Source organism: Phalacrocorax aristotelis, chromosome 3 (assembly GCF_949628215.1).
Source record: "Phalacrocorax aristotelis chromosome 3, bGulAri2.1, whole genome shotgun sequence".
NCBI classification, from domain to species: Eukaryota; Metazoa; Chordata; class Aves; order Suliformes; family Phalacrocoracidae; genus Phalacrocorax; species Phalacrocorax aristotelis.
In genome coordinates this window covers 36,256,136-36,400,314 of record NC_134278.1, presented here as the reverse complement: position 1 = coordinate 36,400,314, position 144,179 = coordinate 36,256,136, and the positions used below count along the sequence as shown (strand labels likewise).

The following is a 144,179-nucleotide window of genomic DNA, read 5'->3' as shown; positions in this document are numbered from 1 at the left end:
CTTACTGAATTTTCTGAACCTATTTCAATATTATCAAGAAAAAAGCCCACTTCTTAGCTACTGCAGGATCTGTTCCCCAGGAATGACAAGAGGAGAGACTTAGAATTTAGAAATGAACACATGGGTTGATTACCTCTGCTACATTAATAATCTTTAAAACTTACATTTAGATCCTATTTTTAAATTCAGATATTAGTCTTGGGACCTGAAGGGAAAAATTTAAATTATCTTTGTTTTGTGAGTTTAACCACATAAAGTTATTTCAAACTCAGTTTAGTAGGAGCAAATTTATGCAATTTAAATACAGTTTAAACCACATGATCTACTGCAAGCTTTTGAAGCAATATTGTATGTTTATGTCAAAATTATTCCAAATCCTTCAACTATCACACTATTAGAGAAACTTAATGCTGTACAATATCTCCAGGGAACACTTAATTAAATAACCATACTTATTCTTACAGAATACCCTGTGCCAGAACACTTCTTCCTTTCCCAGAGCATGATTTTTGGTCTCAGCCTACTGGAGATCTTGCATCTTCAATCAGATGGACATATGTGGTCTTTACTATTAATATATATATTTTTTATTTTCTGATGCCCTTGAGGAATCACAGTGTTGTGTTTCCTCTCTACGCATATCCCGCTGACTGGTAGTGAGAATGGCAGGGTTGCCCCTTCTTCAAGTTAATGATCAGAGCACTGCCTAAAATATGTCATCACCAGATGACGTTAAGAGGAGTGAAGATGTACTTCACATTTCTTATTTCACACGAACATGAAACATGTTGTTAATATACTCTTAATTGCATGTCCTCCTATAACAGTTTTACAACCCACCAGGTGCGGCACCTACAAAAAGTCCCAGTACTTTAAATTCCCCTATTTTTTCACAAATACATTGGAGCATGATCAAAATATTAACAAGAAAATACCACAACTGAAAAAGACTATACAATTGATACAAGAGTAAAGGATCAAACCACACACTAAAATAAAACTAAAATTGTGGTCTCTTACTCATACCAAAATGTTATTGCATGCATAATTTCATGAAAATCCTATTTAATTTCTCTGCGTTTTTATGCATTCAGTAAATCTACCATGGAAAGGCAATAAATCAGAACATTTCACCTGAATGTTTCCAATAAACTTGTCATATAAAGTCAGGAATAATATGCCTGGGGAACATCAGAGAATTGTTTCAATGCTCAATATTGTGTCAGGCCAGGTCTCCAGATTTATTTGTTTTCTCAGAGGAAAAAATATATATAATTCAGGGTTTCTCAAAAAGCATAAACAAGCAAATGTTCTTGCACAATAAGCAGAAAAATGTAGTTCCTGTATTAATCCATCTGGGCTTCCATGACATTTCTTTAAAGTAAAACCACATCCTTTGACGTTGCCCTTTCCAAATTAGCACTGTTGCAAAATGCTAATTAGGACCAGTGTTATTTTTGTTGAATCATGTATAGCAAAAGCAGCATAGTTATGTGCTATCTAAATAGGCCATAAACAGTTGGGTAGAAAAAAATAGCAGGTTGGACTAAATGGCCAAAGGAGGATTTCCAATGAAACTCTGGACCAATCTTATTTAAGAAGAGAAGCATTTTCCATTGATAATGGAAGATGATAATGAAATCAGTGGACAACAGACAAAGTTGGGAAGCATTGTGAAAACAGAAGAATATACCAAAATCAGTAGAACAGAGGAGGCTATATTCTTGGGAATAATGTGTTAAAAACACAGCTAAACGGATGAAAATCACAGAGGAGGGGTATGTTAAAGGAGTTTGAATCCATCATAGGATAAACGAACTGCCAATGGGATGCTGTTGTGAAAAAGCAAACGTGTATCAGGGAAAGTATTGCTAAAAGAATACAGCAGTATAGATTTCCAAGAAGGAATTGGTGCAACCACATTTGGACTCCTGTGTACATATCAGCCCATGTATGTTCAAGAAAGATGAGCTGCAGCTACATAAGTAAAAATAAAGGCTGTTAGGGCGACAGGAGGGAATAGAGCTTTCTAGCTTTGCTATTCCATGCTTATCTGAAGGTATCAAAGAAAAAAAGGCACATTTTGCGCTTGGATGAAAGGGTAGTGACATTTTCGAATGGTCACTAGCTCTGCTGAGTGAATTGGTCTTGAATTAAACTCTGAGAAAGCCCTGTTTCTGGCACACAGAAAGCTCCTTGCCACCCAAGCTAAGTCACGGGGCTGCTCAGAGGCTCAGGATGATGTTTAGGTAGGTTGAGGCCAGGGCATTCATAGGTGATGGCTTTCATGCTAAATTTGGAGGACAGATCAAATGTTGAGTATCTTACTTCCACAGCTTCCTCAAGAGACCCCACACATTATCCCATACCACTAAGAGGACACTGGAAGACCCTGACTGACACTGAGCCATACTCTGTATTTAACCATGGTATATCTTCCCCTCCAAAAACATGACTCTTTCTTATTTGTTTTTTTTTTCTGTTACTGATTTTATAGTTCATTTTGGGGGGACAAAAGTAATAATTTAGAAGAATGGCTTAAATAACTGAAGTTATTTGCTAAGTTATTAACAATGTTGGAGTTAATGATGTAATTTGAAAGATCAGTTCTCTTCACTGTGTAGGGATTCTGATTAAAGGAAGAAGTGAATAACAATAGCAATGACCGGGGCTAAATGACTCTAAACTGTTCAGCTAATTAAAAATAAACTATCAGTATATCAAAGTAAAGACTGAATGAATCAACCAATGAATAAACAATAATTTGCTCCTGAATTTTGAAATTATCAAGTGACTGAATACAGAGAATAAATCATGAGACTGACATGAGAAAAAAAAAGTTTTTTTTTTAAAAATCAAAAACAAACCCAAACCCTTTATGCACAGAGATACTACTACACAAAAGCCAAAAACCTGTACATCCATCTCCTCTTACCCAATAACTAATGTCCTGCCTGCCACTATGGCCTTGACTTAACACCTGAAAAATCTGAATGTCCATTCTTAATCTAGCTCTTTGACTCAGGGAGTTCACCCAAAAGGGCAGTGAGATAAATTTTGCTAAATGCAGAGAAATAACAAGATTAAAGTAGTTTGCCTTCATTCAAATTCTGAAAGCTCTCTGTGGCTAAAATGAGTTTTTCCTCATGCTCCTCTCATGGAAATTAACAGATGACTTAAAAAATAGAATCATAGAATCATGGAATCACAGAATGCTTGAGGTTGGAAGGGACCCTTAAAGGCAGTGAGCAGGGGCATCTTCAACTAGATCAGGTTGCTCAGAGCCCCGTCCAACCTGACCTTGAATGTTTCCAGGGATGGGGCATCCACCACCTCTCTGGGCAACCTGTGCCAGTGCTTCACTACCCTCATCACAAAAAATTTCTTCCTTATATCTACTCTGAATCTACCCTCTTTTAGTTTAAAACCATTACCCCTTGTCTTGCCACAGCAGGCCTTGCTAAAGAGATTGCCCCCATCTTTCCTATAGTCCCCCTGTAAGTACTGAAAGGCTGCAGTAAGGTCTGCCCACAGCCTTCTCTTCTCCAGGCTGAACAACCCAAACTCTTCTTTCCTCTTAGGAGAGGTGCTCCATCGCTCTGATCATTTTTGCAGCCCTCCTCTGGACCTCCTCCAACAATTACATGTCCTTTCTGTGTTGAGGGCTCCAGAGCTGGATGCAGTACTGCAGGTGGGGTCTCACCAGAGCGGTAGAGGTAACTATTGAAAAATTAACATATCCAGCAACATTTCTTTCATTTTAACTAAACTTATTTAGATAATAGGCTAAATTAAAAAATAAAAATAAAAAGGGGGTGGGAAGAGTGTTCAGGACAAGCAGATGTTTGAAGTCTGAGACCCCGCTTGGACAGTCCTGTTCTCGATGGGATTTGTTAGGCACAAATGGGAGGAAGGCTTTGAGGCTAAGCCAGGAGTAGAGCCAGAAGAGACAGAGAACACAGGAGCTGCATGGTCAAGCACAAGCCAAAGCCAAGAAAATAAGAAAAGAAGGCACCAGCCTAAGGACCAAAACAAGAGAGGATTCAGAGGCTGAAGTGAAGATTGACCAGCTTTCTACCAGTCTACATACTACTAGGAAAGAGGCTATGCCAAAAAATAGATGTGACTGCTCAAACAGGACCCCAGAATACACTATCTAAAATGGCATCAGACAGCTTCATAGATGTGCTTAGTAAATTTCCTGAGAAATTTACTGTGATTATTGTAAAATATAACCTCATTCAGGCTGTGTTCTATCAGTCTGCCAAAACTGTTGCTCCCTTAAATCAGACTCAACAAATATGCTACTGGTGGAGCAGTCCATAGAGGTGCATGTGCCTGCAGCCCTGCTGTGAGTGCACCAATACTCACTCAACAGAAATTTGGTTTTTAATTTTATAGTATCTGTTCAGAAGAGCAGAGAAGTGCATGTGAGCATGAATGTGCTGAATAACCTTTTTGTTATACCTTTGAGTCATTGCTTGTAGGCACACATATACTGTGGATAACTCAAAACTTGTCCCTGACAACCAAAAGAACCCCAGAAAGTACAGACACAACCTAGCTAGTGCTTATTGGTCACCCAAGGCACTGAGATATTATAACACCTGATACATTGCACTTGGGTGGCGGCAGCAGCTTGGGATGTGTCAGTAATGGAAACACTACTGACACCTCCTGTATCATTACCAACTATAGGTACCTCTTGACAGGGACAGAGCTTCTATTGAATTCCAGGGAGTGCTGAAGGTAGTCTCCAACCTGGTAGTCTCATATGGGACCTTGACACAAGTCATTTATCCAGTTCAAGAGTCTCGAGCAGGAGATAATCATACATTTATCCTTCCCAATTACCAATGGAAAAAACCTTGGTGACTGTTTCCTGTGGTGAAAAGCAGTACCCTTTTGACAAGGAAAGAGCTGAAGAATGAGTCCACTTTGGGGATATGAAGTTCTTGGTAGAACACAGCTAGACTAGTTCTCTGAATTGAATAAATCTCAGAAACTGCAGGGAACCCATACATACTGTGTCTTTGCAGACAAAGCGTGAAAATAGAACTCAAATCTTTTCTCCCTTCCTAGTGATATAATCAAAAGTAGAAAGACACTTGGAAACCAGATGCAATGCTGACATTGCCACGGGCTTGAAAAGTGGGCTTAGACTCCTGTATCTCTTGAAAAAAATTGTCAGAAAGGGGAAGGCTGTGAGACAGCCAAAGCAAAACATACATAATGCAGCCTCAGGCCATGGGATTCATGAATTGACGGGAATGTGCAGAAAAAGCCCTTGCTACTGGGCTACTCAAAGAAACTGAAGGGGCTGGGATCTCCTGGCACAAGGTCATTTAGGGTATGACTTCTCAGAGCCTTTCAGGACTTGGAACTTTGCTGGTGCCCAAAGGCACGACATGTTCCAGACAAGGAGCTGAAGACTGCCAGGCTGTAGCACTACACAGTCAGAGACAATTCCAGGATCTTCTTCTGCAGCAATTTTTTGAGTTTAGTCTCATTTTCCCGAGATGTTCTTTGGTAAAACAGACACGTAACATGGTGACTATGCTTAGCCCCACTACAGATGGAGATTGGTGGTTAATGACCACACGACACACACACACACACACACACACAAAATAAAAAAAAAAAAAAAGGAGTCTTTCATGGCCAAACCAAACCAGTAAGTGATGAAAGGGAAAAAGGGAAGATATCTTGACACGAACAGAAGTGCTAGATATAAAATGTTCCATCTATCTGGAGCCACTGCTGACAGTTTTGCATGATCACAAATTATGTTCCTCCACAGGGCATGAGAGATAGGAATGTTTGAGAAATAACCTACAAATACTATGAATGGAAACAAACCTTCAGTCTGGAATGGTTTTACACACACATGTCCAGAAATTCAATGTGTGGAGGGCCCCCCCGAACTTAAAATGTCACCTTATACAATTTTAATATAAGAAAACTCCTGTTTGGGCTTTTTTATTTTTTTTTTTTTATTCTGAACACAGATTAATCCATCATATTTGCCCTCTGGACATTAACTCCTAAACTCAAAGCACTTTTAAGTTTAAAAATCTGCAACAATAAACTATTATATTATTCTGACAGCTGCTGTTATAACTGCTTTTCTAAGTCTGGCTTACTGCGTGATAAATTTAATTTAAGTTCAGAATTATTTACAGCAGAAACTTATCTTTTTGTAATTGTAAATTGCACGTTCACCTGTAATGCAGTTTAGTAAGAGGTGACGATACAATTGAGGAGAATGAATGGGCATTCTGAGTAAAGTTGTGTAGAAATCTCTTACTCAAGTTATTAAGTATCTACTGACCTACTTTTCACACTTCTATTTCTATTTGCAGAGGTTAAAGCAGGAAGTGATCCGTTTCACCCCAAAAGAAAAACAGTATCAGACAAAATAGTAGGCTTCTCAGTTGAAGCCTGAAATGAGAAATTAAGTCCACCTTCAGTGTGGACACCTGGGAATCCAGTACACTGCTGCAGAGATGAATTACTTCTGTTTCTCTCCAGGAGTATTAGCAAGAGAAAAAAAATTACGCAAGTGCTACCACTTTTTAACAGCCTATAAAGTAAGCGGAGAGGCTGCCTCTTCCTTCCTTCCTTCACTTTCTCCCTAAAACCTGAGGATGTCTTATATGAATAAATGGTTTGGACATTTGCTATTTGCGAAACAGACCTTAGTCTCATTCAGCTTTTATCTGTTCTCACACCAATGGGTCAAACAGAATGAATACTTCAAATTAATTTGTGCTTTCTTTTTTATTTCAGCTGAAAGGTCAAGTTTCCAACAGAGAGCAAAGCATGACTCAGTTCTGTATTTTGAATCAATCCTTTTTGAGCAGTGGTTCATCTCGAGGATGCTCCATCTGACAACTCTCTCTGCCAAGCTGATTCATGCAAGTAACCTTGTAAACTTCAGAGTGTTATATATGACCCAGAAACTCAGAATCAGATACAATATTTAAATACACCTTTTATGTACTTGTAAGCTGCTATTAATGGCTCCTCTACATCTTCATTAGCCTAAACAATTCTAATTTCCCAGTGTTCTCCCAAAAGTCATGGTTAGATGTCTAATCATGAAGACTTTTAAAACACAAAAACCACCCCACCACCCATTCTTTGCTATTGATTCTTATTCTTCTTGTGGACTTATCAGTATCAGGATGTAGAGAAGAATGATTTCATGTTTTGACATCTCACTCCTCTTCTGCATTTTAGTCTGACGTTTATCAACTCTGCATCAGTGTAGCATTATGTTCATCTCATTTTTCTGAAAAAGCACCAAAGCTGCCAATGATTTCAGTTTTTATTTAGCATGTATGTTACTCTGAGCATACTTACACTTTTAAAATGTTTTAAAAAACGGATTACTGTTGAATAGGGGTAGAATTACTTTGGCACGTATGCTTAATGTTATGCATGCACTTGTATGCTTTAATCAGGCAGTTCCTTGATGCACCTGCCAAAACATAATTTCACTTAAGAAATAAAATGTATAAGAAATGTTATTCTCTTGTGACAGTTGATCACGTGAATGGTTCACTGTTCAGAAGGACATAGACTGGAAGAATAGGCTAACAGAGACTTCATGAAATTCAGCAAGGGGAAAGACAACGTGCCCCAGGTGGGAAGGAAGCACCCCTTGCAGCAGTACAGGCTGGGAGCGCCTGGCAGATGAGCTGAGCATGATCCTGCAGGGGCCCTGGAGCAAGGAGCACCAACAGCATCCTGGGCTGTGTCTGCAAAGGCACGGACAGCTGATCAAGGGAAGGGATTATTCCCCTCTACCTCGTACTCATTAGACTGCATCAAAGCCACTGCAGCCCATAATGGGCCCCCCAAGTTTAACATGTTAAACTGGAGTGAGTTGTAGAGGCCACCAGGATGGTCAGGGCTGGAACAACTGCCTGGCGAGGGAGGAGTTCTTCAGTCTGGAGAAGAGACGGCTTCAGGGGGGGACCTAACAGCATCCCCCAGTGCCTACAGGGAGATTATCAAGGGGCCAAAGCCAGGTTCTTCACAGTGAAAGATGAGCAATAACAAAGGTAAGTGGAAACAAGAGATTAAGACTGGGTAAGGAGAAACATTTTCATCACGAGGCCAACCAAACAGCAGAACATGCTGCCCAGAGAGGTCATGCAGCCTTCGTCCTTGGAAGTTTTCAAAACTCAGGTATAATCACTGAGCAACCTGGTTCATCCTCATTGATGTTGCTTTGAGCAGGAGGTTGGACTGGACCTTTTGAGGTCCTTTTCAACCTAAATGTTCCTACTGTTCTAAAAACCATACAGATTCCTTTTAGAGATTGGCTAAAACTCTGAAAAGAAAGGGGAATGTCACAACATAGTATCAACTACACAAATTCAGCATGTACTACCTTTTTACTTAACTATAACATAGTATATTTACTACTTATGCATGAAGTTGCATTTAAAACTGCCAGCCAACTATATGGGCTTCAATGGGTTTTCTGAGCTCTTATTCCAGGGAAGGCTAGAAAAACAAAAGCTGAGCACACAGAAAAGCCTTGCTCGTAAAGAACTTTTTGGACATCTTATTCGTCCCTTAATCTGCCCTTTATTGCTTGCCAGTTGCATTTTTCTTTACATTTAACAAGCTCTATTTGCAAGGGCAAACAAGTTTCCTCCTAATGATGTTCTGATGGAAGAAACATAATTGCACACCATAAAATCTTAGTAGCTACTTTAATTGCTCCACAAATTATCTTTAAGTGCTGTTCATGATTTATAGTAGCAAACCGTCCCCCCCTCCAGCAGCTAAATAGAGCTGAATGGGAACTTTCATGGAACTTTTTTTTTGTAGAAAAATATCCACCTGAAAGACAAGCCTTTTTTTCAGGGAAATTTTAATTATAAAAATAAGTTTCGCTGGGAAAGGTTTCTTATATTTGGGTAGAAGTTTTAATCAGATTTAAAATACCAGGTTAATTAGATCTTAATCACAGCAAGAATACCTGAGTTGTGAGAGATGGAGAGACAGGCAGTTTGTAAGCTAAGGCAGACAAGGTAACAGAGACAGGTTCAAGATCTTGCTTCATCCAGATTGCAAAAGAGCAAAAAGCTTGAACTTAGATCTCTCACCTACGCCTATCTCGGCTGAAGCTTTTTCTTTTCTATTGTACTGGAAGGAATTTAATATGAGAGACTTCAAAAATATTCAGTAAATGAAATTTTTGTTTGCTGATGAGCCTTATCATTAAATAATATTTAGGCAGCTGTGATACAATAAGTAAACACATATACTTGCATAGTTACAGAACTTTCCACACCCCTCATCACCTCGGCATTTTATAACAATAAATAAAGTGGCAACTTTGATGCAGAGCAGCATCATTTCTAGACAGACTAGTGCTGAAAGTAGAAATATGAAAAGATAAACGTTTTAGAAGGTGAACGCTGTTTCTCTATAACAAAGCTCTACACAAATTAGGCCATGGTTTATTGAGTAGGAAATAGAATCAGTGAGGCATTAGGAAAAGCTTTTAGAAAGACAAACTTTGTAGCTGTTCCATCAGAGGATTATATTCTGATATAATCACAGCTTATTTATTCAAAGAGAGGTATATTAACGGGTTCCAACTCGTTAATGAATAACATTTGTTTCTATAGAATTAATTGTTGACATGTCTAAACAACTTTGAGCTGTATATTATAGAATCGGATCTGCTGAATGAAATCCTTGATTATTAGTACTTTATTGAGCCACTGGTAGTCTAAAGCTTTTTTGACTACAAAGTACTGAAACAATCTCGTTCTATATTTAAGTTGGATTTAATTATGTTCTCAATGAGGCAGTTTGACTGGGATGTAGAAAACACCTACAGAGGTTAAGGTGGAAATACATACAAGTGCTGAAACAAAACAGACCTGAGAGATAATAGGTAATAGGAAGTCTGGTCATTCAAGTAAGCTGTGCAAACCTTGTGAATATAAACTATATGTGAGAATAAAGATTTATGGACATCAGATCACTAGTAAGTACTACTCAAAAATCAAACTTAGATACTTTTTTGCTGTTCTGTGCCACAGACCTCACTTAGAAGGCAGTGACTTCAGAAACCACTCAAGTTTCAAAATGGAGGCACCAAAGACAAAATGACAACGCATTTCAAGCAGAATGGAACAACAGTTGCTTATAAGATTTAAACCAAAGATCATGTAAAAATTCAAGTACTAGAAGTTTCAGTTGCTATGGCATGTCAATAGCAAAGTATGTTTGCATAATGTATGTAACAAATTATGTCACATAAAAGAAATAAGTCTAAAATAGAAGTAAATATACAAGTAAAATACAAATAAAAATATAAAGTATAACTATATATGCATATATATTTAAAAACAGAAATAAAACAAATATATACTATAAAAGTGAAATTCTGAGGTAAGATTCCAATGAGGTTTAAAAAGAGAAACTGCAAAGTTGCAGAGATTATATTTCATGCAAAATAAGTATTACCAGAATTTCATTACAAGTCCGAATTAAAGCAAATTTTGATGTCAGCATTTTCAATTCACTCCATATTCATCTTATGCTTTACATATTTTCTTTGAAATTATTCACAAGTTAAGTTAGCGTGTTCATAACTTTGTCTTTATAAGTTATAGAGTTTCTGTGCTAGAGGAGGATTGTCCCTAAACTTTTGGGCAACCTGAAGCCTTCAATGTGTAGAAGTTGGTACTGGGTACAGCTGGCCTCAATTTTTAGAAATTAAAATTTAAGTTTCAAAATCTGCTTACTTCTAAGTATTAAGAATCTTATTAAGTTAGTGGGTTTTGACAAAAGACTTATTAAAAAACCCACATAAAAATAGAAATTGAATGACTGATAATGAAGTTCTAATGAAAGTAGAGAATACAACAGCATCATTACAAGAAATGTAGACTACTAACTCTAATAAATCAACCTTACTCTCAACATCTGTAAATGAGAATTTCCCTCTCCTGATTTCAGGCTAAGATATCATCACAGTAAAGGCTAATCTTTAAAGTGCTGAGAACACAAATCTCCAATAACATAGAATTCACAATAATCACAGTTTTAACATAATTGCTAATCAGCTCATTAAAGCTGAAGAAGTCAGTATTATTGGTACTACTTACTTTTTTTGTATTATGTTTATTTACCTTCTGAATTTCTTGCACACTACTGAGAATTTCAGCTGCAGCTATTTCAGTAGACAGTCTTTACTGAAAAACAGCCATCTTCTATTGTAACTTTTAAAATTATCACAGATTTTTATAGAAGTTTCTTTTATCCACAGTATACTTTAAGGCCCTATTCCCACTAAAGCTGTCCTTTTGAAGGTCAAAACAAGATTATCATCTTTTCCTGAGTGATTTCCCCTCCTCTGAGTCTTAATTCCTTTACTGTCAGCTGCTCCCACTTACAGTTACTATTTCCTTCTGGATGATAAACACCAGAGTTGATGTAAGGATAAGATCACTGGTGCTATCAAGGATTTAAACAGGTGCTGGAGATGGAATCTGAATATATAACAGGACCCCTAGTTTTGATGATCCCTTCTCCCAGCCTGGCTCACTCTCCTCTGCTTTGGGGACCTTATGATGACATTTCCCCTTGGAAGTTTCCCCTGCTACAGCTTGAGTAAATAAAAAAGTGCTGAAAGTAGCATTAGCAAAAAGTAATGATAAATGTTGGTGAATTGACTGCAGACAGCTACCCTGTTGTGTATTGCAGAAGGTGGTGTTAAGACTGACAATGTTTGATACTGTCATAAGTGGTTTGCAAGAAAGAGTAAAGATCATACTAGTGATGCTCTCAAATGTAACCAGAGCATAAGGAGAGAACTTGCAAATCACAAACAAGGCGGAGAAATCAATGAGAAAAAATCATTAGAGGAATAAACAAAACACAAAGCTTTTCAGTTTATGGAAAAAAAAATAGAATTAATGCCTCCAGGAAGAAAACAATCTTGAATATACTTGAGGTTTCAGCCCAGGATGATCTCCTGCTTCCAACAGCTGAATTGTGATCTAGCTCTCACATGCCATGTACTTTGGAAGGACAGGCACTAGCTCTACTTCTCAGGAATCTTTTTACTCTGAGTTCCTTTTATTCTCATTCTTGGGAGTTCAGGCCTCATGGCTTGTCACCCATGTAAAGCTCTGCTTCCCCATGGACTTTCCCTGACACCCTCTCCAGACCTTCTGAGAAGCTCTGGTGACATTTTCTTCCGGGTAGGATGACATTTAATGCAAAGGGCACAAACCTTGCGATGGAATTTGTAAACACAAATGTAACCCTATTTCAATCTCGCCATGACCTTAGAAACCCGAGGACTTTGCCTGCACCAGTGAATTAGAGAGTGTCAGGGCAGAGAAGTTACACCACCTAGCGCTGAAATGCCAGAACAGTCCCTGGTACCCTTTTGGCACTGGTCGTCTGGCACTTCCCCACATGATTCCCTCCAACTCAGCCCGGGTGCTGGCATAGCCCAGGCACCATCCCTCAACAGCTGCTTTGGACTTGGCAACCCTGATTACAAGACTATGAGAATTTAAGTTGGTTTGATGGCCAGAGGAAGGCCCTGGCATTGGCGATGTGGATAGTACAGATGCTGCCTTTGAATGTTGGGCCTCACCAGGGTGGCACACATCTTGTGCACCTCAGAATAAGAATTGCAGCAGGCAGCACAGCAGGCAGGGAGCCGTCTAAAGCCAACATGCTTAGCAAGGTCCAATAACTATACTATATGTAACTATATAACTAGTGGTTACTGAGAGAGTAACAAGAATGATGTGTCTTAAATGTAACGCTTTACACAAAATGATAGGAAAGTACTCAGTAGCCACAGATTGTATCTTTTCTGAAAACAATTGTCCAGGAGCCTTTCTTTGAAAGGCTGAGCAGGGATCACTGATTTTCCACACTTGGGTGAGTGACCCACCTGGATACGGCATAAGAAGAAAGAATGAATGTCCTTACTACTGCCTTCTGGGGCCACCTTTCGAAACAAGGTACCTGCAAATGCATTTTGTGAGAAGTGCTTAGCATAATTCTTTGCACCTATGTGGTAAACAGAGCAAATAACACAGGTGTCTACCATAAGAAGATGAGAAAGGGGGGAAGAGAGAGAGACGAATTAAGTGCACAAAGTGGAAAGGAGAGCCCAGGAACCAGTAAGGTTGCAGACACACTTACTTTTTCCTGATTGTAGATGAATTGACTGAAAAGGTCACTTCTCAAAATTACTTCCAGCTGCTCATGACTGCTGTTTCCTGGGATCATGATGGCCTCCTGAACTGCTCTTGTCCACACCCGCAACCCATCTCTGTTGAAATGAGCTACTGTAAAGAGCACATTTGTGCCAGACTGACCCATTTTAGCTGAAATAGCTATTTCAGTGTGATCAGAAACTGGTTAGAAGAGTTCAGCCACTTCTTTCACTGGAGAAAAAAGGATGCATGTCTAAATTTTACTGCACAGAAAACCTCAGTGGTCTTACGGGACTTAAACGTCTAATGTATCTAGCACGATGTATGGTGCTTTTGTACAAGAAGCTGCAACATGCACAAGGAAGACTGCAGTCATACAAAGCAGAACATGTACAGTCACAGCCAGAATTACTACTCTCCAAATATAATAATGTTATTGGAAAGTTATTATCAAATCAGCTCACAGGAGATCAACACAAATAATGCTGCCTGGGAAGACTGAATCATATGGGACAGTCGAGAGAGTTAAATGAAAGCAGATGAAGAATGTAAGATCTGACCAGGGACATGGAATATTAAATGGATATATTCCTGTTTATCAACACTTGGTAGCACATGAGACAACATGTAAAATGATCTGCTGTTCATCAGTCTGGAAATTAGTAAGATATTTGTTCACTTACTTATAATTTCTAATCTTCCCTTAAAGTGCTGCTGACACAAAATCTGTCACTGAGCCTCAACGTGGATTTGATGGTTTGGTTATGATAAGCGCTTTTCTTCAAAATGTTTTTGAAAATAATCCATCCAGAAGTTATACAGAGCAGAAAAGGAAAACTATACAGGCTGCTTCATCAGTGTCATTTATAAGGTTTTTGTCTTTTCTGCTCTTTGGGGCAGGAGTTCTATGGGAGCTAAGGTGCCGTGCCTCTGCTTTTCTGTTAATTCCTGCATCATGTGTGCATCCTGAAGTTAAAATAAATTAATAAACCAGGAATAGGAACAAAATGCCCCACCCTAAGTTACCCTGAGTAAGGAATGTAAAATCTAACATAATCTAAGTTATGCCTGCGTGCTTGCAGCAACGAACACAAAGATGAAACACCTTGCAAAAATAAAATAGGTAAGAAAGCCTCAGGAATGTTTCATTTTAAAGGCGATCACACAATTTCAGTACTTCACCCTTCTTGTTAATTGTCAGATAAACTCTCACTGTACAGTCTGCCTAACCAAAGCTGAAGACATGAGGGAAGGTGTTAAAAGCAAGGGTAGATGTGAGATCTATGTTACAGTCTGGTAACAGAATGCAATAAAGCCTTTAAGCCATTGTTTTCCCCTATTAAAAATGAAAACTCTTAGTTTATTTCAAAATAACCACAAGGGTACTTTGTGCGAAACCGGGTCATTAACTTAGCAGTGAAATGACTTGAGTGTCACCAGCCTCCAGTACCATTTTCGAGTTTACTAGAAACTAATGAGTGAAAAAACAGAAAGTATCAAAAATAATTCCCATTATATACATGATTGGCATGTATTTCTTTAGCTTATTTGTTTCAATTATTGCCTTAAGTGATGTTCATACTACAGCATAGATTATTTTAAGCAGATTTTCCTTCTCATTTGGAGCAAAAAACTAGAAATGCCAAAGAGAATCCTAAAGTTCATAGTCAGTTTACTTCTTACAGTTTTGGATGTCAATTTTGGTTTATATAATCATTAGGAGGAAAAAAAGCAAAGCAGAGCGTGCTGCTCAAGAGCATACATTAATATTACATAGGAATGCTTGCAACAATACCTTAGTGCAACGAGGAATTTGGACTCCAGTGGTATCCATGTGGAACAGCCTTCCTTTTTGCTTCTATTAGTTTCTAACATGTGAGTAGACTTTTAAGGCACCAAATAGTACAGTCTGTTCTCTGAATAGTAGAACAAATTGCTGCACCAAAAACCTGCAGCAGAATCTATTCTGTTATATTCTAATGCTGGCAGAGTAACATTTAAAGTGTTGCATAATTTCTTATAAATTCTCTCTGCTCGAAAGAGCCTTTTATACAAACACAAACAGAGAAAAACAAGGTCTCCTTTGAAACAAAAGGTTTGTCTAGTTGCCTTAAAAAGTAAGTAATAATAAACAGGAAAAATTAACACCGAATGGGATTTTAGGTATCTTCATCACCCAGTTATGAGGGATTCCTTTCATTTTTTTTACAAAAACATACAAAAACCTGCAGCTGCCTCTGTATTTAGGAACCAGACTATGCTCGTGTTTTTCAAGACAACCTGTAGTGAACTGCCCTACTAAGTGTCCAGATGCCTGCCCTGGCGATCCAAACCAGTTAGTGCTGCAGATCCCAGAGGTGCACAATGCTGAGGACTCTGCACTAGGCTGTGGGAACATCCCTCCCACTGCCTGTGCTAGGTCCAGCCTAATAGCAAGGACCTTGCAAGGCTTCCTTAGTTGATCTAGTCATGCTGCTTGGACCCGTAAAAGGATGACACATTGCTGAAGGCTTTTAGAAACCTTCACTGGAGTTCACAGTTTCTGGGAGGTCTCATCAGAGTTTGCCTTTTTGCTTCCTTTGTTTTTTCATCTGTCTTTTTTTTCCCCCTTGTATTATGAGGACAAGACAGCCTCAGAGTAAGGTCAATGTGGAATTGGAACTGTTTTTATGAATGGCAACTAAAATAAATTGGAAGTTTAGTTGAAAGATGCTCTGTTATCTCTAAGGCCTCAAGAACCTTGATCTTGATGGGACTTCTTACTAGATGAGTAATGAGTACCAGTGAGGTACGAGTGAGGCATCCTGATACTGTGTAAAACTCAGAGCCTGAAAAGAGGTACTGAGACTCCCCCTGTGGAAAGAGTTAATCCTTCTCCTTCTCCTACCTGCCCCCTTCCCCACCCCCAAAAAAAGAGGCAGAGTTCAGAGTAGGCAGTCACTAAGAAAGAGAGTAAACTAAAAGATTAATCTTTCATTCTTTCTTTTTCTGTCTCAAGACATAGTTCCTCATCTCCGGTATGAAAGACAAAGCCCAGAATACCCAATGGCCAAAAGTAACAACTTTCCAGAAGACACACTGAAGGGCTGTGAAGGTCAGAGATGCCCCAGAATCTTCCTCAGGTAACAAAAAGAGTAGTATAGAAGTGTATTCAAAGACTTTTGTGGATGTAAACCCTTCTTGTTAACTCTGTATGTCGAAAAGATAATAGAAAATCAGGCTGACACAGCTTTTACTTGCATTCAGCAGAAACATGAAGTAAATGCTTCACTAAATCAATGGAGCTCATTTATGTTAAATGAAAACATATTAGGCTCTGTATTTCCCTTGTAAAAATACCTTTGCTTTCAATGTTTTATCTGCTTTCAGTACATAATAGTCATTTACAGGAGTTTCCATTTCTGTTGTTTTCTCCAGAGTTTTTACTTCACAATATTCCTCTGCCTGTACAAACTTGGCTGTATGTATCAGAGAGTATACTTATGAAATTTGCAGGTGTCATCATGCCAGGGTCAGGGGAGGACAGTTCCTCTGGAGGACAGAGTCAATTTTCAATCTTCATAGGCTGGAAAGGTTTTCAAAGAACATAACTAAATTCAATAATGATAACTGCAAAAAGCTTTCTTTTGTCAGAAGAAACACCAGAAACAGCAGGTGACAGGAGGAGGCAAGAAATCATCGAAACTTCTCGGAGGAGTAACCAACATCAGTGCTAAAATCTGCAGCGCACAGTTTCTCTTGCTCTTGTGATGGAGAAAATGCCGATGAATGCATGCATGCTGCTTTTTAAGGCTCACATGCTGAAGAGTTGTATTCTGTAAGGTGCCAGGATTGGCCTTCATCAAGTCATGTGAATCTCCAGCAACTACAGGAATAAGAGAAAAAACAAGACTGTCCTTTTGAACAACCCCAGACAAAGATCTTGTCTTGGAACTCTTCCTGTTCCCTGGAGGATTTTCCTGGCTGGCAGAGACTGTCTCCTCAATTATAATTTGAAAGAGTTGTCTCAAACACGAACTCAAGCCTGGTAAGCAGGTGATATTCAAACCGTGCTCTTCTCAAGGATGAGCCTCTCTTTAGTATAACTATTTTAATGGTGGACATAACCCCAAAGAATTTGGGATGAATTTGAGAACAGCAAGTTTAGAAGAAACCATGTTGAAGGAATAGCTTAAAGCAAGGATGAAAACTAACTTTCCTTGTTCAATTAAACAGGTGCAGACTAAATAAGTTTACTTACAAGAAAAATGGGAAAACTGAAAGGAAACACAATTAAGGAGGGTGAAACATTTTACAGGAGGCGGAGGTGATTTAAAGAAGGTCTAAGTGAGGTATGCCATCTGGATGAAGCTGCAGAAGCTCAAATCAAGAAAATTATGAATCGCAGAACAGAAAAAGACCCTTTCTGGCATGCAATAGAAGAAGAGCACAGACCAGAAATCTACAAGTGTGTAGCTGGGCAAAACTTCTCTGAGCTCTAAAGGGAAACGTACATATATGGACAGTTGCTCAGAGAATGAAACAAACGCTGAAGGAAAACCTCTAAAACTTCATCCTTTGCTTTTCCTGGTTTTGTGCCTAGCATTACGAATACTGAAAATATTTTAAAACTTGCCCTTTTTTCACTACTAAGCTAAGCAGAGTAAGATGCTAATGTTAATGTAGTCCTTTGATTACTACCTGACTGTAGTTCTTAACTATTTCTCTCTCAAGCTGATTACTGAAATCTGCACAGGGACACTAAGGTACAGAAGAGAGTTTTACAAGGGGTAGGAATTGAAGAAGCCGAAATTGAAGTCAGATTTGTGTCTGTGAGGAAGTGAAGTGACAACGCCTTAGCTCAAAAACAATCTCATTTTGCCCTTGCCTTTTCCCTCTCCTCTGTGAAAAGGTTAAATGGGTTTTCCTCACAGTACTGATCTCTCTGCACATTGTGTCTCATTTTGTCGCCCAGCCATCTGATGGTTCCGTACTCCTCATCTCACCTAGCACCCCCAGCAGCATCAAAGATTCTTGCTCACCTGTACCTCCCCCCTCACTCTTCTCCCCAGTCTATTTTTCAGGTTGAGCTGCTTCTCCACTTGTCGCAGGATGCTGAAGATAGCTAAAGGAATTACTACTGTGCAAGAGCTACAAGAGGTTCTGCATGTAAATACTGTGCTTTTAATACCCTTACTCAGAAGTCACTGCTATTTCACCTCGCAGACAAGGAGCACTGCTGCATTCCCTTGCAGTCAGGAGTTCTGGAGAATACTCTGCCCTTCTGCGGTGTAAAACAAGTTATGAGTAGGGCTTTCCACCTCTAAGTAAAACTTTGTTTTGGTCCACCTGGCTGTCCCTGCAGGCCAGACATGCTCATGGGTTGTGGAACTAATAAAAAAGCAGAAGCTGTAAGCTTTTTTTTGTTTGATGAAGCCATCATTCTGAGTCCTCTGTTCCCACACCAGCAAGAGATCTAAAGACTAAATTCCCTTGTCTAGATCAATAAAATATGAACATATATTAATCACCCCCAAACCCTTGGCTTTTTAAAACACGCTAAGCTGAAGTGAATTTCAGATTAAATAGTTTTATACAAATCTGACGTTAATTCTGAAATTTCAAAGCTAGATCCTTTGGAAGTGCGAAGATAAACTTAATTACATTACTGATGACTTTCAAAGTGATTTACATCATGGTATTTCAGAGATAGCTTTTAATTGAACTAAGGATTTACAGAGGATGAAACTTTTAGAGATGGCAGACACAGACAAAGCTGAGGAAGTAGATGCTTTCTTTTCCTCAATCTTCAACAAGGTCTCCTAGGCCTTTTGCGTAGTGAAAGTGTTCAAGGAGAGGAACTATTACAAGTAGCTGAAGATCAAGTTAGAGTTTTTCTTTGCAAGATTTCAGCCCATATGTCCATGGAATCAGGTGTCCTGCACCCATGGGTGCTGACAGAACTGGCCAATGTTCTCGCAAGGTAACGACAGGATGTGTCTGGACTAGTGAAAAACCATGTGGATAAAAAAGTGATTTGCTGGTCAAGCTCACACTGTGGTGGTTAATGGGTTGTACTTTACCTGGATGCCTGTCACAACTGGGAGTATCACAGGGAGCTATCCTGGGACGTGTCCTGTTTAACATCTTTATCAGCGACCTGGAGGATGTCATGGAGTGCACCTGTATCAAGATGACACCAAAGTGGGGGTCCTGGTTGACATGCTTGAGGGCGGTGCTGTCATTAGAGGGGCTGATGCAGGCTGGAAGAATGGGCTGACAGAGACTACGAGATTCAGGAAGGACAAGTACAAAGTGTCCGACCTGGGAAGCAAAAGCCCCTTGTAGTGATACAGGCTGGGAGTGCCTGGCTGGGGAGCAGCTCCGTGGGGAAAGCCCCTTGGGGGCCCTGAAGGGTGGCGAGCTGAATGTGAGCCTGCAGTGGCCCTGGCAGCAACGAGGGCCAACAGCATCCTGGGCTGTCTCAGCAGGAGCACAGATATAGGGAAGGGATTACTCACCTCTACTCACCCCTTGTTATTCTGCATTTAGGCTACTGCTGCCTGTTTTGGGCCCCCAGTAGAAAGATGTTGATAAACTGAAGTGTGTTCAATGGAAGGCCACCAAGATGGCTGGGGTTGGAGCATCTGTGCTGTGAAGTGGGTTAAGGGAGCTGGGCTTGTTCAGCCTGGGAAAGAGATGGTTTCAGAAGGACCTAACAGCAGCCTCTAGTGCCTATGGGGAAGGTATCAAGGGGCCAGAGCCAGGCTCTGGGTGGTGGGAAGACTAAAGACACTGAGCATAAAATGAAAAACAGAGGTTGAGACTGTTTATAAGTAAAAACTTTTTCACCATGGAGACAGTCAAGCAGAGGAGTACGTTATCCAGCGAAGTTGTGCAGTCTCTGTCCTTGAAGGTTTTAAATACCTGACTGAAAACTGAACCAGCAATGGACAACTTGGCTTGACCCCACAGCTAACTTTACTTCGAGCAGGAGGTTGGATTGGAGACCTTTTGACGTCCCCTCCAACCCAAATTCTCCTACGATCATGTGAATGTCAGCTGAATGTTGCACCACAGCAAACTACAAAGTGTTATTCTGTATCAGCTAGTAATGCATAGATAACGGAAAGAAAAAACTAAAGATTATTGCAGAATTAAAATACGGTACAATTTCATTTCCACTATTACCAACATATACAAGAAATAAGACCCTAAAAAAAAAAATCAGTGAATCACAAAGAGATTATAAAAAGATTCCAAATTAAGTTTACAAAAATATCCTGAGACAGTTCACCTCAAAATCTCATCCACTGCTGTCATTAGTAGGCACGTATAATTCTTTAGCAAATAGAACACTCAATGGAGCAGCACTAGAATAAAAATTTATTTTCCTTGTTTCATAATTTTTCTCATAAAAAGATACATGCTACCATAAAATTCTTTCTAAAACAGATGGAGACAGGTACAAAACATAGTCACCTGGGAAGCTAAGCCTGTGGCAAAGTAACAATTACAAAATCATACACCGCTATTAGGCTACTAATAAATAAGCACTGCTAATTCAACCATATAAACATAAAATTCAACCATATATGCATGTGTGTGTGTATATATATATATGAAAGCCTGAACAATTTGCATTTGCAGAACATTAGCGTCTTCCCAAATTCTAAAGTACATATATTTACAGAAAGGAAATCAACAAGACGAGAAATATCCTGGAACTGCTAATTCTAAAACCATAAGGGTAACTGAGGTGAAACACTCCAGGGAGCAATGACAGGTCATACCAAGTTCTTTTCTTAGTGTTTCCTATTCTTTAGGTCTACAACATGTTATGCTCAAACATGGGATATGAGATATTCATCTGAGACATCTAATAGCCTCCACTCAGCAAAGACCATAGCTACTTTCTCTAGATTTGGGATTCCTCTATGAAGGCCAGATATGTAGTAGGCCATATCTGTTTAGTAAGTACTTTAAGACTTAAAGTCCAAGCTGCAGGAAGGTTTCTTCCAACCAGGTTGCAAATCCTCCCTGTAACAGTTAACTCCAGGGACTGGCTCAGTCATCCCGTTTTATTTCAAAACTAAAGACAGTGATGTTCATTTACTCAAGTTACATCTAACAGTCACTGGACAAGAGCAGAAACTGTTTGAAAAGCATGGACTTAAACCTAGGATTTCCTACTCCTAAGAACAGGTAAGATATCACACAGGTGGGATTTAGTCCTAGCATTAAGACTAAACGCAGTGTACACCGCAGTGACAGTGCTACTAAAGATGCTCCAGGATATCCGTGGCATCTATATGGAGAAAAAAAATGTGACCCAGGACTTACAGAAGGTCTGCAGTCCTTTGGGGTAGCAGCTGGAGACCCAGGCCAAAACATTAGGCTACTTGGTAAGGGTTTCATAGCTTAGACATCCCAACAACATGGAGACATCTAAATGCACATGTCTACCTTTGCGCATCTTCATCCTGAGGTGAGTCCCCTCTTGGTGAAAAATCTCTTCAAGAAACATGAGACAACAGTCTGTCTAATAACTTTTCTGGTTGTGGAGGTTGTTGCTCTCACCAAAGCTGAGATATGCTCACTAATGTGGTTCAACTGCACTATTTAGTTTTGCACTGAAACAGATAAGGAGAGCCCATGTGACCAGTTAACAGCACTTTTGCAGAGAGGCTAGTGTGTGTCTAAATTGCTATGATGGCATTACAAGGGGAACCCCAACTCTGCCCCAGCACCTTCAAACCTGCATAACAAACTGTTTCAAATCTTTGTTAAAGCGTAAGTGCCATGTTGTTATTCCACCTCTGGACACAAAACCCCCTCTCCTTATATGCTGTGAAAAAGATTTAAAAAACCATGGCTCAAGTCAGCAGTTACTTGAAAACTTATCAAGGATGCATGTGTTTCCCCAAAAAACCACTGCTCCTCCAGTGGCCTAGAAAGGTTGCTGGTGAGAAAATGCTACAATGTGCAAAGAAGAAAATATGTGTCCCTTTGTGCCCGAATTGCTTTACTACTAACAAAAATATTTTTTGCCAATGGATCAGCAAATATGCAGTGGTGTGCAATCTAGCATTGAAATCGTTCTTCAGAACGGGAGTCTTGAAACAATACACATTTGGCTATTAGACAGATTCCGGTATCCTCCTGTGTTTTGTGTTTTTCCTTTACAAAAGCTTCTGTTTGGTTTTTTGGTGGTTTTTTTTTTTTCTTTACAAAGAGCTTTTGATGAAGCATTTTTTTTTAAAAAAAATGAAAATTATTATATCAATTAAATACCAGTTCCTTTTGTTTATTCCTTTCCTTGCTCTTTTTGTAATCCTGCTTTTAGCGCTGTGGAGGAAGATGGAAGAACTGATCCTGTACCTTAATGAAACAAACAAAAATGTAAAGCAGTAACACGAAGGGCACAGTAGTTCCTGAGTGGCTACCAAACTTACATGCTTATTTAACATCATTTTCTTTAATGTGGCTAAACGTATGTGATTTTCTAATATGAATATTCAGAAACACATTTTGCAAATCAAACATTTCTGTTGAAAGTAAGTTTGCTAAAAGAAAGCATTAAACAAATGCTACCATATGACATACCAAAATAACATTTAAGGAATGGAACAGTGGCGACTGCCTGATCAAGTATAAGAATCTCTTTTGGGAGCCAATTTAACATCAAAGCAACTTGTTTTGTAAGTATTATTGTGTTTTACATATATAGACACAAAGGCTTACTATCTGAAATAAATATGCTCAAATTAACAAGATAAATTATTTACAGTATTAAAAAAATGGTTTTTTCTGAGGAATTTTCTGACATAAAAATGAATCTGATTAAACAAGTGCAAGGGGAAGGGTAAGGACTAATGCTAAAAGTGTTTCATATGTATGGTGAATATGCACTACTAGGGGACATAACAAAACTAAAATGCTGTTTACCTATTAGAAAAAAATGCCATTCATCGTAACAGTTACCCTCTAAATTTATCAGACTCTGGGTCAAGTTAAGGTATTGTTGAACATGTATTTTAAAGGCCTTTTATGTTTAAAATGGCTTCTGTTAAAATATGCTACTTTAATTATTAATGTAATTCCATCGCAGAGAAATACAAATCTAAAAATCAGGTAATACATAAGGAGATTTTATCAATATTCATTAATTTTGAACAGAAATCATTAAAGTAATCATTAAAAGAGTTAAATTTATACAGGTTAAATCTTTGAAATCATTAGTCAGCTTGAAGTAAATTAGGCCGCCTGTGCCTACACTTGTGTGTACACAAGTAAAGCCAAGCAGTATACAATGAATGTAAGAAAGCTGTAAAACTGAGCACCAGATTTTATTTTGCTCAGATAATGACTCTTCTGATTAAATCAGAAACTAAGTCTGTCCTATAAGAATTTGTAGCAATAAGTTACCAAGTTTAAAAATAAACATTTTTATTTCTGCCAACCAGCCATTGTCTCTAAAGCACACAGAAGCTATACAACTCTTAACAGACAGTCATTAGTTTCCTAACTTGGAAGCTCTACACACACGTTATGTCTTGACTTTAAAATCCGTAGTGCTTATTTTAAACATCATGTGAAAGAACTTTCTTTGTTGCCATTTTCACTGTGTATGCAAACATGAACATATTGTTTTCCATTATGAGAAACAGCATTTATTCAAAACGGCACCTGGATTATTACTTTTTTTCTATCTTTAAAGTGGAAATAAATTGCATTATCTCTGAAACTGCTGTATAGCATAGTAGTTTGAAGTAAATGTTTTCCAATAACAACAGTTTTCCTGTCTGGCTCAAAAATTTTCCAATGCAATTCTACAACAAATGCACTGTTAGAAGGAGGCTGTTTGTTTTAATCAATTTGTATTTGAGCTGAGTTCAAAAGAACACTCACTCTCCATAAATATAAAGAAAACAAAGGGAATTCATCTGAGAGGTGAAGAATAATTTGATCAAGGTTCGTCAAAAATTTGATTTTTTCTTCTCCATCATAATCTGTGCTTGAAACATTACTTTCTTCCGTCTCATTTTGAAGAAGTTGTTCCAGAATCATGCACAGAGGAAAAATATTCTCATACTGGGTAATGTCATACATGGCCTGGATCTAGGAATAAAGAAAAATTGATACATAAGCACAGTGTGAAAATGCTTCTGCAGCCCATCATCTCGATGATAGTTTAAGGAATACTGTTAAAATCGGCAGTAGTATTTACATAATCAGAACAGCAATACGCTCAGTATGGCTACTTCTAAGAAATGTTTTTCTTTTTGTGGTAACACCCAAACGGCTAACTCTCCATCATACTACCAAATGAAAAGTCAGCATAACCTCCTGCTAATAAGTCAAAGAGGGTTTTCTCTTCCTAATTATCCATAGGCTGTGGCATACAATAATGATCTACAGAAAAACAACAACAAGAGCTTTGTTTGGTTTTGGCATATCATTAAAACTGATGGTTTTCTGAGAAATAAAATAAGAAGTAAAAAAAGAAATTTTTTACTCTTAAACATAGACAATCATCTATTCAGGTGACACCCCTAGAAACTATGTGTTTGTATTTCACCTAGAAAGTGAATAAAAAGTCCAAATTCTCAATGTCAGTCGGAAATAAACAAGCCAGTACTACATATCTGAGTCAGTTACAAAATGGAAGAGTCAGTTTGCCAAATAAGCTCACTAACTAAACTACAAATTAATTAAAAGCCTTACTGCTTTATCTAATACAAATTTATCTGTCCTGTGTTTGGAATCTGCAATTTCAAACTGAAGCTTTCAGAATCTCTGCCGTACGTAGGGAATAACTGGTAAGATAGAAACTTATCCTTGGGGAGTTGTCTGTGTCTCTAGAATGAAATTCTGTGTCCTCCTTAACAGCAAAATCTACCAATAGTATGAGATGATGTTGTTCTGAAAAGGCTGCAGTTACAGTAGCTAGATGATCAGAACTGAAATGTAAAATCGTAGCTGCTAGAAAATTAATTATATATTTTAGAAAATGGACCGATAGCTCTAGCGAGCCTAAACAACTGTTTAGACCTGTGGTACAAAGCCAGATGGGCCTAGGCTTCGACATGGGTCTATGAATCACTATCGAATTACTTTACCCACCTTAAACCACATACTGCTTGACTTCCCAAAGTGTGAAATTTATCATATGAGACTTGTTTTTACAAACAATGTAAGTTATTTTTTATTCCACTAGAATCTAACAAAAAGACAGCACTTTACCTTCCTCAGGTAAGGCCGTTACTATCTACCTTTGCAGTAGGTGGTGACTCAGGGATTGCTCACTTTGTCTTTCCAAGCTAGCAGTTCTTAAACCTAAAATCTGTGTTTGAAGTTCCCTAGGGTAATGTCTTTCAGGTAACCTCCCACCTCAGGGACAACACTAAGACACCATAGTCATCCTTTTGCACAGCCTCAATGTAGCAAAGTAATTTTGCTGAGTTTTCTAGACATCTTGAAAATTAAGTTAATTGCTGAAAAATATTATCCCTAGCCTTGCATGGTCCAGTTCTGCCTCTCTGGAACCTGGTAAGAAAAATCTGCAGTTCAATAGCGGCTGCCAAGAATTCGATATTGATGTTCTTATCACAACAGACGCCAAAAAATATAAAAGGACAATATTAAGTATTTGCATACTTTTGAAGTCCAATTAAATAGAATTGTATATTTAGGGAAAACCTCCTTCTAAAAAAGAGCTAACAAGACAGACTGTTTCTTCTGGATTTTAGAAGAGGAAACTTTAGTTCACTTGGGAACGAATCCTCCTGGAGGTCATCACAAGTCAAATGAAGCACGCGATTGGGAAAAGCCAACATGGCTTCACTAAAGGCAGATTGTGGTTGACGAATCTGGTGGCCTTCTATGACAAACTGACTTGCCTGGTTGACACGGGGTGGGCAGTGGACATTGTCTACCTGGACTTCCCCAAGGCCTTTGATACGGTCCCCCCCAGTCTCCTCCTGGAGAAATTCACAGAATCACACGTTGGATGGGACCTGTGGTCTGTCAGCCAGTTCCCCACCCACTGCACAGACCACTTGTCTAGGACATAACGCATTAATTTCAGCCTTGAGAAAAGGAGGCTCAGAGGGGATCTCATCACCATGTACCAGTACTTAAGGGGGAGCTACAAAGAAGATGGAGACTCCCTTTTTACAAGGAGTCCCATGGAGAGGACAAGGGGGAATGGACACAAGTTGCTCTTGGGGAGACTCCGATGAGACACCAGAGGGAAATTTTTCACAGTGAGGACAGTCAACCATTGGAATAATCTCCCCAGGGAAGTGGTTGACTTGGCCACATTGGACACCTTCAAGAGTCATCTGGACAGGGTGCTGGGCCATCTTGTCTAGACTGTGCCCTTCCTAGAAAGGTTGGACTAGATGATCCCTGAGGTCCCTTCCAACCTGTGATTCTGGGATTCAAATACCAAGCATCTGACTCTAGGACAACTATGCCTAGACACTCATTATTTTAACTATTAACTAATACTAGTGAGATAAATGGATTTATTTTGCCTGTTTGACTAAATTACAGCTTTTGAAGTTGAGAAAATAACTGGTATTAACGAATTCCTGAATTTCTAAGGAATAGATGATTCTAAAGACCTATAAAGTCTGCTCTTAATACTGCCAGTGTAGAAGTCATCTGACCAATCACAGGCATCAACAAGCTGAGCTAGTTATTCTTGGTTCCTGTTTTAGTCAACAAAGGGAAACAGGGGGTGGGGCCCAGTTGCTTGAATGTAGATATATATTGCTGGTTTGGATGTCCAAGGGTATCCAAGGCATGACTAGAGCGCTTTACACATTAGTCAGCAGCTGTAAGCCAGGAGTACCTTAAGGCATCCAGCGTGGTATTAGAAGTCTGAGTTTTGACAACTGAGTCTTTCAGGATGTAATTAATCCCATTCTAAACTAGATTCTTAGATGTACCATGTCCTGGAACTCTTTACAGTGACAGAGTATGATTGGGCCCAGAAAAATGACTATGTAGAAACATAAATTGAAGTTCTACGCTAATAGTTCCTGTAATTTGGATATTAGAAGTACACCATTACAAGCAAAAACCTTTGTTTGATTCTTAAGTGTTGCCCTTGTAAATCCACTCAGATCTTCTTTTCACAGGAGGAATCAATAGAAAATGTTTTAGAAAGGCAAGTTATGTCATTTCACTTATCCTTGTAATCTCAGGCTCTTCCAAGTAGTTAAGCAATTTTGTTACTTTCAGTAGGTCTTGAAAAGTGCAACTAATTGCAACTTAGTAAACTATCTAATTGATTATGGAAAATATTAACCACAAGCTAACTAATTTTCTTTCCTCTGCAAATAATACTGCACTAAAGGAAAATTATTTTAGCCACACAGAACTGACTTTGAACAGAAAGGGTAAGTCTGATGGCAAGAAGGATGTATTTTTTTGAGGTAATTGCTTTTCACGGGACAAATGCACCTTGAAATATTGTCTTATAAAACTAGAAAAAAAGATCAGTCTAGAACATTTTCTGGCTCAAGACTTATTAACCTTTTCAACCCATTTAAAAATCCGAAGAAAACATGTCTCAATTTCTTTTGTTAGACGTCTTTTGTAGCACTAATTGATGCAATTAGGTCCCTGGGCCTTTATCACACTTCCTCTTTGCAAAGCAACAGATCAGATGGCCCCAGATCAAATTCCAAGCCACTGCTCTCTTACTGGACAGATTTGGAGTTGGGGTTTCAGCAAAATTTTGGACAAAAAGTAGGGATCTGAAAGCACAGAATTAATTGAAGAAACCTTCACAGACTGATGGATGTAATCTCTGAAGGTTATTCAACCAGATTCAGAAAAAATCCCAAGTGATATTCTACATGCAATTTTTACACTTAGAATATTTTTGTTTTCATGTCTTAGTGGTTCATACACATTTATATTATTTATTCAAATGCTTTTAGTAACAGCATTATAAAACAAGAACAGAAGAATAATTATTAGCTTTGAAGAAATCCTCTACAATTCTTAAGCCATCTACCAGCCACAACTCGTATTTCTAGTGATGCAGTATGTTGAGGCTGGAATTTTCACATACAGAAGACTGATGCTACCTCCTGAGTATCAGCAAATAACTATTATTCCGTTTATGTCTCAAAGGACGTACAGAATGGAGACAACAGTTTACCAGTGCACAACACAAATTAGATGAAAAGAGATTACGTTCATGGAAACTAATATTTGCTTCCATGCAACTCAGATACTTATGTTGGCTATGGACAAAGCATCAGCCACACCTGTATGTTTTCTGGAATAAGCCAGCAGCAGCTCTAACTCTGGAAAACTTCTTTTTGGTTTAGAATGGAATGGTGAAATGCTGTAGTTTCTGACAAAATTAAAGCAATTAGAAGTAATCTAGAAGCACCATTTAGTTTGATTTCCTCCTTTTCTATCCCTATTATGTAGTTAACATCTAGGCTTTTTTAGTCCTATGAAGATACCAAGTTTCAATGTTTATTGCAACAAATAATTATACACACCATAATGCTATATAAAATACCGACGCACTGATACAAATTTGAATCAAACTGGGAAGATGAATGTTTAGACATTTCTTCTGTTTATAAAGTGGTAAAATCGACACTTCTAGAAAAGATGGCTATTTTAGCAGGAATGTGTTCTGCCCAAATCTCCTCACTCCATCATATTCTAACAGTTTTCCTTCTTGTAAATTTGTTCTTGCAACTTTTGCCACTTCCATTTCTTGGCAAAATTTTACTGTTCAGCAGAGAAATAACTTTTATGCTAGCAAGGTGTCTTTTCTACATCCCAAGAAATTATATTTCAAATTTCACCGATATATCAAATGTTAAAAGTTGGTATTTCTCTTCTTTGCATGCCTATTTTTCAGAGAATCATAAAGCGAAGACTGAAATAAGTTTTTTCTCATATTTAATTGGAACTTCCTGTGTTCCAACTTGTGCCCATTGCCCCTTGTCCTGTCATTGGGCACCACTGAAAAGGGCCTAGTCCCATCATCCTGACACCCACCCTTCAGATATTTATAAGCTTTGACAAGATCCCCCCTCAGTCTTCTCTCCTTCAGGCTGAACAAACCCAAGCCTCTCAGCCTTTCCTCATATGGGAGATGCCCCAGTCCCCTGATCATCTTTGTAGCTCTCCGCTGGACATGCTCACGCAGTTCCATGTCCTTCTTAAACTGGGGGACCCAAAACTGGACACAGTACTCCAAATGTGGTCTCACTAGGGCAGAGCAGAGGGGGAGGATAAGCTCCCTTGACCTGCTGGCCTCACTCCTTTTAATGCAGCCCAGGATACTGCTGGCCTTCTTGGCCACAAGGGCACATTGCTGGCTCAGGGTCACCTTGCTGTCCACCAGCACTCCCAGGTCCTTCTCAGCAGAGCTGCTTTCCAGTAGTTCAGCCCCCAGCCTGTACCGGTGCATGGGATTGTTCCTACCCTGGTGCAGGATGTTGCACTTGCTCTTGTTGAATTTCATGAGGTTCCCCTTGGCCCAGCTCCCCATCCTGCCCAGGCTGGAACAGGAACTTCTACAGCCTTTCTAATATTGCCTTTCAATGGACGCAGTGGAACTGCGGCACCACCAGCTGCTGGGCTGTGATCACTTACATAGTTAACTGAGGATGGAAAACAGAACAGAACCACATCTGCCATTTCCAGCAAAAATCCCCATGGCCCACTACCTCCTCAGGGAAGCAAATGGAGCTGAAGTTTCTAGAAATTATTTAGAGCAAGTAGAAGCAGGCAAAGAACATATATCTACCTTGAAATAGTCTATCACCAACCAACGCATCTTCTCAGGAAATAGTCCCAGTACCCCTTGCTTTCTTGCAGAAGGCTGCTGGTACAGGCAGGTACATGTGCAGACTGAATTCTTGGCAAGAAAATGAAGATTCATGGGCTAGTGAGTGAGCGTAAGCTGATGTCCCATCTAATACAGAACATGGGAGTTACCTGAACTACTTCAAGGTGTTTGAAGTGGCACATGCCTGTTAGAAAATGTCTAATCTAGAGATACATGATCCTGGGTATGCTATTTTGTGGTCAAATACCCCAATTAGTGGGTTTTTAAAATTAATTTTATTTGCTGCCTTGACTTGCTGGAAGTAGGAGGGGTTGCTCTATCTAGAACTAAGAGGAAGGCAGATCTGGGACTAAAAAACAAGGCAGTGACTAAATACAGCCGTTGCTGTCCACAGAAATGAAAAAAAAAACCAAAACTGTGATCATTATGCCTGCATATAGGAGGGATGCTTCTCTGAAATTGTTTCCAGTATTTTAACACTACAGTTGTCCTAACAAGTATACCACTATAAAAACAAGACCTTAGATGGAGAGATATTGACAATGTAATTTTTTAGAAAAAAGGTTTCTAATTCATCATAATGAAAAATACGGAAGAAGTGACTGGCTGGAAACGCTATCAACAAGTGATTAGCACTTAGTAAATTTTGTGTTTGCTAAGGTAATGCTGACAAACCTAAGTTTTCAGTGAAATCAACAGTTTTACTCTACCCGCCCAGTCTGAGTCAAAGGTTAATGAAAATATACTTCAAGAATGACTGAATTGTTTCCAGAAGTAGCATTCTCATCATCCTCATTCTCTCATGAATGAGCCATCATTCTCATTTTATGAAGAAGGAAGATCAATTCTCACAAGGAATTCTGTTCTTGACCTTTCATTTTTCTTTTGAGAAATCCCTATCCAGGCTACTCATTGCTGCGTGCAAGTCCTAAACACAAGACAAACATTTTTCAGAGTGCGGCATATCCATTTAGATAATAGGCATTTTACTTCAAAACAACACAGAAAGCCTTTTAACTGGATGTTCCACAAGCATGTAAATAACCTCTATATGGATCATTAAAATTTACAAACCCAACAATATACATCATGTAAGAAAGCACACAGTAGGATAAAAGAGGTGATCTCTAATTGCTGTTTAATGTTTAAATAACAGGTCGATAAGCATCTCTAAAATGTTTAAAGGAAGGGATGCATGAAAGACTACTAGAAATCTTTTTGTTCTGCATTTAATACTATTCTATTTAGCTAAAAGGTACTTGCCTTACAAATTGTCATGACTCAGGATTCAGGTTTTAGCTGATTAGCGTTTCCCTATAATTGCTTTTTGTTTTGTGATTTTGAAATGTATATTTCCCTAACATCCCTCCCAGTAATCATAATTCTCATTAACCATGTCAATATTCACCTGCCCAGAAAGTTCAAACTGATTTATACGCTCTTTCAGTATCTAAAGCAAAATTCATACCACCTACATTTCCCATTTAAATTTATACCGCCCCCCTCAAGCTTTCAAAGTACTTTCATCTTTTATTCAATGGGATATGAAATTATAGTTAATTTGTCTTCATTCAGGCTGACTATGACTTTATTCTCAAGTAGCTCCTTAAGATTTAACAGATCAAGACCAAACATGCCTACAGAAAGGGTCAAGGAGCTACCAACATATGTGAAAGTTAAATTCCAGAAGAGGGACCATCAGCTAAACTATCAGAACAAACAGATCCGCAGCTATGGTGTGTGCAGTGGCTACAGTCCTGAGCAACATTTTGTCCACAACACTTTAGATGTCCCAGCCAGCCTCACGCTAGAGAGGTTTCAGAAGCAACAGTAAGAACCTTTCAAAAATGATAAAGAATCTTTCGAAAATGTCCAGACATGATCATTTGGCATACCCTGGAAAATACTTCTGAGAGCAAAGAGAACAAGGAGAAGATGCTTATCCCTGAGACATCTATACATTGTGCCTCTTCCATGTATCATTTAGCAGGGTCACCTGTTACTGGCCCTTAATATGACACACTGAATTACAAGAAGTTCCCAAGCAATATTTTTCTTATCTAGTATTACAATTTCCATAACATATTGTAAGAAATTAAATACATCAGCAGTAAAGCATTCAAGCTCCCATTTTATTGTAAGAATTCTAGCAACTGCCTTACAAGTAACATAATAAAGACAGAGAAAGCTTTAAAAAGTAAATTCTAACCTCTGTTATCCTCTTAAAAAAAGCTAAAATATGAGCCACTAAGAAATATCTTTTAGAGAGAAAAACTAAAAAATTAATGTATGAACCTTCTTGGAATAACAGGAATTTATAAACCTGTTTCACACCAATCTACAAAGCATAAATGTCAACTGTGACTTCTATTGTATATGTTATTTTTGAAATCTCTTCTAGAATAAAAAAAATCATTTCTTCACAAGCTGAAGCATGAAGCATGTTGGATTTTCTTTTTTTTTCAGAAAAGAATCTGAAATAAAGGCTGTGAAAGTATCTATTATAGTATGGGTCCTTCCAAATCAAATGGGCTACTTAAAGCATATTTCTAATAAAAAAAAAAAATTATAAAAAAAGACTAGAGTTCTAGATCAGACAGTTGCATGCAAAGTCACTATCAGGGAAAAAGGAGAAAGAAACCAACAAAAATAACTTAACAAAATATCTAGTATGAGATATTCCATTCCATTAGCTATCTTTGCTTAACAAAATACCACGTTGATGAACACTTCAGTATTAGGGAAAGGTTTTTATGGTGTTTTTTCTCTTTGTTGAAAACAAGGTATTGCCTCCATTCCTGTAAACTCATAGGAAAATAGAACTGTGGGAAAGTGTGCTGGTTTTGGCTGGGGTACAGTTAATTTTGCTCATAGTAGCTGTTATGGGCCTATGTTTTGGATTTGTGCTAGAAATAGAGCTGATAATACAGACACATTTTTGTTACTGCTGAGCAGCGCTTACACAGAGTCAAGGCCTTTTCTGCCCCTCATACTGCCCCACCAGCGAGTAGGCTGGGGGTGCACAAGAAGTTGGGAGGAGACAGAGCCAGGACTGCTGATCCCAACAGACCAAAGGGATACTCCACACTATACGGCATCATGCTCAGCAACAGAACTAGGGGGAAGGTTGGTGGGGGAGGTGCTGCTTGGGGACTGGCTGAGTATTGGTAGGTTCATGATAAGCAATTGTTTTCATTTGCATCACTTGTTTTTCTTGGGTTTTATTTGTCTGTTATTTTCCTTTTCATTACAATTTATTATTACTTTATTTCAATTATTAAACTGTTCTTATCTCAACCCATGAGTTTTCTCACTTTTACCCTTCCACTTCTCTTCCCACAATCCCGTGGGGACAGGCAGTGAGTGAGCGGCTGAGTGGTGCTTAGTTGCTGGCTGGTTTTAAACTGTGACAGAAAGGGGAGGAAGGAGGCTTGTCAATTCAACTATAAAGAAAAAAAGCCCCTGTTTTTAGCTCCCTCAGGTGTACGCTTCCCTCGAAAAATGAGCCTTAAGACAATTTACATTGACTTTCAACTCCAATCAGTCATAAAAAACTGTCAGATTGTACCACATACTTTGTTGTGCTTCATCTTCCACCCCATCTTCAAAGTCCTGCTTGGGACTTCTATTTCTCTATCCATGTTCTGTTGAGCTTTCAGGGAGTCAAAAGATGGAAGATGGATAATAACATACACATGGTTATGAATAAGTTGCTAATTACTAGTGGAAACAAAGACAATGAGAAAGACAGAGGCCTCAGCACATAAGCATCCAAATTTTATAGCTGGAGGGTCAAGTATCCTATCAAAGTTATTCTAACATATCAGAAAAACAACGTAAAAAATCAGGAAGAATATAAGCTGTCAACCCATCAGTTTCCCCACTTAGCAGCTACTGCCCATAAGAAAAGCAAGGAGTAGGACAGAAAAGAGCTCTCATTCTTTTTTATTTTCAGTTGTTCTTAAAAGTTTTAAGGAAGCTCCTCCTGAGCAGAAACCCTATGGTACTTTGATTGCAGCTGATGCTTGAACAGGCCTTCCGAGACAGAACCGTCTCTCTCCTTCAAGATTTCTACTCAGTTCCCTGGGTCAGCTTTATATATATGAAGCTTCTAATTTTAGCAAAAAGGCAAGAGATAACACATTCATAACATCACTTCTATGTCTGACGTGCGTCTCTCATTTACCACAAGCAAGTGTAGTATGCAATACTGTATCATTAAAATAATAGATATTGTTTGTTGACATAAGAAATTATATTCTCATCCTACAGGAAAATATAAATGTCATAAAATACACAGCAATACTAGTAGTTTAAGCAAGTCTTGAAAGTAAACATCATACATATAACATTTTTATAGGTAAAGAATGACACTAAGGTAATAAAATTAAGTTTTGAATAACACCACTAAGAAGTCCTCTATTAAAGTCACATCAGAAAACAACGGATTACTGAAAAATACAGCTATATTAGTTTCAAAAGATTTATTGACAGAAGTTTACATATCTTTAGAAAACACACAGAAGTAGTGAAAATAAACAGCAATCATTTTGCTTTAGTGGCTCTAACACAGTCCTGACAGTAATGCAAGATGCACACTTATTAGTACCGAATCCTAATTCTTTCAGTTTTGAAAAGAAGCTTTTGAACATGCTTTTCATCTCATAAGGTTTTTTTGTTTTTCTAAAAGCATAACAACCTTGCCTCACATTCAGCTTGCTTACTAAAATTATCTCTTCCAATACCAGGATGGAAAATATCATACGAAACTAGCAAGTGGCAGAGGGCTGGTCTGAAAACAAATCAAAGTGGTAGGTTATCACACAATGTGCATTTAAACTGTTTGCCACAGCATACTGTGAAAGCTGAAAGCTTGCATGGGGTGAAAGGAAAGCAAACAGCTGTATGGTAGTGAAATCCACTGATACACATGTAAAAACAGTCACACACACCGCACCTTAGATAGCCCAAATTGCTGCATACCGGGGGATTGTTCCTGGATACACCTCCGAACTCTTCCCTTAACATCTACTATGACCACTGTCAGAAGCAGAACATTTGACCTCTGGTCTGGCAGCATGGCCATTCTTGTGTTCTCCCACGTCCCAGTCTACTTTGGTGCCCCACCTGTTACCAACATCAAGTTACCTCAGAGAAGAAAATACCCTTCCCTTTTCCAGGAAAAGTAAAGCTTGATTTCAGCTCAGGAAGCCCACAACCCACGGCTCTATACACGCCACAGACTTCTTCAGTTTCGGCAAATTCAGTTGGAAGGACTGAACTTGTCTCCAAAGCCGGAGACAGAATCCACCACTCCAGATTCAGAATCACACCGAAAAAAAGCCTGAACAGAAGCAAACCTAGGGAGTTTTGGACTAAGTGAAAACGCAATACATACTTGAAGCTTGTATTTATCTGCTGCAAAAAAAAATTGAAAAGCCATGAAAACCAAAACAAAATGAAACACTTAGAGAGCAAGAGGAGTGATTCTAGGCACTGCCCTATGAGAGGAAATGGACAAAACTGGTTGGAACACATGCCTAAGATTTGTAAGAAAAAAGTGACATCTGCTTTCTGACTCACCTTCATCCAATGAACGTCTCTGCATATGTTTAATAAATAAAAAAGCATAATGCTAAAGATGACATGTTTTCTTCTAATTATGCAGTTATTTTTCCTCTTCAGTTAGAGGCTGAATATTGTATGACTGTTCAAGGCAAAGTTCAACTAAACAAACCTGTGTCTTTGGTTTAGGAAGAAGTGTTTTATTTATCTACTTATCTTCCTCTTGTTTTGGAAAAAGTCTTACATTTTGTTGTAGAGAAAATCTTTAGGAAAATACCCATATTTCATATAAATTCACCATTTTCACAAACTAGTTGCCTGAAATGAATATTTGCCTTAGATATGACTATGAAATAAGACCAAAATAAAAAAAAACAAAACCTATTTCAATGGTTCTATCATCTGCCTAAAACACCAGCTTTCCACAACTATTATGTCACCAAATCCTGTAACTTCCTCCCAACTTTCAGAGAATACCATCAGTGTCTTCCAAATGTTACCTGGGAGACTCCAGAGGCATGTTAGGATTTCACAATTTCATGAAAATTAAGACAGGATAGACAAGCAGTGCTACTTTCTTATTTAATGTATTTAGACGTTTGTGAAATATGTATGTAGAATAAATCTTGAATGGATTAACAGAATTTAAAAATATGAAAATGATGTTGCTTATTGAGCTTAAATATGTGAGAAATTACAGAAGTAAAATATTTAATTGAAAATCACACAAAATACAATGTATCATGAAATCATGAGTACACCACAGTGTATCTAAAATTTTATATACATGCTGTAAAGCTTAATTTTAGAAGCAAGTACTTTTTTGACTAAAACATAGTGAAACAGAGAACGGAACAGATTGCTTCCTACAATCTTTTTAGGCTTTACAGAAACTAAATGGGTATGACTGAGCAAATACAGTTTCTCTTTAAAATTTTCCTTTTACATTAATTTTCCATTATACTCTTCTAGCAAACCTCAAACCAGTAGTTTTCTACACATTTTTACATTTTTAAGTTTTTTATTTTTTTTTAAATGCTATAGCAACTTAGTAGTGTAAGACAGCTTCAGAGCAGCAGTTTAGAATTTCCGAGTGCCACAGTGAAACCAGTGCTGGAAAGCACTCATATGTAGTTCAAGATTGGCCCTCTAAAATTTAGCATGCCAGGCCTGACTCTAAAGGCAGTTAATTTAGAAAGATCCTTTTGAAACTGAAAAATCTTCCACAGCTTGTATGAAAATTGCAGCATCCTGACAGAACACAAAAAATCAAAGTAAACTTGAAAGGGATTAAACTATACATTGACTGTCAGAACCCAGCTAGGGGTTTTTTGCAATTTTTGGAGCAGAAAAGAATGTAAAAAATACACAGGAGGGATTAGGTACAGGAAAATGCTTATAATTCTAAAAGTTATTTTATCATCTGAAACAAATTTTTAGAAAGATGGAGACTCCCTTTTTACAAGGAGTCCCATGGAGAGGACAAGGGGGAATGGACACAAGTTGCTCTTGGGGAGACTCCGATGGGACACCAGAGGGAAGTTTTTCACATTGAGGACAGTCAACCATTGGAATAATCTCCCCAGGGAAGTGGTTGACTTGGCCACATTGGACACCTTCAAGAGTCATCTGGACAGGGTGCTGGGCCATCTTGTCTAGACTGTGCCCTTCCTAGAAAGGTTGGACTAGATGATCTCTAAGGTCCCTTCCAACCTGTGATGCTGTGATTCTGTGAAATCATGGAAGAATTACTGAAGAAAGCGCTGTAGTCTGAGTATTATTATTATGATTATTTAGTGAAATATACTAGGTCATACTGAGCCAATCCAAATCCAAGGGCTTCCTATACCTAATTCTGGAATAGCTTGACTCCCATTCAAGGTAGTTTGGGGAAAGTTCTCTGCTGTGCAAGTAACAGTTTATGCATGGCCAAACCTGTCACCTGGATTGTTCTGAAAAATCCCAAATGTGCCAGTCAGCAATGGCACAACTGGCCTTAACTAAAGGAAAAGATTCTGGAGAGTGCAAAGTTAAGTCAAAATTTGGACGTACAGCACCTCCATTTTCAGCAAGCACACAGTCATTCACAGCAGGCCTCACTCCTTGTGCTAGCAGGATGACATTAAGAAATTATGAACCTGGGAAAGCCAGGATTTGAAGTGACTTAGAAGAAAGCTGAAGTGAATTCAAGAAGATTTACATATGGCAAGAGAGACACATGGTATCTTTGGTATAACTTTTTATGCCAAAGCTTCAACACAGCTCAGTAAGACCACCTAGAATTGAGAAGTAATGGAGAGGTACAGACTCATTTAACATTCATAGAATCTGTTTGAAGGATAATGTTCTGCAGTTGAACTGGATAGCCAAATACCCTAGCAAAAGTACAGATAATTTTATCAAATAAGTGTGCTAAGCCAAACACCTAAGAACAATAAAGCAAAAAATGACCAGGAGCGCTCTCTGTTGCACCAAGTTCCCCAAAAGGAGACTACTGCACCCAAACTACAGAGATATCATCGAAGTTTAAAGCAATTAAGCTTGAAGCAGCAGCGTCAATTCAGGAAATAATTAGAAAAAACAGCCCAACTGGAGCTCAAAGTATGTGCAAAGTCACAAAAGATCTGAACAAAGCCCAATGAAACATCTAAAAATGTTTTAGGAAAATGACTGAGGTGTTGGGTGGACCTGTTACAGAATGCTGACATACATGTACCTGTAGGGGCCCGTATGGGACCCTGGTAACAGTAAGCTAAAGTTTCCAGGAACAGATTGTCATTCACGTGAACATGGTAAAATAGCTGCATAAAAGAAATACCATGGTATCAAACAAACCGGCCAGAGAATAACATAAACAACTGCAGCAATAGAATGGTGTGACAGTCTGTGACACCACTGGAAGTAAAGAATATACTTGCACTTGGTGGAACTGAATTTTATAGAAAAAGAGTTCAAGTCCACCTTTCGGCTAATGAACCAGCCACAATATCAGTTGAATTACATTTGAAAGCCTCAGCCTTCCTTAGCAGTTACAGTCTGTCCTGCCATTCCCTTCCCTGCTGTACCTCTACCTCCATCCTTTTGGCTCTTCTCAATTTTTTCCCTCCCTCATCTCAGGAAGAAAAAAGGTAAGATAAAGTGTCCCACTGGCATCGTCATGCTCTGGGCCATGAGTGGAACCACATGAATCTGAAATACACAGGTGTTTAAAAGTTTAATCACCACAAACTCTTTTTTTAAATTAGATTTTAACTTCCCACAAGAACATGGTCTTGGGGAAATAAATTTAAAGAGAAAATAAAATCAAAGAGCAGAAAATAATCAAACTTGCAAACTGAAGAAAAAGATACAAATCTCTCTACATTCACTTCAAAACTATGGATGTTTTGAAGGGGACTGGACTAGCAGAATAATGAGCACTATTTAAAACACTGCATACTGCTTCTATAGAAAGTAGAGTTTAAAAATGCAATCAGAACATGGTACTCACCTAAACAATTTCAGAGCTTAATGCAGTTTCAAGAAGGTCACAGAAAACAGTCCAAATCCTCACTACTACCGAGGAGCACATCACCTTTTGTGTAAAACAACAAGCAGCACTGTACTAGAAGAATTAAGGTAACTGACATTCAGAGCAGATTCTCAGAGATGATTTTGCTCCTTCTTGCAGGTGCCACAGCAATGGCCAATAACTAAATGAGCACACAGTAGGCAAAACGCAATGCTAATGTCAGATTTATTGTGCAATCGGTATGCAATGTTAGATATAGCATATTTATTAAAAATCTGTCCTGAAAAGACTAGAAAAATTCCAACATTTCAGAAGATGACTAGCCTTTCAAAAGGATAGTAAGCTTCAGTTTGAGATTCTTTTTTCTTTAATTAAATGGTCTGGAACAAGAAATAAAGCATCTTCCTAACTGTGGACCAGATGTAATAATTCAAAATAGCAGGTATTTTATGCACAAAGCTGTTTACAATCAGCTAATTCTATTTAACAATTACCAGTAGGCAATACATACAAGAATGTAGCAATGCTTCTTTAAGTGCCTTTAGTAACACAATAGCATTCCTCTTTTCTCTTTACTACTTTAAAGAGATAAAATGCTGTAAATTTAATGCAATTTAACATACTGGACTTGATGATCCTAGAGTTCTTTTCCAACCTTAATGATTCTATGATAATTGTTTAATTTATTAGGCAGGATTAAAACCACCGTGAAAGAGCTTAAAAGATCTTATTAGCAAATCATACTAAATACACAGGTCACCTAGCTCTTCAAAATTATTTCAGATGACTGCAGGAAATAACATTAACAAAAATATGACAGGAAATCATTACAGATTGACTCATCCTACCAAAATTAAGGTGCACAGATCATCTTTGTTACATTGTAACTGACTCCTAACAAATCTCTAGTTATTAGAACGTTGAGCCTACCTGGTATAGCAATCGTAACATTACTAACCAGTGAAAGACATCAGCTGCAATATAAAAACCTCCTATTTTAATGTTTACATTTGTATTAGAAGAAAGTCACTATCTTGAATCTGAGCTTTTGTATGTTCCATTGCTACCAGTGCTCTTGTAGGTAATATGTATGCTATAGTAGAGGGAAAACTTCTGGGATAATACAGCAATTTGCAGACCATGAGCAAATAAGAAAGAGACTACTGCTACATTTTAATGGCTTTAAGGTAGCCATGCAATACATTCCTTCAAGTTTCCCTGATGACAGCAAATTAGCCAATAGGGAACTCATGCTGAGACTGTTTCTGTTACCGAATTTAACTCATTTCAATTGAATTCAGCTTCTCCTGTACTATATTGGCACACAGCACTGATTTAGAAAAGTTTTTAAGCTTTCCAGTCTGCAAACTCTTAAAAATCTCTCATTTGTTTTTGTCACAGGTCCATCTTTCTTCCTTAATACTGTGTATTTTATATACCCTACTGGAAACGGAGGATGCAGGATTATCACCATGTAGAACTACGGTTCATTTAATGTTCTTTTCACTTTTCAGACCTCTGGCCAATGAGAGTTGAAAGACTTTGACTTCTTTATTCCTAAAGGGTTAATTATACTTCTTCCACCTACTGTTCCCTCACTGAGATCTCAGTCAAGTGTTCAGAACTGTACAAGGTCAGCCTTCAGCCATTACCACTCTGTATGTTGCTTTATCTTCCCATGAAACTGTCTTGATAGCTATAATCTCTTTCCAGAATAAAATACGCCCCATGATTTGTTCCAAACCCTCTTCACCCCAGGGGATGCGGGGATTTAGCAGGAAGCAGGAAATCAGTTTATAAATATTCTACCACCACCACCCCCAACTCCTGAATGTCTGAGATTTTATCAGCTATCAAGTCAAGCGCTCATGTGCAGATGAAGGAACTTAGTGTCTGGGTTCTAGACTGATTTTAATTCCATTCCTTTTTAAAAAAAAAAAAAAGGCAAGAACCTATGAGCTGCAGAGCCTCTTTTCCTGTTACAGGAAACTGCTCTTATTTTCAGGATCAGAAGAAAAATTAACCTGTTGTGACAGTTCTTCATGAGCATTATCCTTGAAAAGGGGCAGAGTTAACAGCAGTTCAAGATGACGGTAAGGAAAACTAAAGAGAACAGCTTCTGGCTGTGGTAATAAAATGTATTTATGCTCATAGATGTAGAGTAAATGCACTTAAAGAAGGGATTATAGTCAAAACTGGAGAAGTAATAAATAAGAATAGGAATGTATCAGGCCTCTTGGGTAGGTCTACAATATGAGAGCCAAACTATGCCCTCATCTGGGTGATGCTAATGCATTATTTCATAGACTCATAGAATGGTTTGGCTTGGAAGGGACCTTTTGAGGTCTTCTAGTCCAAACCCTCTGCAGTGAGCAGGGACATCTTCAACTAGATCAGGTTGCTCAGACCCCCATCCAACCTGACCTTGAATGTTTCTAGGGATGGGGCATCTACCACCTCTCTGGGCAACCTGTTCCAGCACTTCACCCCACTAATAGTGAAATATTTCTTCCTTATATCCAGTCTAAATCTACCCTCCTTTAGTTTAAAACCATTACCCCTTGTCTTGCCACAGCAGGCCTTGCTAAACAGGTTGCCCCCATCTTTCCTATAGTCCCCCTTTACATACTGAAAGGCCTTCAGTGGATCCAACTCTGACTGTACTTGTGGAACAGCCAAGAAGCATGGCTTCTCAAAGTACGGTCCATGGAACTGGAGTCCTCTGAACAGTGATTGTCATTAAGCCAACAGATTTTAATATGGTTCTAAAATCGTCAGTTGAAAGAAAAACCTCATCCACTCTATCATTAGAAAGAATGAAGTTACCAATAGGTAGCTGACCACAGAGAAAGGCATTTCTCTAGGTAAGCATAGAAACTCAAACTAGAAGGAGGTGCTCCTCATGGAAATTGTACAACATCTTGTTTGATGGAGAATATCAGCACAACCACTGCTGCCTCCAACAACCTTGTGATGACTGAATAAGCCTTGGAAGGAAAATTCTTCTTTAAGTCAATACAAAAACATTGGTGAGGGAAGGCAGTTTATGCAGAACTTTGAATTTGTATAGACAGCTTGATAGTTACCTGGAGAAGCTGATGACACAAATAGTGTAACTTCTTCCCAATTACACTGTCATGCTTCTGGGTTTTACCTCTAGAACATAACTATTTTATATTCTCTCCCATCAACTAGTTCCCATGTGGCTACAGAAGTAACACCACCCTCTCACCCCCCCACCCCCCCCCAAACCATATTATAAGTCAACCAACAGCCACTGTTGTTTTATTTTAATCTATTCATTACATAGCTTGAAACTGGAGACCTTTATAATGACTTTGCCAGATTCCACATGGCCTTGTTAACAGAGAGATATTCTGGCCAACACCTTATGACAGATGATGCATTCTTCAAAAGGATGGACAGAGATTTTGTGATCAAACCAACCAGACTGAATGGCTGTCTGAAAGACCTCAGAGATCAACCTGGGTAAAAAACATATGCTCCTCCCGGAGTATATACATAGTTAACGCATGCTCAACTGTGATATACTCCCTGTTATGACCTTCATGAAGGTGACAACCAACTTTCTAGCGGGACTTGTGGCAGACTTCATTGAGCCTCTGAAGAGTGTTGTGTGTTGCTTCTCCTATGTTCAGTTAGCAAACAATTGAAAAGAGGGATGTTTCAGAGAGTAAGTGGTAGAATCTCCATACTTGTGGGAAGGCAGAACTCACAAAAGCAAGTCAGTTGTGTCATCATGAGGAGCATCACAAGTCTGAAGACAAAGAAGCTTCTAAATACTGCCAAATCCCCAAGCCAACTGGTCTACAATGAGGTCAGCTGAAAGAATTTAAGCAACTCCAAGCGTAATTCTCCCAATATACCATGATCCTCGAATAGCCAGAATGAAAATGATGCCAGACATAGTATATGCATCTTCTGCTGATGTTGAAACATGAGACCAAAGACTTCCTTCTGGATAAAGTCAATGGCTTTTGCGGCTTTTCTCTGGCTTTATTAGAGTTGATAACAAAATTACTAACAGCAGAAATTGTACAAAGCTTTGTGAATTTCTTTTAATGCTGAAAAAACAAAGTAGAACCCGAAACGGCTTTCTGTCTTCTTCACTCAGCAGTTGGAAATCGTCATTGTTTGGGACAAACATCTTTCATTTCACAGCTCTATTTGAACACTAGGTTCATACTGCCTGACTTAAGATACAACCTTATTGTCAAGCAAAAGTGTGCAACAGCAAAAGAAATATATTCAACTATTATCAACACTGTAATAATACAGAGAGTGAGATAGTCAATATAACATTCTTCCTGAACCAATGCTCTTTCTCACCACCTTTGTACCAGGAAAAAAAGCTTAAGTAGCACTTCAATTATTTTTATTGAAGTTACCCACGTACGTTGTTCCTAAAAGCAACAACCATGTGAAGATGGGAGACTACTGTGACAAAGAAATAGTTATTCCACTCATATCTGGTCTTCCCATCCCTGCCACCAGGCACCCCGTTTTCCTTCCAAAAAAATTAAATAGCTTTGGAAATGTGCAGAAACACTAAGTGAGGGTTTTCAAGGAGCCATTTTGATTTTTTAATTCTTTAGCACATTTAGGACTTCTCGTATAAGCTGCAGCATGCTTTAACAACGTTTTCCTAGAACAAGATAAAGGTTAGAAGCACAGAACTTCCTGAATCCACTCTTCTTACTCACCCTTTAGGATACAATAGATGCGGATCCTCAGAGAAGCACAAAGTATTGGCTGCAAATTACGGCCTTAGCGAGAAACGCATCTGAAGTGATATCAATAGTCCAAAGATAAAAGGTAAAGCAGAAGAAAAAATATTACAGAGAATTAGGTCAAATGACAAGATTTTTCATGGAATATCCACACAGAGAAAGCAACCAGACAGTTCTTGCGCAGGATCTGAAGATCGGGAAAGAAAATACACTAGATATTACCTTTGAACAAAGGTGTCTTTCTCAGATGCAAGACTTTTATCTCCAAATTTCAATGCCATCTAGTTCTTCCATAATGATAAAGGGCAGAAAAATACTCTGTTTTCTTCTTTACATTACGCGTTGTTTTATATACTTCTGTTCTAACCCTCATTTGTTTCCTCTTTAAATCACAATCTTCTTTCTCTCAGAATGGATGACTTCACAAGTCTCTAAATCTGTTGATTTTATCTCACCCCTTTCCATTCTGTTTCATATTTTCTGAGAAGACATTATCACGTGACTAAGGCTGCTACAACTCATCATCTATATCTTTACCAGTTTATCTCATAATCCTAATAATTTAGAACAGTTGCTCTGCATGGAAATAAGAGCTAAGAACCTATTGCCTGTACTTGGTATGTGACATGAAATTAAATTTAAAGAACTCACTCTTAAGGGTTAAACAAAATAATAATTTTTTACATTTATGAATAAAAATTACACTAACTGCAATCTTCAAAATTTAGATCTACAATAGCTAGCACCACCTTGCTACGCTAACTGATGAAAGAATGACAAAATACTCCGAGTGGTTAATTTGCTGCTCTTGCATGCAGTATGATTTATCCTAGGATTTAAAACTGCTTAACTGCATATTAAGAGACGGCAATATGTGCAACAAGATTTTATTAATACCCCTGCATGTCATATTTCATACTGAAAACAATCTACACTGGCTCACCTATAAAATGAACTCATAACAAAGGCCTACTTCATGCAAAGTAGCACATTAATATTCTACACAGACTGTAATTGCCATTCTACTGGTTTTTATAATATTCATGTTTGTAAGCAGTTTTGAATAGCAGTCAATTACTTGTTCTTTTGGAATGCTCCCCTTGCATTTCTATTACAAGCTTTTGAGAAGACAGTCACTGACTGGTGGGAGTAACTTTGCAGGAACATAGGTACATTTTTGTACCTATTTTGACCAAAGTGCGTTTGACTTTATGCAAGTCTGAAAGTATTTCTTTTGTCTTTGTTTTTGAAAAAGTTAACTAATTCAAGTACAGTGATTATGCCAGTAGCTGCCGTGAATACTAGTAGTATTTACTACTAATACTATTCACTCTGTAGTGACTACTACAGAGACAGACAATCGGGTTCTGAATTGCTTTAGGAAGATGCAGTATGACAGTAACACCATTACAACATAGTGACACAGATGCTTAGAAGACTAATACAAATTTGATAGTCTATTTTCAGAAGGAACTCCGAAAGTTAATAGTGTGTGTAAGTAAATAAAAGGAAAGAGGAGCAAATGCAATACAAACATGAATAACCTATAAGATTAGAATAAGGGCAATACTTAAGGGTAGTTTTGATGTGAAACCATGAGTTAGCAAGACTGGAAAAATGTGGTGTGTTGGACAAGAGCCATCCTGTGCTGCTAACCCTTGTATGTTGTCCAAGTGTTTCTTGTGCCACTTTCTACAACAAGTGTTTTCTACAAATTACATTGCCTGTTTAGCCCCAAACTGGTTTTGCTGTGCTTGTTAATCAAAAATGGTTATTATATAAGTGTTGTTTCAAGAAGTCTGGTAGAGAATTTAGTAAGCTGGTAAGAACAGTGTAATCTGAGCCTAAATCACCGATTAGGCTGTACATATCTATCAGCTGCACAGAAAAATAAAATTTAAAACACACCAATTTCTTTAACTTTTCCTAATTCTTAGAATAGCTGTTTCCCACTCGTACCTACTGCTGTAAAGCATGTTCTGAAATATTCACCTCTTTCCTACTTACTAAAAGAGCTTACTAAAAGATTTCATGATGGGAACTAGGCATATACCAGTGGAAGCACTGTGGTATTTTTTCAGTTATGTCCTTCTGTGATATAGCACTTAGCCTTACAGTACAAATAATTTCTGTTGTTTTTTAAAATCAAGAAACATAAGATAAAAATATAAAGATTTAATAATATTAACAGCAGTTTACCTTTAAACATAGTCAAACAAAACTGAAGTTCTGAAAGTAGGAAAAAATCAACAGCCTTAGAGCAAATTGTGCAGTGAAGTGACAGGGAACAATTATTAAAAATGCAAAGTTGACAGAGTTGCAAAAAGCTGTGAGAAAGGCAGCAAAACCTGGCTGACAGCAAAAAGCCAAACGGACAGTGACGGTGACTCACTAGCCCACTCAGAAAAGCACACCCTAACTAGAAAAATCACATCTGTTGCTCAAATATTGGCTACAGGCAGGTGCACAAGAACCAGAAGCAGTAGTAAGATGATAAGAAATCAGTTATTTTAAAATTTATAATGTACAAACAAGGACTGTCTAATTATGTGTAGCATTTCATTAAGTTTGTGACAGACATTATTATTTCTATTTTGCATGTGTGTACCAGACTGCAGAAGGCTGAAATTCTACACAGTCCATAAAAACAAGAAGTCCTCCTTTGCTGCTACTTCGCTTACTTAGAAATCAACTCTCAAAGGTTTTTCTTTTTGCTGCTGTTGTCCTCGCATCTTATGACACAGTTACTTCACCCTTCCTAACTCCAAATTCATACCCATTCATTGGCATTTCTACAGCACAACTGCCCTTGAAGGGAAGGGAAGAGCATGTGAAAACGAATTAAGTAAACAAGCTCATGTTTAAGTCAAAATACTTGTCCTGAAAAAGTTCTAACAGCAAAGAAACAGACAAAAGCAGAGTAGTAATTCTGCCTCTTAAAAATAACTCCAAGTGCTTGGTGATCCTGTATCTGAAAGTATTAAATAATGTACTATGATGTTTTTGCATAGCTTTCAATTTTAAATCTGGAAGGGACCACAAAGACCACAGCGCTTGATCTGAAAGTTCAAGGAAAAAAATTAACATCTTTTTTTCCCAGAAAATAAATCTAATCATCTTTCAGAAAGATATATAGCTTTATCCTAAAGATGATAGACTATGGAAGTCACTATTTTGCCTTGTAAGCTGCCAGGATGTCAGCCAAATTTTCCAAGTATCAACATTACAAAGTATGCTCATGTAAGAATGAACCTATTAAAAGAAAATGTGAAAGCACTGATAAAACATTAAATAATCTATACATAGGGAATAGAAGGAAGCAATTAATGGCACTGAAGGTAAAAATTTATAATGCAAGTAACTGATGAGAGAAGCTAAAAGGATCACAGAATATCAATAAGTACCAGACTTAAAAAAAAACCCAAACCAAAAATACCCTAACAAATACCAAAAGTAAGAACATTAAAGCATGTCAGGAATAAAAGTAAATCCACAGATAAAAAACAAAGTTACCCTACTAAATGTAAGTACGAAAATTTTCAGTGGTCATGCAAAAAAAACCCAGAAATAGTCAAGAGTGGTTTCTCTTCCAGTTCTGAAGTAGAAGAAGAAAAGGACATTTCTGTTCCATACGATATCATGGACAGAACTGAAAAAGTGAGGAAATGAAGCATCATCTGCAACAGCCTAACACTTTATTAAAACATGCTCTCAAGTTCTTTCCAGAGCACCTTTGTAGTATTTGTCACAATGAGTATATGTCAAGACCCACATTAAAACATCAAACATGTATATTAAGCCCTAGGTCACTGCTTGGAAGATCTATTTCAACAGGATGTTACATTTGCCAAAAAGACAGCGGGGCCTGTCTGCTAAGGAATTTCCTTTATGCTAGTACAGTTATGAATTAACTGCAGCACAGTTCCGTCCCCTATGTTCATGCTGAATATTACAAAGTTTCCTGTGCAAAAAGTGTTATGTTCAATACAAACATAATATTTCATGGTTTGGACTGCAAATAAGGAGTATCAAAGGAAGCAGACCTGTCTTCTATGCCAGCAAGATCTTGGAACTAGCAGATATTTAATTAAGTCCCCAAATTATAGTTTACTTTTATATAGTTAATTTTAAAATAACATGAAGAAGTGGAAAAGTAGAATTTGTTATTATGGCTAATCATTTCAGGGACTATAATTATTTCTCAAATAGCATTTGTAAGATGCCAATTTACTTAAGTATCACGGTTCACTGCTTGTGTTCCTGGATACAATTGGCAGCTAATAAAACCCATCTATGTTTTATTTATTAACTTCGCAGACAGACATGCACTTACTAGATTTCACATTAATTGCTAATATTTCTCTATAGCAACAAAGCCCTGAAGGTCTTGTTAGAAATATGTCATCTGCAACTGGATGCCTATATCTGAGGGGTTTTTTTCAGAAGCCTGAATAGTTAAGTGTAGAAGCATTGCTTCTGACAAAGTTTTTCATTTGCCAATGATAGAAACAGTTATAATTTGATAAGAGAATTGTTCATTGCTGCTCCTGCAGACTCCTAATATAGCACAAGGGCAATTAAATCAATATGCTTCAAATTCTACGTAATTATAAGAAAATTCCACAGATTGCACTGACAACCTAGTTTTATAGCTACACTGATAGCTAAAAATTCCTACAAATCTTGCTATTTCACATGATGCATTTGACTGCAAATCCTGACTCTCCTTAAAATTCCTATGGAAGGAAGGAGGTTCCTTAGAAATAAGTTGGTCTTTTCAGACTCTTAGTTTTGGATTTTTTTTTTTTTTTAAGTATTCTTTGGAATTTGGAACTTAGCACAGGCTGATATTTAACAAAGAAGTTATTACTGATCAAATGACTACAGGCATCTCATCTTTGTGAACAAAATTCCAGAAATCTGTCTCCTGCTGAGTCAAATGCAATTTAAAAAAAAAAAAATAAATCAGTACCTTCTGCACAGATTACAATAAAATTTGCCATGTTTATGTGTGTCCATAAATTAATTGGAGCCATCACTTTTGCACACACAAACCACCCTCAGTCGCTCACAGTGAATTCAGATCTGGATACTGATACTGAGGAGAAAAAATATGTGGTCTTCTTTCTTAATACTGCACAGCCTAATAGAAGAAAGAAGTGGACATGAGGAATGCATCTTTAAAGACAACGCAACAGATAAAAAATTGAGATCTTCTGGGTGGAGGGGTGGTGGTTGTATCATATGTAGAGTTAAAAGTAATGTTGTATGCTCTCTGCTATTCTGACAGAATTCCTCATACCTGCAACAGTGACGGTAAAGTGTCTTTAAGGCTGCCAGCAAGGATATTAAAATGCCCTGCTTTGGTTCCTCTGCCTGCACTTCTCAGGCAGGAGAATCCATCAGAAAGCACCCCAGGATGACAAAAGATGTGCCAAGTCAGCAAACGGTCCTTTGGCTCTGAAGGGAGAGCTGCTGCTTGCAGGCTTGGCAGCAAGCTGCCTGGGGTGCTGTCCCACAGGACCTGAGGCTGATGGGGTACCAAGGAAAAGCAAGCGCCCTTCCAATTGCTTTGCCTGTCACCAGAAAGATAAAAAAGCTTTGCCATGGCAACTATGCTACATATTTTTCATCATTGCTATGTTTAGTACAGCTTATTTTGGCTATATCTTTTGGGGAGTTGTGTTAAAAACCTAAAATTTCTTCCCCTTTCCAATGCTGTTAATAAGAAACAAGACTGAATTGCTGGAGCAATCTCAAATATCTTATTTTTTGTATCCTGATAACCCCTCAAAATCTCCACTCAATTTCTTCTTTGAATATCTTACACTGCAATTCATAACTGTTCACACAAAAGGAATAAGAGAAAGAAAATATGGATGACATGAAAACAATCACAAAACAGTACAGTCAACTTACACTGTTAAGGTTTGTTGTCTCTCTAAACCAGACATTTGCATTTGTTACTGAATATGTATTACTGTAATTGCTGTTTTCTTCGAGGAATCATAACAGAAGTGGCCAATAAGAAGTTTGAAAATGCAAGTGGAGTACTTCAGGTTTGCTAAATGTGGTGGTACCCTCTGTGAATAAGAAGACAGATACAGAGAATCCTGTTTCAGAGCATCAGGTAGGAGAGACAACGGCAGACATCACTGATAAGTGCAGGTAGCGTTATTGAAGAGTTTGTTTCATAAACAACAAAAAATTACGAAATTGTGCCTTACCTAGGGTCATAATAAAAGTTACTGATAGAAAGTAAGGGTTATATGAAGTAGAAGAAAAATTATAAATCCCTAGATAAAAGGAAACTCAATTATGCTTACATAAATTCTCAATTCTTAAGTAATTATTCTATTATCTCAAAAGTACCTGAACTCAGCAACTGCATAATGCTATCATATAACAAATCCAAACATTTAATGCATTTTGCCTTTAAAATAGAGTCCTCTAGTGATTTCAACAAGCTCTGGATCTGGTCTTTGACTTTTGAATTAACAGGACTAGCAGCATACAGAATGCAATTAGACCACAACATAGCCAGGACTGGATCATTCCCAATTATGTTAACTGATACTGAAAATGCTGGAGTATTCTAAGCATTTGTAGCACTTCTTTCAAATGAGTTCTACTAAAATATATGTTTCCACTAGCTGGATTTCTTCCTCAAATGAGTATTTTAAGAAATAATAAATAACAAAACAGATCAATATTGAGTTAATACTACTGATTCAAGCTGATTCAACAAAACTAATTGTTTGGACATCTGCTTATACTTCATTCAAAATTTATCTATCTTACTATATAACTTATATATAGCACTATATTACTTTATGCAGCTGCAATACTATTTCACCATATTCTATCAATCTTGATCATGGCTTTTTTTAACTATTACTTAATTCTAAGCAATAAAATTCAGACAGAGAAACCTAAAACTCATAAGCTATTATTAAAGAATTAAGAGAATAATAATTGTAACCAATGAACAGAACCACTAACAGCTTTCAGATTAGAAGTATTAATAACGCATTCTGAAATTCAGCATCTGGAAAAATCTATTGCCTGTATAGAAAGGAGTTTGGACTAAGTGACTCCCTCTGACCTCAGAATCCATGAATAAATAATACCATTTAACTTCCAAAATTGTCTACAAGGAAGTTAAGATGTATGTTCTGAAATTAAAATGTATGCTAAAATACATTTTGAAGAATAGCTCTTACGATAAATAGAAATATTTAAAAATGAGCAAAATGGCTCTTGAATATTATTTTTCCATTAGCATAAAACAACCCAGAACAGTACATATTATTTGAAATGCTATTCAAGTGAACACAGCTGTAAGCTACTCATTATTCAGATCCTTATACGTATGTATAGCACCGCTGTAACTGAGCACAACTCTAAAGTCTTGATCAATAGTGCAGTCCAGTCTTCAGCTACATTTTTCTCCCAGTTTCCAAGACCTCTCTTAAAATTACTGTTTCCTCCATCTTTATAGATAAAATATACACAGGTGTTACAGTGAATACTGCATGTAAGCGGGAACCTCAAAAGTAATTTGCCTGAGCAATACAGAATTCAGAGGAGTCCAAATATGAAAACCCCAAGAGGCTTCCTCTGACGCAAACCAGTCACTTCTGTGCAAATATCACCTGTTTAAAATCCCTGCCAGGACACATCTAATCTACATCCTGATTTTTTATTACTGCCTAAAGAAGAGAGTTTTAACCTCCTGCACTTCGAAATCCTGATTGTGGGACATATTAGTAATTTTCTAAAATTAGTCAAGTTTTGTAAATTTTCTGTAAAAACTGTTTCCTAACCTGTTAGCATTAACTATTAAATCTTCATTATACCAATATCCCCCACCAAAATTAGCATCCACATATTTAATTGGAATATACTTCAATTTCTTCAAAAACTCAGGAGCACAGGAAATCTGCAGTGGAGTTTTGCCTCCCTCCCCCTCCCTTACAACTGATTCAAATTTTGGCCATAATTACCAATGTTAATATAATACATAAATAGGAGTGCAGAGTTCAAATTTATGGCTGGAAGGGTCCTCAGGTGTTCTAGTCCCAGCTCTCACCCTGAGACGTGTTCAAGTATACTTGGGTCACCCTCAAGAGATGCTCATCATGAAGGTACTTGAAGACCTTCAGTAAAAGAAAGCGATTAAGGTTAGATATCAAACAAGTACATTTTCTCTTGTTCCTTCCAGACATCAAAAGGACTAGTCTTTGTACAGCAAATTTTCACTTTCTGCAAGACTATTACAACCGTTTTCCCCCCTCAGTCCTATCTAGATTGTTTTACGGAAACTCACATTTTGTCAACATCTTAAAATACATTAAACATGTACTAAAAGAAGCCCATGCAAATTCCCTATCAAACATGAAAATGCCCTAAGATTTACTGTATTTTTAAATATATCAGAAAGTTTAAAAAAAAAAACAAAACACAAATTACCAATAATCATTATTTTTAGTAAACATATTATATTCTTGACATTTTGATCAACTGGTTCTTTATATCACAACTTGCCTAGTTACATACTACCACAATTGTAACGAATGGTGGGCAACATTCCGCACTCCTCATCATAAAGCACCTTCTACAGTTTGGCCTATTTAGCAACACTGTCTATGGAAAATAGATGAATTTTCAGCAAAATATTAGTAAGTCTTCCATAATTTAAAGTTACACTTTAAAGGTGACTAGTGATGCTGTAGAGCAAATAACACAATAGTATTACATAAAAAAGAATTCCTTAAGCAGTTTAATCTCCTTGTACCTCTTCTAAAACCACTATGGGAGCAGGAACCTTCTTCCTTCTCATTAGCCTTAAATCATGCATAAGGAAAGTCTCTGCAGCTTTATACTTCCCCTGAAATTTAACTTCCTCTACTTTTTCTACAGTGGTATGCACACTCACAGCTGTCTTTCATATGATACCTAATTAATTCTAAGAATCTGTGACCATGGAAAACTGAATCTTAAAAAAAGAAACAACAACAAAACACAAACTGGAATCACCCCCTTTATTATGGACAGAAAATATAGGTATAAACTGCTAATTCATTCAACTCAGACCTTTAGGATCAAGTCCAACCATTAACCTAACACTGGCAGCTCAGCACTAAACCATGTCCCTAAGCACCACATCCAAATGTCTTTTAAATCCCTTCAGGGATGGTGACTCAACCACTTTCTCTGGGCAGACTGTTCCAATGCCTGACAAACCTTTTGGTGAAGAAATGTTTCCTAATATCTAAACCTTTCCTGGTGCAGCAAAATAATAATAAAAAAAAATAAATAAAAAATATCAAACTACACCCTCCTCTAAGCTAAGTAGAAGTAAGTGATTCTTGAGCAACTACCATGTAGAATGAAGTACTTGGACATATTCCAAAGGTTGGTCAAAGGATTCATTAGCAAAATCATGAAGCATTGCTGAGATTAAGGTCTATGATTCAGACTATGTTCTTTTAATACTGCAAATTAATTAATTATCTCATTTATTTTATAGTTTCTTAATATACTAATAGCTACCTGCTTTTTATTAGGAATGGCAATGTTAAATCAATACGACGACATTACAAGCCTAATTTGACTCCTTCATGCCTACAGTTTTAATTATGTGATCACTTACTATTTGATTGTGGTTTTTTTTTCTTTTTTTTTTTTTTTGCAAGGGTACTTGCTTCCATTACTATAGAGGATGGATTATTCTCAATTAGAAGAAACACTATTCAGTACTTTTTCTGTCCTTGTTATATGCATGGGCATAAGATGTGTTGCATTCATTTTGCTCCAAATACAGAACTAATACTTTTTTTTTAATTACCATCATTACTATAATTCCATGCATACGACAAATATTACTTTAACTTCACAACTGCTTTTTGATAAAGAGGTAATGCTTTCATCCTTTTATGAAAGTGTCTTTTAAATACTGAAAGTAGCCACTAATGCCAATCTTGGCTGACGAGACCATGATTTTACAATACCTGCCATTACACAGAACTGTATGAATTCAAAGCAAAGCTGCTACCAGCTTCTGTGAAAGGTGCGGACACTTATGCTTTCCTCTTTAAACTTGTACGCATGCGCTTACAGAAATAAAAGTAAAATAAAAAGCACATATAAAACTGGCCTGAGGCAAGAAAAAATTTCAGCCTGAATGGTTAACATTTGCCAAAATTTACAAAATTAAAACAAGCTCTTATGGTAGAAAACGCTGTAATTTATCTGATCTAGTGTGGCTGAATTTTGTTGTGAGAGTTGTTTCTTTTGCCTTATTACTGAGAGAAGAAAGTATTCTTTTCACATTACACCTGCAAATTTATTCTGTTTTCAGCACATGATACAATAACATCTTTCAAACACACAGCATGGATCCAATAGAAGCACAACTCACTAATTTTGCTATCCATTTTAGAAATACCAAGTGGAATCATACCCCATTTACTTTTGAGAAAAATCTTAGTGACTATCTAGAATTACTTTTTCTTAATAAGACAGAGTTTTTACGCCTAAAAGCTTGAAAAACTTAAAAGCTAGGCTCTCTTTGGCCCTAGACTTTTGGTACTACCTCCGCCAGGCTGCTCTGGAGCTAGGAGTCTGTGAAAGACAGACAGCCCTGGTATGTAACCAGGGCTGACATAAGCAAAAGAAAGATAATTGCGATGGGGTTTAGGTGACTGGAAGGAAGGTGTGATAACATCAGTGATAAGCAGTAACACAATGGTACCAGACAGAAATGACTAGGCAATGACAATTCAAGTATCTGGACAGACGTGGAAGTGAGGTTAATCACAGTGAAGGAACCACCATGTTGATGACACTCTTGCTAATGGCAAGCATTGCTCTAGATGTAATGTGAGTTCCCAGTAATCCTTGGCAGCTTCCCCATTCCCTGTGCATTGCTAAAACTGCAGTACTACACCTCCCCCAGATGCAGAAAGAAAGTAAGCTCTCTGACATGAGTGGACACAAAGAAGGTTTGTCAACCTTACCATTTAAGCTGCAAGCTTTCCAACCAATCTACGCATCCTGATGAAAAACAAAACAGCTCCTAAAAGACTCCAATACTGAAGTTTTTAGTGAAGTAATTTTGCTTTCTTCTTTGTTCAAGTTATTAAAGACCCGTCTTAAAATCAGGCAAGTTCTAAATGATAACAAAGTTTTTAGCAAGGCAACATATTAGCTTCTCTGTTTCCTTCAATAAAATAATAAAAAATAACAGCAAAGATATGGAACATACTTGAATATACTTTGTTCTAGATGTTATTTAAGGTCCCTCTGAAGTATCTTTTAGCCCTTGTGGTGGCTTGACCCTGGTGGACACCAGGTACCCACCAAAGCCGCTCTATCACTCCACCTCCTCAGCTGGGCAGAGGAGTGAAAATACAACGAAAGGTTCATGGGTCAAGATAAGGACAGGGAGAGATCACTCGGGAATTACTGTGACAGGCAAAACAGACTCAACGTGGGGAAATCAGAGTAGGGTAATGAGAAATAAAACCAAGTCTTAAACCACCCTCCCTCCACCCCTCCCTTCTTTCCGGGATCAATTTCACTCCCAGTTTTCTCCACCTCCTCCCTGCAGAAGCAAAGAGAATGGGGGTTGTGGTCAGTTCATCACACATTTGTCTCTGCCGCTCCTTCCTCCTCAGGGGGAGGATACCTCATGCTCTTTCCCTGCTCCAGTGTGGATTCCTTCTACAGGGTCAGTCCTTCAGGAACAGACTGCTTCAGTGTGGGTCCCCCACGGGGTCACAAGTCCTGCCAGCAAACCTGCTCCCCACAAGGTCACAGCCTCCTTCGGGCACATCCACCTGCTGCAGGGTGGGATATTCCACAGGCTGCAGGTGGATATCTGCTGCACTGTGGACCTCCATGGGCTGCAGGGGGACAGCATGCCTCACCACGAGCCGCAGGGGATTCCCTGCTCCAGTGCGTGGAGCACCTCCTGCCCCTCCTTCTTCACTGACTTTGGTGTCTGCAGGGTTGTCTCTTTCAAATAGTCTCACTCCTCTCTCCAGCTGCAATTGTGCAGTTTTGTTTTGGGTTTTTTTTCCCCTTCTTAAGTTATCGCAGAGGTGCCACCACTGTCGCTGATGGGCTCAGCCTTGGCCAGCAGCAGGCCCACCTTGGAGCCAGCTGGCACTGGCTCTTCAGACATAGGGGGAGCTTCCAGCAGCTTCTCACAGAAGCCACCCCTGCAGCCCCCCTCTACCAAAGCCTTGCTTTGCAAATGCAATACAGCCCTGGAAAACTAACTCCATATGTGTACCAATGGCCGTAAGGCTAACTTGGTAATATTCTATCCTCCAGAACAGATCCCAGCCTGTTTCACCTTCTTAGGTATATGCAAATCTTTTCTAGAGGGTGTTCGAGAAAAAGAAGGCATTTCAGAGCCTGTCTCGATACTCACTCACAGTGGGCTTCATTATGAACTATTACTTTCAATAATAATGCTAATCACTACCTTCACTGGGTAGTAACTCTGAGAGCTTTCCTGAAGCTCCTATAAGCTTTCCTGAAGAGAATCACTCCTTGGTAGGCAGAAAAGTGACTTGCCTCTATATGACTTAACACTTCTCTTAGGAACTCAACTAATTTGCAACTACAATCTCACCTATTGCTTTAAAATTTATCAAACTCAGCAAGCCAGGTTGCTACCTTAGGCATCAGGAAAGCAGACTTTGGCTTCTTCAGGGATCTGTTTGGGAAAATCCAACATGCTATGACCATGGAGACAAGAGGGATCTGAGAGAGTTAGTTGGTTTTCAAGGATCACGTCCTTCAAGCTCAGGAATGTACACGTACAGGAGAACAAAGGTGGCAGGAGGCCTGCATGGATGAACAAGGACCTCCTGACAAAAATAAAAAGGAAGCATACACCACAGTCAGGTGAATTGGGAGGAATACAAAGACACTAGGAGCGTGCAGGGAGATGGTTAGGAAAGCTAAAGCCCATCTCAAGTTGAATCTGGTAAGGAAGGTGAAGTGCATCAAGAAAGATTTCTACAGGTACATCAGCAGCAAAATGAAGACGAGGTAAAATGTGGCAAGGAAACTGGTGACAAAGGCCACAGTGCTTTCTTTGCCTTGATCTTTACTGGTAAAACCAGCCTTGAGAAATCCCACATCCCTGTGACCAGTGGAAAAGTTTGGAGCAAGAAACACTTACCTGCAGTGGAGAAGAATCGGGTTAGGGAACATATAAAGAAACTGGACATATATAAGTTTATGGGACCTGGAAGCATGCACCTGTGATTGCTGAGGGAGCCAACCAATGTGACAGCAGAGCCACTCAATTATCTTTGGACAGTCATGGCAATCAGGGCAGGTTCCTGAGGACTGGAAGAAAGTCATTGTCACTTCTGTCTTCAAGGAAGAGCATACAGAGAAATACATGTGAGTCACCTTGATTCCTGGGCAGGTGATGGAGCAAATAATCCATTTCCAGGCATATGATGGACAAAATGGTGATTGAGAGTATAAAGCATAGATTTGTAGGCTTGGTAACTGGACAGTGAGGTGGACTGAAATCTGCCAAAACTGCCATTCTCAGAGGGTTGAGATCAGAGGCATAAAATCCAGCTGGAGGCCACTCACTAGAGGTACACCCCAGGGGCTGACACTGGCACCAGTACTGTTTAAGACCTTCATGAATGACCTGGACAGTTGGGTTTTTGTATCATCTCCAAACTCAGGAAGTGAAGGAGTGATGGACACACCAGACGGTTGTGCTCCCATTCAGTGGGACCTTGACAGGCTGGAGAAACTAGCCAAGAGGAATCTTGAACTGCCACAAAGGGAAGTGCAAAATCTCATCCTTGGGGAAGAATAACCAACCCCATGTGCAGTTCAGGCAGGTGGTTGACAGCGGCAAAGCTGTTTGGCAGAGAAGAATCTAGGGGCCCTGGCAGTCAGCAAGTTGAACATAAGCCAACACTGAGTCTTTGCAGCAAAGGTGGCCAACTGTGTCCTGGGCTGCATGAGGGGAAGTGTTGCCAGCAAATTGAGGGAAGCGATCCCTCCCATCTGCCCAGCACTGGTGAGACACTCCTGAAGTGCTGGGCTCCTCAGCACAAAGGAGACCTGGATATATAGAAGTGGACCAGTGAAGAGTCACAAAAATTATGAAGAGGCAAGAACATATAAGGTGAGGTTGAGAGAGCTGGAACTGTTCTGCCTGGAGAAAAGAAGGCTCAGAGGGGGATCTTATCAACGTGTATAAATACCTGATGAGGTGGGGGGTAAGGAAGACAGCCAGACTCTTCTCAGTGGTATCCAGTGACAAGACAGAAGTCAATGGGCAAAAACTGAAATACAGGAAATTTCATTTAAACATAAGAAATAATTTTTTCTATGATAAAGGTTATCAGCACTGGAACAGGCTGCCCAGAGAGGCTGTGTTGTCACCATCGTTGGAAAAATTCAAAACTTGGTTAGACACAGCCATGAGCAACCTGCTCTAGTTCAGCCTGCTTTGAGCAGGCGGGTTGTACTACTCCAGAGGTTGTTTCTAGCCTTATCCATTCTGTAATTCTATGATCATTTGATGAACTCATTCTGTTTAAGTTAGTCAACAGGACTGAATTATAGTTCACACAATCAAATTGCATAGAAAGAACTCAGAATGAGTAACTGAATAAATTAACCTAAACTAAGCCCTGATTATAATTTATTCTATAGGCAGAATTACTACCCAGATTTTTATCTCTATCTATTACCACAAACTCTCTCTCTCACATTTATCATACACAACCCCCTACAGTATTCTGTATTAGAGGTAGAAGCTAGTCTCAGTAAAAGAGCTTTGATTAAACGATAAGGCTACACAAAACAGTTCTTTAAAACAGCAACTTCAGCTAGAAGTTTAATACTCTGAAAACTCAGAGAGACTAGGGGTAACTTTTAATGAAAGAATTAATTATAAGGATGAAATAGAGCCAAAATTATCTTGTTTCAAGAGAATACACCTAAAGGTTTAATTGTGCTTTGCAACTCAGTTCAGGGATTGACAGATGCCATGAAATTCAAAACATGCAAGCTAAATCTTCAAAGGCTGCACTGTAATCATGCAGCCTGGGATGACATTGCTAACAAAAAAGGAGAAATACAAACACACACATTTTTCCTTCTGTTTTCCCCGTTTTCTTGCTGTATGCATTTGACTCAATTTATTTTTCCCTATGTGAATTGTTATTGGAATCAAGTGAAAATAATCCATTCTTATACAATAGGAAGTTAAACTGTTACAAGACGTTCATAAACATTCAAGATGTTATTTCCTAAAACTGGTTTTAATGCTGTAATGTTAGTGCTACATGCATTTCAAACGTATACTTCAGCAGGAAAGAAATAATTCTAAAAGATATGCAAATAGACTGTGCTGCCATAAATTATTCTGTGACTCTGTGTGCGCACACACGTGTTTACAATTGAGCTTCAGCCCAGCAAAGGTATTCGGTTGCTTGTATTTCATCCAAGTCCAGGACTGTAATCAACACTGTCTTAATTCTAAATCTAATCAAGCCATATAACTCATATCCTGCCCAAGCATACTTCAGCTCCTCTTTCTGGAGTAACTCCAACTTCAGCAAAGCATTCTCGGCTGCACAAATCCAAGGACATCCAAGCCTTACTCTCTACCTTAACACCAACCCAGCAATGCATGTCACTAACACTCCGATCTAAACACACTCAGCTGCTGCTCCCTTTCTCCCTCCACAAACCTAGCCCAGCATCCCATTTATGTATCTCCAAAGCCCCTGTGAGTCCCAAAGGCATTAATAAGCTCAGTTCCCATTCCTACACTTACCCAAGCCCACCAATACATTAGCTCCTCCAAATTAGTTGTGGATTGAGAAGGCTACATCATCAGTGCCTACCTGAAACTGAAACCCCAGACACCTAAGCCCTCAGCACGACAACCCTAAATCTAACTCTGCGATACCTTCTGTAAACATGTTCAGCTTTAGCTCATCACATCCTTCTTATCTCCCTAAATTAAATCTATACCAGAAATCTTGGCAATCTAATAATGAATAGGAGTTGCTGCTGACGCCAGTCCTGAAACCTACTTTGCCCTCTGGGCAGGGCATTAATAGTAGTTTGCTGCCCTGCCAGATCAAGCCTTAACCAGCCCTGTAGAGTGCTGTCACCCAAACTCTAGACTAAGTTTGAGGTAGGCTACAGAACCTGATTTCACCTCCTGCACGTCTCAGCCATGCAAACCATAATTCCAACCTTAGGTTCAAAACATTCAAAGACAGTTTTAATTATCAGCTGTAATTACTCTTCCAAACAGAAATCCATTCTGTCAGTTATTTCTACTTAGAAATTCTAGGGCTGCAACTCTTCCCTTTTCCATTTCATAAAGTTATGAAATACTAGAGCAGCAAATAAACTGCAAAGTCATTGACACAGGAACTGTGCATTCATACCGTATCCTGAAAAGCATTTAGTGAATGTGTTAAAAGTACATCGTAATGAAGACTTTAAACAGTTCTCCAAAATTAAAAAAAAGAAAATCAGAAGGTAAATCTGTAACAAAATGTCACCTTGCCTGTAAAATGAACTTTTAAGAGCACACATGGTATATGTGCTAATTCACACAGACAACTCCAATACCCAAAAAGCATTAAGGAAGGGTGCTTAATTTCCTGTAACATCATTCCATTTTGCAAATCACTACTAGTAAGCGAGAATGCTCCATAAAGAAAGGAGGTTAACAGGATCATTTAAACTACCTATTTGGAGACACAGATTAAGTAATAATCAAATGGTCTTCCAGACTAATGGGTATACCACATACGCCACAAAAATCAGATGCTTCTTCCTTATTCATATTCTTCTTTCAAGCATGCAAAAGGATTAACTGAGCTGTAAAGAACACAATAGGAAAATGACATAATTAACACTGAGAATAAGGAAGTAAAAGCAACATCAACCCAGATTAGCTTTCATTGACTTTTTTTTTCTTTTTTTTTACTGTATCAAGAATTCAAATAGGTCATTTTGATTTATAATCATGTTATTTTTGGTTGGGGTTTTTTTTTTTTTTTTTTTTTTGAAGCCTGGATTTTTTGCACAATTTGAAACAAGATTTCCAGGAATATTACTTGTTCACTTGTTGAGGTATGATACATTCTGATTTCTGTAATTAAGCATTTTTTATTTTCTGCTGTACGTTTCCATGAATGAGATGATTCACCAATATTAGAAGTAATAATTCTCTAGTCAACAGTAATACAGAGTTCTCATGTAATCGATTCTATTCCCAAACACACCTGAGGTTTTCTGACTACGTGATCCTCAATTTTGGCAAGCACCTGAGTACAGTCAAAGCCCTGCTACCTTTTAGCTCTAAGAATACTTCTAAACTCCTTTCTCCTTAGCACAATCATTTTATGATAGTATGAGAGGGAAGAGAAACCGCAGGAACCATTTGTCATTTTCCAGTTCTGCCTGACACGTCTGCACCTTAAAATCTAATCTGTAACAGGGGATGACATATGCAGCAAAAGCAGGTATAGACTGCAGAGGTGTATGGCGTTCTTCTGACATATACTGAGTCTCAACTGATTCTTTCACTCCTGTCTTTCAGGGGAAATATTTATGTTTTCATGATTCCATATCTCCAAACTATGTATCTATGAGACAAAATGCAGATCCACTGATTATTCTTTCCAGACATTACTTCCTTTGTTACCAGTAGTATCAGCAGTCACATGGAATAAAAAATAATTCTACATTTACCCAGAGCACTATATTGCAGCATCTTTCACCATTCACAATTTGAAATATGTTACAATCTGTGCTTACCAGAATAATAAGGAAAGAAATCACATCTTAAAAGGATGAACAAATGTCCAGATGCAAGTTTAATTATTTTCATGAGGTCTACATAGCACTGACCTCTATTCTTTTACCTGGGTTAAGTATTAGTAATCTGATGCATTAGTAAAAGTCAATAGGAGAAAGTACAAAAAGCCAAATATGCTGGATAGCCATTTTAGTACCTTCAACAACAGTGGACTGTAAAAAGCATTTAACTTTTAGTTGCATAAGTTCTCAGCTATTTTTTCTAACTAATGATTTTAGTCATTTTCTACCGTATTTGGAAAAAATTACTATAGCTTTTTTCCTAACCCATATAAAAGCTCTGTTACAACATACATAAATTTACAGCTGAAGAGATTAGGCATACTGCATAAACAAAATAGACTTCTTGGAAACAGGAGCTTATCTGAAGAATTCTCTACATCACATCAGACACACTTGCGTTTAGAATAAAGCATATGGTGGGTACCATACCAGCCCAGAGCACCCACTGGGTACAGAATGGCTGCACGGAGAAAGGCTCATGAAGACAAGCCTTGACATTAATAGCTCAGTTCTTAGCACTTCAAACCTTTCTGTTATCTAGCTGAACACAGCTCCAGGCAAACTCCATTTTCCCTGATGGACTGATTACCGACTGAGCTAGTCCATCTTGACATTCGTAATGCCTCCAATTTGCAGGCCTGCTAGAAAAAAAAAATGGCTTTCCAGACACAGAACTATTTCAGCCCTTAATTTGCTTCCACATAGAGTTGTTGCCATGTAGTCTGACATTTCAGTGACATGACTGTTTGCTACGCAGTGCTGAATAGCAACAAAAATCTTGGAAAATGCTCAAAATCATACTGCATCCATGCTCCTCCTTGTTCTTTTTCTTCCTAAATACATTGCCTGCATAGACTGTTAGTTTTAACAGAGCTTCCTATTTAGAGGCATACGCATCAGACACGCCAGTCCTGAACGCAGGTTACAGGAAACTCTAATACATGTATGCCGCACCCCTGTTCATCATCAATCTCTTCCAACAACGTGTACACTTAAAGAATTTGAATATCTGGGAACTAAGTTAACTTATTTATTATCCTAACTGAAATACAACTTGTTACAAACATCGAATAAGGTTACTTACACAAGTTTGTCAGCGTTCAGACAGAAGTACACTTTGCATGACTACCTGTTACAACTGTTCTGTAGGATCAGGCCTTTCCTGGCATAACAAGTCTGGACCAGATCATCCTAGAGTCAGAGACATATGATGGGATTTTCCTCCATTAAAACTTTAGATGTCTACAATGTAAACATCTACACTTCAGCCGATCAACTTCAGTTCCCTTTCTCACAGCCAGAAGAGAGAAGCAGACAATTCTAGGGCCAATTACCATCATTATGTACGTCAAAATAGGTTAGACAAGAAATGCCTCTCTCCCTCCTTTGGCTATAAAGGAGAACTAAAGTACGCAAACCAGATGGAAACATCACAGAAATCTGAAGTTAAGTGAGACAAATCCCACCATATATCTAAGAACTTTGGCTCATTTGAGTCAAAGCTATTCCGTCACAATGAGCCTGATTCTCAAACACGTATGTAACATTCAAAGCCTTGCACGATCTTCACACTGGCAAACTTTTTAGTCAACCTTAGCTGTCTCATTGACTTCTATGAGAAGTGGACAGCAGTGGATCCCATCCCGTACCCTGTGTCAAAGTCTAACTGCACCATTCATTTCAGGAGAAAAGTTAGAACCCAGATTTGGATTTGGACCTAATGCTTACATATAATATTAAGAATTACATATAATTTGGTGTTTTGTTTAAGAAAAAGAATATTCAGTGTACAGGTTTTGTGAATTAAATATTTTAAAGTTTTAAAAATGGAAAAATGGCATACAGGGAGTGATGTGATATAAAAAATTTAATGCTAAACAAGCTACGTATCTGCAATTCCTGAATAAAAGGGCTTCCCAAAACCTCACAGTATGTCTTCCTTTTTCTATTTTCAAATCTATTCTCTGGTTTTTAATTTCCTTTTTTCAGAGTTCTTGGAATTAACAGCAGGGGGATTAGAAATAGGCACTGAACATGCTTTTCATTTCTGGTCCTCTGTCTTTGAAAGAGTTATCATAAAGGATGATCTGCTATCATGGTGAGGACCTCATCATTTGAAAAATAATCCATGTTCCATAGCATAATTCTGAAATCTTCATATCTTAAAATTGTATCTGCTCTGCAGTAGGAATCCAATTAGGGGTCAGATGATTTCTATCCCATAGGAAGATAAGTGTCAGTTACTGTAATCTTATAAACCAGAGTTATGAAGCCTGAAAGGTTCCTATTACAGTTAAAAATGAAAAGTATGTATCCAACATCAGTAAAAATTAAGGGATCCAACTGAGTTTATGTTAATATGCTTCTGCCTAGAAGTCAGTGTCCTGGTGTCAGTGGAGCACTGACGTATGAGCTTCACTTTAAGCACATTATGAAGTGCTTTGAATAAATAAAAGCAAACTACTAAATTGCTTGAAAGTTTACTACCATAAAATTAATCTTAACCGGGTAAAAAAATCAGGGTAACTACACTGTTTTACATGCTCATTAGTTAGTTTTATTTTCTATATTAACATGTGAGAATATTGTTCCAAAATATTTTTTTAAATTCTCTTATTCACATATTTCACTTTGTTGTGTGATATTAATGGATTTCCCATTAATGGATTTAGCCAATTAGGGAAGAATACGAAAATATGCAGAGTAACCTCTGTACTTTCCTGGTATAGTTCGTTAGATATACTCTCCTACAGTCAACCTATTTTTTTAATTTGTAAAGCTAGGGGCATAGACAGGTCTTTAAAACTGTGGATCATGGGACAGATAAGCTTGTTCTAAGAGGACAAAAATACAAATTCGCTAAAATCAGTCAAAATTTTAAAGAAAAAATTTTCAGTAGTTATCAAAGAACATATCCACACACCTACATAACCTGAGCTAAGCATACTTCCTAATGAAGAAATGATTGAATATGAAGTTGCATATTCTGGAACGCAAACATATTACAGACTATTTGTAGCTTAGCTCAAGTCTTAATGAGGAAGTTAAAATAAAAGTGTTGAGATATCTACATGATTCATTTAGAAAAATTAAAAGGAATTTTGTTTTTAATCCAAGTCAGTGTTGGAAAACATCTTCAACTTTTTTTTTTTTTTTTACAGAAATGAAACATAGATATTTCATAGATGAATAAGCAATGTTTTCAATTTGTTTTTTTTTTACCAAATGTTTAAAAGTTAATTGCAAGCTAACCTGCATTTATGCCTCAGATGATTTCTTTATCTCTTGTATCTGCCAACAACAACAAAAAAACCAAACAAGAAACAAAGCAAAACAAAAAGAAAACAGGTATTTGCACACCTCTAATCTTAACTAAAATTCAGAGTCCCTCATTTGATTGTCTTAAGTGGAAGACATGAAACGCCTTTGCAATTAACAGCAGTTTTGCTTAAATAACAAAACAGGATTAGGATACTTCTCAGCTAATGAAGTTTGATTATATAAAGCATTATCCTTCTGCAAATTCTAATTCAAATATTTACGAAGAATTTTTTTAAAGCTGTCATTTGGTATATTTCAAACTGATATCATATTGTTAGTTTTGATTATAAAACAAGAAAAAATATCTTAATCCTCTTCAGAATTGTGCCTACCAAAAGTAATGCTTAACAGTCAAACATTCAAAACCAGGTCTGCAAATCAGGCTGTCAGAAATACTAGAGTTTAGTGTCCTATTGTGATAAGTAGAAAGGTTTTTGCTAATCAGTATTTTCAGAAATAATTATCACATACAGAGCGTATAAGGGTTTGTAAATTAACACATCTATTTGTAAACTAAATTCAAGAATGCATAAACTTTAAAAACATTGACTTCACAGCAAGCTAAGCAAACCAGAACTTCAGTTACTTTCCCTTCATGCATTACAGCTTTTCAAAATCTTATAGTCCTACAAAGTATCAGCTACAGAAAGATGCAGAGCTCCTATGGCTTCAAATTCAGCCACCTTGAACCTTCCACTATTCCCAGAAAAAGTCCAACAATGGGAGTCGGCGGGAGGGGGTGTGTTTGTGAACATTTCAAGACTACTTTGTCATTGTAAAATTAGTCACTGGAGCCTCTTCCTAAAGTGCCTGAAGGTCACTTATTCTTCTGATAGTCACTTATATGCAAAGTGTTTTAAAAGGACTCAGAAGAAAGCCCCAAGAACTTTATTAAGATTATATGAAAGTCCTATTCCAGACCACAGTTTGTGGTTGGTTGATCAAGATGCATTAATCTTCCAAGAAACGCTTATAATGCTGCATGAAGAAAATACAAACAGATAAATAAATTACTGTATCAGTTAAAAAGGAAAAGAAGGGTCTACCATATTTCCATAGCAGAAGGCAGACTGGCAACTTAGTAGGAGGAAGCAGAAGCAGAGCAGGAGACTCCTTATGTAAACATGACTCAATCCTTGAATATGAGAGAATTAAATTATTTCTCTGGGTGAATAGAAAGGGCTGTTTAAAAAAGGGGTGAAAAGGAACCTCATTAAGTATTTTGTCAGAGTTGTTCTATGTTTCCCATTGCACAATAATAAACATATATTTCCTCACTTGTAAAGGTGGGAGGCATTTCAAGGCTATTAGTAGTAGAAAGCCTGAAAATCTGTACTGTGGACTGATAATGGCTAAGATACTAATTTACTTCCATCTTCTCAACTGCAAGTTATACAGCTTTGTAATCTCTCATCATGATTTTAAAAACAAATATATGAATCTTTCCAATGTAAAGCAAAGCCTAAGAGGAGTCAAACTTCTTTTACAAATTTTCAGAATTAAATTTTATGTACCAAATATGAAAGAAATCCTTAAAATAATTACAGTATAGCAAAGTTAAGTAGTACCATAGTAACCAACTCAAAGTGCAATGCTCAATATAAGCTTTTCATCAGTGTGGGGCATTGGAGAGTTTTGTGCTGCCACTGGCAAAAACTCTGATGAAAGGAGGTATGACTAATTCTCTTTAACAGATGAGATTTAATAACGTTAAAAAATGAGCAACTTGTTTAAACTTTAAAAAAAAATTTTTTAAAGATTTCTTTTTTAATTACATACTTCCCTATCCTTACATTTTTTTAAGACTGGTCACTTTTGGCTGCCATGAATAACTCTTGTATGCCGTATGCCACTAGTAAAACAGCTCATTGCCTAATTCTTTCAAAACTGTCCTTTCTGAAGCCTTTTCAGAATATAATTCAACCATATTATGAATTTGGGTTGGAAATTACATGTTCCCTCTCCAGCAGTCAGAACTTACTCCCACATTACATCCTAGAGAGAAAAAGAAAGTTAAGACTGCTTGAGCAACACTTAAAACATTTGTTAAACTGGCCCACTACTAGATATACCTATGATGAATATTTTCTATATATGTCAATAACTATTTTCCAGCAAATAAAAAGCTGGATGCTTTCTTTTTATTGACCTTTCTAGGAGAGTGTACAATCAAGTCATAATCCCATATGAGTGTGAACAACACATACCATCCAACACATATCACCACTCAGAAATACATGAAAAAAAAATAATCTATGAAACCCCAATTTATTTCACATACCTCTTCCCCATATGTTAAAGGAACATCCACTTACTGTCTGTCTTTTTTTTAGACTCTATAGTTTACTGGAAAAATTTTAACCTAAAAACAAATTTCATCAAAAATATTATCTCCATTCTGTTCTCCCCTTCATCTTCTACTCATTGCAACAAACTATTTACAATTTTAAATGTTGGATAGCTTTTGCATCATGTAAATACAAGTCTGATAATTTTACTTTTGTCCATATGGAAATTTTCTTTTACTTTATATATCTTTTTTTCAATCTGCTGTTAAGGTTAGGTGCTAGTATTTTCTGGGCTCTTAAACCTGCATATTCTATAGAATGATCCATTTATTACATTTTATGAAATACAGACACAGAGAAAACACTCCCCAATACCACTCTTTGGTCCTCCTCCAAAAATAAGGATAAGAGTACCTGGTGAGCTTGCAATAGCTGCTCAGCAAACTGATGTATTTCTGATAGCAGAAGAGATATTAAAGAATTTCTTAGTACGTTGTTCCTTCCTAGCAAAACCAGCGTGTGTGATACAGCATGCAGTCCCTGAAACTAAAGAGAATTAATAGTAAATTTAATTTCAGAATACATCTCCATCTTTTTATCCCAATCACCTTAAATAGAAATGGCACTTACATATTAAAGTTTTAAGGAAAATAAGTAAAATTCTAAATTTTAGAGAGTTTAAAACTCTCATATATCTTACATGTGTGTAATTAATGAAAAGTCCACACCCATTACCTAGATTAGCACTACAGGAAAATGTCACTTGAACAAACTCCTCCAAGAGTGTGAATTCCCCAGGAGGCAGCTTTTCAGCATTAGCTGTCATCGTGCCCATCTACTGTCATAGAAAGTGGGTGACTACCCTGCACATACAGTAATTTTGTTTGTCACAGCTAGACAAATGAACAAATGAATTCATTGAAATTCAAATGCATGAGCAAGCTAAAAGCTATACTGAAGTTTTCTGTTAATAGCGTTATCAGGAAGAAACTTGATTAAATGCTAACTGATAGAAGATACACTCTATTTGCAAATTCAAACAATTTACTTTCATATTGTTGTTTAACAAGCTGTAACCAAGGCATTTCTCTTGAACACAGGAGTGATGCGAACTTACATGAGAATTATATTAGTAATATTTTTTTTTGCAACAGTCTTTTCTATTAAAAAAATAAAAACTGTTTTCTTTGTTCCCTGAAATGGAGATGTATACCCATTATGTAATGAAACATACTGCTCTACAAAGTAAACATGACATTATTTCACAAAACACTACTAGGAGACATTATCATGTCTATAGAGTTCTTTCAAATAAAAAATAATACATGAAATATGACTATAATTTATATTTCTGTATAAATGTATACCCCTACAATACTAATATTCAGTATCAGTAGATGAGTATTTTTGACTGTTAAAAGGACACTCTGACGAAATTTGTATGTCTAATAATAACTACCATGTCTTAACCACTCAAAAGCAGACCACCACATCTTACTAACAATCTAGTTTATTCCCCTAGCCAGCTCACGTGTACACACACACACACGAACAAAAATACTTGCCCACCATTTACAAGTTTGCATATGATGAATGTTCCTGGGAACCATTTCCAAACACATGAAGGGCCGGAGGGAGATCCAGTAGTAGTCAGCATGGATTTATTGACGGGAAACCATACTTAACCAACCCAATCACCTCCTACGATGAGATGACTGGGTGAGTGGGTGAGGGGAAAGCAGTATCATTTACCTTGACTTTACTCTGGTTTTCAACACTGTCTCCTGTAAAATTGTTACTGACAAAATTTGGGGCTAGATATGCAGACAGTGAGGTGGACTGAAAAATTCTGCTGTAAAAAACATTAATTAGGTAGCTTCCCATTTACAGTTACTGGTTGTCTGTCTGATCAGGTTGTCAAACTGCCCTGCCAATTGATGCAATGCCTATTTACCAGCCTCTTACAGCTGAGGAGTTTGATCAGCTTGGCTATTATCTGCCCAATATGAGACAATTACCTATTCACAATCATAACAATCAAACTTTAATCAATCTTTGCTGTTAATGATGTCACTTCAGCACATAATTCCAAAACAAATATAAATTCCAAACAAATATAAAAGGCAGACAAGTCTTATGTTCAGAATCAAATCTACAGAGATACAAAGTAAACGGCTTATGTTAAAGAGAATTCACAAATTGTACACATATAGTTTTGATAATCTGACATTAAAATAATTCATAAATGTATACACCAAAGATTTTATAAAGATGGAATGTGAATGAAGGTGAGAAAAAAATTGGTTTCTGAAAAATTGAAACGGTATCAAAGGGTTATGTAGCGCATGCACCTACATATGCTTTGAGGATATGTGAATTAAAAACAGACTTCCATATACTGGAAATGCACACCCTTCCAAACAAAACAATGACTCCTCTTCCTAAAAATAATCTAGACATTTACAGTTTTGAAAGATCTTCCATAGTATCTACTCAAACTGTATAACAGAAACTAAGTTTGCAAAACCTGGATAGTTCTGCCTGGACAGCACGCATGTTCCAAAAGGCTAAGACTGCTTCACATCATTACCCAGAGGTTTAAATGATGCTTAAAAAATAGAACATTTTCACTTAAGTCCCAAATAATTTTTGCTTCTTTTTATAAATGAAGAATGGATATGCATTTTATATAGTTCTATATTTTCAGAGCATAACGCTGTGTATACTTGCTAATTTTCCTTTGGCAATCAAGTGAACTAGACCATCCAGAGTAGTGTTCCTTTTGAAAACGTGAGGGAGTAAGGAGACCCTTGAATTCCTGTTTGCTGAGTTACAGCACTCGCATGGATGTGAGAGGTTCCTGTTCAAATTTATGCTGTCTGAACTCAGAACACTGAACTCTGATTAAAGTATCTACACTAAGCAGAGTGAATCAATATTCATGCAAACACTATAGTCAGCAGCCTGCTGGTATTCTAGGGTTACAACCCCTACTTCTTCCCCTTCACCTCACACTTTTCTTCTGTCCCAAATAACACATTTTAGAAATCTGTTTCACTTCAGCATGAAACAAAACTGAATACAAGATCTTTTGCATGCTTCACACAGGAAAGGTCCTCTGCTGCCCCACCTCTTCCCAAGGCTTTTGTGCCTCTTCCCTGAAGAAAAGATAAATGGATTGGTTGTTCCTGGGATCCACTACACTGGGCAGTTTGCAAAATATCAAGCGGCCTTCCACAATCCTTTCTGACCAGCAGTTGCAACGTAATGGCTTGAGTACAGACAGGTTAACCAAAAAAAAAAAAAAATCACCCAAATAATATATGATATTCTTAACCTAAGCAGAAGTAAAACAGGTATTAGTTATAACTCAAATTTAAATTTATACAGTAAGACACAAGTCTATGGAAATCCTCTTTGATGGGTTTTTAGCACACAATTTCCTAATTTTCTTGACTAGTATGATTTACCTATTACATTCTGGAAGTCAAAAGAGTTCTATGACCATCACCTGCAGGTATCACTAGGAGCAAAGAAAAGAAAAGAAAAAGGCAAAATAGACACTGCTCTGCCCTTTGTAACTTGACTTCTTCATTCATGAATCACCTCTTTTGGCCTTCAAAGAGCACCAACACGTTTTTTCTTCTGGTAGCAAGACAGTAGAAATTAGTACATGATGATTCTGCAGATGCCCTTTGAGCAGATCACATTAAATAAAGCTTGATTCCCTCTACCTTGAGCAGATTTTAGACAATTGAAATGTCTCTGTAGAGATTAAATAAGTTTTGCCTAATCTTTTTTATGAATACTTCTACCCCGAGTTTTACTATATGAGAAGCGAGAATAAATCTTACATTAAGATGAAAAGAATAGTTCTATATAACATGCTTAAAATCTTTACAAACTAATGAAATTTCTCTAGGCATTGGTCAACATTCCATACTTCTGTCACAGACAAAATTCACTGATTCAACAATTCAGAGACAGAAATTAATTAGGAGTTCAGTGTGCATTAGGTGAAACAGTAGTTTTTCGATGCTACCTATTTCAAAGTACACACTAAATGTATATATTTACACACAAACATGATTACCATTTTTCTAAGCTTTCTTCTACCTGCTTACAAGATTTTTTAGATGGAGAGTGACAGAAATGAAAGTTTTTGTATTTTTGTAGTGATTAATGCTAGCAGCTGAGATTTAACTAAACTAGGATCTTTCACAAAAAAATTCCGTATCCTTTCTGGTTTGGCAAGAATCACCATTTTCTTGTTGGAATTTTGAAGGACTAGATGACTGAGGATCTTCAAATTTAAAGCCTGAGCCTCTACTAAGCGAAGTAAATAGGAATTTTGTAATGACAGTACTTAGGGTACTTGAGATACGGGTATCAACACTGCTGAAAAATCCCACCTGCTGATTTATTATGTATTTAATATTGTATTTTGGTGGATCTCAGTATATTTTAAGAAAAAGGAGACAAGAAAAAAATTAAGGTTAAAATAATGCTTAGACAGTATGCATTAAATGCATACAGAACAAATTTATAGCATATAAGCAATAAATCTGTAAACAGCAAACAGAAGTAAGACTGTTTCAGAACAATGTTTGTGTATTGCTCACTAAACTCTGGAAACAGTCAAATTGATAACATTTCAAATAGTACACAGTTCATTAAAAATAAAAGCATATCTTCAGCTTTCAAATCCATCAAACACTAAAAAAGGAACAGAAATCTTTTAATCCCTTGGGCTTGCTTAACGGTATAGATGAAATGAAACTATGCTCCTCAGGGATTCCTAGTTAAAAGCAGTCAGAAAATTAGATTGTAAAAAACATATGATCAGAAACAAGAAAATAATGGAGCTTAGTTCACTGTTCAGGAGGTGCATCGTCTCACCCCACACCCCAGTTTCTGTTCTCTTTCCATGCTCCTCAGGATGCGGAGCAAGAGCGAGCAATGCTGTACCAGTAGCTGGGAAGGATGCATGGACTGTCTGCCTGGCTGTTGCCAAAAATGAACATCTAATGTCAATGTTCTGTTTGCTTCAAGTATACTAATTTGCTCCTTCCTCCTCCCAGCCACCAATTTTAAGTGGAAGGTATTTCTGACCTTCCACTTCTCTTTTCAAGTGATTTCAAACAGGCTGTCAGTTTCAAAAGTTACTAGTAGAGGAAAAGACTGGCGAACAGTATAAACAGCATGCTCCTGGGCCTTGTTTCCTCAGGAAACCAGGATAAAAAATCATAACTTATGAATTATTTGTTTAAATTAATTTATTAGAATGTCAGACTTTTCTTTAGTAACTTATCCAGAACTTGTGAGTTTAATTCCTTCATGAGTTGCATGATTCACTACACCCTGCATCTATGAAAACTGCACCTCAGTTTCTGTTTCATTAGCTTACAACTTTTATGCCAAGTAACATCTCTCTTCTGAAAGCAACTGGCATATTCGACAATACAGGAGTGAGGCAAATAATTATACAGGTATCCTCAAACTGTGAGGTGTTAAAAACAAAACAGCATTTTTGCCTTTGACTTCACATCACTCTTACCCTTTCCCCATTTAGTCCAACTTCCAGTCCTAACTCATCAACGTCAACTGAAAACTTTCACTTTTATACAGGAACAGGCTGCCCAGAGAGGTGGTAGAGTCACCATCCCTGGAGGTGTTCAAAAAATACGTAGACGTGGCACTTCAGGGCCTGGTTTAGGAGACATGGTGGTGTTGGGTTGACGGTTGGACTTGATGAACCTAGAGGTCCTTTCCAACCGTAATGATTCTATGATTCTACATGACTCCTCCCAGTCATCTTTTCTGACCATGAAGTCAGACTAGGAATGTGAAGGTGCAATATTTTATGCTAACGTATTGAAAATACCTTTCTTTGGTTTATTTCTTCACAGCTGCTTAAGTCACACTGATTCACTGATCAGCGGGCTCCCTCTAGCTCCAAATACACTTTTATCCAACCCAATACCAGTACCCTAGCAAAACAAGCAGTAAATTAGTGCATCTGCTTGCTCCTGTCCACAGGCTAAACTAAGCTGACCTGGCTACTGCTGCCACATCAGCAAAGACAGGTAGAGATGAGAGACCACAGCAACTGCTGTGAAGCAAAGACCCTTGCATCCATCTTCCTATTCCTCCCTCTTACTGCTCCTTCACACCACCAAGCCCTCTGCAGAAGCAAATTTTCCAGACCATTTCCTGAGTGTTTACCCTCTCCTTCCCTGCCCAGGGGACAGCTGTTAGTGTTGAAGTAATGAGGACAGACTCACACCAGACCCAGCACCTGCAGAGACTGGACTACCCTTAAGAAGTATGTCCTCTGATTAACTGACATACACAAACCTTTCCCCTCCTCTTCCTGTCAGGTACAAACACTCAGTACATAGCACAACTTGCTGCTACTTCTCTACCTGCTTTCTTATCCAATAACAAAAGATTAAAGCATTAAAGAACATCTTTTTTAGTTTCATTAATACTCTTCTAGTGTCAGTTCCACAACAAATGCTTTAGTGAACACCAGATAGATGGGAGATATGGTAGCTCTTATCTGTAAACATGGTTTATTTTACAAAGAATGCCACAGTTACCTCTGGTAAACTCAGGTTGCATTTTGTATCATTTATCTCTAAATCTTTAATTATTCTTTTCTTTGTTTTAAACTTTAGAACTTTGTTCTAAAGCGCTGTATGTTATTGAGATAAACTACTACCCAGATAAATTCCTCTTAACTTTCAGTTTCAAATATGGAGTGTGCTATATTAGAAATTCTGCAGTGACAATAGCATCATCTCTGAGTCTTTGATTCTAAAATACTTTTTTTTTTCCTTTCAGTTTCATAGGATGACGACCTATCCTGTCTTTCCTGTTTTGAACACCTTACATCCTCTGTTGTTGGATTATATAAAACAGTGACACCTTGTTGACAGGATAAAATACATGTAACAGACCCTGTTGTGAGTTTCTGTGGGTTTTTTAAAAAAACAAACAGAACTAAAAAAAAAGGCAAACCTCTCAAACAAAACCCCTAAAAAAAAAGCATGACCTGGATATCCTTAGAGGAATTTGGGGCTTCAAATCACTGTCAGATTTAATTTAGCATCCACCTCAAAATGGTAATATCCATTTCCATACACTAAAACCAAGTACCTTGCTTATATCACCTCACCCCAATCACCTTTACAGAAAAGGCAACACTTTCCTTGAGGGCACACAAACACAGAAGTCATCAGTTCATCTGAAGACTAAGTACAAGAAACCGATGTACAAAGAAATCCAGCTAACTACTGAAGACACCTGTGATGCTGCTGGCACCTCAGTTTTCACCAATAAATCTACTTTAAGCAATACTATCTGGCAGAGATCAAGAATGCCTACATCTTCTTGGGATTTGTGAATTAGGTATCTAAATATCTAATTCATCCAAAAGGCTGGATCCAGTAAATACTGTCGACAGGAGGACAGTCTCAATCCCGGTTAAGCAAACAGCATTCACAACAGCTTCCACTCAGACAACTCTGATGTTACTGCTGCCCATTTCCTTAACAATCTACTGTAAATATTCTACGGATTATGAAGAAGCACCTCTACATACAAAGCCCTCCCTGCCTGAAAGACTGAAATTTCTATTACTCTTCATTTCTCCTTCTTAACTAGTCCCGGTCAGAAGCCTAGAGGAGTGAAGAACTGCCTGCTGATGCTGAGTTGCCAAGCCATGTTAATGGATGCAGAAGACCCTAACAACAAGTGCAAGCTCACTCAGAGCAGAAGAGGTATGGATTCAAATTTTTGTCTGAGGACTGCTTAGAAAAAGTCACTGGACAAATTACAGAAAACAGTTTTGAGGTTTTTTTTAAACTAAAGAGTGAGCTGGTCATCCTTAAAAAAAAACTTCAGGGATGGAAATCAATGTCTTATTTAAGTGCAAGATTTACAGACTGTCCCTGCAAATGAAAATGGATTTCAGATGTTTATTTCCCGATCCTTCACTCTTCTTCCCTCTCTCCACAATGTACAAGCTACTTTGAATACCACTTAAAGATGCTAAGTATCTGGCACGTATGCCTACGAAGAACAGAGGTACCATGTTTAGGGTTGCGTATTTTACTGCAGGAGTGGAGCATGCAACACTCAACTCTCTTTGCAATGGGCTGCAGATTGCAGGCCCTACAGAGCTTATTTTTCATTTCAATTCTATTGCCATAACACAAGCATACACCCTATTTGGGCACACAAAAATGTTTCCTAGATAAGCATAACAAATTTAAGCTATGAGAAAAGGTTCATTAGTAAACAGGCAAAAGAACAGAGAAGCCCTAAGATTCTCATTATTAAAGTACGTATACACATTTTAAGCAATAGCTGAGGACTACTATAAAAAAACACCTTGGGAGATATAGCCACCGTCAAAAACTAGAGGATTTAAGAGGTGATTTTCCCCCAAGAAAAAAAGGCACCATCTCTGTAAAAAGCAACAAACTGAATTTTACCGTGAACAGAAAGACAATCCTTACAGCAAGTACAGCCCTAGATCAGAATGAAACTAAAGAGCTGGGGTAAGTAATGATCTGATGGAGCTAAGGTGGTCACATCATGTCTTTGAATAACCACCTACTATGGCACCCCTGAGAACAAAAAAACCAGAACAATTTTAGGTCCTTTTGTTCAAGAGCATGACTAGAATAACAGAAAACAAGGCCTAGATAGAATTCTAATGCTTTTACAGAGGGATGATAAGTGAAGGACTGAGGGATGGACTTTGATGTTGCTGTTCCACATGGTCTCAGCTACAAACATCACAGAGATGCCAAAGAAGCAAAATGACACTGCTAATGCGATGCTACAGAAAGTTAAGAGAGCTTTGACAGAAAGCATTCACTGGAGAGAGACTGGGGGCAGAGGAAAAACAAACAGCTTTTGATATATATTTCCTATCACATTCAACAAAAACAAGAACTTCCTGTATACTTGCATTAAGGGCCCCTATATATTTAATTTGTAAATCAAGAGAACAGCAAAGGCCTATTCCATCCCTTTTTACTCATCCTAGTGGAAGTAATCTGTAATAGCCCTGAATCCTAGATAAATACTTGGATAAAAAGAAGCAATGACACTATTTGTTATTGGGAAAAGAGACAGTCTTGACAAACAGCGCTACAGGCAGGTCGGAAACCATGAATAAAATTTTTTTGTCCTAATGGTAAAAAAGCCCTGCTAACTTCACCCTTCAATAATTGTGGCTTTAGTGCATGATGTATATCAGCTGAGGCTGCCTGAGGAGGGAAGGTGGACAGAAGTCTAAGAGGCAGACAAAATTTTGTTTCATTCATTCCTGTCTAGTTCCTCCTATGATCCACTTTACTGAAGAGTAAGTCATTTTGGTGATTGCTTTAGACTGTAGTGATTTACAAGACAATGGATTTTGATTACCATTTGACTTAAATAGCTCTCCACATAGGACAACAGATTGCTGAGAAAATTTAATTCAACAATCAAGAGATTCAAACATTGACTATTACTAGACCATAAAATCCTGGCAACACATTTTAATATTCATATGAATGAACTGCTCTTCCACTATACAAGCAAAATTCTTGGGCTGATGAAACTGCATCATGTCTCAAGAACCACGATATACCCCTTGGGACTCAGTTAATTCAGGAAAAGTGAAGCCCACTAATTTTGTACTTGGTAGCCACCAGTGATATGAATAACTACTTTTAAATCTTATTTGTCCCTGAGTAGGCAAGACTTGTAAATGAATGAGTTAAGTACTGCCCTGGCAGTTGCTGACAAAAATACTGCAAACTGTACACGGCTGGGGGAATTTACTGTCACCCACAACTAGTTGGAGCATGAATTAAATACATACTGTTGCATGTATTAAAACCATCAGAGTAAGTTTATGATTACTCTCTTCCAGGCAATTTCAGTCATTAATAAATCATACAAATTGCATCCTAGATAAGAAAAGATTCAAAACCACGGTTCTGATTAATGTGTCCTTTTTCAGTTGCGCAAGCACACTTACATACATTTCACTATATAATTGCCAATGAGATTCAAACATTTCTCTCCTCCTGCTTTGCACTGAACAACATTTCAACTTGTTATTTTAATGAAGAATTTTGAATACTTTCTCACAAATACCCGGTAAAGGCATTAAACTACTACTTAGAATTCTTGATATATTTAACAGAAAAGCAAACACAACAGTAGTATTTGAGCATTTGCAAAATTCTACATAAAGACTTTCAGATGAAACATAAAGAGAGAGAAAAATGAAAACAGGCAGTAAAGTTCCAAACAGGATAAGGGAAGTTCTAGAGAGGATGGTCATCTCTCAGTATCCATTCACATACTTTTAACACAAAACAACTTCAAAACAACTACCCTAAAGGTAGGGTAGCCAATTTCCAAAGGGGTCAAGGATTTAAAAAAAAAAAAAAAAGGAAGGAAATAGCATAACACTTTTTTTTTTTTTTGCTTTGTCTGAATGGAGCAGGCAATTCATGACTCTTGACAGCATCTTTGAAGTCAGTACTGCCATTTTAAATATAGCATGAGAAGAAGCAAACAACCACAGTTCACTGAAACACAGCTCTTTTCCCTCTGGGTCTTGTTTGAAAGAGATTAGGAGTGAGATGGGGCAGATGGATAAGGTGTTTGTTAAACAGGAACAAGGCACCAGAAAGCAGTCTCTTCTGAAAGCCCTACACAGTTCGACTTCACTCTAGAATCCTGAAGGCAATGTACCATTGCCTTCTGTTTTAGTGTTTCAATTAACTCCTTAAAGCAAGAAGTCCATGAAACAGACACAGGTCTCTGTGCAGAACTCTGGGTCAAGGCCAGGATCTTCTGGCACATAATTGATGTTTAGCCATGCCTCAAATTACAGTATCAGCTGCACGTAAAAAGTACAACCAGTGAACTGAACTTCTGTCAACAATGCTGATAAACTAGTGTGACACCTCTAGGAATCACATCACATAAATCCTATGTAATGCAGCACCCTGTGACTGTATTTGGCCACAACAGTTTTGAATATAGCTGAACTGCTCTGAAAGAAGTAACAAATGAGTCTCTGAATTCCTTAATAATTGAAGTTTTGCACAGCTGTATATATGAGGGATGTAAATAAGAATGTATGAAGTATCTTAATTTCTGTTATAGGCATTCAATGGCTAAAGCTAATTCCATATATGATGAAGTTACAGCCAGCTCAGGTTCACCACTGCAGGTTTCCAGGCAAGCTCCAGACGCTGCCAATATAACAGGAATTTAGTGTCCTCCCTGAAGTGCCCTACTGCAAAAAGCTGTGCAAAACCTTCACCAGAAACATGAAACACACGCTATTCTGAACAGCATGGGGAGCTGGGAATCCCCAGTGCCTCTGGCTGTTGCACTTTTCTGAAATAGGAGAAATGATCCTTTGTTCCAACACATCCTGGACAACAGAGACAAACCTCAACAGAACACGCACATCTCAGCACCTGTGGGCAGCTGATGCACGTAGGAGCAGGAGGGATGCACATTTACTATGTCCCTGTGGAGGTGGACGGAGATAGCTGCTGTCAAATCCCAAATCGTTAGATCAAGGGAAAAAAAATGTTCCTGTGCTTCCTTTCTGAAGCATAAGAGACAAAGTTTCTACACCACTAGGCCTGTAATTACATACCATAGCTCCTGCAAAAATTTTCCATGGGAATTGTTTTCCCATGTTTTGACAGAAGTAGAGAACAGCCCATTTGAAAAGTAGAGCCAGTGGCTCTGCAGACTGAATCCAGTCTTGTGCAGTTTTCTTATAATAGGACAGCACTTCTCTCTGCTTCAAAGCAGGACTTGCAAAGAACCCGCATAAATAGGACAGTGGCACTGCTCACAGTAGAGCAACTCAACAAGAACAATTTGCACATCAAAAGGCAATGCACCAAAAGCAATACACCCAAACAAACCTCCAAGAGCCTCAGCTTTGAGTATTCAAAAATTGGTGACAAGCAAAGCACTTGCTCCACAGATCAGTAGCAGCTATCACACACTCTGCAACATGAGAACAACAGCTCATCTGTACCAGAATTCGTCACAGGATCCTCAAAAGCTTTTCTGTAACAGCCATACAGGGATGTAAGACTATGGCAATAGAAGGTGCAGGGGCAGCCCTTTGAGCACATGATTTAACCTCACAGCATTCATGCTTCACCCTTAGCAGCTGTGACTTAAAAGACTCCTAGATATTTCCAGAAGGCTTCTTCCAAAAGTTTGTGTGCCTGACAGCTGTATGCAGACTTCAGAGCTGCTCTCCAAACAAGGAAGGAGAGGAGAAAAATTAAAGAGGGAAATTCAAGAGGCTACTTTTATTTGTAGATCTTTGTTTGAAACGGTTAAGTAATATTTCCTTTTATTTTACCGCTCATATCTTAAATTTCAGATTTTTTTTTTCTTTCAATACTTGTGTCAATTTGGAGTTTCAGGTCAAAAAAAATTCTACCCAGAGTGCACAGCTTTAGACAACTGAATCCAGGCAGAAAAACTCTTGAGTACATGTCTTTGCTGGTTCCTACAGCTTCCAGTGCTTTATAATTAGAAACATCTCAAACAATGGGTCTCAACAGTTACAGCAAGTAATTCTGCTGCCGTTTTTCTTCCTTTATATCTAATGTAGAGATAATTATCTCTTTTCCAATTCTCAAGGGTTTTTTAAGTTATTTAATTTGCCCTGCAAAACGCTGGAATTGCTTTTAAAGATGAGGCGTTAAGTGTAATCCACAGCCATTTCTCTCTTTGTTCACTTTTTAAAGATGTTTCTCACAGTCCTTTGTCCTCCCTGACAGCTCCTGACAGCTTTATAGGTAAGGATGGCAAAGGGAAAGTTTTGTCAAATACTAGAGCTGCATTGGTGGCTGGCTCTCTGTACAAATGCTTTCTGACAGTTAGTAAGGTTAGACACAACAAAATTCCATATGTTTTTATACCGTAGGCATTTAAGCATCCTCCTGGAACCAAAATTCATAGTTTGCTACTCTTTCCAGATGACAACCTTGTAATTAATGGTATTTTTATTTTAAACCTATAATCTTGGTATTTCAATCACCACTTGAGTAAACAGTGATGATTAAAACTGAAGCACAGTGTCCCTGGGAGATACACTGGTACACAGCACATTAAGAACTAGTTATACAATTTCCACTAATTCTGAATTCTACATATTTATTTCCATATTCAATTCAGTTTAAAGAAAAACAAACCCCTAAAAAGAACTTTTCACTAAATCTTTATGAACATAGTAATTACTACACACAACGTTCCCCCTTTTTTCCTAGAAATTTGGAAATTCTCACGAGTACTCCTTAATAATTGGTTTATACAACTTTTAAAGTCTTTGAATCTGTTTGATTGAAGTCATGGCTGCTGATAGGAATGACTGTTAAGTCAATGTTTTAGTGGAAGCAATATATAAATAAATATCTCATTAAAAGCCATCCAGAAAAGATGGCACTTGCAAATTATGTGGATGTACTCCACCCTTCATTAATGATTTCTAAAAGCACTTTGAAGACTTGAAAGGTCCCTGATCTATGAGGATATTCTCTCTCATTTAAGATGTGACTCCTCTCACTTAAGCTTTGCTTTTCTTTCTGTCCTCTCCCCAGGTTCTTCCAATCACCAAGTAATTCCTCTCTGGATAACCTCTTGGTTGTGCTCCTCCAGTTAACTTTTATTATTTATTAACTTCCCACTGGAGTAGAGGAGGGGAACAGGTGGAAACACTGCACATCATCAACTATGAAGAAGTCCTTACTGAGTACCTGCTCAAGTTTTTGTTATTCTGTATCCTGTAGTCACACAAAAAATGAAAAAGAGTCACACCTGCATGACTCTATTCCTAATACCACACAAATGGTATGTATGCTCACATATACAATTACAATACACTGGCCAGGGACACCTCTAACTAAAAAGTATCACACCATGGTGACCCTGGTATTAGAGATGGACAGCTCTAGTCCTGGAAAATCTTCAGTATATGAAGTTTTCCTTCTGAATGCTTTCACTTTCCTACACTTAACCAAAACACAGGCATATCTTCCCCCCTTAGTTTGGTAATAATATTTGATATTTACATTCTTGGGTAAACACTTAATACACAGCAAGTGGGATTCATCTTAAAATAACACAAATGGGTACATCTGTTCACAGGTATAGCAGATGTCTAGGCTCTCATTTTGCTAAAGACAAGTCTAGAGCTCATCCTAAAATAGGGACCTAGCACCTGGCCAGCATTCTTTAGGCTCCATGGATTACAGGGACATGGTCTTAATCTACTATCATGGTAGTGTAGTTACATACATGTGGACGCTAAATTGGTACATCTAAGTCTCAAACAATTCCACCATCATGCCTGTTCCAAGTTGCTCTAAAAGACAAAATGAAAACAAGAAGTCCTAAGACAGACGGTGGAATTCACTACTTATGGGAAATCTTGTGAAGACAGACTATGGATATTTCAGCTGAATAAGGAAATTAACAATGATGCATGGAACAATGCAAAATGATGAATACAGACAAAATGCAGCTCAGTCCTATCTGCTGTTTGTGCTGGGGACATGCCATTTCTGAATCCTTCATTCATTTGCTGACTTATTTTTAATACATAAATTTGCAAACGTCTAGAGAGTGACAGAGATCATCTGAGGTAAACGAACCTACTAATCGAGGCGTACAAGAAAGAACAAAAAAATTGTGTAGTCATTATTTTGTGAATATCTACACTATATCTTCAGATAGCAAAAGAAATAATGTGGTTTTCTCCTGTATTTTCTATGAAGTTGTTTTAATCTGCCTTTTTAACAGTTTTTAACATCCTATACTCAGGAATAGACTCAAAGAACTTGCATGCATGAGCAAGGACTTTTTCAAATGCTGTAGAGCATTTATTGTCCATATCGCAAAAGAGAACAATTATAAATATCTGAGAAGTACTCTTCAAAATATAAGATGATCAACTAATATTTTAAAAAGTGCGGAAACCCAGGAGAATATCACAGTATGCTGAAATGATGTAGGAAAGATGTTTTAAACTTACCCTATTAACATTGCTGTTTCTTAAAATAATCTGAATTAGATTTTTCTTAAATTCTTCCAGCTTCTTGAAACACTTCTTCAAAACATGATTAGATAATTTAGTATCAGTTATTAAACCAATCAAAACACAAACGGCTTCAGTAAGAAAATTAGAAACTGGAAATTTAGGACTGTTGTAAAAAACAGTCAGTCCATCAAGCAACAGAGACACTGAATTGCATATGGTGAATGAATCATTCTCAAGCTCTGTGAAGTCTGCTTGAAGAATTCCTCCCTCTGACAGTTTTCTTATTTCAAGCAGATGTTGCAAAAACTGCACTGGAGCAGTCAGAGACTCCTCCTTGCTAGTACAGCAAAGATTTAATGGGGGAACTTTTTCCAACCAACGTTTAGAAGTGTTGCCATGCTCAGATTGGTGAAAATCAGAAGCTGTGCCTAAAGAATCAAATGCATAGTCATTAGACATGTCACATCCAGAATCTTCTAGCTGGCTTGAGTAACTCACAGGGTTTATACATTCCTGATCCAGAAGAGTTTCAGCAGGGGCATCTGGTTTTCCTGAAATACAAATGTGAAAGTTATGTTCGTGCAATACTTAAATACATGCTTATAGAAAGTGTTGTATATCCTTCTCCTTTTGCTTCCATGCAAAAAATCATGTAATATATACATATGCTTGCTCCCCAAGAACTTCTCATGACTAGAATATAGCTGTGGAAGAATGTGACATTTTTAAATTAAAGTCAGAACTTTCAGAAGGTAGTCTCTATTTGTGAACAAGATGTTTTATGCTCATAGTAATATGACCAACAACTTTGAGTTTAAAATTCCTGATGTTTTTACATTTTCAGATATATAATTTAAGTGGACATCTATACTCTCACTAATTCCCACGGAAGGAAATGCATGTAAATTTCTGGCCTCCCAAACATTTTCACTACTTTTATTCTCAAGAATTCAGACTGTGTTTAAAAGACAGTGAAGGAAAGTTACTACAAATGCATCAAATAAGATCTTGCCCTGTACTTGTACTCTTTCTCCCCAGGCCAGGTAAGGAATTCTAACAGAGTCAAAGTTGAACAGAACATTACACTTGAGCTGCTTATTATTTAACAAAGAAAAACATTCAGAATCAAAAATTTCTCTGGTCACCATCTATCTCTCATACAATCTTCTTCCTCAAAGACATACAAACTACATTACAGAAAGTATGCATTGCATTCATGCTATTGAATTATTTTTGTACACCATTGTAGAATCTCTTTCATCCTATTTCACGCATTAGATACATTTAAGTCAGTGCCTCTGGGCATAAACTCAGTACTAAGTGCCAGACTCCCTCTGTGCTACATTCTACCTATGCCAAAAGATTGCAGTCAAAACTAGCAAGAGACATTAGAGTAGTGACGTAGAAGATGAACACGCATAAACATCTCAGTGCCATGAGGCAAGGTTAGAACCCCATCTGACTACCTCCTGGCTGTGCCCTGCTTACTGGGGCAAAGCCAGACTGCTGCTCCTCTTACTCCTAAAAAGCACGCACATACTGTTCATATTTTCCAAAATGATCCAAAGCAATACCGTACTCCTCTTTGTATTCTTAGATGAATAAAAAGATATTATAGATGGTTTGACCTGACAGGAAATAAATGTTATATTTCATGGCAACTTAAAACAAAGCGTTTTTAACACAGAAAACATCACTAGGCCTCAATCTACAGTATTCTGTACACTAACGAAACAGTACTCAAAAAAAGTTTATACAGACTTCATTAAATATCCAATTTCAAATGGAATTCTGACCATTACTTTAGTCTCTGAAAACATACCAGATCATCTACCGAGGGTACTACTACTGAGATCAAAACTGGAAACATTGTTTGTTTGTTTATTTACTGTTGAGTCTCATGCCTTTAACGTTCAGACATACTAAAAATTGAACAGGGCTGGTACCAACTGACTCACAATGAAAGGGCTAACTGTAGGGAAATCAACCAACATTTCCAGGAGGTAGGAAAAGCAGGGCTTGTAAGGCCAGCCTAGCATTTTATATATTAACACTGTTCCCAAATGCCCTACGTACCCAAATTTGGAAAGCAAGCAAAGCACACTTCCTGTGGTCTGACTAATAAAAACAGGCATCAGCCTTTCATATCTTCTCTCCCTAGGGTTTTGAGCAAAAGACATTGTAGAAGAAAAAAAATTGAAAGTTGTTTTTGGTGCTGCTTAAGGAAAATAAGCCCTTCTAGGGAATCCATCTACTGTGAGTTTCACTATGTGGATATTTTGTTCCTGATTTTAATCCCATGGGGCAATACGAAAATCGCTCATGAGGATGTAGTGCCAGGAGTCAAAAGAAGCAAAGCAAGAACTAGATGCAAAAACCCCATATGTATGTTCGCCAATTTTCCTGTTGAGAGAAAAAAAAATAGCAGAGATGAAAGAAAGGAGAAGGAGAGAGAAATAAAAGGGAAGAATAATACAGAAATATCCATAGGAACCAAACTTAAGATGGTCCCCAAATAAAAGCAGCAGCACATACAATGAAACACTCCTACAAGTAGGAGACACTATTGCAATTACGCTTAGGTTCCTACTCACTGATATATCAAACTCCTGTCCCATTATGAACTTCCAGAAAACCCTGTTATAGTAAGTCCCCAATAGCAGCATATTTCTGTTCAACAAATAATACAAAATGCTTTAAACGTGTTCAGTCATTGATATAGTCTAGTCATCTGGGGAGGAGGTGGAAGTCATCTTTTAAAAAAGAAAACACCCACCAGGAAATACTCATTATTTCCCCTCAAAATGACTAGAAACAGCTTACAATTTATTTCTTGAAAGAAGGTAAGCTAATCACTTTGTACTTACCTACTCTTTAAATGAGAAAACAGTCTTGATGTTACCACTATGTGGTTATCAAGTACAAAAAACCAAAACAGCATTAAGCCTGCCTCACACTAACAATCACCTTTAAATGGTAATTTCAAGAACATTTCACTATAAATATACTGGAACAAGAAATATGAAAATTGAGTATACTTGATAAACTGTTGACAAAATTTACAATGCCTTTTTATAGGTAATGAAATATCTGTTCATGAGCAATTTTACAGCTTCCTTAAATACATCCCATCAGATTCAGGAAATATTTAAACTTTTAATTCCTATTTAGGACTTTACGTCCTTACTACATTAAGATCCTCAGCTGAAGATCAGAATTGTGTGCTCCCCAAACAAAGCAAGATATGGCCACAAGAAGAGCCTTGGGGTGCAAAGGCTGAAGACATCCCTCTACACATATTCCCCACCACAGAAAGTGTCTGGCCTGAAAACCAGCAGTCATTCAAGGTAGCGACTTGTATACTGTGTCTAGTATGTAAGCAAGGTTTGCAGGTACTTCTGTGAAGCATAAGAACTCGAATGCACACACTGCTGTGGGACTGCAGAACATGGAGGTTTTTATCAGGAGAGTGAGATGCCAATAGATCTTACTATTAGAGAGCGTGAAGTCTTCAGCTAGTCCTAAGTAAGCAGAGTCTGGCAAACACCAAAGACCCCCCCATTTCCCAGGTGAACTCTGTCGCTTCTGAATAGCCATCTTAACACAGACATCAAGACTCAGTTCAGGGACAAGAAAGGGAAGAGGAGCAGCCAGCTGCTTCATCAGGACAGGAAAACACCTTTTGTCTCCCCAGTGCGCGTTGCCAGCAGTATATCATAAGAACTCTCAAAGCTGTGAAGAGACAAGGGAATGACCCGGCTCCTGGTCCTACCCAAAGCAGAGTAAGAGAGGCGGCATTTGTAATATCCATGTAGCTGGAGGAGGGGTGGTGGAAAATGCTTTCTCAGACACCTGCCCTACTGGCTGTCACAGAGGAGACAGTGTTTGACTGAGGAAGGCCACATGCTATATGTAGTTCAAAATTTAAAAAAATGAATAAGTGTCCTCAACTGATAAAACTGCTGTGGAATCATAAAATGGCCTTCAAATCTTTTGAAAAAACTTGAATTTTTCTGACACCTGCAGTTTTTTTGATACCTGGAGTTACACCACCAACAGGGATTGTAGAACAAAAAACAGGCTTGAAGGTGGCTGGTAAAAGAAACGAAGTGAAGACATGATTTGAATTCTGCAAAAAAAATTTATTCAATGAGCACATGCATGGATTATCACTTGAAAAATCAAAAATAATGACATTAGACATGTAAAGCTGTCTTAAAAATCAGTTCCAATTGACAGGCTCCGTTCCACTTCTATAAAAAAAAGACAATTAAAAAAACTAAAAATGAGGCAATCTTAGAAAACTCTTTGATGATACTGTATTCTGCTTTCCAAGTAGGTGTTCAGTCAATAACTTCTAAAAGGAAATGAAAACATGTGAATTTCACATTTTTTTCCTATTGCGTTCACTTCGCCACTTATGCATTTTTCAGGACTTTGTTATTCTTCATTTAATCTTCATTGACTGGTTTGTTACAAGCGCACTTTCCATGAGCAATCAATCAAGTTTATTCTCTTAATAAAACAAACCAAAAAAACAACCCTCCTTATACATATTAACTGTTTTCTTTACCTTTTCCTTCCTGTGTAAGCCTGTCTCTATTCTGCTGTTTTCATTACTAACCAAGCTGGCTGGTTGAAAAAAACCATCTCTCCTCCCTTATGAACTTCTGTGTGTTTAGCACACCGTTGTTGTCCTGATCTGGAACCAAGCCAAACTTCTGTATATATCAAAGCAAAGAAATACTGTCTCATATATTTGACCACTTTGAAATAACGGGGTGGGGGGAAGCATCCAGGATTCTCCAAATGAAGTCATTTTAGAAGCTGTGTATCCCACACTTTGCTTCTGCATTTCCATGGGGTTCTGTTTAAAGCTAAAGTATTTCATGCTGACATACTTTGTCCCATTTAGGAATAATTTCACAGAAATTATTATAGGACTGAGTATCTAAAATTCTCAAATCAACTGTTCAATGCCAGGATTTAAATGCTTCTCGGAAGGCTTAGAAGCATGCAGTTCAATCTGTTAGGGATTTTGCTTACATAAAGCATCTAAACGTTTAGAATTCAGTAAGAACGGAGAAGGATTTTGAGGATATAAACATTCATTTTTAGGGGATTTCTGTAGAAGACAGCACAAATCTTTTGTAGTTCAAGTCAAATGAAGAATGCTTGCAGCAAAGATATGGAAGGATCGATAAACAGGTGACAAACATACAGATTTGGGTCAGTTACTGCTCATCAAGCAGCTTTCACAGCTAAAGATCTAAGATTCTTTACAATATTGACCATCTCAATTAGAGGACTGAAATTTGAGTTCTAAGCTAGATAGGGGATGTGTCAAGATATTAAGTGAATGTAGTGGTTTAGCCAGCAACTCAGCCCCACCCTGCTGCTCACTCACTCCCCCACCGTTGTGATGGGGCAGAGAATCAGAAGGGTAAAGCTCATGGGTTGAGATAAGAACAGTTTAACAATAACAACAACAGCAACAATAATGCAATGGAAAGGAAAACAAAGAAAGGCACAAAACCCAGGGCGGGAAGAAGGAGGAATGAACAACCCAAACAACCTGCATGTGACACAGCTGCTCACCACCCGCTGACCCAACATTGCCAGTCCCTGAGCCACAACCACCCCACACACACACACCCCCCCACACCCCCTCCAACTGCCCCCATTAATATACTGGCCATGGTGTCACATGGTATGGAAGGAACATCCCATTGGCCAGTTGGGGTCAGCTGACTTGGCTATGGCCCCACCCCTCCCAGCGTCTTGCCCACAGTGGCAGAGCATGGGAGGCTGGAAAGGTCCCTGACTACTACAGGTGCTACTTGGTGAAACTGAGCTGCTGCTTAACAGCAACTAAAGCATCAATGTGCCATTGGCACTTTACCAGCTACAGTGAAGAGAATTAACTCTCTCCCAGCCAAAACCAGCACAGTAAGTTAAGGTTAACTATGAAAGTTACCTGTCTGAACTGGTAGTACTATGTTGTATTAAAAATGCTTTGCATCGTCAAACAAACTGAGCTTTGTTAAGAGACAAGAAGTATCAGCCAATGCAGACAGCAATGGTCTGGGTGCAACTGTAATGAGATGAAGGCTAAAATGAGGTGGACTCCCCAAGAAATCAGCTAGGGTGTGTATTCCTAAAAATGTCTCTTTTCCTGAATACAACATGGTATAAATGTTGGCTTTTGTGTTTATACACCCAGAAGCCCACAAACAAAGATCTGCTTGAGGAACTCAGATTATCTAAGTTTGAGTTAAGTTAAAGTTGCCCACAGAGGTTGCAGAATCTCCATTTTTCAGAGATACTCAGAAGCTGTCTGGACGTGGTCCTGCATGACTGACTGTACATGGCCCTGCTCAACCAGAGGGTTGGACAAGGTGACCTCCAGTGTCCCTTCCAACCTCAAACATTCTGTAACTCACCATTTCCAGAGAAAAATTTGATTGATCCTTAGCTCCCCGCAGCAGACTTACAGGCAAGAGGATACTAATTGCCATGGCCACACTTCACTAGTTTTTACCATATCTATTCAGTTTTCCCCAAAAACTATCATTCTGTTACCCAGAAGAAATTAATTTATACTACATTATGAATCCCATTTGCTTTTATGAACCTTATTCCTAAAAATCACTATGCATCTTATCAGGAACTTGATCTATACAGGGAATTTATAAAATAATAGCAAACCCTTCCTCCTGCTAGGACAACTGGGTTGGTTTTGCTTCTGAATGGGTTCCTTAATCAGAAACCTGGAAAAAAAAGGGTGTTTCTTGGGTCCCTTTGCCCCAAGTATGTGCTTAGAACAGCTGTAGCAATCTGATAAAACAGACAGCATCTGTTTTCAAAGGAAGAAAGTTTCCACAACCAAAACAGACCTGTTATCCATGGAAGGAGCAGTACTCTGAGATTTCAATGAATCATTACACTCCAGCTGGTGCTTTTTCCAGATTGCAAATTAACTTATTTAATTATCCTGAAAAGGCCTCAGCTTTCATAAGGTTCCCCATTGTGTCACTACAATTATGGGGAACAGATTTATCTCATCATCATATTCCAAGAGCCATATTCCCATAAATCTGTGCTAAACACATTTTAGCTCCATTTTTGTCATCTCACGTATCTGTTCTCAATTTCTTTCTCCCCTCCTGAAAAATTAAAATACTTTTTAGGTTGTGACACATTACTTGCAATGCTGCCTACTTGCATTAGTACCACTGGTAGAAGAAGCATGGGAGTACACTAGAACACTTAAGATGGCAATGACAGTTCATTTTTTAAGTACTGTCTGCCTGACACCATCATGCCTTAGACAAAATGCTGAGATGATGGTTAGACTGGGCTCCTCTTATAGATCTGTATGAAGAAAAGGCCACTTTTTGGGTGGGGGGCAGAGGGAGGGATGAAGAATCTCTTAATGCAGAAACATCACATCCCTAAGCACAGACAAAAATAATCAGATCTGTTTTCCATGGTGACATCAAACTAAGTGTTGACTGCTGCCCAATGAGGAATCATCTCACCTTGGAAAAACAAAGCTAGAAAAACAAAGAAGGCAAAGATTCCCCTCAGAGGCTGACAATTCCTCTGCAACTGTTGTTCTGTTCTTCTGGATTCCTTGCTTCCTGCCAAATACCGGGGAGGGGGAGGAAGTAGTGACAGGACACAGCAAGCTATAACAGCAGCTCATTCAAACACACCGACTTGAAGAAATAGCTTTTACATAAACATACCATGATAACTTGGAAATTCTAGTCTATATTCCTCTACCTTACTACTATGCCATTGGAACGAAAATCTTTACTACATGCTATTCAGGGCAGCTGTAAACATTTCACATAATTTCACCTTCTTTCTGGGGAGGGAAGTAATTTCTCCTAATAGACTACTATGTTTTTATCCTTGTTATTCATTCTGATCTGGATTGCTGCTCCCTCCACTAACAAGCAAGATTCCTTTATGAGACTGCAGATACATATTCACTGAGAAATCTGCATACGTTTTGGTCTGATCTTTCTGAATTCATCTGATTGGTTCCTCTTTGAAAATGAACTTTAAAAAATTTTATTATCAATTATGTTCTCCCACCACTCCTTTTAATGTAAGCAGGCAGAGGAAACATCACAAGTTAAGTTATTTAAGTCATGGTGAAGAATTTTGCCCTTTCAGAGGTTTGAAATCAAATTATTCAGAAAAGATTTTGACTGGCTATCACTCTTCCTGCTCTCACCAAAGCAGGACTTACCTGATCCCTCCTTTGCCTACTGAGGCTTGAAGCTGAGTACCCAGAGTTTCTGCCTCTCCCTGCTGAGCAAGAAACACCCACACCATGACTTATAGAGAAGTGGAAAGGGAAGAGATGGCTGGAATCTGTGGCCCAAAACAAGGCTGCTGGTAAACTGGAGTTTTGTATCATTTATCATTAGTTTTACTTCAGCTGATTAGCTGGTTGGTTCCAATTCTATATGCTTTTGCTTTTGCAGTAAGTCTGAGCTTCCAACAAGGTGAAAGGAGACTGAAGAGTCTTCATACGGATCTACAAAGGAAATCGCTCCCTTTTTCTACATGCACAACCAAATACCTCAGGAAACACCGAGTTAAGGAGCGAAGCAAATCATACAAAATTCTTTTTGTCTCTGGCTCTTATTCCCTAAAGAGATACAAGTTGCTTCAAATGTCTTGACACCAGAAGCAGAATTTAGGGGACAGTACCCTGAGAAGTCAAATGCAGCCTTAGGACACAGTTAGAAATCATTCACTCACATTAATCACATTCTGACTCAGAGTTGATCACTTCCCTAAACATATACATGCACTATGGTAGAGCGGGCTGGCAGCTATATGCTACTGTGGAGGCCTAGAACACAGGAGGGGACTTCAGGGCATGGCAGATGAAGTCTTGCCTAAATGATTTATAAAAGGAAGAATAAACTAAATGTTAAAAAAAAATAAAGGGGGGGGGATCTGGGTTTTTTTATTATTATTAGAAGAGCAAGCGGTTCAGTAAATTCCTATCCACTGCATAAGAAGGGAATAATTGGAAACAAGATTGAAGGTAAAGCTAAGGAAGAGAGAATACATACTCCATACTAGTTTTGCTAAAAATATACCCTGAATAACTGATTTGGAACCTTTCAAGAGTATCAGCCTAAAGCAACCAAGGCAATAAACATCTATCCTCTAAATTGTCATTCCTAAAATACGTGCTTGGCAACAAAAGGGTAGAGTACTGCATTTATGCCTTCTTAGGTTGGTGTAACAGCTGCAGGCTTTTCAGATCTCTTTAACAGAGGCTGCCAAGAAACAATATGATTGTTGATTTGATGAGCTGATAACAGCTAATGAGTTTGTCTTAGATGGCAGGTGCTTCAATCCATGAATCTATCAATTCACCAATGTTTTGTAAGACCCTTTGGCTTTTCATGTAGTTCTAAAGCAAAGTTTCAACAGAATGCTCAAATATTTTATATTCTTATACTTGGAAAAACACCAACGAGTTTCTCTCCTCCTCTCTGAAATTCCTATCTGAATCAAAGAAAGGCCAGAAACTTTGACTAAATATGAAATTTGATTTTTTTTCTACCCATGGGCATAGTTGTCAGGACAATACTGGTAAGGTGAAAAATAATGAACAGACAATTACAAAAAGATCTGCTTCTCCTCCTTGGATGGCTGGCATGCAGCCAAAAGCACCACTACGTAAAAGGAATACCACTGTCCTTGTACTCAGAAAGACAGCTGCACATAAAATCAATATAGGAACTTCCAAAACACAGCACAGTCAGGGAATGTATACCACAGCAATTTTCTAAACAACACATTAAACTGTAACAACCCAAACTACCAAACAGTTCACCTGTAGCAAAGCATATTCCTCCCCATCAGCAAGGAACCCAAACTTTTTTAGGGTCTCTGAGGACAAAGAACTAGTGAGATGAGACAAAAATAATTTAGACAACATATCTTCAAGAACAGATACTTTATTCTTTCTCCCTCATGTGCTTGTGCATCCATACTGTGTGTGACTTTATGTGGAGAAGGAGAACAGGCATCAGCTTCAAAGAGCTTACAAATTTCTCACGTCAGGGAAATAAAACTCCACGGACAGTCTCTAATCATTCCTGAAGCCTCCTAAAGACCTACTACTATTATTACAAACAGCAGGTGGAAGAAAGCTCTCACACTCAGAATGCAGAGCAGGGAAGATACAGCTGCAAAGGAAATCTTGGCTGAAGGACTCTACTCTTCAGCTCTCAATAGGGAGCAGCAGACACAAACGCAGTATCTGATCCTTCGAGATTTTCCAGTGGTGGAATTTGTGGAACTCTGGTATTCTTGCATCTATAGAGTTGTTAAGCAGAACACAAGAAAGCCAAAGAAAAGCTGAGAGTTTGAATTCTTTTAAGAGGTCGCATTGTTTTAAGCAGAACACCAACTCCAAAAATAAGGCTGGAGAAATGAACGGAGAAGGAAAAGAATACATATCTGTAGATTACCTGGCCCTAAGAACAAGCCCAGTTATCCTCAGCCCTAATGAGAACTTCTTTGGTGTGATATTAGGTAGTAAACTTGTGCAATATACCATCAACAACAAACAGTAACAATGGCTTGATGGATCTATAGTAGCCTTCAGGTGAATAGGATGGAACACCACGTATACCACTTTTCCCCTCAACTTAGATTCAAGCTCCTTGAACCTTCCTATCTCAGCAGTAGCCAATGCTTAACTTCTAATCAACATGGGCTTGAAAAAATCTCAAAACTAGCACAACATACAAGAGAGCAGATGTCGTCAGTGGTAGAGCAGCCCCTATTTCAGGTAGGTTTTGCTTCCACGACCATCTTCCTCTAAATGTCACAGAATGGTTTAGGTTGGAAGGGACCTTTAGAGGTCATCTAGTCCAACCCCTCTGTGCATGTCAACTACAGGTGCTCTGCTCTTAATATACATCATCAGCTGGATCATCAGAAGAGTGCAGAGATCTCACCAACAGATAGCCCATCAGGTATCAGTAACAATCTTTCTTTACTCAAAAGCAAGAGACTGAGCATTTGTCTCCAATGTGACTGTAACCATGAATGCTCACTCACCAGTTACATCCGTCTGATGAAGAACATCTTTCCAAAATAACATATGGCTCAAATCCATTATCAGAAGAGTTCACGCAATACCAAGGTTTAAGGAGGGGGGAGCTGGGGGTGGCAGGGGGGAGAAGCAGCAACAAAACCCCAAAACAGTCAAAAGAAATATTACAAAAAATGGCTGTCTCAGACTTCAAGAGCTCAAAAGTGTCCTTTCAATGTTACAGAAAAGCTGTATGAAGAAGTAGATATTATGATACAGTTCAGATTTCCCACGTATTTTTGTTCTGTTACACCCATGCAATTCAGAGAAACTAAAGGGGAAGACTATGCCTTACTCCTCTTGAACAGCATGTGATGCAGGTGGGGCTGAGGTAAACTTCCATAGCTATTTCAAATGTCAGAAGGTTTTCTGTCTAACAGGTTTATCAACAGTGAAATCATAAACAAACATTTGAAGGGAAAATAGTGTGTAATGCTACACACTAATCCTTCAAATTAGTACAGTGTTGGTTTTGTACCCTGGAGAAACTGAAGTAATATAGAAGGACTGTAGATACCACATACCTCTACTATTATTTATGATTCCATTAGCTAAACATAGACTGAAATTAAAGTTTGACTTCACTGAAAAATGAAGCTTGGTCAGCTGCTCAAGGTATTTGGACAGGCTGCTGAGACCATACAAAAATGAAAAGAACTATCTATGAAGAACAGCTTATTGAAGTGATTTGGGAACCGTGGGACTTCTTCTAAGCCACTCAGTCTATTGCTCGCAGAATGGAGAGAGACATCCTTTGTGGACAATTCACCATACGCATATTAGTGAATATCGCAACGGGTCAAGCGAACTATAAACTGTAGAGTAAGCCTGCTATTTACCTGTACAGACAATGATGAAAGCACAGAAAATTTAACGCAGCTGTAGAAATCTGAAATGATACCAGATTTATCACATTTGAGGTCTCTGAAGAAACTGGACTGTGACTAGGGCAGTGAAAATTAACATCCTTTGGAAGAGGTGTTATTCACCAGAGACAGTTGTTTTTCTCTGTCTGTCTCGCAACTAGAAGAGCTTATTTTGGCAAGTGAGATCTCAGTATTGCTCAGTTCAACAGCTTGGGGTGAAGAATCTTTAAAAAGTTAGACTTAGAACACAGAAGCTGCAGATTAATTTATTTCATTTCTAGTGTTTGATATGTTCTACTTAACCCACAATTAGAATATCCTGTCCAAACATTAGATGTTAATAAATCTCTCCTGATCATATGCATTATATGCAACCAGTTCTTCACAACATTAAGACACCTGCTGCAAAGAGTAGCTTGAAAGTTACTTTTACTATTAAATTAACTTCATGTTTCAATAGGTTGCAAAGAACAGACACACAAACAATAAGTATGAACAGTCATTAAATCACTTCTCTAGAAAGGTCTATTAAAAAAAATCATTAGGACTGCTAACTGAAGTCTAATACATGCGCCCTCTCAGCCAAATTTAGAACCCAGAAATCTTCACAAGACAATAAAAAAGCTACTGTTTCAGTACAAAAGCATTCCAGTAAAGCCTCATCAAGTTTTCTATCAGGGAACCTTCTAAAAATCTCAACTTATAAAGCAACTAGCTGGACATTTTTATTTTAGAGATCCCCTCAACAGTAAACTGTCTCTCTCCTTCAGCTCAGAGTATTTCAACCTCCATCTCCTTGGGGAATGTCTCCCCAGAGCCTGGAGACATCCTCCACTGCCTAATTTCCAAACTCATCTATTGATCTCTTGGAGCAAGAATGCCTCACTCCACGTGCACAGGTCAAAGAAACAGTGCTGTCTGAGCTCATCATTTGGTTTTTTCCATATTCTTTACCTAACAGCTTTCCTGAATCCTACAATATCAGACTCACAATATTTTATCATGTCATAATAAATATTCGCAGTTTCCACAGTCTAAATACACTAACAGAGATAGCAGAAATACAGTCCTTTGCCTGCCCAACCTTCCCATTATACATATTAAGAATTCATGCTTTCAACACATCAGGCTTAAATTCTGATTTTAAGCATCTTTGAAGTGTAACATAGTAAGAAATTATTTCAGGAACTTACCATTTTCCAGACAGAATCTCGGACAGATCTTGTTCAAAAGAAGTTCCTGACGTAATCGAAGAACTTCAGCTTCCAGCGCTTCAACTTTCAATTTCCATCCAAAATCTTGTTCGGATACAGTTTTGGCAAGGTGCTCAGTGTATTCTTTGCAACTCTTCCCTAGTGGTTTTGAGTGGATAATTGCAAAAGCCAAAGCTAGTTTTGATATTTTCAAATACCACACTTGATTTTCTCTTCCGCCTTTGATTTCTATTACATTAGAAAAACAGAAAACAAAAAAGTAATTTTGCTATGACTCTATTAAGCAAATTATGCACGGTATTTTCTTACCTTTGGAAACGGTTCAACAGTAACACCAATTATTTTATTTCTAGCACATTCCTAAATCATCAAGAGTAGAAATATAAGCATCTGTGCACAATGAGAATAAAACATACATAAGCTGTGCTCCAGCTATAACAATAAAGTTCAGGCAGAGTTCGAGAATAATTGTGGAAATAGCAAGCACTTCAAACAGGTTTATTCTAGCAAAATTTTAAGTGCAAACGTTATGTCCACTAAAACAAACACAAAAAAATAACCTCAAAAAAGCCCTCACTCCCTACCCCCCAAAATAATCCTAAGCCCATGACTGAAGAATGCATATGGGTTTGTTTATACTTAGCTTAAACACAATATATACGCTTTCTTGAAAATCTGCCAAAAGGTCCCAGTGCTCAAAAGGTAAAACTTCTAAGGTTGTAGTTAGTGTCTGGTTTTGGACACCTGGTATTGCACTTGCACTTCTAAGTCTACATTAAGCCTCAAGCTTGCAGAAAGGTCTACACATACAGCTTCAAATTGATGCAAGTGTATAGTAAGATAAGTGAAGAAGACAGTTTTATCAGCTCTGTTACAAACAGTGAGGACAGGGCAAAAGGCATTATAAGCGTCAGAAGAATAAAAGATTTATCTAGATGGTTATGTCATGGGTAACAGCACAGGACCTAGGAATGGAAAAGGAAAAAATGAAATTAATAATAATAATACCCAGCCTAATTAGCAAAGATTTTAATTCCCTACCATTTTCATTCAGTAGTTCAATTTGTTTTCTTGAAAAAATACTACTTCCAGAATACTAATAACAAAAAAAATCACTTCCCACACTTCTGTCCTGGCCTTGACATCTGAAAATTGTTCATAATACTATTTTTTTCTTGTTATCCAAGAAAACTGTAGGCTAAGCACTATAATAAGTTGTGTTTAGTACCTCTGAAATAGTCACAGCGTAGGTTTGAATATAGGTATTTTATGTCATCCTGTAACCAGATGACCTGCTATCACTAAGATGACTTCCTCCTTTGGTTCTCCTCAGCTTTGGACAGTACATTGTAAACCATCACATATTTATTTATCCACTGGGGGCACTTACAGAAAGTGCTGCCTTTAAATATTTCTTTCACCTTTCAAATACTTCTGAAACGCACAAACAATTCCTGTACATTCCTTGTACACTGCCAATTCAGACACGCCAGTCAGTTACACTTTGAAACGTACAGGGCGCAAGGGATACGGCTGCAAATATTCCTTGGGAGCTATCTACCTGCAGCTATGTTTCAAGCTACTGTTCTCCACTTGAAACACTATGTTCCTGTCTTGTGTGTGGGCAAAACCACAGTCCAAGCCACCAGTGCACTCTTAAAGCTAATGAAAGTACAGTTCTGTTTCTAAGGGTTTACCCTATCTATACCACTCCTTAAAGCAGTTATATATTAAATAAATGGTACTTTTTGCAAAAAAATCTTCCTTGTAAAAAATAAAAATAAAAATCAATTTTTCCATTCATATCTAAGAATTCCAGTAAAAAAGCAGAAGTTCATTCTCTCAGCCTCCAAGGATCAGCACCTCTGTGGGACAAACCGATGTAAGACTCTTGTTTGCCTTATACATCAAAGGAAATGTTTTGTAATTACAGAACCATATAGGTAATTAAACTGCTGTGACTGAAATGAAATACTCTTCTTTCAATGTGGTTCCATTAAGTAGTAGCAGTAAGGTATCCAAAATCTTTGGCTTTGAACCTGAAAGGTGCTCCCCAGATTATCTCGTCTTCGTAATAGAGATTTTGCCCAGATACCACTCAGTGTCTGTCAAGTTTCATTCTTACAAAGCTCCTCTACAGAGCAGAGCCACAAATTAAGGCAGGCAGAAAGATATCTTAAAAATGGATTGCACTGCTCATTTATCATTTGGTTATCTCCAGAGACTACTTGCAAAAGTGTTCTGATTCACCTCCTTTTAAAAAAGGACAAATAAAGATTCACTTTGTGCTTTATTACATGCTTTGTCAGTACTAGCATTTTGCTTTACATTACATTCCGAGAAGTTTCAGAAGGACCAACACTCCAGTATGTGTGAGAAAATAGTACTTAATTTCAGCATTTCATGAACGTTCAGGTGCCTTTTATCATTACAGAGTCACCATCAATACCTTCTTTTCTATCATGCTCAGGTTTTTTTTCTACTCACATGACATACCATTACAAAGAATAGTCAAAGTTATCTGTTTGATTACTGATACTTTACTACTAGGCACTTTACACATCTCAACCCGCAACTCTAAATCAAGTGATTTAGGGTCCAAAAAAATCCCCAATAAAAAGAATCTAATAATTAGACAAGTATTACAAGGAACAGGACCAGAAATAGTTGAGACTGAATTTCTACAGCTCAAGGAAATTTAGAAGTGTGAAATGCTACTGTAGTAGTATTTTTAGCTACTTATTACCAAACTAAAGAGAGTCACTTTCCTACTTTGTTTTAAAGGGGACTACTGGATTTTAAGCAGAGCAAAAACCTTAGTGCACATGCTAATAATACAGCACAGAAAAGCAAAAGGTTCTTTCACTCTCAACATGCCAAAATGCTATTTCCTAATGGAGATGTATCCCTAATAAATCACATAAACCACAGTATTGTACCTAATTTTGCTTTAAAACACAATCAAAGTCTTAACTAGCATTCCACCTTAACACTTAGGACATACAGTTAGGTAATGAAATTTGGATTTTGAGGGAGGCCTTTTTCTCTTTGACATCTTATACAGACTCACTTCTAGAGTAGTATTGCCTTACACTGAGTGAGTTTAATGAAGTCCTCTTATTCTGGAGAAAAATAATCACTCCTTTTCTGGAATAATTACTTGTAGAGATGCTGTTAAAAAAAAAAAATAAAGGCAGCACAGATCACAAAGTTGGTTCTCCTTGGGAACAAGACACAATCAGAGCAGTTTTTGGAGAAGAAATTCTGTTGGCCTCTCAAAATCTCAGTTTAAAACATGCATGTATTTCCAGAAACAGTAGATTTTATAAAGATTTTATAGAGAATATACTGCTCTTTCACCTCCTTTCTATTACTGTCACTATCGCCATTTCTTATTTCTTCTTTTATGATCATGAAGAGAGTAGTTTGTGGAATGAAAAACAGGAGTTTTAAGAGTTGATTCATGTTCTTCCACAGTTGTGTAAAGGGACAACTGCTCTCTCAGAAACCACTGTAAAAAATCTAGAAAAAACCTCACTGGATGATGTTAGAAATATGGGGATACTGGCCAACTGTGCATTAGCAAAAACTGCACAGCAATCTTGCTCTCAGGAAGTGCTGCACCAAAGACCACCAAATGCGAATGCATTCCACTAAAAGCATATTGGCAGCTACAGAGTTTTATCAATAATATTTTTGCTCATATCAGCACAGAACTGACACCAATGGTTAGGTAGAAAAAAGGTTGAGAACTAAACCAGAAATTTGCCTTGATCAGGAGTAGTACCAGGACAAGAGCAGAAAGAAGTCACCAGTCTAACCCTAGCTACCAACGCCAAAATGATGTCCTACAGGAACTGGAAGGATCAACAATTATCCACCAAAACACATCTGGTACCCAAGTAACTCAGCAAGAATAACCACTGGATAACAGAGCTCCATTTGTGTGTTTACTCAGCGTTAAGGTAACCAGTAACCCCTTGTAAGCCCTGCTAGAAGCAGGGCACGGCACCTTAACAACAGCATCCAGTGACAAGTTTCCTATGCAATCCCCTAAATCCACAGTCTGATACTGGAAGTGAGCTCCGAGAACAGGATCAGCTAAAATCGCGATCAAACAGGACTGGGCCTCCAGATTTCCGACACATGAGAGACCCCGCCACGTCGCTCCAGCCTTCTACCTCTTATGCAGGGAGAGGGTACTGAGGGCCCACAGCCCCACCAAGGTCCTAGCCATGGAAAGCAGCTAAGTAATCATTCAGCTGCTGAAATAATTACAAAATTAGTCATGAGCTGTCCTGTACAGCTCTGTGTTTGATAACCAAGGGGAACTAAGAGGTAGTGTTAAGATCCTTTGAGGACCTTAGATATAAACAGGGTAACAGAAAGAACCAGGGAAAACCTGATTCATAAACACTACCCTACTCCACCAACCTGCCACTCCTGCTGTTTTGCAACTGGCATTTGATGCAGCAGCACCTATTACACCATGAACTGCAGCAAGATATCTTTCTAGTCCCACCTTTGTTTTGATGCTGTCTGCAACATGTGAAGAGGAAATAATTCCCACTAATTAGAAAAAATCCCCACTATTTTCAGATTACAACCTTTTTAGTTTGTTTTCTTCTCAGTCAGAAACTTCACATATTTAACTCCATTACAAAGGTCAAAGGTTTCACATTATTGGTTAAAAAACCCTGAATAATTAAAATAATTTTTATTAAAACACTGAAAACATCCACTAAAGCCATGAAACTTGCATCTAAACTTAAACCATTCATTAAGGTCATCTTAACAACCTATAAAAACTGTTTCCAAAAAACCTGCAACCCCACAAGAGGGCTGTTTATGCACCTTGCTAGTTAGGGGTCCCCACTTTCATACTGATAACACGTTGTCAAAGTCTGGAAGTTGAGGTCAAACACATGGCATCTTCAAGAAACAAAGTTAATTTCTTGAGCCCACTACCGGCGCAAAAGCATCCCTTCCTCCCCTAGCACTCCCTTAGCCATCAGAAGATGCTTTTCTGCTCTTACCTCTTGTTTCTTTTTTCACTGTTAACTACACACAACTGAACAGCCCAGTCTCTGAGTGCACAGCAGTTGCCTTCGCTGCTGAACACAACACCAAATTAAGTCTCAAGAGGAAAAAAAAAAAATACTCCTGGATGCTAGCCGGTTTTTTTTTACCTCATGCCAGAATTGCACTAGTGTCAACAACAGGCTGACAGGGATAACAATGATTTTCTGTCTTTAACACAAGCGCAGGGGTGATCACTTCATTATTCTTTACATCAGTACATGTGAACCAGAGGAATCAGCCTCCCAAACAGGATTAACCTAGAAAGGGGTACAATTAAGTCTGGAATCAGATCAAAATGGAATGCTCCCTGAGGAAAAACCCAGTGTTCTTGGGATGAGCCTTGGGTGGGCCTGCTCCTGGGCCCACACTCATTGGCATCTCTCAGCCAGCCCTGGGTTCCTCTACCCAGAGGAACAGCAGCATGTGTCACACCCGGCCATCAAGGGGTGGCCTACTCAGTTTGCACAGCTGAATCCTCAGGTTTAGAGTTTTTAACAAGTCTTTTGGGGGTGTTCTGTGGTAAGGGAAGTGAACAAGATTAGATAATTTACCTTTCCAAGTGCTACATAGTTTTCTGACTGACCTTGGAAAAAGGGAAGTCACAGAGTGATGGGGGAAGGGGGATAAGTTCTACTGAGATTTAAAATTATAAGGCACCACAAAATAAAACCAAAACCTAAACTTGTTTGAAATAATTCAGCATTTGAATAATACTCATGTCACAGGATTGTACACCTTAGGCACTAAGTTCGCCCATGAAATTTATGGCTAATAATAGAAGAAACTTCTTCAAATGTCATAGGCAAAACCTTAGAGCTTACAACAGGACATTTATTTGTTATTCAACTCATTACCATCTAAGATTGAACATTTTAAAAATTAATAGAGTAAGACACAAAATAGGCTGTAACTCATTTAACTTCCAGGCCGTTCAAGGGCTCAGTTTTCTTCAGATTTGAAATAGATGGGATATATAAAAGGATTTGTCAGGACAGAAACAAATTGCCAGTCACCACTACTACACAGCTACAAATCTTCAGACAGTCCTAAATAAATCAAAAAAAAAAAAAGGTTTTCCTTCTAAATTTAAGTGTATGGTCAGTCTTTAATGGCACAAGCTAACAGGAAAAACAGGGGGTTTTGCCATGAATTTTACTTTAACTAGTCTGTCAATTAGACACTGCAGATAAAGGCGAAAACATTACCCACATCTTTGTAACCTCATTCTGCATCACACAACAGCATTGTTCAATGCTATTCGAGATATCAACCCATTATAACGGAACACAATACGGGTCACAAAATAATGCGAGTGCTCTAGTGGAACTGGGCTGAGCTGCACATACATAAGGCCGTAACATTAAGCAACAATAAAATAAACTTGATTTAATTGGTATGCCTAACATAATACTGTCTTTCATGTATACAATAATGGTAATGGGAGAGCTGCATAATCAAGATGAACTGAAGTACGTCTTGTGTTCCAATTAAGCAGCTTTTATTGTAAAAATGTGTATTGAACCAAGGCTACTCCACAGTGTCATCTCTAAACAACCTGTACTCATAAGACACAAAAGTACATAATGTTGACATACTTAGGGAAAAACTTGGTTTTACTGCCACAAGCCTAAACAATACCTCCAGCATATTTTTTCTTTCTTTTTTAAATGGACTCAAGATGCTAAAATGATACTGAAGATAATAAATATTTAAAATTCATCATGTCAAAAGCACAGGAAAACTTGATTAAAACATAACATGATTTATTTCTTCAAACAATTTGTTTTAAATCATTTCAGCTTCTAGAATCACATCATAAATTCTCCAAAGCCAAATAACATGAATGATTTGAAAAATATTTTAGAACTTTTTAACATTCCCCAACTATAACCATATCATAGCACTTAAGAATATAAACAAGCATAATCCCTTGGAATTTCAGTAACACTTCAGAGATAGGATTTATCTCCTCTGAACTACAGAAATCTACAGTTTAGAAGTCTACAGCTGAGCTAGCTGTCTAGGCTTCCTTTATCATCAATGGGTAGAAACAGAGATTTCTAATGTCAAAAGTAAGTCAAGTGATGTGTACACCTGCCTTGTGATGAAGTAAGACATAACACAGAAACACTTGTCTCCCTCCCTGGACTACACAGAGAGTTAAGATTACTAGATCAGATGCACATATATGTACTTTGGATGGCTAACTTCCATGAGATGAGTTGGTACAGCACAGGCAGCTGAAGCAGAGACCTTCAAAAAGTATTTAAGTACCTAACTAACAAGGTGTTGTGGTTTAACACCAGCTGGCAACTTAAGCACCACCCAGCTGCTCACTCACTCCCCTCTTGGTGGGTTGAGGGAGAAAATCAGAAGAGTAAAAGTGAAAAAAACTCATGGGGTGAGATAAAAACAGTTTAATAGGTAAAGCAAGAGCCACCTGCGCGAGCAAAGCAAAACAAAGAATTCATTCACTACTTCCCCTGGCCAGGCAGGTGTTCAGCCATCTCCAGGAAAGCAGGACTCCATCACATGCAACAGCTACTTGGGAAGACAAACACCATCACTACAAACACCCCCCTTTCCTTCTTCTTCCCCCAGCTTTATATGTGGAGCGTGATGTCATATGGTGTGGGATATCCCTTGGATCAGTTTGGGTCAGCTGTGCCGGCTGTGTCCCCCCCCAGCTTCTTGTGCACCTGGCAGAGCATGGGAGGCTGGAAAAATCCTTGACTGGTGTAAGCACTGCTTAGCCACAACTAAAACATCAGTGTGTTTTCAGCATCATTCTCATACTAAATCCAAAACACAGCACTATACCAGCTACTGTGAAAAAAATTAACTCTATCCCAGCCAAAACAAGGACACAAGTTAAATTTTGCAAGGCTAAAATCAGCACCTTTTAAAAGAGGTTTGTAATCCCAGATCTTTTTAATATCTCAAAAAAAAACCAAAACAAAAACAAAAATTAAGCTTTCTAAAAGAAAACGCAAAAATCATGGAAAAATTTTGTGATAATAACCTTGTGCACATTTAAACATTGTCCATGCACAAATAGCATACAGGTGCAAAGTAAAACACATGTGAAGCATCAAGTATGCCCAGAATTAAATGAGCATAAAACAATCAGCTTGGCCCCTCATAACTTTGCTGTGCATCACTCTTCAGTGAGATCACGTGAGGAAATTATTTCCTCCCATTTCAAAATGCGTAAACTCGCAATTTAAGATACCGAAAGTATATCGATACTCCCATAACGATATGCTTAGAGTAACTATTTCCAGGTTTGGACTACTCTGGCATTTTGTTTTCTGAACAGAATCATTTGCCAGGTTTTTTAAACTTTTTTCTAACGTGCTGTTATAGTGACATAGCAAGAAGAAATACCATATCAGATTTAACATACAAGAATCCCAAGTCACTCGAAAGTTCGACTCTGTCAATCTTCTTCAAGAAACATTCCAAAGTACTGACAGCAAGGACACCTTACGCACCACAGGAGCTTTACAGAGATAAAAGGATTCACTTCTGCTCTATTCCCATTAGGATACACCAAGTAAAAAACCCTAATGTAAGCCTGAGATTTCTGATGGTTTTAAATTATGTATATATTCTCCCTACAAGCTGAGAGTTCTTCCCTTTGCACTCTTTCTTTTTCAACAGGCTTTTTGGTTTTTTGTTTGCTGTGTCACTTACAGCGATATGTAACGGATCTGGCACACAGTACTGTTACCACTACCATGTTTTTCTTTACTATTCTCACTACTAAAGACTTGTGCATATTTGCACAAAAGGGAATTTATTCTATAAAGCCTGCTGTTCGGAAATTATAACTCAATGGTGTAAATTTATCCGTTCTTATGTCAGCACAGATTTCTTCCCCTACGAAAACAGAACTGCAATTGGCTGGGTGGAAATACATTTGGTTTGGAAATTGAGGACATACTTTTCATTACAGCTTTATGAGACACCCCACAAAAGTCAGACCCTTAGTCATTTACAAAGTTCCACATGTGCTAATAATATTTAATTACATAAAGTATAAATTTAGTTGGCATTTTGGACTGTGGAAAATAACCCCCGTCATTATATACTGCCAAGTTACAACAGGAAAGCAGCCACATCTCCTAAATTTTACCTACTGCAATGACTACATTAGTTCTTGAATGTCGAATTTCAAACTTGAGTTCAAAAAAAGGCAGTCATGAGGATTATACAGAGATTATTTTGCATCTCTTCCCATGTTAAAATATATAAACTAAAATATCACCATACTTTTTCCTTTTTACTTTCACATTTTCAGCCTTCATCTGAATAGTTCCTTTTCCACAAGTTTTTATATCTGCAAGATCAGTACCTTTCAGTCAACAAGTTTCCTTCATGTAAGTTACCAGAAAGCATCTGTTGCATTTCAAAAACCTTGTGCTTGGCTTCCTCACGTAAGTTTTATACTGGCAGTATGAAAGATGAGATTGTTCAGAAGAAAGGAAATGTTTGTAATACAAGACAAGGAAAGAGAGAATAGCAGGGATACTACAAATCTGGTATGCTAAAAAGCATACAGTGTGAAATGAAAAACAAAGTTTTATGTATACTATAGACACTAACATAACTATAACCACAACTAAATACACAGTGCCTGAATATTAGTTTATGAAGTACTGGGTGATGTAAAAGATAGTGGGCTACGGAAGCAACTTGTCAAGCGTTCACAGCCAAGTCCATTGAAAAGAAAAGTATTTTTTACACTTTAATTCAGCTCAGTTACTATATTCAAATTAAGAAAGTGAATGGTAAATAAAAGAAAATTAACCATTATTTTCTTCAGTCGGTCACCGATAGAAGTGTAGAAGACTGAGCACTGTGATTTCTAAATTCCTAGGGACAGGATGATCAGAAGCAATTATTTCAATTCATTGAAACTAGAAATTATCAGTTTCAGGTAAAAATATTGGAATTCTTTGATAATTCTTTTCATATCTGCATATTTAATGGAACTTTGTTTTAGCAAACAAGGTGTTAAGACCATTAATTGCATTCTAGCATCTATCCAATACAACTTAGCAATAACACAGCATTCTTACTCTTGACTTGAGCGAAATGAGTAAGAAAAAAACCTTCAGATTTGTAGCATATTCTAAAAGAAAACCAAGACTCTGAATGCATATAGACAGACGCCATTCACAGCCTATTGTTTTCATTAATAATTAAAAGTAACAGGTGCAACTTTCATGTGAAGACTTCCAAATAAGCCATTTCCTTCCAAATAAACCAATTTAGCTAGACCTTTCTTCAGGAAACCCCTCCCCGAACACCCGGGACCGCCCACGCCAGGCCTCCCGCCCCCAAGGAGAGCGCTCCGGGCGGCTCGAGCCAGCCGGCGAGGCGAGGCGCCCGTTCCCCTCGCCTGACCCACCTCTGCCACCCCGGGCGGCCCCCTGACCTCCGCCCGGACACGCCGGGGTTACAAGCACGAAGGACGTGCCCAGACGCAGCGGCAGCCGCGGGAGGCGGCCCACCGACCCCGCGCCGCGGCGGTGGCTGGGGACAGCTTCTCGGACCGCCGCCTCCCGCCCGGAGCTCTCCCCCATCCTCCCTTACCGCCTCCCCGGCCGCAGGGAGGCCGAGGCCCCCGGGAAGGCCCGACGACCTCGGGCCCCGGCTCACCTGCAGCCGCAGCCCCGCCGAGGGGGCCGCTTCCCGGCTCCATGGCGAGAGCAGCGCCCGGCGGCCGCCCCCACAAGGCGCTATCCCGGGGCTGAGGGGCCGCGCCCCCTGCTGGGCCCCGCCAGCCCCTCGCGAGGGCCCAGCCCCGGGGCGCCGTGTTGGGAGCCCCTCGGTGCAGGCCCTCCTCCTCCCACTCGTGTTTATCTCGCCCAAACACGGTGTCCTGGTTTCGGCTGGGACAGTGTTAGTTTTGTTTGTAATAGCTAGGATGAGGCTGTGTTTTGGATTTGTGCTGAAAGCAGTGTTGATAATGTGGAGATGTTTTAGTTGTGGCTAAGCAAGTGACAGACTTTTTCAGCTTCCCATGCACTGACAGGTGCACAAGAAGCTGGGAGGGGACACAGGCAGGACAGCTGATCTGAACTGGCCGAAGGGATATCCCACACCATATGACATCGTGCTCAGTATATAAAGCTGGGGGAAGAAGAAAAAGGGGGGGGGGATGACACACATGCTCAGAGTGATGGTGTTTGTCTTCCCAAGTAACCATTACGTGTGGTGGAGCCTGCCTTTCCTGGAGATAGCTGAACACCTCCTTGTGATGGGAAGCAGTAAATGAATTCCTTGGTTTGCTTTGCTTGTGTGTGCAGCTCTTGCTTTACATATTAAACTGTCTTTATCTCAACCCACAAGTTTCTTCTCTTTTACTCTTCTGATTCTCTTTCCCCCATTGCACTGGGGGGGAGCAAGCAAGCAGCTGTGTGGGGCTTGGTCACTGGCTGAGGCTAAACCACAACTCACACGTGTTGCCTACAGGTGTTGCTGGAGCCCACTGGCTCATGCCGTGGGCATTTCCTTCTGCTCGCAGGGCTGGGGCAAGCTGAGGGATGGAAGGCAAGGATGGAGGCCACCTCGCCACAAAGGCAAAGACTGCCTTAGTCGGGAAGGTGAAAGAAGGGGTAGCAGGGGAGCCCCGTGAAGGGAGATGCCTAAAGGCCCCTTGTGCTGCCCCTGGGAGGGAGAGGAGCAGCTGGGCAAGCAGGGCCCTGTGGAGAGGTGCAGGTGCAGCCCCCGGGCACCCCGCTGCACGCTGGGCTTTCCCGCTCAGCCTGCTGAGGGTCGAGGTGACGGAGCTCACAGTCACCTACGTCACTTGAAAGGACCTGCATGCTCTTACACTGATCTATGTATGGTCCCAAATCGGGCATTTTTACTGCTATAAATTGCATGTAGGTCTCTTGAACTATTTTTTTTTATTAATTTAGGTCTCTTTAAGCATTTCACATGTTCGGATATCCTAAGAGCAGATGAGATCATAAAACATAAGAGCAGTATTTCTTTAACAGTACATTGGAAACAAGCTGCCTTTCAGCAGAAACACCGAGATCAAAGCTCACCAGTTAAGAAATTATTTTTGTATGTAAAATTATATTCTTTACACAACTGTGCTGAAAAGGCTGTATTAAGACTTCTTGGCCAGAAATGGATTCTATTCATTTGGGAATGGTGACAAGGGAAGACAGGAGGAGAAATAAGAAATTAGTGATGAAGTTAGATGCATTAGGTGCAGTTGGACTTATCACAATACAAGTTCTTGAGTAGAGGGGGATTGATCACAGAAGTATTCAGATGTGACAGAGAAGTACACAAAAGTATTCAGATGTAACAAACAATATAGACTTTTAAAACTCTCATCCCCATTTTTTGTTCTTGCATAATCTAAACAGCTTTATTTTTAACACTTTCAATTAATTTATTCAAAAAACTAACTATTTTTTGTCGAGATATATAGCGGTAGCTTCTGAGGTAATGTAATTAATTTTTTTTAATTTGAAAAATAAATTTACCATCCCGGCTGCAGAAAACCGCTAATACATTGGGACTTTCACTTTAGACTTCAAATGATAAAAATAAATTAGAATGAATAATTTAGAGACTATTTTCATTCTGACAGCTCTACTTATTTCTCACTGAAACCCAGGGGAAAAAATAACAAAACATTCTCTAGCCTTTTATTACAGTGTCACATCAGCAGCTACACTTGATTTCTAATTTTCGGTGCATCTTTTGTGCATGTAAGTGATGCAGATGCTTTGCAAAGTGGACAGTCACTATGTAGATCAGAACAACCCCATTTTCACATAATCTTTTCAACTGTGACTGAAATAAAAGATTCAGAGACATCAGTGCTTTTACCTGCAAGCCTGGGGTTTACATATCGAGAGCTGAATCTAAAAAGCAGAATTAGGCAGAGGCAACATTATTACTGTTTTAAAACAGAAAGTGGCTCTGCGTTTCATAAGAATACCAGTCCTGCTCATGGTTGTAGGCTTACTGAGAGGCACCTAACAATCCTGAGACCTTCTACCATTAAAAAGCTGCCTGGAGGGATGTTTTTCACTTCATTATTTTGTACTTAAACATCTAAGAGCTGCATAAGTTTAGTTTTAGATGCACAGCCTTTTTTTTTCATTTGGAGCTAGAGGTAGTTAAAAAGAATGTCTCTCAAACTTACAAACTTATTGTATGCAGCTTTCAGAATACCAACCAAGGTACACCTTCTTATAGCTTTTAGGTTTGCCTTTAAAATAAATTGAAGCATCACAATATTTTCAAGGTGGTAAAAACCTGATTTTCCTCCCACCCCCCAATAAACAGAGCATCTCTAAGGAAGTTTTTATTCATCCAAAAGCAGCAAAATCTGAACACAATCAACCACAGATTCGGTGAGATCTGTGATCCTGTTCTAGTGAAGAACACTTTTCAAAAATAATGTATAGAGCTTGTATTAACTTTATGCACTGAAAATTCCCAGTGATTGCATAATCTAATGTTACTGTTTCATGAACAGTGAACAATGGGGATGTGTTCACATGCATTTGTGCACATGTGCAAATTAATATTATATCCAATTAATAAAAAATAAGATACAATTTGATATCCAAATGGGGGATGATTAACACTGTATGTAATCTCAAGTGAACCAACAGTAAAATAAGGCTTTCATTTGAAATAAAGAGCTTGTAGATCATGAAGAAAGCTGTTTCTACTAGTTGCACTTAAATTCTTTTGACCTCTGTTTCTGAAGATGCCTCTTCATCTTAAAAATGGTCAAAGGATATATTCATGGCAAAAGATCATAAAAATAATTAGCTGCTTTTATTAATAATTAAACATAAAAGCAGTGCAGGTGTTAAATCGCATTAAAGGTCATGAATTCTCAGTATTTTACCAATCTGCTTGCTGAATAATTACAGACAAGTCAGTGGCCAACTGAGAACAAACCGCAAAAACACAGGTTTCAATCAGTTGTTAAAAGTAAATGGATTGCATTACTGTCAGACATACAGACCCTTCTCTTGGATGCCTACAGTATCAACAACAATTTAAGCAAACATGAAAGAATACCTTTTCGTTTGGAGAACTACAATCTGTCAGAATTCATCAGACATCTTTATATTTTAATGTATGTCAATTTACCCAAGAGCTGGAAGTGTCTGAAAACACGTATGAAATATGCTGTCTCAGCTGTTGTTGCAATTTTGACTAGCTGATGTGGGGCAAGAGATACACTGTCTTGAGAGAAGCATGTGAAAATCACGAGCGGGAGCATCAGTGTCTTTTCATTCCAGCCTTCATTCTTCTGTGTTACAGTGCTATATTTAATTAAACATGTCGGCATCATGATTGTTCATTACTCAGCATCATGCTCTTTTAAAAATAGATTATAATGTGTTTGTGATGGCTCTATTTTGTGTGTAATTCTAATGCCAGAGTTATGGCTCAAGTAGTCCCTTTGATCTAAACAAATCATCTGATTTAGGATGTTATGCAATGACGATTTTGTTACTGTTCAGAAATAAAGCATTACCACCAGGAAAAAAAGATAATACTTCAGCATCAGATGCAATGAAAACCTTGTTCTACAAAAGCAATACAAAAAGTTAGACATAGTATGAGGAGAACAGGGAAACAAACAGAACTTGCTACTATTAAGAGGCAACATACCATCAGTTGTGACAGTATGCTCTGTTACGAATAGATACTTTCCTGTGCTTTATTTAAATGTTATCACTTACATAATGACAATATATTCCATTCTTTGCTATAAAGTATATACTAAAGAAGGAGAAAACGTTTCCCTCAAAGAATTTCACCATCTGGAAATCAATACTAAAAGATTCCCACACCACTAGGTAAGAAAAAGTAAAAGCATGTTAGTAAGTAATCAAAATGGTGGTCATACTTTAGTGTAGAGATGTTTAAAAATGAACGTGGTGATATAGCAGACAATTTTCTGCATTTGCATTTCATTATTGATCTAAGACTAACAAAATGCTGTTGTGAGTGTTTTTTTCTATTTTCCCTGTATAGGACACCAGACATCTCTGAAGAAACAAAAATTAAAGTAAGGCCATATAAAAAGAGTTTTCATTGAATTTAGTACTTTTTTATTGTAATTCCACAAGGTTTTCTTTATAATGTTTATAAAAAAGCAGAGAGAGGAAGAGGCAATTGCTATCAAATAGCTATCCTAGGATATACAAAATTCAAATTACACTTCTACATATGGGGCTAGAATCAAAGAGCATCTGAGCAGTCCTCCTTAACTGCCTCATAATACAGAAAATCGAGTGCCTTAAAATATCCACATTAATCTGATTTAATCCTGAGACATTTTGATTGGCATTCCTCTGTGCAAATATTGGGTGTCAGCTGAATCATGGGTTACAGCGTCCATTTCTTTCTATTGACTTGAATATGTCTGGCATCACTTTTGATGAAATTAGTTTCACCTCTTGGAACGTATTGACTCTAATCACACTTCACACAAAAAATATCAGATGCTAACCTGCTTAAGACTCAGTGATTGTGCTAGTGCTGCAGGAAGGTGAGGGCTCCAGTTTTGATCCCTGCTCTAGGTAATGTGTATCTTTCTGCTGCAAGAACTGGAATGTGCCCTACTTTCAGGTAAGAAACCAAACTACCTGTATGTGAGGGGATGTATATGATACCATGTAATATACTGCCTCGGCCAGGAATTCATTCCTTTGATGGAAGAGCGGTAGTAGCAATGTTGGTCTTGGTGATAGTCCTACTTGAAGTGGGACATAGGACTGACTAGACAAACTTTGGTAGAAGTCCTTTCCAAACCAAACCAAACCAAACCAAACCGAACCAAACCAAACCAAAACAAAACAAAAGCAAAACAGAGTGCTCTGCCCCTCCCTTCTGCTCAACCACCTGAAGATAGCCTATAGTCTGGTGAATTGGGCTGCAAGGTGAGCAAGGTAGGCTTGAACACTGACTCAAAAGTGAGTTGAGTATGTGTGAGCCACATTGCGGGTGAGCTTTCTGGCCACTGAGTTATCAGACAGAAACTGGTTAAAGTACCTACTGTCTGTATTTTGTAAAACTTTGACTATTCCAGACCTAAAATCAGGAGAGGTTTTGAAGGCTGTGACCTGTATGTGGACATACGTGCTCTGATCTACACTGGAGGAAATGGCATGCAGTCCGGCAGTCTTGCACATTGGTAAGAATTTTGATTCCCACAAGAAGCTCCTCACTTGGCACCTGCCTTTGCCAGTCTTACTCTTCCCAGGAACCTTGGTAGTATCATAGAATCATAGAATCGTTAAGGTTGGAAAAGACCCTTAAGATCGAGTCCAACCACTAACCTATCACTGCCAAGGCCACCACTAAACCATATCCTCAAGCACCACATCTACCCTTCTTTTAAATAACTCCAGGGATGGAGACTCCACCACCTCCCTGGGCAGCCTGTTCCAATGCTTGACCACTCTTTCAGTAAAGACATTTTTCCTAATATCCAATCTAAACCTCCCCTGACTCAACTTGAGGCCATTTCCTCTCGTCCTATCGCTTGTTACCAGGGAGAAGAGACCGACACCCACCTCGCTACAACCCCCTTTCAGGTAGTTGTAGAGAGCGATAAGGTCTCCCTCAGTCTCCCCTTCTCAGGACTAAACAACCCCAATTCCTTCAGCCACTGCTCATAAGACTTGTTCTCTAGAACCTTCACCAACTTTGTTGCCCTTCTCAGGACACGCTCCAGCACCTCGATGTCTTTCTTGTAGTGAGGGGCCCAAAACTGCACACAGTACCCGAGGTGCGGCCTCACCAGTGCCGAGTACAGGGGCATGATCACTTCCCTACTCCTGCTGGCCACACTATTCCTGATACAAGCCAGGATGCCATTGGCCTTCTTGGTCACCTGGGCACACTGCTGGCTCATGTTCAGGGGGCTGTCAACCAACACCCCCAGATCCTTTTCCTCCAGGCAGCTTTGCAGCCACTCCTCCCCAAGCCTGTAGCGTTGCATGGGGTTGTTGTGACCCAAGTGCAGGACCCGGCACTTGGCCTTGTTGAATCTCATACTGTTGGCTCCGGCCCGATGATCCAGCCTGTCCAGGTCCCTCTGTAGGGCCTTCCTACCCTCCAGCAGATCGACACTTCCACCCAGCTTGGTGTCATCTGCAAACTTACTGAGGGTGCACTCAATCCCCTCATCCACATCATCAATGAAGATATTGAACAGGACCGGCCCCAACACTGAGCCCTGGAGAACACCACTTGTGACTGGCAGCCAACTGGATTTGACTCCATTCACCACCACTCTCTAGGCTCGGCTGTCCAGCCAGTTTTTAACCCAGCGCAGAGTGCACTTATCCAAGCCGTGAGCAGCCAGCTTCTCCAGGAGAATGCTGTGGGAGACAGTGGGAAGTAGTAGTGCTGAGAAGCCTCCTACTAAAAAACATCCATAGTCTTTGCACTGCATGGAAGTTGTTTTCTGGACCTAACAGCCTCTCTGTGATATTTGTGGCACTATCCAGGTCATGAACTTTGCAATATCAGTCTGGTTGCACCACACAGCTGCTGTCGAGCACAGGGAAGCCCTACGTGTTAGGAAATCCACACCAATTGACCAGGCACCAAAGTACTCTTCCTGCTTCGGTCCACGATGGACAACATAGATGTTCCCTCATTTTGTGGAAGCTTGTATTGTGTACACACACTCACTTGCACACAGGCACACACATAAGTAGTGATAAACAGACCTATTCTTATAGGTCTATATAGTCTGGTTTAGTATTCAAAATTAGGGTAACTTCTCCCCTTAAAAGGACTGTACTGTACTGCTCTCATAGGTGAGGAGAGGGAGAGCCATCTGTTCAGCCATGTAAATTGTTACAATTTCATTCACTTCAAAGGAGTTTTGTCAGTTTGCTCTAATTGTAAATGTGTCCACTGAGTTTAACAACCTTAAACCATTAATTCATTCCTTTTTCTGGTGTGAAATGCAGGCTTCGGGTTAAATTATTAAAAATGTAGATTATTGGAGCCTAGAATTCTTTGTATCTAGCAACTACGGAAAGGAGATTGGAGAAAGGAAAAGCACTCGGAAAAACTTAAATATTTTAGACTAGTAAAATGAATTTCTAATGCAATAGTATAAATAGAATAGGTCATATATAGATGTATACGCACGTAGATATGTATATACACGTTTAGACGGATAGATGGACAGACAGACAGACACATAGCTAGATACAAATGACAAAGTGAAACAGGTTGTGGTAAAGAGGCAAATAAAGTGATTTTTTGTTATCTGAATAATGTTTCAACTATAGCAACTGGCTTCCAAAGATAGAACACTTTGTCTCCTCCACATTCAACTTTCCTTCCCTCAGAAAAAGCCCATCACATGTCCTAGTTCAGTGGTTACTGAGCTTTACAGCTGAAGGGTTGAATGTAATTTTAACAGATCAAGGGAGCTGCAATCAACACTGTGTCTGCTTTGAAACTTTTCTCCTGTGCTTCCTGGGGCTCCTGGAACCCATCAAGGAAGGGCAGTAGACCTGACATAAATCCTTTCTTCCAACAGCTGGACTGTTGCTGCGGAGAAGAAGAGCATCTGCTTACAGCATGATAGGGTCACATTACCAGGGTTCCCATGCCTGAAATAAAATAGTGGTGATATATGAATGTGAGCATCAGTAGATACAAATGAAGATGCCATTTAAAACTTGCATGGCATGACTCAAGTGACACAATTTCGAATTCAAATAAAATCCATGAAAGTTATGTCCTGATGCAGCTGTCCAGAAATCTGAAGGTCCGTATGTGGGCCTCAGGCCACCGATTAGAAGCACAAAGACTGAGTTGTGCATATTTTAAGGGGAGAAAATTGCATGTGCCCATAGGTCTCCAGAATTATCCATTCCATAGGAGGATTTAAGCGGCAATCACCCATCTGCCAAAATGTGTGTGCTGTCTTTAATCATGTTTCTGCTAAATGAGTAGAAAACATCAGAAGAAAATAAAAAGAAAAATTGCCAAGGCTGCCAAGTGTGTAATTATTAAGAAAACATATAGAAGGAATTGACTGCAGTGAAGGTGAACCTAAATTTTATGTTATGTGTAAATTTTGGAACTAGACTGAGTTGTCATGACTTTCGACAGCACTAAAACCCTTGTTAGAAGGAAAGATGCTTCATTTAAATCCATGAAAACTACTGTGTAGGTACAGTTCATAGAATTAATTAAATTCAGTTCTAACTAAATTCTATCTTATTTAGTTCTAACTGAATTCTAGACTTTTGTGGAAATAATTCACTATTTGATTTTTCAGTTATGATAGGTAAAATCAATGCACAGTTTTTCATTTCAATTGTAACGTTAGGTTGCTCTTTACTATAGCTGGGTTGGCTGTATAACTTGAGGTCTCGAGCACTGGAGGAACAATGAAAGAAAAAGCAGCAAGTCAGCAGAGTGAAATTCCTATGTAGGTTACTTGGATAATTCGTATCTGAGAATAAAGAAATCTGAGATCTGTGAAGTACATGAGATATTTGATATATGTGCTGTATAATTTCCTTAAGGTCTGTAAGAAAGTTAAACTGAAGTTTAATCAGAAGTTTTGCTCTACACTGATCTGTGAGAACCTAAGTTGAAATTGGACCAAGAAATGCATTTCTGGAGATAATCCTTTTGTATTCCCATGTACCTTGCATTTGCAGGGGAGTTATTTTCCAATAGCTTTTATACTTTTCATTCCTTCTTCAACTCTACTATTTTATTTATGCTTTATCACCACATTCTACAGACAGATATGTGCATGACTTCATTGAAAGTCATGCACATATGCACATATTTTTCTCAAGGGGAAATGTGGCCTTTAATAAATATGCAATGTGGCACAATTGTGATTGAGGCAGGCAGTTTTAAGATGCATAACTTGATTATTTCAAAAACAGATTTCTTCAAACATGCCAAAGGCAGGTATATGTCAAGCTAAAAGTTAAGTGAATTGGAGTGTAAAAGGACAACCTAAATATTTTTCAAATTATGCAGAAGTATGTTTGCTCATATTCCATAACTCAGAACAAGCCAGGCTGGATTTTTACCACACTTTCATAATAATTCATATTTGGGTAGTGAACAAACATGAACAATATTAGCACAACAGATCATGTTCTTAAACCTCTAAATGTCATAACATAACTTCTCAACCATAATTATGGCCAATGCATGTGAGATGCTACAAAAAGTAAAACACTGTTTCCTCTTTGTTTCCTCATTTGAAATGTTTATTTAGCTAGGCCTCAGAACACTATTCCTTGCTATTAAATATCTTTGAGGAATGACACTTTCAGTGCCCCTGACTGCTCAGAGTTTTGAAGTACTGTCAAAGTTCAAAGAAACCTATGTTAGCACTGGTGTTTTCTCATAAGCTAAGAATCTATCTTTTCCTCAGAAGTAATTACTTCTACACTTGTTTTCAGGGCTAGAAATTGTTCTGCCAATATCCGTGAAGACCAGCTTGTCCTCACTATTTTTATTTTATTTGTGGAAAACAGATCAGATAGACCGTCTCAGTGCTCCAAGAGTTTAGTTCAGTTAAAAGTCAATACCGAGCCAAAGAGATGATCCCAGCGTCCCACAGATCATTCCGTAGACTGTCAGTCAATATGATTTCAGCTGGGCCTCTGTATCTGGTAAGTCCAGTAGGAAGTAATATGAGGGATGGAAGCTTACATCAGTTGGAAACTTAAGAAATTCCACAGTGGGTGAGACCAAAGGTTCATCTAGCCCAGTTTTCTCTCTCCTACAGCAGCAGTGGCAAAGGCTGTTAGAATATTATTTAGAGGTTGTTCACTGGCATGTCCTTTCTCAGTTGTGTGTTGTTCCAGCTCTTAGACACCGTTGAGTCCTTCATTACTGCCATAGCTGAGAATCCTTATGTTTTCCTAGTCATCTTTGTGGTAAGAAAGTACCATTGCTTAAATTTTATTGAACAGAGTGACACAAGGAATCAGTCACAGTGTGAGAAATTAAACTTTTGTCTCCAGCTTCTTTACTAGAACCCTATCTAATAAAGTCAGTTATCCTATTTGACCTATGTGATTAACAAAAATATTAATTAGCAACTAACATGGACAGAAGTCTTCCCAACTCTGTTTAACCCAGCTGCTTTCATAGATGTTCATTTGTTTAGCCTTCTTCAGTACATATTTATTTATTTCCAAGATCATCCATTTTCATATTTGTTATGTTCAAAGCAAAAATGCAAACCATACAGATAGTGTTTTTACTCTTCTAGGTAATGTTTTTTAACCAGAGCTTGTTTCAAGAGTTAGTGATCATATTTAAGATTACTTCAGCTAATCTTCAATAGAAAATAGGTCACCTGTTAGCCATTAGCAGCTGAAATAGGTCAATAGGAGAAGATAGCAAAACCCTTTAAATTTAAATAGTAAGGTGAAGATACTGTCTTCAATAAAGCATAAGGGAGGAGTTCAGCAAAGCTGACAGAGAACTTGAAGCAACAAAGAATGTGGAGGCATGAAGGGGAAGTTGGTTTCCACTAATTTGCCTTTCTCTCTCAAAAGCGGCTACTTCCCATTTATGTTTCCCTCAGAGCTCGGTAGCTGTAGTCTAAATGTTACAGGGCCTTAATTCACTCTTTTCTTATTTCAATTGGTTGAAATTATGCTGTGGGTTTTTTCTCCTTCTTTGGTGAAATGGCAGCTGTAAGTCAGGCTGTGGCCATATACATCATCACTATTTATATTTTCCAAAGGCACTAATGCAACAGAGGTGTTAATTCATTTTTCAAAAACTGGGTGCTTAGATAAATTGATTATAAATTAAATAGAGTAGGTTTTAATGTGTGTCCAAACCACTGTTCCATGATCCTAAATTCTGAGCACATTTGCAGGGTAGAGTATTTATATTTTTGTAAGAGTACTCCCGAATAAAGATACTACACCATTTGTAAGTGAAAAAAATCTGAGTGCTGTGTCAAATGTCATCCCATACTGATTTTCTATGCTTAAACTACAGTTTCATGAGTTATATGCAATAAGCCTGCACCACGAGGCTAAGGAAGCCCCTCTGAGATATCCAAGTAGCTCACAGAAACCTTGCAAAATCCTGTCAAATACAGGAAACCCTAAAAAGATCATTCAGATGTCCCTGAAGGAATTCAAAGATGATGTAAATGTCCTTGAAAATAAAACTTCATAATTGAAAATCTGACAGGTCCTTCACTATAAAATCATAAATGCAACTCAAATCAGACTTTTATAAGGGCTCAGACAGTGAGTTTTCAAAGCAGATCCTTGAAAGGAATTGTTGAGTTATTAATATCAGAAAATCATGAACAATGGATTGTTAGGTGACTAAAACAGTTCAAGCTAAAAAGAAAAAATTATAAAAATGGGGATTTCTATTTTCAGTTTAAAACAATGAAGTGAAAAGATCTTAAAATAATTTTCAGCCTCCACAAAACTCAGAGGGAAAACCTGTTAATGGAAATTTTTCCATATTCTTCATTATTTTTTCCCCATATGATAAAGACTAATCGGTAATGTAGATTTTTAATTTCTAGGATTACTTCTTGCAAGCTACAGTGTCTTGCATGGTGATTAGATGCTTCTTTTTGGTGAGAGCACATTGAAATATCCCCTAAGAAGTTCAAGGAGATGAAAAAAAGAAGACTATATTCTGCCTTGTAGCCAGCTCTCCAATACCCCAGTTATAAATACTACAAAAGCTACATTGTTACAAAAGTTGTAGAGGTAAATACACCTTTGATTCTTAAAGATGTTAAAAATATTTGGTAGCATCTCATTTTAAAGTATGTTTTTGCATCTTTTCAAACAGGTCGTGTTCTTCTGATGTCAAACATAAAAAAAAAAAACAACCCACAAAGCCTCATAATGAAGTGTCTTCTTGTTTAAATAGCCACTAATAACAGCTGAAACTAACACCAAGACTCAGAAACTGGATAGAAGCAACTGTAGAAACTTTCTGCATAGGAACTGCAAAGAAGAACCAAGAATTAGTACAATTCCTTTTGCTAGTTTTCCTGATGCAAATCTCTTCACAGTGTGCTTAAGCAGAAAAATATGCTACTCAGGTATGATTGAACTGATGAAAAATTATTGATATAAATTTTTAAGATCAAAGCAAGGGTCATTTCCTTCAAAAAATAAAATGATGCTGCAAAGACATACACCTAAATAACCAGTGAGGTGAAAAACAGCTGAACCTGCTCTTTTGATACCATTTTCTAGGAGGGTGATCTTCAATCACTTCAATCATGGGTCAATGAATAAAAAGGAAGTAATTTCAGCGTTGATCAGTACCTGCCATCTTTACTTGTTTGCCCTAGTCTGCTGCCAGTCCCACTGAGACTGATACGTGATCCTGAAGGAGCACAAGTGACACAGAGTGGGTTTGACTTCATTTCTGTCTGGGTTTGGACCCACAAACCTTGGCAGACAGAGGACAAGTCTTAGGTCTCCTCAGTTACTCTATAGTTAGCATGAGCAAGATATTGCTAGGCGTCTTCATTAAACTCCCCTTAAACAAATTCCTTGCAAAATCTTCATGACAAGGATCGGCGGCAAATCTCCTCAAGAAATTGACAGAGAAGGGGAGAAGGGGAGAAGGGAGGATATGGAAATCTGAAAAGTAATATGAAAATTGGGATGTTTTTACTGATTTTTTGTAGACAATCCAAACTTCTCATTTGGAGAATGAGAAATCCCTGCTCCTGCAATCCTCCAACATGTGGGCAAGGCTCTCTGCCTCCGAAGAGCACAGTGAGACCCACAGGATGCTTTGGATCCAGAATGATCCATTTCATAGCTTTCTCTGCTGGAAGAGAGCAGTAATGTGCATTAAAAGCAACCTTTGTTGGTGGACTGGATAAATTTTACTAGTGAAATAAACTGAATTTACAGGTACAAATACTATACCTCTGTTTAATAGGTGGAGGCAAGAGCTTTATGCTAAACACAGTAGGCCAAATTCTGGGGTTACTGAAGTGCAAAAGCTTCTGCCGCATTTTGTTAGAGTTTTTATGAAACTCTAAAACAGAAACTGAAGACTTCAGGATTTGATTCACTGTACCTGTGAATATCTCACACCCTTTCCTTTTTCACTGCTCTCCCTATGAACAAAAACTTGCAAGTTCAAGTCAAGTTTTCTGGCAATTACCTTTCTGAGGATAAACGAGCAAACAAAAGAACCATCAAGGAGACATGCAGAGGCTTTCAGGAAGTCATTTAGGAGCTTGAAATTCTGCCTGAAAGGAGTTTCCCTTTCTTATTGAACTGATTGCTTCCTCCTTTTGTATCCCCTCCTCTGCCCTGCAAATGAAACATCCAGTCGTGTCTTGCTGGAGAGACTTGATGGATGAAAGAGTTTCATACTGGAAATGATCTCTACACTGCTAGTCAAGCTCTTTTTGTCCCAAATGGATTCTGCATATGGCTGATTTTTCCCATACAGAGTAAGAAGTAAACAGAGACTGATAGATATTGGCTTTCCATCATCTGAACTGTCAGCTGCTGTACATTAAGAAGTTATCTATGCCTTTAATTGTGAGTAGGAGAGGGATTTAGAGCTTGCAGGAGCGTAGTTGTTTCACAGTAAATCTACAGATAAGCCCCTCTTCCCTACTGCCCACACACAGTTCCACCGACTTTAAAATATTAAATTGTCCCTTTCCCTTCAAATGCTGGTGCCTAAAGCAAGATCTATTATCCTGAAGCCTTCTTTGTAGCTTAGACTCTAATGAGATGCCGATATTGCAAACCAGTAACCAGAATGAGGAAATATTAAAAAGGAGCATAAGGCTGCCTTTATTACTGCCATATTTCTCTACTGCATTAATTTTGAAACATGTTTCTATGTTCTGTCTAATCCCAGTCTTAGTGTTAAAAGTTCTGATAACTGACAAGTTTATTTCTCATGTGACATGTTCCTGGAGACAAGGTGTAAGCATGTGGGGGAGGGCAAGGCAGGGGAGGTTTTTTTATCTTTTAATGTGACAGAGACTGCAAAGTTTTCCTTTCAATTTACTTAATCAGATAAAACAGGCTTGTTTTGATGTCTAAATCTCAAAGTTTGGTGAATTGCTTATTCTTGTTACAGATGGGTTTGAATTCAAGTGAGCAAATAGGTTAAGAAAATCAGGTAAATGGTCCTGTGATTAAATAAATATCTGCAGTCCCCCTGGGCTTGTCTTTGTTTCTTTTGAGCTCCAGCAATCTTGTCTTGTTCCTGCAGTGAGGACACAAGAATATGTGCCTATTTAGCAAAAAGTACTTGTGTAAATGAGCTAATGAACAGTCACAGTTGCTTGTATTCCGCAGCCTGCCTAAGAAGCCATGTGATTTTGCTTATTGATATTATCAATAAAAGAGGAATGCAGACCAGAAAAATGTCTGTTTATTCATCCTCTGTTCACTGACAATAATTTACACTACAATATCATTGCTCACAGGTATAATATAAAGTGATATCTCAATTAGGGTGAGTCTAATTGCATTCTTTGAGTCAGTGGGTGATGCAAGGCAATCATGACACAAAAGAGACAAACACTGCTTGAACCAGCCCCAGGAAGGACATGCTGTTCCTGTCCCACCTCTCTAAACAAGCAGGACAAGTCACATCATGCTGCTCACATCCTCAGAGATTTCATGTGACAGGAGTGACCAGGTCAGGGGACACAGAGATGTGGATGGAACTGCAGCTGGTCTCCAGGTGGGCTTCCTGCTGCAAGGACCCGATAAACCTGGGTATTGCCAATGAAAGCTGGTACGTCTATACCCTTTGTCACACAAAGCAGCCAATTATTCCAATGTCAAGGATATCTGGCATTTTTACAGAGAGACACGTGACTATAGATAGTTTATTTTTGTCTTGACTTCCATTTTTTGTTCCTTCTTTCCTCCATTCATTTCATAAAAACAGATCTCTTAACACATACAAAAAGGCATACTGAAAAATAAAATGTCAGGTAAATTACAGGAATAAAACATTTTGATATTGTGCTACTTCTTTTAAAATGAGAGGGTGCAGTAATAGCATTTGGCTTGGTATTTCCTCCCAACAATGAAGTAATCTACTTTCACAGCTACTTTATAGGACAGGATGATAGTAAAGGAATATTTAATCATTTGTGGGATTTTTTGTGCTTGACATCTGTCTTTCCATTTTAATTGAGTTAATAAAAATCTCCTTTGTGTTCTGTATTTCAGCAACCATTTAGTGCTAAAATTTTCAGGCAGAACTTCAAATAGCTCAGAGTAGCATTTTGTATGCTGAACAGTGATGAATAGAGAGTAAAGTTCTCTTTCTTTTCCCTTCTTATTTTTCTAAGATGATGGAGTGGAGTGTATACTGTTACAAAACCAGCAGAAATTACAAAGTCAGGATGTGATCCCAGTATTCTTTATGAACGATGCAATCATATAACTCAATGAATGTACAAACCTAAGTAGAAAAATGGGAAGACTTTGACAATAGCACCTGAGATTGGCTTGACCCCGTATTTACTGGCCTCTCAATTTAAGCAATTTTTATGTGCTTAAGCAAGTACTCATAATGACACTACATTTTAAAGAGAATAGTATTCATATTATTCTGTGGTTACTTGGCTACAGGGAACAGAAATATATCTACATAGTGAGAAAACGGGCAAATGGACGTTCAATAAAATGTTAAGTGATATCACTAATGCCAACCACAAAATAAGGTGGTGGAAAAAGAAGGGAACTGACCACTGACATTGTTCAACAACCCATAAGAGTATAGTATTAATCTTGAAACGCTGACTTGTGAACCAGTCAGTAAATTGCATAAATTACTTAAGGGCCTTTAACATTAAAGTGTTTAATGATTTATGTCATTTGCAGTACGCAGCATGTCACATCCTATTGCAATACTCAATATGTTATGTGCAACCATCTACCCAGGCTGTTGTGGCTAAATTTTCCTAGCTCCTGGTTGATATATAAGGGAATAAAATTCCATCTCCTTATGTAATTTAAGGAAAAAAAAGAAAATTTAAAACATGGAAACCATTTGTTATTTTGATGTTGAAATTTCTTCTGTAAGAATCTGTCTAGAGCCAAGACTTTCCCAGCCAGACACCACAGCTGTTGGTTACAACTGGTTGTCAAGAAGCTGATAGGTTTTGATATTATCATCTTTATTCACTTATCTTATTATTAACTTGCCATAATAGCTTTTTAATTTTGTTGAGAACTGCCGAGTCAGTTAATTGAGAAAAAACTCTTTTAGAAGAAATGCAGTCTTCTAAAAATTTTGGGCATTTTGGACATTTCAATGACTTTCTTCACTGATGTTTAATTTGTTTGTATCAATCAGTAATATTACTGTACCTTGATTCTTGCCACTGATCTCAAAATGTTTATAAGCAGATCAAAGAAAATCTTCAGAGTCTTTGATATTTTCCTCACAAGTAAATTAAATCTGAACTGATGAAGCTGGCTGTTTACTGAAGTGGTATGTAACTATGGAAATTTATGCCTCCAAGACTTTGGCTTAAATCTAGTTTTCACCTACCGCAATTAAAAAATTAATTGATGATAGATAGGAGAGCTATGTCAGTTATGTCAGTGGTCACAGTAAGAGGAATATTTAAAAAAAATATATCCTCGCCTTTTCAGTTCAGTATGGGCGTTTACATGTTCTTGTGTCAAACAGTCCCTCTTTTAATTTTGTGTGCAGATATTAGGAGTCTGACTAATGTTGTGTACGCATTAGAGCACATTGTGTATATGTATGTGTGTTCTCAGACAATTTGTTTTGCATCTTCTGGGATGGATGCAGTGTAAGAAAGGCATTTAGTATCAAGTTGCAAGAACTTTCTACAATAAAAGTATAGAAAAGTTATTGGAACAGAAACAACTAGGGACGAGTTTTGCAACACGCTGAAAACCTTTACTCTGATACATGGGACTGGCAGTCTGCTTAGGGTTGTATATGTCTGGTACAAGTTTGCCAGGCTAGAGCTGGAAACTGCATTTTGCAGGATCAAGTAAATCCCAGTGAGATTTTGCTAAGAAAGATTTGATTTTTATACAAATTAATAACATATACTCTGAAACCTTTCTCAGTTGAAAATTTTTACAGCAATAATCTTCTTGCAACAGGAATCAACAGAATCATGTTGTCTCAGAAGACAGTACTGATAACCACCGGAAAAGGCAAACGATATGGAAGTATTTGACCTGGAGAGCTATTTTTCCTCATTTCAATAAATGGTCCTTATGCTAACCCACCTCTGTCACCAATCAACTCAAAACCCTCCATCCACAAAACACAAAGGGGGAGGCAGTGTTGGTCTTCTAAAGATTTTAAGGAGAAACTATGGGGGTTTTTATTCTTCCCCCCACCCCCCACCCCGAGTTTCTCTCCTGACCCAGAGAAAACCCTCATCTTCTCCCTCCAATCCTGAGTTCTTTGTTCATGAGCAGAAAAAATGTTTGGTCTAAACGTACTAAGAGATACGCTTCTATATTTATTTCAGCTTTAGGAAGAAAAATCAATGCCTGATCAAGGCTTCCACTTCAGCAAAACAGAGGTTTTTCACTGACTTTTAAAACTGTGAGATCAGTCAAAACAGCTCCGTCACAAAAAAAAAAAAAGAATAGTAGAGAAAATGTATTTGTAAAAAGTAAAAAAGTAAATGCTAGTGCTAGAAAGCGAGTAACTTTTTTCTCCAAAAAACCCCAAGAGCTTAAAGTCATTCACTATACTGGAAGGGCTTCACAAACACATCCTGGTACCAGATGTGCCATTTGATGAAAAGTATTTAATGAAATTTCAAATTATTTCTTATTTGCAAATGAAAGATATGACTTTGACTTTCTATTCAGATACATCTTTATCACAAAGAATTAGAGTAGTGACATGAGAAAAAAAAAGTTTGAGAAAGCTTTATTTGGCATGAAACAAGAACCTCATATTAAACACTGACATATTTAGGTGAAGTTATTTGACTCACTGATTACCTTTATCTTCTTCTGTGCGGGTTATGAATGAAATGGATTTACTCAGTGGTTCACTTATTTATTAATCGTCGTGTAATGAGAGCACTGTTCTTCTATGATGTATGGCTTTTAAGTGGATCAATACTAAATGAAATTACCTACATAATGTTACTTTAAATGTGCTGATTTATGAATGATATAAATTTCCCCTTTGTACTTATAGACATAAATATACTTCCAGCAATAATCTTAGAGAAACGCAAATAATTATCTTCTACTTTTCATGGTTCCACCTTTAATTTTGCTCAGGGAATCTTAGTGTGGTTTTATTGATTTTATTAATCTTCAAAAATCAGTATGTGTAGTCCTTTTGAGTTATCTCAGTCTGGGTTTGGGCTATTGGCAAACTGGTGTAAAATGATTTAGAAAGTTATTTCATTAGCTTCTAACAATGATACTTCTTCATTGTTGAGAACACGTTTTATTTGTGTGGTTCTTGCATCTTATAAACTGCAAAAGAAATTTGAAATACTAGGACCAGATGCTGGGAGGATGATGTGCAGATCTTTCCTTATGTAGAGCAACTTGCTTGCTGAGACAGGTTCTGTTAACGCTAAAATAATTTTGGTGCACGTTAAGGTCAAGCTCTGTCTCTGCGAGCTCTTGAGACCTGGCAATGCCACATGCAGTTAGTGTTAGCCACCTGATGTCCCTGTAGGTGGAGGGCAGACGCTTTTGGAGAGCGGTGAAGTCCACCCGGAGCTTCAGCTCTGAGCACAGCTGTTCCTGTCTTCTTCCATTAGCTGGAAAGGGAACAGGCCAGTATCTGGATCTCTAACCTTTAGAAAGCTGGAGTTAGGTGAGAGGAATTGCAGCCTCAGTGGCCTAATGCATTACTGCGGACCTTGCCCAGCTGGGGTACAGGTATGGCTGACTGTGCAGTGATACCTCAGAGCAGCAGCCCCGAAGGTGCTGACCTCAGTGGTTGCACGGAAGGGGCAGGTGGTGATCATGAGGGTGGCTTACTGCCATGCACCGCAGCAGCCATGGACGCCCAAATCTGTCCTGGCACCAGCCCCTGTGCCAAGGTACTAGAGCGTAGGAGGATGTGCACTTCCAGCGTGCACCGCTGGCAGTGTCTGTCCAGACTCCGGCTTGCTGGCTGAGCATGGGGCTGGTGTGATGGCAAAGAAGGGCTTGGGGTGAACATGGCAGGTGAGTGAAGAAATGCAGCTGGGTCACGGTTAGTGATGCTGGGGAGGGAGCTGGGGAGATGGATTGTGTATCAGCATGAGTGTTCATAACATCGTTGGGGGGTGAAGGAAAGGACAGTGACACAATTTTTCCTGCACATGTGCACAGCCTGATGGAGAACCAGGAACTGCTGTTATCAGCACCCAAGTTTCCTTAAAAGACAACTGAGCAAATTAAGCTTGAAACACCCCACTATGATATTTTCCCAGTGCCTCTTGCTCCCAGAGCACACATTAGAACCAAAGTTCATTTTCTCTCACTGAAAAATCCTGATACTTATGTGATAAAGTACTGCTTACTAGTATTTCATTAAATCACTAACAATTTACTGTCAGAGCTGAAGTTATTATTCAAGAGTGGTGCTCATGAAAAGGCTTTTTTTCTTGCCTTTAAGTCTTCTTTTAATGATGTGTTTTTCATTCAGTTTGTTGTAAGGAAGTTACTTGAGTTGTCTCAATAAAACTTTAAGCAGCCTTTATTCTGTAACTAAAAGAATGCACAAGAACAAATAATTCTGAAGATATCTATCAAGTGTATGCAGACTCTACAGAATTATCTCTTGAAGCAATTTTGTAAAACCACTTAAAATCATATAGTGAGACATAGTCTTATAAAAGAAACAGGTAAACCTAAGTTAAAATATGCAGAATGGACTTAATTTGTGCTTGTTGTCAACATTTATTACTAAGAGATATTAAAACAGAATGAATAATATTTACAACTGGCTCACTCAGTCTCCTCTTACCACTTCCAGCATTTCTGTAACGGAGACAAATTTCTGAAAAATTATTATTGTTTTGTAATGAGTTGTATGAGTACAGAGGAAAAATTGGTTCCTCTATTCACTTAGTCATACCATGGAGAACAGGAAAGCCACCTCTGTGTAGGCTCACGTACCTTACCAAGGCCTTATGTTGAAATCTTGGCCAACCCTAGCATTATAGCTAGGTCTGTAGTTCCCAAAATAAACTCATGCATATGTGACCTGCAATATAGTTCTGAGGTGATGGTCAGGGCTCCCTGCCATGGAGGAAGATCTTCACACAAACTGAGAGTAATCCAGCCCAGGAAGGCCTGAGTACCAGGTATTTTTTAGCGATTTAGAGTGATGCCTATTACCAGGTTTTGCTGGTAGTAGGCAAAGAGGAGACGCTTACAGTTTTTGTTGCTTGATAGGGCTTAACTTTTTTGTTTAGCCCAATGTATAGTACAAACCCTAATGCCTTACCAGATATGCTGTGTTAATGCCTGGAGACTTTTGTTGTACTGAAGCGTGAGGAGTTCTCAGGAAATGAAACTCTGCACCAGACAGGAAGAGGAGAAACCAGAAGTGTCAGTGGTGCACAGGCCAGTGTAACAGCAACAGATTGGGTACCTGTGCTGGGCAGCAACCTTCCTCTGCTCCCGTTCTGCAGGTAAGGGGCAGTCCAGCATCTTCCTATGCTAAAAGTGCTTTCGAATTCTGGACCAAGTTGCACCTGGAGATAGATGGGCATGCACAGCACCTACAGAGAGCATCTGGTGCAGGCTCTGTGGCCATCCCTGCAGCCCCTGTCTTGAAGGAGTCCTCAGCAGCCACATCAACCCGATTCTTGATCTACACATGGCTCATGAGCAATGGATATTCACCTCCAGCCTGAATAAATCTCTCTAGCTGTGGTAGATACGTAGCTTGCTTTAATTCTCCCAGAAGAGAGAACACCCTCCATCCCTGTGCATCCAACATTGTCTGTCATGTTTCTGTGGCCTCAGACATTTCCGTGACATTGGCTGTGCTGCACGCATGGCCAGCTGCCCTGTGTGCCATCGCCGTCCCTGCATCAGGTGGTGATTCAGACAGCTCTGCGTCTTTGTCAGTAGGTGAACTTCATTCTCAAGTATGAATATCTTCCTCACAAAAAAGGATACAGTGGCAGGAGTACTGAAAAATTAGGACAATTTGTTTTGAAAAATTAGGACAGGCACAGGTGATCTGTTAGGTGCTACCAGGAGGTGAACAAATTAAAATGTAAGAGTCATGATTGTGTCAGACTTTCCAGTCTAATTCTTGCCTTGAGCCAACATGTGAGCAATAATTATACTCTCTGGTGAGGTGCTTTATGGACACATGTAATTATAATCCCAATACACAAAAACAAGTATCTCTCATTACAATAAAGTACAGAAGTAAACAAAAATAAAAGGACTAGAACTAAATGTTCAGAATGTCATTTATATGCTCAGCTTTAGTCAGTCAGCTCAAGTTTTAAATAACAAGGAAGTCTGCATGTGGAAATCTGGCCTTATAAGTGGAATTTATGTGAAGAGTAGTCATTAGAGATATTTGTCCAATACCTGAAAAAAAATGGTTATTCAGTTCAAATAGTTCATTAGGTAGCAATCAAAGTGAGAAGTTTGCAGAGATACACTGCTTCTGAAGTTAAAATACCATTCTGTGCTCACATTTCTGTGGTAACTAGCTCAGTAACATTAAATAATTCAATATTCCAGCCCTATTTCATTAAAATCCTAAAGTACTTACCAACAAGTAAGTATAAAATTATAAAATTCACATGACTAAATGTAGTTAGTTACTGTAGACTCCTCTTACAGTCAGTGCAGATGTAGGGAGCAAGTCAGTTCATCCAAAAGCAGATGTCTAAAATATACTGTAGAGATGTATATTTAATCAAAAGAATCTACCCTAGCAATATAAAGAGTTTAGACTCTAGAAATCTGGTCTCCGTGCATTCAGATGTTATAAAAATAAATCTGATAGCAAACTTTCTAGGTATTCACAAATGTAGAAAGCTTTCCAAGCAAAAAGCTGCAGTGGGAACCCGTGCTGGCCACCCAACTGTCAGGACAGATTTGGAGATTAGTCAGTTCAGTCTATTTCTGTGGGGAAATTGACTACATGGCTACATAAATTCACATAATTTCCAGCATTTCCACATTTCCTTACCCCAAACCACATGGCACTGAAACACGTACATGGTGGAAATCCTGATTCCATTGAAGTCAAAGGGAACGTTTCCTTGATTTCGGAAATGCCAAGATTCACCCAGGGACAAGGATGGTTGTGCCATGCTGCCACATATCTGCACAGGGAATGAAGATAATCCCCCAAACTTCAAAACCAAACCAAACAAAACCAAACAACACCCCCTTGTCTGGCAGGTTCATCACTTCACGTTCCATCAAGGCATCTGCAGGCAACTCTGTAATAGGGAACAGGGTGTCTTGTGCTTGAAATGTGAACAAAGAAATGAGTGCTGGAGTTCAGCGATGACTCACATCTGGCAGCGCATATTCCTGTCACTTCTGAGCGGCACTGGCCTGCTCTGCTCCATGGAAACATTTTAAATGATGTGGGAGATATTTTATGTGGAGAAGCAAAGCACTCTGTACGTGACTAACACAGATCTCATTATTTTATCCCTTATTCAAATTACTCTTTAGATCAAGATTGTATTAATACTCATAATTAATTTGGCCTTACATAATGCTTTTAATCCAAGTATCTAACAACACTTCTTGAGCATTATCTAATTAAGCTAGTCACAATATCTCTGTGATGTAGTCAAGGAATCTGTGCGGCTCATTTCATCCACCACCAAGAAGCAGTCACCTCTGGGTCAAGTAAGGCAGCTGTTCAATAATGCATAGCAGCGTTGCGCCACACTTTGGGAAGGAAGTGAGAAATAGCATGCCTAATTGGAACTACAGGGGGATTAAGGGAGGAAAATGTAATTATCTGTAATTTCAGATTTAGAGTTGATAACTTGTCTTTTTCCAGTGAAGATTGTCAAAGGGTCTTTAATGTCCAGTTGTTTTTTTAGCTCACGGTACAGATGCCTCTTAAAATACCACAGGTCCTCTGGCACCTTCTTGTTAGAGGCTGAGAGGAGTGCCTTACCGTGTCGTGATTTCATGTCCTATTTTACTTTGAAATTCTGTATCTATACATAGCATTTACTTGCCCAAAGTAAATAGCTAGTGTGATTCTTTGATCGAAACCTGTTAGCGGCTGCCAATATTTAACATTTCTTCCTACATGGCTTATTTCAAGTAGTGTTATTATCCCCACTGTACAGAAAGAAACTGAAGCACTGGGAAAATAAATTATCTTCCTCTACATACTGAGAAAGGCAGTGATTAAAAGGTCATCAAATCTTATTTTCCAGGCTTATATTAGTTTGCTAAGCTCTCACTCATCTTTCTTTCTGCCTGTTAAAATATTCCCAATGTTCAGTCTGTATGAGAAACTCTTCCTGTATTTTTGATACCCTTGATTAAAACACAGCTCCAACTCAGAGTCTAAAATATTCTGCCTAACACAAGAGCTTTCACATATCCATTCGCATTTGGTCCTCCACTAAAACAAGATTTAAACAAAAAAATAACGCTACTAACCCCACTGATGTGAAACTCCCCAAGTATCTTTTGAAAAACTGCTCCCCAAAGCAGGAGCGCCCCGTTTGTACCTACTGCTGCTTCAGCCCAGACCCAAACCCATGGGGAAATGCCACAGGCACCAGTCACCCGGGCTGCCCAGGGCTTCACAGGCTGAGGCATGTGGGACATGGGGCTTCGGGAGTCTGCCTGAGGGGGACAAAGGACTTCACACGCAATTCCCTCTTCTCAGGAAGGGACAGGAGGAGCAATCCCATGGACAGGATAGTCACTGGAAACAGCTCTAAACTTTTCACGGGTTCTTGCAGATCAGGCTGTAGTAATCTCCTGTAGCACAGAATACAGCAGGTATCACTAAGGAATTTTTTCAAAAGATAAAAACCTGATCTTAATTTTGATGCTGAGAGACAAAGGATCCGCTGTGTCTCTAGGTAAAGTATTGGTATGGAAAAGTACACTCGCCACTGGGTAGCAGAGACTTTATTGAATTTCTGGCCACTCAGTCTCAATTATAATAAAACATGTCCCTTGTAGGTATTTATAAATTTGCTGAGACTGGGGAGGAGCCTGAGAAGCCCAGACATTTTTGCCAGGGCCTAGAAAATCCAAGAGGGCTGGAAAATTCACCTTTCTCCATCCTGCTGGTAGTATAGCCATTTTTCAGACCTTGGCTTTTTTGTGCATCTCTTTTTTTTAGTTCCTCTGTAACAGAATGTGTATTTTTATGAAGCAAGAAAATGGAGAAAAATTATAAGGACTCCTGATGATTATTAAATTTTGAGAAAGCACAGCCACTACTGTAGCACCTAGAAGATACAGGTCTTAAAACACATAGAAAATTATGTAAGAACATCTATAAACCCAGTATTTTTACTATCTAGTAATGATATAATCTGCAGTGACTTACACCATCCTCCATTTTATGAAAACTGTGAGAACTAAGGTACATTATTATTGTCAAGGGAGCAGACAGCTGCCATGACCATTCCCAAGATGAAAACACCTTTGCAAAATGACCCTTTAAGTAGAGCTCCTATGAGGATGAAAATTCTGTTTCTTGGATGCTTTTATTTCTTCCCAAATCCTGATGTCTTCAGATACCTTATGAAAGAACCCTTCTAGAAAAAAAAAATCAAAGTTCATTTTTCCAGTTTTGTGATTCTAGAATAATTACAATTTTGAAACAAAGTCATTCCTGAAGGGAAAGAATACAAAGATTGCAGTCTGCAAAAGTAGTGTAACAAAAAGTTCTGACATGCTCAATCTATCTCTATGTTATTTGGGTTAAAATTAACACATTTCACCAGAGCAGAACATCTGTCAAAGTTTTAATAGCTTTTGTTGTGTTCTTTAAGCAACTTCACTCACTTTAAATAAAAAAAAATTAGACTCTATTTCAGGTAGAATTCTTTATAAAGGATGTTAAATTCTCTCTCCAATTACACCCAAAAGTATCCACATCTCCTTCACAGTAGATAATAAATTCCAGATGACTATATTAATTGTGTTCACTATGGTGTGCATCATGAACAGCTGTAGCTTCCCGGTCACAGTGGCTGCACTTATATTTTCTTTGTAGAAAAATGCATGCCCTTTCTCCTCAAGAGAAAGGAAGAACATCTCTAGAGTCAGCTACTAATAGCTGAAAAATGCTGAGTTCACTGCATTGTAGGCCAGGGAAACTCATCCTGGAGGGGCATGAAGTTAAGTTCAGGGTGCTAAAAGTTAAGTCCAGGTTGAGCTCTTCATAGTGATAAGGGATGTGGACTTGTAGGTGATTCGTCTCACTCCAAATGAGGTAACTAATTACACACCTTCCCTAAGTCAGGGGAAATATTTGCAAGTTGGAAATTCCTGTTATTCTCTGCTGACGCTAAAAGGAGTGAAAGGTAACTAACTCTTTGATAACTAACTTTGTCTAAATTTTGGTGAGATGATCCTATCCTAAGTGCCTACAATTATCTTCAAATACTATTTTTAAACTACTTATGAATTTTGATAATGATTCCTAAAACTGACAGGAATCCATCCAGCCTGGGCAAGTGCCAGGGATTACATGCCTAAGGGTGATGCTAGAGCAGTAACATTAGCAGTGCTAAGTGTGCAGCGACAGTGTATTATAAACTCATATTTCAGGTTTAATTCTTCATACAATATTGCATTTGAGTGAATGAATCAATAAGCGTCTTGTTTGAATATTGCTGTAACTGTGCCTGCTGCTGTACATAAAGTGGATGAAACACCAGAGCACAGTAGATATAACAAAACACAGTGCCATAACCAAAGCAGAATGACCGGATGTCTTGGCTTGGCACAGATTTATGAATACTTTGCTATATGCAGAGCGTATGAGACCTTTGATCTTATTTGCATGAATTTATGCAAGAAGTGAAAGTATTATTTAGAACCAGGTTTAGGTTTTAAATGTGTGTGTGCTAGTGCAAAAATCTATCTGAAACAATCAGTTGTTGTTAGAAATGTTAAACGGAAGTATTGCTGTGTGTCATTGCTCATGGATCCCATAGGATTTAGAGGCACTTAGGGGGAAAGGAGTAGACAAACAGCTGCACTGACAGAAAGGGACTGAACTCTCCTCTTAATGGTATTCACACATCACAGCTGGCAGAAATAGCAGAAATAGCTAAATTAAAAGTTAATTTGGGTATCTCCACGTTGTGTGGCAGTCTGACATTCTAAGTTGCCTTCAGTGGGACCATGCAGGTGTTACAGCGGGGACAGAAAACCAGTTCTCATAACTTTACAGCATATGTTTTGCTGCATTGCTCAGATCTGCTTGGCTTTACTAGCCAAATTCAAAATGCTTGAAATGTCAGTGATTTCTCTCTAGCTGTAACCATTTACTCCATGGCAAAATTGGATCACTGGTAGAAAGGGAAAAAACCAGGTGGTGGGGGAATGTAAACAAGAAGAAAACAGTGGAGATTCTCCTAGAGAAATGTTCAAGAGAATTATTTGCACTGAAACAATAAAGGGTATCTCAAATGATAAACAGTTCAACATCCTACCTGATAAACCATACTTAACCAGCTGTACAGTTTAAGACCGTTATAAAGAAATCAAGCCTACACCCCCATACAGCATTAATTAAATATAGAATTGAGGCAGACGGAACCCCAAGTACAACAGGAAACATCTCATTTCTCAGTTGTTCTCAGTCAACCAGGAGAACAGATGGCCCTTAATAGCATGCCCTGAAATGTCTAATTGCATGAGAAACTTTGTATAGGTTTTCTGGACTTTTAATTGGTCCCCCAACTGTGTGTGAAGAGAACCAAATGTTTAAATAGATTAAATAATAAATATCAAGATAGAGTGTGTTACAGCATGTAAAAGATATTGCTGGGTTATTGTTAATGTGGATTTAAAAAATATGGCAGTGCAGGAAGGGATTCGGCCCTTTGAGTCCAGACTGTCATGCAGACAAGCTATACTCATTTCTTTGGAAGTCGTCCTCATAACAAGTTGGGTACCTTGCCATCCCACAAAATAGAAACACGATGTGTATGATAACAGATTTAGGGTCACTAAGAACGTAGCCTACGTAAATGACTTGAGAGGAGCAATGGCTGGTAACTATAGCAACCAATAAAACCCTAAGAGGAGTGGGGAATGGGCATTACACATCAGCATGCCAAACTGAAATGTAACAATATAACTAAAAGATTAACAATATACTGCGAAGATCTAATCTACTGAAATAATCACGTTTTATTTATATTATTAAAAGAATGAAAGTATATTTAATAACTGGCATGTAGTTAAGGACCTAAACAGTAGTAAAACAACGTATAATCAAGTTAGCAAGCTTTTGTTAACAAACAACAGACACAGAAACTGAGCATTAAGTGAGGCAAGAAAAAATCAGCAACAGTAAATGTGTTTTTCCCTGTGCAGTGAATTCAGAAACTTATCTGGAGATACAGGATCTATACCTCTATTGCCCAAAACCTTGTGTAATGTTTTCCTCTCGTAATACAGGCCATAGGAAAGCATTGGGGTTCTGCTATTTTGGTCAATCACATAATTTAATACAGGTTGTGATCGTGCTGTTTAACCGCATTAAATTTTGTGCTGCAATTAGAAAAGCTGTTCCAAAACATTGTTGCTCTGACGCTTAGAAACCTTCTTTTCAGGATAAATTTATTAATGGCCAGTTTATACCCATTTGTTCTTGTGCCAGCAGTGGCTATTAGTTCAAATAGCTTTTCTCTGGTGTGTTAACATGCAGTATTATACACATGCAACATTTTGTTAGGCTGTGAAAGCCAAGTTCCTCTCAGAAGATAGAATCACAGAATGGTTTGGGTTGGAAGAGACCTTTAAAGGTCATCTAGTCCAAACCCCCTGCCATGGGCAGGGACATCTTTCACTAGATCAGGTTGCTAAAAGACCCATCCAGCCTGATCTTGAACACTTGAACAATCCACAATTTCTCTGAGCATCCTGTTCCAGTGTCTCACCACCCTCATTGTAAAAAATTTCTTCCTTATGTCTAATCTAAATCTACCCTTTTTCATTTTTAGCTGTTACCCCTTGTCCTGTCACTACTGGCCCTGGTACAAAGTGTCTCTCCATCTTTCTTATAAGCCCCTCTAAGAATTGAAAGGCCACGATAAGGTCTCCCCAGAGCTTTCTCTTCTCCAGGCTGAACAATCCCAAGTCTCTCAGCCTTTCCTCACAGGAGAGGTGTTCCACCCCTCTGATCACTTGATAACCTTTCTTTCCCCTAATTATCTTTTCAGCATGTTTAATTCACTTGTGTAACCAGCCACAATTGCAGATTACACTCCAGGTACTTCTCTATCCTTAAGCATATGTTTTCTTTTTATAAGGCTGCATCACATCAGTCTGTCACAGGATCACTACCAGCTATTAAGGGTTTTTTTTTGTCTATTGTTCAAATAGGTGAGCTAATTTACTGCAGAAATTCTAGAAGCTACTTGTTAGTCCTTGGCCTTGTGTCTTGTGATACTGAATGTTGTCCCATCTCTACTAACTCAGTCACCAACTCAACTCATCATGGTGCAGAATCCTATATTCCAGCTATGGCTGTTATTCCATTATGCTTGTTATTCCTGTACATGTGTCAATGTAGTAATAATGGAGCCTTATCATTATTACTTACACATGTCTTCCAGCATATACCTGGAAAATTGTAATCCCGGTAATTAGAATTTACTACAAATATGAAGATCTCTGTTCACCTGTCTTAAGGATCTGTAGCAGTACTTCAAGGACTGACTCAGTGAAATCTCTTTTGCAATCCCTCCAGAACACAGGTGACCAAAACCCTTTCTGTTTTCATCCATTATTTCACTGCTGGTTACTACCACGGTGTTTCTCAGCCCCACCAATTTAATCTTATCTTTCCTGGACAGCACACACCTATTTAGTATCGATGATTGTAATTTCATTATGCTTCTTGTTGCTGTACAGGAAAGAATCAGGTGTTTTTAAAAGATCCAGACTGATCAGCAGTATTTTACACATATTTCCAAGAATGCAGGAGGATACAAGAAATGAAAGGCAACAGGCAGTCATGGCCATAAGGTCTATTGTGCTAAACTGAAAGTAAATCCTCTTCTGCACAGGTGCAAAGTGTTACAGAGGTGAAATAGCCATGTAGAAGGTATAGTGCCTAAAATGATAGTGCTTCCCATTTTGGTTTGTATAGTTAGCCAGTAGGACATACCTTGTTTTCTAGCTTTGCTGTCTCCTTATCGCTGTTTGCAGGGGAATGTGGCTGAATCTTTGTTTACAGTGGTCCATAAAGGTTTTTTTTTTCCTCTTAAACAGAGTAAAAATCTTATGGAGTGAGAAAATTTACAGTGCTAGGCCTATTACTGGCTAGCAGTTAACCCAAGAGCTCCCTCTCTGGATAGTACTACAGATATTTTCTGAAGCATCATGGTGGCTTGTCCCTGAGGTTCCTAGTGCTCTATGCCCAAATACTGGGACTCTCTACAAAGTCCATTCCCTGCCCTCTCATGCAGATTCTAGTTGCTACCTGTATATGGACTGTAACTTTGCAAAAAGCCTTGCTCGGAAGCACTGCCGCCTCATGCCCATTTCAGGCACTTCTACCATGAAAGAGCTGAATTGCATTTGATGAGGTTGTCAGACCCCATTCCCCCACATCTCCCTGGGGATTTTGACCCCAGTTCTGCAATGCATACCCAAGCACTCCATAGACAAGATGGTTATGTCTATACCAGTAAACGTACCAGTCCTAAGGTCTGCTCACTAATCTCCAGACCAGCTGGCTTTGACGAGCTGTGCCCATACTCTTCATTTTAATCAGCCTCCAAAATGGGGTGGCGACTTCCAAACTGCCTGCTGTGAATGGACCCTGGCACAGGCCAGCCTGTGGTGTGGAGCTGCTCAGGAGGGTTCAGATCAAAATGTCTGGGGGAACTGGTTTAGCAATTTATCCCTGCATAGATTTGGTTGCATCAGTTTAAATTATCATATAAGAGCCAAAATGCTCATACTCTTACATTTCAGTTACAGGACCCATATTCATGCGTTTTCCTTTGTGGTCCTTAGAACTACCCCTTCTCAGGGTTAGATATTAGAAGTAGTGCCAAAACATTTCTTTGGAGTTATCAGAAGGTCTGGGAATTTAAGAACTTCTAAGACCATAGCTCCTGAAGTACAGAGATTTATGTCTAGCAATTAGCATTTTTGTGTCCCCAGATCTCTCCTTTCACTGGCATACAGGCAACCTGCTTGTGGTGCAGAGGCCTGTGGGGTCTACCCCTTTATGTAATGATTTTCAGGGCCTGGAAAAGTTTCCTTGTATTTAAAAAAATCTACAAAGAAGTACAATAGAGATAGCCTCGTTTAAATGTATAAAGAGCTAAAAAGTAACTTCTGTACTCTTTTAAGTATCATGACAACTGCACTGCTGGAGGCAGAGCTGTAGTATTGGAAGTCTTCCAGGGTGGAGAAATAGGATAAGAAATAGGATAAGAGAAGTAGCATCACAGAACCATAAAGCTCCATATTACTCACAGGATGTTTACTCTGCAAGGTGTCCAAAGGAAAGAAGATTGCTGAAGCAATGGCAAAAGGGGGAGGTAGAGGAAAACTGAGCTTGGGAGAAAGAGAACTAGTATCAGCAATCCCAGAAGCTTCAAAATACTTAGATATGTTGTCCTCTTATGCTGAAGGGAGAGTCAGACCATGAGAATTCAAATAAGGAAATTTTCAGGCAGTCAGAAAGGGCCATGAAAAAGCAAATTATAGATAAGAAAAGAAGAAAGTTATTTGGAAATACTATTTTGCATTATAATGGACAAGCCAAATAACATTCTGGATGAAATAACCTTACATAAATAGGGACGGTGAAACACAACAGCCCTATAATTGAATCCAGTCCTAACTAAAAGATGACTACTTCTGATAAGCACACAGGATTGCAAGTTCATAAAAAGAATAAGAGAAAGCACATCCCAGAGACACCTACATGTGTGATCACTGTTTAACCGATCAAGCAGATGAATAAATCAAGTGAAAATTAAATATATTAAAATTCTTAGCATTAGATTAGAAAAAGAACAGAAAAAAACATGTTCGCAATAGAATAGACCTATTCCTTTGGAGCAACAAATATGAAAGAGCCTTTGTAAAACTCTGAAAACAGTTCTTAACTAACAGTACACCGTGTAGTTCTGCAGGTAGTTATTCTGCATTTAAATTAGATGTATGCAGCCATTAGGAGGTGCTATCAAAAGAGGATAAGCCATCTGGGTAGTGTGACAATTTGTTTGCTATTTCCTATCTAGTTGTGTATTTGCTTTACTGTTTTTTAGTTTTCATTGCATACCTCCATAACTCTCTCCTTCTTCAAAATAAAAATAGGTAGATTGAGGCGGAGGTATTGTTTACTGGGTGCTTATTATAGGGCAGCTGTTAAGCAGGCTGCTTAGGGTTTCAGAAGCCATAACACAACTAACCTAGATCAAGGCACAAGGTCACACAGACAAATTAAGCCTAATTTCCTGTGGTTTTCAATGGTTACCTCTGGGCTTTCAAATTAGACAAGGAATCCAGTTATTGCTAGCCTGTCACATTACAGATAGATATTACTTTAATTGAAGTACCTGTCCACTGCAAGGCACTTTATGCATTAGAATAGTTTCCAGACCGTCGCATTCTGAAAGATACAATTTCTTCTCTGAAGAAGAATATATTATTTCAGTCTGACATCTTGGTAACAGAGGTTCCAAGAAAATAGTTTTAAATGCAATAAATTGGAGTCTATCATAACTTGATATTGTGAAAGCAGAAGATAACATAAAAAATCTGAAGTTGAATTATCAACACATTGAAACAAAGGGTTATAGCAACACATTTTTAAATTATTTGCCTGCATTTGTCCAGGTTTAAGCAGAGTTATTGTGGGCAACATAGTATTCACAACATTTTATACACAAATAATACTGTAATTATACAGGGATTATAGAGTTGTAGACACTTAGAATAGAAAATGTCACAAATACTATGACTACTTGACATAATATCAGTGTAAAAATAGATTTTTTAATAGCTTCAGAATATTCACTCGTAGCCATGGAGCAGTTAAGAAATCCCCTGCTCTGGGCATACACATATGTCCTGGGGTGCATCAAGCCCTGCATTGCAGCCGGTCGAGGGAGGTGATTGTCCCGCTCTGCTCTGTGCTGGTGCAGCCTCACCTCAAGTACTGTGTGCAGTTTTGGGCACAACAGTACATTAAGGATACAAAGCTACCAGAGAATGTCCAGAGGAGGGCCACGACATTGGTGAAGGATTTAAAGGGGAAGCCATGCAAGGAGCACCTGAAGTCACTTGGTTTATTCAGCCTGGAGAAGATGAGGCTGAGGGGAGACCTCATCGCAGTCTGCAGCTTCCTCACAAGGGGAGGAGGAGGGGCAGGCGCTGATCTCTTCTCTCTTGTGACCAATGAGAGGACCCAAGGGAATGGCAGGAAGATGTGCCAGGGGAGGTTTAGGTTGGATATTGGGGAAAGGTTCTTCACCCAGCGGGTGGTGGAGCACTGGAACAGGCTCCCCAGGGAGGCAGCCACCGCACCAAGCCCGACAATATTCAAGAAGCACTTGGACAAGGCCCTCAGAGACACGGTGTGAATTTTGGGGTTGTCCTGTGCAGGGACAGGAGTTGGACTTGATGTCCCTTCCAACTCAGGACATTCTATGATGCTATGATTCTATACATGTAAGTCCGTGTGTGTACACACACACACACACACACACACAGAGTTATAACTGTGTCTGTGAAAGAGGAGATGGGATGTTCTTTAGGGTGTTCTCATTTAGCTTTTACTCAGAATTAAACAGTAACACGAGCCATGTAGACTCTTATAGAAACTATTAGTGTTTGAGGAAAACAGTAAACACAATAAAAAGGTGGTGTAACAGTCATAAAATTAGCAACTTGAAAATATGTTTGGACATAATACAATTTCACTGTAATTATGGAAACAAAAGAAAATTAGTATAGAAGTAAAACAGAGTCCTAAAGGGGAAGGCATACTATTACAAAATTTCAATATTCAATTTTAAAAAAAAGAAAAGCAGAAGAAAATAACAGACAGATATTTACTTTAAGAATTTCCTATATATTCTTAATTAAAAATCCAAATTTTATTTTTTAAAAGGAGAAAAAGAATGGATACAAAAAATATTTCCTTGTACTTATATTAGGAAGCTGCTTACATTCCAGACATAGCTCTCTTAGAGTATTTTACCCTGGTTAAAACTGGAGAAACATGAATTATAAATGATCTCAACTGCCTGGCCAAAATGATTATGACCTTTAGCTCACTTTGAATCAATTCAGACTAAAGAATTAGGATCTCAACCTGCAAATAATAATCAAGTAAGATGTGATGACTCAAGATTATTTATGCATTTCCCACAGTACTAAGGAGCCTTTTTGGATGACCCTGCCCAGCTCTCAAGAGTGGTATTTGTGGTAAGTGGAAGCGATCATATAAACTAGCAGGAGAGAAAGGAAATGATGTGAAGGAGGAGATAGGGAGAGAGCACCAGCAGGGAAACAGGGAGTCAGAATCCAGAAATAGCAGTGTTTCCAGGAATTGAAGTAGGTCTCTAGCTCAGAAGGGTCCTCAAAATAATAGTGTATTATTGAAATGTAAGGTCTCCGTTAGATACCTAAGAGCAGACCCATGTTCATAACTTAGTATTTTACAAAGACAATACTATTACAATGAAACGGGGGTGGGGGGGTGGGGGGGTGGGGAGAAAAAAGCATTTCTGTAAGTCAAAACCACTTTCTTAGGATGTTTGGAGATTTTTCCCAAGTTTCTGAATGATCTAAGACTAAGTCCAAACCGGGAAAGCAGCCTGTGGGAGAAGACAAATCAGTCCCAAGCATAGTGCCCTATAGTTCCAGGATAGAAAAATATAGTGACAATAACTTGAGGGTTTTCTTCCTTGGGAACTTGCTTAAGTTAAGTCCAGTATTTTTATAAATGATGTGTAGAGCTGACTGGCAATTTTTCAAAGTTAAGAACCAACCAAATTACAACCTCCAAGGTTGAAATATTTCAGCTTGCCACTGGAGGATGACATATTTAGCTTGGGGCTGGGTTACGCAGCACTGAGATGGTTAAGTTTCATACATTGGGTTAAAATTGAGTGCAGGCACAAAGACCAGGTCTTCAGGAGTCAGTGCAGCAGCTCAAAATCCAGAGTAAATTGGAGCAAGATGAAACTTCGGTCAAGCTCACAGTGAACCCAGTATCTGGAAATATCAAGAAGTGTTGTTTAGCTTAGAATGACATAGCAAAACAAAAGAATGGGATGCCATGAAATTTTACGGCCGTGTACAAAAAGTGTCACTATTTCTATTGTCTGACACAGCACAAATTTTGAAACCCTGGCATTTTCACAGGATGTAAGTATTAGTTTGAAGCCAATTCTCATCAATTCAAAGCAAAGTATGTGTGTGCAATGGTGTGAGAGGAGAACCCGGTAAAGCTCAGAGATGCGTGTGTTAACCCTGATTTTAGGGTGGAGACCAGAAGACCAAAAAGCTCTTTCAACTCAAAGCCAGATTTTCTTAAAATATAAACCAAAATAATTAACCTTTTAAAGAGGCAGAACTTAGAATGACTAAATAAGACAGGAGAAATAAAATTGTATATAAACAAATCTCCTCCATCCATCATATACTTACAGGCAAGTTCTTGCTTCTCTACCTGGTTACTGTGATCACAGTAGATTTTGATTTGCAGCCAGCTCCCTCTGATCCCTAAAATGTTTCTCTCTGCCACTATGGGGTTGAGTTATGGGTAAGTCAGGTCCCTGCTCCTTTCAGTAGTATGTCCATGGGCTACAGCTCCTGCCTTCTTGCCATGAGTCTCTCACCCACAGACTCTTTTTGCTTCCCTGGGACCGGTGACCATCTCCCAGCCCTCTAGAGGCACCAGCTGAGCCCATCACTCTCTGCTGAAAGGCACATCACGTTACAGGCAATCTGAGAAAAAACTGTCCAGCACATGTGCCACAATCTGTTTTTATTTAGTTTTAGAATCTGGTATTTGGCAACTGTTTGGCAAGATGACAGGTTTCTGATTTAATGAGTAGAAAAGTATCATTTATTTGACTATATGAGAGGAGTGTTTCCTCTTTGTGAATGCATTGCCAATATTAATTAGCTTTTTCTCTGTATGAGTTTCTTTCTCTAAGAAGCTCTTCTGATAAAGTCTTTCAGAAGTTTAAAGACATTATTTAAGCTGTGTTCAAAGTATTCAACAGCTTTTACATCAGCATGATAAATTTTTACTTTTTAGTGGGTGCCATTTTTACAGCAGCAAATTAAGGAAAAAGTTTAAGAGCTGTCATCTCCGAAGGAGAACCAATTTCAGTTTTATTCAAAATAGCACAAAGAAAATTGCCTGAACCAAGAAAAATTATGTAGCTGTATACTGATGATCATACCAGCAGCTTGGTGGTGATGAGAGAAATGATGAGTACCAATATTCTACTCGTGGAAGGAGGCACTGAAAAAAGACTCAAAGACAGAGAGGTCTTCCTGAAGTAAAGACTCACCACATGTGGCATCCAGGAGTATGTACTGAATCAATGTGATCTAGGCCCAGTTCAGGCCACTTAACTACAAATAGTTAATTACAATAAAAGCTTTAATTTTTGTTGAAGAAATTGGTTACACATGTTAAAAATATTTTCTTGCTATTGTAGATTCCTTCAGCAATTATCTGTAACTCTTGTTCAGTACACAGACTAAAGCCAATACCGTTATGTATAGCCACCCTTAGAGAGATGTACATGCAGTATGGTTAAATTAAAAAAAAAAAAAAAAAAGAATGTTTCCATGACATTTTTCACATAAGTAAATTTAAACATCTGAGTGGAAAATTCAGTCCTAAATTGGGAACATATTTGTGCAGTCACCAAAATTACTTGCAAAATCAAGTGTTCATTCACACAGATTTCCATTATAAAGGAAAATTATGGTATTTCTCTATAGAAACATGCTCACTTAAATCTGCTGTCTGATGATGAGGTTTGCATATCTAAAAGCAGGAATGCAGTAGATGCAGAACTCAGTCTTCATTAACATCTTGTTCAATGAATGGACAAACCTTTTGTGTTTTCTGGGAATATCTCTGGAACATCTCAGAGGATGCAGCATTAGTTGGATAAGGTACCAGAATTACTTTGAAATAGATTATGAAAAAAGACATTAGAGTATGAAAAAATGAGAGTTTATGACCTTTAGAAGAAGGGGCAGGCAACTCAGGATGACTACAAGGATGTCATGAAGTTATGCAGGGAGAAAATTAGAAGAGCCAAAGTCTGTCTAGAACTTAATCTAGCTACTGCCATAAAAGGCGATAAAAATGTTTCTAGAAATACAGTAGCAACAAAAGAAGGGCTAAGGAGAATCTCCATCCTTTAGTGGATGCAGGAGGAAACGTAATGAAAAAGGATGAGGTACTTAATGCCTTCTTTGCCTCAGTTTTTAATAATAAGATCAGTTGTTCTCCAGGTACCCAGCCCCCTGAGCTGGAAGACAGGGATGGGGAGAAGAGTGGAGCCCCCATAATGCAAGGGGAAATGGATAGTGACCTGCTACACCACATAGATATGCACAAGTCTGTGGGTCCAGATGGGATCCACCCAAGGGTACTGAAGGAGCTGGCAGAAGTGCTCACCAAGCCACTTTCAATTGTTTATCAGCTGACCTGGCTAACTGGGGAGGTCCCAGTTGATGGGAGGTTAGCAAATGTGACACCCATCTTCAAGAAGGCCAGAAGGAGGATCTGGGAACCTACAGGCCTCTCAGTCTGACCTTGCTGCTGGAGAAGGTTATGAAGCAGATCATTTTGAGTGCCGTCATGCAGCACGTATGGGACAACCAAGGTGATCAGACCCAGTCAGCACGGATTTAGGAAAGGCAAGTCCTGCTTGACTAACGTGATTTCGTTCTGTGACAAGGTGACCTGCTTAGTGAATGAGGGAAAGGCTGTGGATGTTGTCTACCTAAATTTTAGTAAAGCCTTTGACACTGTTTCCCACAGCATTCTCCTGGACAAACTGGCTGCTCCTGGCTGGGAAGGTCATACTCTTTGCTAGGTAAAAAGCCTGGCTGGATGGCTGAGCCCAAAGAGTTGTGGTGAATGGAGTTATATCCATTGTAAGTTGAGTGGGAGTATTGA

At 38.4% G+C, this 144,179-nt stretch overlaps 1 protein-coding gene across 1 annotated transcript; it reads right to left on the bottom strand.

Moving 5' to 3' along the window:
- Positions 1–23,748: 23,748 nt before the first annotated feature.
- On the bottom strand, positions 23,749–106,541 carry MEI4 (meiotic double-stranded break formation protein 4). The gene is made up of 5 exons (XM_075087128.1): positions 106,458–106,541; positions 95,688–95,936; positions 82,480–83,036; positions 67,800–67,931; positions 23,749–24,320 (listed from the first exon to the last, which is right to left on the bottom strand). The coding sequence occupies exons 1-5, from the start codon at positions 106,498–106,500 to the stop codon at positions 24,069–24,071; spliced, it is 1,233 nt and encodes a 410-aa protein (XP_074943229.1). The 5' UTR covers positions 106,501–106,541; the 3' UTR covers positions 23,749–24,068.
- Between the last annotated feature and the right edge of the window lie 37,638 nt (positions 106,542–144,179).

Coding starts and splice junctions, on each gene's coding strand:
- MEI4 (XM_075087128.1), bottom strand. CDS start 106,500: ATGGAGCCGGGAAGCGGCCCCCTCGGCGGGGCTGCGGCTGCAG. Junction 67,932..82,479: donor GAAACAGCAATGTTAATAGG/GTAAGTTTAAAA, acceptor AATTCTCTTTAG/TTTCAGGGACTGCATGCTGT. Junction 24,321..67,799: donor AGCTATTGCAAGCTCACCAG/GTACTCTTATCC, acceptor CTTTATTCCTAG/ATCCAGGCCATGTATGACAT.